This window comes from Lolium perenne, chromosome 3, assembly GCF_019359855.2.
Source record: "Lolium perenne isolate Kyuss_39 chromosome 3, Kyuss_2.0, whole genome shotgun sequence".
NCBI classification, from domain to species: domain Eukaryota; kingdom Viridiplantae; phylum Streptophyta; class Magnoliopsida; order Poales; family Poaceae; genus Lolium; species Lolium perenne.
Genome location: NC_067246.2, coordinates 235,473,234 through 235,596,357, shown reverse-complemented (window position 1 = coordinate 235,596,357; position 123,124 = coordinate 235,473,234). Strand labels below are relative to the sequence as shown.

General features: G+C 44.5%; 5 protein-coding genes, 3 long non-coding RNA genes and 1 pseudogene across 16 annotated transcripts; 3 read left to right on the top strand and 6 right to left on the bottom strand.

Annotated features, from left to right (window-relative positions):
• Nucleotides 1-23,337: 23,337 nt before the first annotated feature.
• Nucleotides 23,338-32,189, bottom strand: LOC127343968 (homeobox-leucine zipper protein ROC9). Its single transcript, XM_071827472.1, has 10 exons — nt 32,127-32,189; nt 31,757-32,010; nt 30,927-31,044; nt 25,652-25,849; nt 25,146-25,553; nt 24,941-25,042; nt 24,449-24,842; nt 24,083-24,354; nt 23,913-23,999; nt 23,338-23,821 (listed from the first exon to the last, which is right to left on the bottom strand). The coding sequence occupies exons 1-10, from the start codon at nt 32,187-32,189 to the stop codon at nt 23,429-23,431; spliced, it is 2,289 nt and encodes a 762-aa protein (XP_071683573.1). The 3' UTR covers nt 23,338-23,428.
• Nucleotides 32,190-32,837: 648 nt separating this feature from the next.
• Nucleotides 32,838-47,785, bottom strand: LOC127343969 (heat shock 70 kDa protein, mitochondrial). 3 transcript variants are annotated; one of them, XM_051370186.2, is made up of 6 exons: nt 47,620-47,772; nt 35,691-35,764; nt 35,521-35,599; nt 34,860-35,429; nt 34,130-34,750; nt 32,838-33,726 (listed from the first exon to the last, which is right to left on the bottom strand). In XM_051370186.2, the coding sequence occupies exons 1-6, from the start codon at nt 47,680-47,682 to the stop codon at nt 33,085-33,087; spliced, it is 2,049 nt and encodes a 682-aa protein (XP_051226146.1). In that variant the 5' UTR covers nt 47,683-47,772; the 3' UTR covers nt 32,838-33,084. The 3 variants fall into 3 exon arrangements, with proteins under 3 accessions (XP_051226146.1, XP_051226145.1, XP_051226149.1); XM_051370185.2 differs by lacking the exon at nt 47,620-47,772 and adding an exon at nt 36,878-37,043; XM_051370189.2 differs by lacking the exons at nt 32,838-33,726; nt 34,130-34,750; nt 34,860-35,429; nt 35,521-35,599; nt 35,691-35,764 and adding exons at nt 45,178-46,181; nt 46,272-46,350; nt 46,442-46,515 and having other exon boundaries at nt 47,620-47,785.
• LOC127343971 (probable protein ABIL5) lies at nt 42,656-45,102 on the bottom strand (annotated as a pseudogene).
• Nucleotides 47,786-51,131: 3,346 nt separating the features above from the next.
• On the bottom strand, nt 51,132-53,417 carry LOC127343970 (probable protein ABIL5). 2 transcript variants are annotated; one of them, XM_051370190.2, is made up of 8 exons: nt 53,164-53,417; nt 52,986-53,068; nt 52,720-52,867; nt 52,436-52,535; nt 52,306-52,345; nt 52,135-52,199; nt 51,717-51,793; nt 51,132-51,510 (listed from the first exon to the last, which is right to left on the bottom strand). In XM_051370190.2, exons 1-8 carry the CDS (start codon nt 53,287-53,289, stop codon nt 51,415-51,417), a joined length of 735 nt encoding a protein of 244 aa, XP_051226150.1. In that variant the 5' UTR covers nt 53,290-53,417; the 3' UTR covers nt 51,132-51,414. The 2 variants fall into 2 exon arrangements, with proteins under 2 accessions (XP_051226150.1, XP_051226151.1); XM_051370191.2 differs by having other exon boundaries at nt 52,135-52,196; nt 53,164-53,396.
• Nucleotides 53,418-54,669: 1,252 nt separating this feature from the next.
• Nucleotides 54,670-57,540, top strand: LOC127343974 (uncharacterized). Its single transcript, XR_011755834.1, has 2 exons — nt 54,670-56,222; nt 56,847-57,540. It is a non-coding gene; the product is annotated as an uncharacterized lncRNA (long non-coding RNA).
• A 589-nt stretch (nt 57,541-58,129) lies between these two features.
• LOC127343973 (uncharacterized) lies at nt 58,130-59,599 on the bottom strand. The gene is made up of 2 exons (XR_007877643.2): nt 59,183-59,599; nt 58,130-58,387 (listed from the first exon to the last, which is right to left on the bottom strand). It is a non-coding gene; the product is annotated as an uncharacterized lncRNA (long non-coding RNA).
• A 3,207-nt stretch (nt 59,600-62,806) lies between these two features.
• On the top strand, nt 62,807-65,331 carry LOC127343976 (protein CURVATURE THYLAKOID 1C, chloroplastic). Its single transcript, XM_051370195.1, has 6 exons — nt 62,807-63,083; nt 63,195-63,280; nt 64,280-64,366; nt 64,440-64,502; nt 64,592-64,629; nt 65,069-65,331. The coding sequence occupies exons 1-6, from the start codon at nt 62,969-62,971 to the stop codon at nt 65,121-65,123; spliced, it is 444 nt and encodes a 147-aa protein (XP_051226155.1). The 5' UTR covers nt 62,807-62,968; the 3' UTR covers nt 65,124-65,331.
• Nucleotides 65,332-65,525: 194 nt separating this feature from the next.
• On the bottom strand, nt 65,526-71,832 carry LOC127343975 (protein tesmin/TSO1-like CXC 6). 2 transcript variants are annotated; one of them, XM_051370192.2, is made up of 8 exons: nt 71,139-71,832; nt 70,668-70,772; nt 69,672-69,849; nt 68,463-68,816; nt 67,167-67,264; nt 66,966-67,060; nt 66,020-66,427; nt 65,526-65,910 (listed from the first exon to the last, which is right to left on the bottom strand). In XM_051370192.2, exons 1-8 carry the CDS (start codon nt 71,564-71,566, stop codon nt 65,708-65,710), a joined length of 1,869 nt encoding a protein of 622 aa, XP_051226152.1. In that variant the 5' UTR covers nt 71,567-71,832; the 3' UTR covers nt 65,526-65,707. The 2 variants fall into 2 exon arrangements, with proteins under 2 accessions (XP_051226152.1, XP_051226153.1); XM_051370193.2 differs by having other exon boundaries at nt 67,167-67,252.
• Nucleotides 71,833-75,793: 3,961 nt separating this feature from the next.
• Nucleotides 75,794-78,655, top strand: LOC127343977 (uncharacterized). Of its 5 annotated transcripts, none has more exons than XR_007877649.1 (7): nt 75,794-76,328; nt 76,409-76,479; nt 76,556-76,644; nt 76,744-76,896; nt 76,991-77,134; nt 77,535-77,693; nt 78,269-78,655. It is a non-coding gene; the product is annotated as an uncharacterized lncRNA (long non-coding RNA). The 5 variants fall into 5 exon arrangements; XR_011755833.1 differs by having other exon boundaries at nt 75,796-76,328; nt 77,535-77,630; XR_007877650.2 differs by lacking the exon at nt 76,991-77,134 and having other exon boundaries at nt 75,814-76,162; nt 76,234-76,328.
• Nucleotides 78,656-123,124: the final 44,469 nt, after the last annotated feature.

Sequence of the window (123,124 nt, the reverse complement as noted above, 5' to 3'; positions counted from 1 at the left end):
GAGCATCTACTAGTAACGGAGAGCATGCAAGATCATAAACAACACATAGACATAACTTTGATAATCAACATAACAAGTATTCTCTATTCATCGGATCCCAACAAACGCAACATATAGAATTACAGATAGATGATCTTGATCATGTTAGGCAGCTCACAAGATCCGACAATGAAGCACAATGGGGAGAAGACAACCATCTAGCTACTGCTATGGACCCATAGTCCAGGGGTAGACTACTCACACATCACTCCGGAGGCGACCATGGCGGTGTAGAGTCCTCCGGGAGATGATTCCCCTCTCCGGCAGGGTGCCGGAGGCGATCTCCTGGATCCCCCGAGATGGGATCGGCGGCGGCGGCGTCTCTGGAAGGTTTTCCGTATCGTGGCTCTCGATGCGGGGGTTTCGCAACGGAGGCTTTAAGTAGGCGGAAGGGCAGGTCAGGAGGCGGCACGAGGGCCCCACACCACAGGGCCGCGCGGCCAAGGGGGGGGCCTCGCCGCCCTAGGGTGTGGCCACCTCGTGGCCCCACTTCGTCTCCTCTTCGGACTTCTGGAAGCTTCGTGGCAAAATAGGACCCTGGGCGTTGATTTCGTCCAATTCCGAGAATATTTCGTTACTAGGATTTCTGAAACCAAAAACAGCAGAAAACAACAACTGGCACTTCGGCATCTTGTTAATAGGTTAGTTCCAGAAAATGCACGAATATGACATAAAGTGTGCATAAAACATGTAGATATCATCAATAATGTGGCATGGAACATAAGAAATTATCGATACGTCGGAGACGTATCAGCATCCCCAAGCTTAGTTCTGCTCGTCCCGAGCAGGTAAAACGATAACACATATAATTTCTGGAGTGACATGCCATCATAACCTTGATCATACTATTTGTAAAGCATATGTAGTGAATGCAGCCATCAAAACAATGTATATGACATGAGTAAACAAGTGAATCATAAAGCAAAGACTTTTCATGAATAGCACTTCAAGACAAGCATCAATAAGTCTTGCATAAGAGTTAACTCATAAAGCAATAATTCAAAGTAAAGGTATTGAAGCAACACAAAGGAAGATTAAGTTTCAGCGGTTGCTTTCAACTTGTAACATGTATATCTCATGGATATTGTCAACATAGAGTAATATAATAAGTGCAATAAGCAAATATGTAGGAATCAATGCACAGTTCACACAAGTGTTTGCTTCTTGAGGTGGAGAGAAATAGGTGAACTGACTCAACAATGAAAGTAAAAGAATGGTCCTCCATAGAGGAAAAGCATCGATTGCTATATTTGTGCTAGAGCTTTGATTTTGAAAACATGAAACAATTTTGTCAACGGTAGTAATAAAGCATATGTATCATGTAAATTATATCTTACAAGTTGCAAGCCTCATGCATAGTGTACTAATAGTGCCCGCACCTTGTCCTAATTAGCTTGGACTACCGGATCATCGCAATGCACATGTTTTAACCAAGTGTCACAAAGGGGTACCTCTATGCCGCCTGTACAAAGGTCTAAGGAGAAAGCTCGCATTGGATTTCTCGCTATTGATTATTCTCAACTTAGACATCCATACCGGGACAACATAGACAACAGATAATGGACTCCTCTTTTATGCATAAGCATGTAACAACAATTAATAATTTTCTCATATGAGATTGAGGATATTTGTCCAAAACTGAAACTTCCACCATGGATCATGGCTTTAGTTAGCGGCCCAATGTTCTTCTCTAACAATATGCATGCTTAACCATAAGGTGGTAGATCTCTCTTACTTCCTACAAGACGAACATGCATAGCAACTCACATGAAATTCAACAAAGAGTAGTTGATGGCGTCCCAGTGAACATGGTTATCGCACAACAAGCAACTTAATAAGAGATAAAGTGCATAATTACATATTCAATACCACAATAGTTTTTAAGCTATTTGTCCCATGAGCTATATATTGCAAAGGTGAATGATGGAATTTTAAAGGTAGCACTCAAGCAATTTACTTTGGAATGGCGGAAAATACCATGTAGTAGGTAGGTATGGTGGACACAAATGGCATAGTGGTTGGCTAAAGTATTTTGGATGCATGAGAAGTATTCCCTCTCGATACAAGGTTTAGGCTAGCAAGGCTTATTTGAAACAAACACAAGGATGAACCGGTGCAGCAAAACTCACATAAAAGACATATTGAAAACATTATAAGACTCTACACCGTCTTCCTTGTTGTTCAAACTCAATACTAGAAATTATCTAGACCTTAGAGAAACCAAATATGCAAACCAAATTTTAGCATGCTCTATGTATTTCTTCATTAATGGGTGCAAAGCATATGATGCAAGAGCTTAAACATGAGCACAACAATTGCCAAGTATCACATTACCCAAGACATTATAGCAAATTACTACATGTATCATTTTCCAATTCCAACCATATAACAATTTAACGAAGAAGAAACTTCGCCATGAATACTATGAGTAGAAACTAAGGACATACTTGTCCATATGCTACAGCGGAGCGTGTCTCTCTCCCATAAAGTGAATGCTAGGATCCATTTTATTCAAACAAAACAAAAACAAAAACAAACCGACGCTCCAAGCAAAGCACATAAGATGTGATGGAATAAAAATATAGTTTCAGGGGAGGAACCTGATAATGTTGTCGATGAAGAAGGGGATGCCTTGGGCATCCCCAAGCTTAGACGCTTGATTCTTCTTAGTATATGCAGGGGTGAACCACCGGGGCATCCCCAAGCTTAGAGCTTTCACTCTCCTTGATCATGTTGCATCATACTCCTCTCTTGATCCTTGAAAACTTCCTCCACACCAAACTTAGAACAACTCATTAGAGGGTTAGTGACAATAAAAATTAACATGTTCAGAGGTGACACAATCATTCTTAACACTTCTGGACATTGCATAAAGCTACTGGACATTAGTGGATCAAAGAAATTCATCCAACATAGCAAAAGAGGCAATGCGAAATAAAAGGCAGAATCTATCAAAACAGAACAGTTCGTATTGACGAATTTTATCGAGGCACCAGACTTGCTCAAATGAAAATGCTCAAATTGAATGAAAGTTGCGTACATATCTGAGGATCACTCACGTAAATTGGCATAATTTTCTGAGTTACCTACAGAGAAAACAGCCCAGATTCGTGACAGTAAAGAAATCTGTTTCTGCGCAGTAATCCAAATCTAGTATGAACTTTTCTATCAACGACTTTACTTGGCACAATAAAACACTAAACTAAGATAAGGAGAGGTTGCTACAGTAGTAAACAACTTCCAAGACACAAAATAAAAACAAAGTACTGTAGGTAAAAACCATGGGTTGTCTCCCGTAAGCGATTTTCTTTAACGCCTTTCAGCTAGGCGCAGAAAGTGTGTATCAAGTATTATCAAGAGACGAAGTGTCAACATCATAATTTGTTCTCATAATAGAATCAAAAGGTAACTTCATTCTCTTTCTAGGGAAGTGTTCCATACCTTTCTTGAGAGGAAATTGATATTTTATATTCCCTTCCTTCATATCAATGATAGCACCAACAGTTCGAAGAAAAGGTCTTCCCAATATAATGGGACAAGATGCATTGCATTCAATATCCAAGACAACAAAATCAACGGGGACAAGGTTATTGTTAACGGTAATGCGAATATTATCAACTTTCCCCAAAGGTTTCTTTGTAGAATGATCAGCAAGATTAACATCCAAATAACAATTTTTCAGCGGTGGCAAGTCAAGCATATTATAAATTTTCTTGGGCATAACAGAAATACTTGCACCAAGATCACATAAAGCATTACAATCAAAATCTTTAACCTTCATCTTAATGATGGGCTCCCAACCATCCTCTAGCTTTCTAGGAATAGAGGCTTCGCGCTCTAGTTTCTCTTCTCTAGCTTTTATGAGAGCATTTGTAATATGTTGTGTGAAAGCCAAATTTATAGCACTAGCATTAGGACTTTTAGCAAGTTTTTGCAAGAACTTTATAACTTCAGAGATGTGGCAATCATCAAAATTCAAACCATTATAATCTAAAGCAATGGGATCATCATCCCCAATGTTGGAAAAAATTCAGCAGCTTTATCACGAGCGATTTCGATAGCTTTAGCGATTTCAGCGGTTTCTCGCGCTTTGCATTAGAAGTGGAAACATTGCTAACACCAATTCTTTTATTATTAATAGTAGGAGGTGCAGCAATATGTGTAGCATTAGCATTACTAGTGGTGGTAATAGTCCAAACTTTAGCTACATTCTTCTCTTTAGCTAGTTTTTCATTTTCTTCTCTATCCCACCTAGCACGCAGTTCAGCCATTAATCTTATATTCTCATTAATTCTAACTTGGATGGCATTTGCTGTAGTAACAATTTTATTTTCAATATCCCTATTAGGCATAACTTTCGATTTCAAAAGATCAACATCAGAGGCAAGACTATCGACTTTAGAAGCAAGTATATCAATTTTCCCAAGCTTTTCTTCAACAGATTTGTTAAAAGCAGTTTGTGTACTAATAAATTCTTTAAGCATGGCTTCAAGTCCAGGGGGTGAACTCCTATTATTGTTGTAAGAATTCCCATAAGAATTACCATAGCCGTTGCCATTATTATAAGGATATGGCCTATAGTTATTACTAGAATTGTTCCGGTAAGCATTGTTGTTGAAATTATTATTTTTAATGAAGTTTACATCAACATGTTCTTTTTGTGCAACCAATGAAGCTAACGGAACATTATTAGGATCAACATTTGTCCTATCATTCACAAGCATAGACATAATAGCATCAATCTTATCACTCAAGGAAGAGGTTTCTTCGACAGAATTTACCTTCTTACCTTGTGGAGCTCTTTCCGTGTGCCATTCAGAGTAGTTGATCATCATATTATCAAGAAGCTTTGTTGCTTCACCAAGAGTGATGGACATAAAGGTACCTCCAGCAGTTGAATCCAATAAATTCCGCGAAGAAAAATTTAGTCCTGCATAAAAGGTTTGGATGATCATCCAGGTAGTCAGTCCATGGGTTGGGCAATTTTTAACCAGAGATTTCATTCTTTCCCAAGCTTGAGCAACATGTTCAGTATCTAATTGTTTAAAATTCATTATGCTACTCCTCAAAGATATAATTTTAGCAGGGGGATAATATCTACCAATAAAAGCATCCTTGCATTTAGTCCATGAATCAATACTATTCTTAGGCAGAGATAGCAACCAATCTTTAGCTCTTCCTCTTAATGAGAAAGGGAACAATTTTAATTTTATAATGTCACCATCTACATCTTTATACTTTTGCATTTCACATACTTCAACAAAATTATTAAGATGGGCAGCAGCATCATCAGAACTAACACCAGAAAATTGCTCTCGCATAACAAGATTCAGTAAAGCAGGTTTAATTTCAAAGAATTCTGCTGTAGTAGCAGGTGGAGCAATAGGTGTGCATAAGAAATCATTATTATTTGTGGTTGTGAAGTCACACAACTTAGTATTTTCAGGGTTGGCCATTTTAGCAGTAGTAAATAAAGCAAACTAGATAAAGTAAATGCAAGTAACTATTTTTTTTGTGTTTTTGATATAGCAAACGAGATAGCAAATAAAGTAAAACTAGCAACTAATTTTTTTGTATTTTGATTTAGTGTAGCAAACAAAGTAGTAAATAAAACTAAGCAAGAAAAAAACAAAGTAAAGAGATTGAGAAGTGGAGACTCCCCTTGCAGCGTGTCTTGATCTCCCCGGCAACGGCGCCAGAAAAAGAGCTTGATGGCGTGTAACTCACACGTTCGTTGGGAACCCCAAGAGGAAGGTATGATGCGCACAGCAGCAAGTTTTCCCTCAGAAAGAAACCAAGGTTTATCGAACTAGGAGGAGCCAAGAAGCACGTTGAAGGTTGATGGCGGCGGGATGTAGTGCGGCGCAACACCAGGGATTCCGGCGCCAACGTGGAACCTGCACAACACAACCAAAGTACTTTGCCCCAACGAAACAGTGAGGTTGTCAATCTCACCGGCTTGCTGTAACAAAGGATTAACCGTATTGTGTGGAAGATGATTGTTTGCAGAAAACAGTAGAACAGTATTGCAGTAGATTGTATTTCAGTATAGAGAATTGGACCGGGGTCCACAGTTCACTAGAGGTGTCTCTCCCATAAGATAAACATCATGTTGGGTGAACAAATTACAGTTGGGCAATTGACAAATAAAGAGGGCATGACCATGCACATACATATTATGATGAGTATAGTGAGATTTAATTGGGCATTACGACAAAGTACATAGACCGCCATCCAAAGATGCATCTATGCCTAAAAAGTCCACCTTCGTGTTATCATCCGAACCCCCTCGGTATTAAGTTGCTAACAACAGACAATTGCATTAAGTATTGCGCGTAATGTAACTAGTAACTACATCCTTGAACATAGCACTAATGTTTTATCCCTAGTGGCAACAGCACATCCACAACCTTAGAACTTTCTCATCCGTCCCGAGATATCAATGGAGGCATGAACCCACTATCGAGCATAAATACTCCCTCTTGGAGTTACAAGCATCTACTTGGCCAGAGCATCTACTAGTAACGGAGAGCATGCAAGATCATAAACAACACATAGACATAACTTTGATAATCAACATAACAAGTATTCTCTATTCATCGGATCCCAACAAACGCAACATATAGAATTACAGATAGATGATCTTGATCATGTTAGGCAGCTCACAAGATCCGACAATGAAGCACAATGGGGAGAAGACAACCATCTAGCTACTGCTATGGACCCATAGTCCAGGGGTAGACTACTCACACATCACTCCGGAGGCGACCATGGCGGCGTAGAGTCCTCCGGGAGATGATTCCCCTCTCCGGCAGGGTGCCGGAGGCGATCTCCTGGATCCCCCGAGATGGGATCGGCGGCGGCGGCGTCTCTGGAAGGTTTTCCGTATCGTGGCTCTCGGTACTGGGGGTTTCGCAACGGAGGCTTTAAGTAGGCGGAAGGGCAGGTCAGGAGGCGGCACGAGGGCCCCACACCACAGGGCCGCGCGGCCAAGGGGGGGCCGCGCCGCCCTAGGGTGTGGCCACCTCGTGGCCCCACTTCGTCTCCTCTTCGGACTTCTGGAAGCTTCGTGGCAAAATAGGACCCTGGGCGTTGATTTCGTCCAATTCCGAGAATATTTCGTTACTAGGATTTCTGAAACCAAAAACAGCAGAAAACAGAATCGGCACTTCGGCATCTTGTTAATAGGTTAGTTCCAGAAAATGCACGAATATGACATAAAGTGTGCATAAAACATGTAGATATCATCAATAATGTGGCATGGAACATAAGAAATTATCGATACGTCGGAGACGTATCAGCGACTATTCAAGATACACTTGGGTCTACTTTCTCAAGAAGAAAGATGAGACTCAACAAATCTTCATTGACTTTGCTACCGAGGTGCAACGCCAACACAATCTCCTCATTATGGCAATAAGAAGTGACAACGGCTCCGAGTTTCAAGAACTACACACTCAATGATTTTCTTAGTGTTGAGGGGATAAGACATCAATATTCCGCTGCATACACCCCTCAACAAAATGGTGTTGCGGAGAGGAAGAACCGGACTCTCTTGGATATGGCAAGGTCTATGATGGCGGAATACAAATCCCGCTATAATTTTTGGGCCGAAGCTATCTCCACCGCTTGTCATTCTTCTAACCGGCTCTATCTCCGCAAGGGCTTGAACAAGACTCCATATGAAATACTCACCGGCAACAATCCTAATATCTCATACTTCAAGGTGTTCGGTTGTAAGTGTTTCTATAAAATCAAAGGAGTTCGTTTATCTAAATTTGCTCCTAAAGATTTGGAGGGTATATTTGTTGGTTACGGTGCCGAATCTCACACTTATAGAGTCTTTGATGTATCCTCCGGGATTATCATTGAATCTTGTAGTGTGAAGTTCGAAGAAAATGATGGCTCCCAAGTGGGGCAAGTTGATGTTTGTGCAGGTGATGAAATACCTCAAGATGCCATAGTAAGAATGGGTGTGGGATTTTTCCGCCCCGTTGAGGGACACGGTGTGGCGTCTCGGGAAGGACTATGCTCTACAACGGTGGAGCCCTCATCTTCTCAACATCAACAAACCCCATCTATTGAAGCTAATGATGCACTAACCCAAGAACAAGAACAAGACCCTCCCTCTTGTGTACAAGATCAAGGACAAGATCAACCAAGGATTCATGATGGCTCCGATGAGTATCCATTTGATATTTGCGCTTCACCAAACAATGTCCAAGATCAAGCACATGAGGTTGAGCATTCTCAAGAAATTGAGGAAGCTCAAATTGAAGGTCAAGACGGGGACCCAAATGATCAAGTTGATCAAGTGACACCTCCAAGGCCAAGAAGAACCAAGGAGGAGATCGAGGCCCGTCGTCTAGCAAGAAGAGAAAGGAACCTTGAAATTCGTGAACACACACATGACAAGGTCCTTGGTGATATTCGAGCAAAGGTTTCCACAAGAAGGCAATTGGCTAACTTTAGCAATCATCATGCTTATATCTCCTTAGTGGAACCCGAGAAAGTATTTGAAGCCCTTGAAGATTCGGATTGGTTGGAAGCTATGCACGAGGAACTCAACAACTTCAAGCGCAACAAAGTGTGGACCTTAGTAGAGAAGCCAAAGGAGTGCCGCAATGTTATAGGCACTAAATGGATATTCAAGAACAAGGAGGATGAGTTTGGAAATGTTGTGAGGAACAAGGCAAGATTGGTGGCTCAAGGTTTCTCTCAAGTTGAAGGAATTGACTTTGGAGAAACTTATGCTCCCGTGGCTCGCCTTGAGTCCATCTGTATCCTTCTTGCTTATGCATCGCATCATAACTTTAAGTTACAACAAATGGATGTGAAAAGTGCATTTCTTAATGGTCCTTTGCATGAAGAGGTTTATGTTAAGCAACCCCCGGGGTTTGAGGATCTCAACTTTCCTAACCATGTCTATAAGCTTGATAAAGCACTTTATGGTCTCAAACAAGCTCCTAGAGCTTGGTATGAGCACCTTAAGGAATTGTTGGTAGACCGTGGGTTTGATGTTGGGCTAATCGATCCCACTCTTTTTACTAAGAGGGTTAATGGGGAGCTTTTCGTTTTCCAATTATATGTTGATGATATTATCTTTGGCTCTACTAACCAAGCTTTCAATGATGAATTTTCAAAGCTTATGACCGATAGGTTTGAGATGTCTATGATGGGAGAGATGAAGTTCTTTCTTGGTTTTGAGATCAAGAAATCAAGTGAAGGGACTTTCATCAACCAAGAAAAATATCTCCAAGACATGCTCAAAAGGTTCAAGATGACCGAGATGAAGGGTGTAGCCACTCCTATGGTTACTAAATCTCATCTTGCACTAGATCCCAATGGTAAAGAGTTGGATCAAAAGGTATATCGCTCCATGATTGGATCCTTGCTTTACCTTTGTGCATCTAGACCGGACATAGTGTTGAGTGTTGGTGTGTGTGCAAGGTATCAAGCTTCTCGTAAGGAGAGTCACATGATGGCTCTCAAAAGAATCTTTCGATATTTAGTTGATATCCCAAGATATGGTATTTGGTACCCCAAAGGCTCAAGTTTTATTCTCAATGGATACACTGATGCGGATTGGACGGGGGACAAGGATGATAGGAAATCAACTTCCGGGGCTTGCCAATTTCTTGGTAGGTCCTTGGTGTGTTGGTCTTCTAAGAAGCAAAATTGTATATCTCTCTCCACCGCCGAAGCCGAATATGTTGCCGCCGCAAGTGGATGCACTCAATTGTTATGGATGAGGCAAAATTTAAAGGAATACGGTGCCATTTGTGACAAAGTGCCTCTATTATGTGACCATGAAAGTTCCATCAAGATTGCCTATAATCCGGTGCAACATTCAAGAACGAAGCACATTGAGATCCGGAATCATTTCATTAGGGATCATGTTGCCCGTGGTGATATTGAGCTTATCTATGTTCCTACCAAAGATCAACTTGCCGATATATTCACGAAGCCTCTTGATGAAGCAAGGTTTTGCTTTTTGAGGAATGAGCTAAATATCATTGATTCAAGGAGTATAGCTTGACCATCTTGCAAACACACCTCTATCTCAAAACTTTATTTGGTTTAGATGTGGGCATGGAAATAGGGGGAGTGTGGTTTAAATTATTGAGCTATCCCTCCCCCTATAATGCCAACATTAAGAAATCATTCTCTTTATATCATATGTTGATATGTGAGCTTCAATGATGAGTAGTGGTTTGGGCCCAAGATATATCTTCGCGGTGCATTCCATAAACACTCATATATGGTGGCCTAGGCCACCACACTCTTCTTTGTGAAGAGTTGGAGTTATTTGGATCTTCATGTTTTTATTTGACAACTCCTTGTTCTTATGGGAAATCACTCTAGTTTGACCTTATTCGCTCGTATCTTGCAAACTTGAGTGATCATGTACCATTAACAGTTTGAGCTTTCTAAACCCAAGCCTACACTCATCTATAAGCCATTTCCATCTTGCTCATATGTCATGTTTTTGGTAAAAACTTGGAGTTTGAGGAATTTCGGTCGGACGATCTAGGTTGCCCCATCTTATTGGTCAATATGCATCTTATATGTGTTGTGATACTTCATTGCACCATGATAACCCACAAGTATAGGGGATCGCAACAGTCTTCGAGGGAAGTAAACCCCAATTTATTGATTCGACACAAGGGGAGCCAAAGAATATTTGTAAGCCTTAACAGCGGAGTTGTCAATTCAGCTGCACATGGAAACAGACTTGCTCGCAAGAGTTTATCAGTAGCAACAGTTTTATAGCAGTAGTAGTAGTGAAATATCAGCAGCAGAGTAACAAAGACAGCAGTAGTGATTATAGTAAACAGCAGGATTAAAATACTGTAGGCACAGGGATGGATGAACGGGCGTTGCATGGATGAGAGAAACTCATGTAACAATCAAGATAGGGCATTTGCAGATAATAATAAAACGGTATCCAAGTACTAATCAATCAATAGGCATGTGTTCCATATTTAGTCGTACGTGATCGCAATGAGAAACTTACACAACATATTTTGTCCTACCAGCCGGTGGCAGCCGGGCCTCTAGGGAATCTACTGGAAATTAAGGTACTCCTTTTAATAGAGCACCGGAGCAAAGCATTAACACTCCGTGAACACATGTGATCCTCATATCACCGCCTTCCCCTCCGGTTGTCCCAATTTCTGTCACTTTGGGGCCTCGGGTTCCGGACAGCAACATGTGTATACAACTTGCAGGTAAGATCATAAAACAATGAATATCATCATGAAACAATAACATGTTCAGATCTGAGATCATGGCACTCGGGCCCTAGTGACAAGCATTAAGCATAACAAGTTACAACAATATCATAAAAGTACCAATTACGGATACTAGGCACTATGCCCTAACAATCTTATGCTATTACATGACCAATCTCATCCAATCCCTACCATCCCCTTCAGCCTACAGCGGGGGAATTACTCACACATGGATGGGGGAAACATGGCTGGTCGATGGAGAGGCGTCGGTGGTGATGATGGCGATGATCTCCTCCAATTCCCCGTCCCGGCGAGGTGCCAGAACGGAGTTTCTGGTCCCGAGACGGAGTTTCGCGATGGCGGTGGTGTTCTGGATGTCTTCTGGCGATTTCGTCTAACCCCCGTGCGTTTTTAGGTCGAAGACCTTAAGTAGTCCAGAGGGGGCACCTGGGGCTGCACGAGGCGTCGTCACCATAAGGCGGCGCGCCGGCCTATGGTCTGGAGGCCGTGGGCCTCCCCCTGGCCTGCCCTTCTGGCTCCGTGATTCTTCTGGGAAAATAGGCCCTTCGACATTAATTCCGGGGATTTTCCTGAAAGTTGAGTTTCTACACAAAAACGAGACACCAGAGCAATTCTGCTGAAACCAGCGTTAGTCCGTGTTAGTTGTATCCAAAATACACAAATTAGAGGCAAAACAATAGCAAAAGTGTTCGGGAAAGTAAATACGTTTTGGACGTATCACACCACATATGGGCTTATCCAAATAACCAACAAAAGATAGGCAAGATTTCCGGTGTTCTGGAATTTTCCAGAAAACCGGATAATCCGGCCCTTGGGCAACCCGAAAAATCCAGCCCGGCCGGATTATCCGCCCTAATTTAGGGCCGGATTATCCGGCCTGGGCAGGTTTCGACGGGTTATGAGGGGAGGCCGCGGGGTGAACGGTTCCAGAACCTATTCCCCCACGCGCCTCTCTCTCTCTGCCCTCAACTCGCCGGAGCTCCTCCTCCTTGCCGGAGCCGCCTCGTCCACTCCCTCCCGGCGTTTTTGGGTGGATCGGGTGCTCCTCCTCCCTAGCTCTCATCTCCTCCAAGCGGCTCCTCCAATGGATGGGGTTATGGCTCACAATCCCTAACCCTAGGTGTTGTGTTTTATATGTGCTATTTTCTTGGTGGAGATGTGATACGTCTCAAACGTATCTATAATTTCTTATGTTCCATGCTAGTTTTATGACATTACCTACATGTTTTGTTCACACTTTATATCGTTTTTATGCATTTTCCGGAACTAACCTATTGACAAGATGCCGAAGTGCCAGTTCCTGTTTTCTGCTGTTTTTGGTTTCAGAAATCCTAGTAAGGAAATATTCTCGGAATTGGACGAAATCAACGCCCAGCACCTTATAATTCCACTAAGCTTCCAGAACACCGGAGAGGGACCAGAGGGGAGGCCCTGGGCCCCCACACAATATGGCGACGCGGCCAGAGAGGGGGGCGCGCCACCCTGGCGTGTGGCCCCTCCGTAACCCTTCCGACTCCGCCTCTTCGCCTATTGAAAGCTCCCTGACCTAAATCTTCGATACGGAAAAGCCACGGTACGAGAAACCTTCCAGAGCCGCCGCCATCGCGAAGCCAAGATTCGGGGGACAGGAGTCTCTGTTCCGGCACGCCGCCAGGACGGGGAAGTGCCCCCGGAAGGCTTCTCCATCGACACCACCGCCATCTTCATCAACGCTGTTGTCTCCCATGAGGAGGGAGTAGTTCTCCATCGAGGCTAAGGGCTGTACCGGTAGCTATGTGGTTAATCTCTCTCCTATGTACTTCAATACAATGATCTCATGAGCTGCCTTACATGATTGAGATTCATATGAGCTTTGTATCACTATTAGTCTATGTGCTACTCTTGTGATGTTATTAAAGTAGTCTATTCCTCCTTCACGGTGTAATGGTGACAGTGTGTGCATCGTGTAGTTCTTGGCGTAGGTTATGATCATAATCTCTTGTAGGTTATGGAGTTAATTATTACTATGATAGTATTGATGTGATCTATTCCCCCTTCATAGTGTAAAGGTGACAGTGTGTATGCTATGTTAGTACTCGGTTTAAATTGCAAAGATCTATTATGCTCTAAGGTTACTTAAATATGAATGCCGAATGTTGTGGAGCTTGTTAACTCCGGCATTGAGGTGCTCTTGTAGCCCTACACAACGAATGGTGTTCATTATCAAACAAGAGTATATGTAGCACAAAGGAAGAGAACTTATTTATTTATGTGATCAATGTCGAGAGTGTCCACTAGTGAAAGTATGATCCCTAGGCCTTGTTTCCAAGCACTGAAACTCCGTTTATTTACTGTTCTATTGCATGTTTACTCGCTGCCATATTTTATTCAGATTGCTATTACCACTCATATACATCCATATTACTTGTACTTCACTATCTCTTCGCCGAACTAGTGCACCTATACATCTGACAAGTGTATTAGGTGTGTTGGGGACACAAGAGACTTCTTGTATCGTGATTGCAGGGTTGCTTGAGAGGGATATCTTTGACCTCTTCCTCCCTGAGTTCGATAAACCTTGGGTGATCCACTTAAGGGAAACTTGCTGCTGTTCTACAAACCTCTGCTCTTGGAGGCCCAACACTGTCTACAAGAATAGAAGCACACGTAGACATCAAGCACTTTTTCTGGCACCGTTGCCGGGGAGGAAAGGTAAAAGGCACTCACACTCCGGTCCCAGGTAACTAAGTACTTTCCTGTTGCCGTTGTGTGTGTGCTCGAAGCTATTTCCTTTAGATCCTGCAATTGCATCTTTTTGTTTCTTGTTAAACACTAGTAAGGCATAATGGAAAACATCTGTGAGCTTTTTAAACTATTTCCTGAGTCAAGACATGAATGGTTTAATGCGGAAATTAAAAAACCTATGAAACCTTATTTGCATGCTAGTAGTAATATTAGTATGAACGCTTTGAACACCATTGTTGATAATGATATAGAAAATTCTAAGCTTGGGGAGGTCGGTTTTGATGAAAATGATCTCTTTAGCCCTCCGGGTATTGAGGAGAAAGTTTATGTTGATTATGATATGCCTCCCATATATGATGATTATAATGATAGTGGTCTTCTGGTGCCGCCTACTATGGAGAGTAAATTTTATTATGATTATACTATGCCTCCTACACTTGATGAGAATAATAATGATAGCTACTTTGTTGAATTTGCTCCCACTACAACTAATAAAATTGATTATGCTTATGTGGAGAGTAATAATTTTATGCATATAGCTCATGATAAGAATGTTTCATGTGATACTTATATTGTTGAGTTTGTTCATGATGCTACTGAAAGTTATTATGAGAGGGGGAAACATGGTCATATGCATCTTAATAATATTAAGTTTCCCCTCTTTGTGTTGAGAATTGTGAAGTTACACGTGTTTTATCTTCCTATGCTTGTCACTTTGTTCTTCATGAATTTATTTGTTTACAAGATTCCTTTTCATAGGAAGTGGGTTAGGCTTAAATGTGTTTTTAATTTGCTTCTTGATGCTCTCTTTTGCTTCAACTCTTATTTCTTGCGCGAGCATCATTAAAATTGCTGAGCCCATCTTAATGGCTATAAAGAAAGAACTTCTTGGGAGATAACCCATGTCTTCATTTTGCTACTGTTTTGTTGTGTCTTGGAAGTTGTTACTACTGTAGCAACCTCCCCTTATCTTATTTTATTGCATTGTTGTGCCAAGTAAAGTCTTTGATAGTAATGTTGATACTAGATTTGGATTACTGCGCAGAAACAGATTTCTGTCTATCACGAATTTGGGCAGGGTTCTCTGTAGGTAACTCAGAAAAATCTGCCAATTTACGTGCGTGATCCTCAGATATGTACGCAACTTTCATTCAATTTGAGCATTTTCATCTGAGCAAGTCCAGTGCCTCTAAAAAATTCGTCTTTACGGACTGTTCTGTTTTGACAGATTCTGCCTTTTATTTCGCATTGCCTCTTTTGCTGTGTTGGATGGATTTCTTTGTTCCATTGACTTCCAGTAGCTTTGTGCAATGTTCAGAAGTGTTAAGAATGATTGTGTTACCTCTGAACATGTGAATTTTTTATTATGCACTAACCCTCTAATGAGTTTGTTTCGAGTTTGGTGTGGAGGAAGTTTTCAAGGGTCAAGAGAGGAGGATGATATACTATGATCAAGAAGAGTGAAAAGTCTAAGCTTGGGGATGCCCCGGTGGTTCATCCCTGCATATTTCAAGAAGACCCAAGCATCTAAGCTTGGGGATGCCCAAGGCATCCCCTTCTTCATCAACAATTTATCAGGTTTCTTCGCTTGAAACTATATTTTTATTCGGTCACATCTTATGTATTTTACTTGGAGCGTCTGTTTGTTTTCATTTTTGTTTTTATTTGAATAAATTCATGCTTGTGTGGGAGAGAGACACGCTCCGCTTGTTCATATGAGCACTGGTGTTCTTAGTTCTATCTTTAATGTTCATGGCGGAGTTGAAAACCGCTTCGTTAATTGTTATTTGGTTGGAAACAGGAAATGCTTCATGTGGTAGTTGGTATAATGTCTTGAATAATTTGATACTTAGCAATTGTTGTGCTCATATAGATCATGTTTAAGCTCTTGCATCATGTACTTTGTACCCATTAATGAAGAACTACATAGAGCTTTTTAAAATTTGGTTTGCATGATTGTTCTCTAGAGTCTAGATATTTTCTGGTTAAGGTGTTTGAACAACAAGGAAGACGATGTAAAGTCTTATAATGCTTACAATATGTTCATATGTGATTCTTGCTGCACCGGTTTATACTTGAGTTTGCTTCAAACAACCTTGCTAGCCTAGCCTTGTATTGAGAGGAATTCTTCTCGTGCATCCAAATCCTTGAGCCAAAAACTATGCCATTTGTGTCCACCATACCTACCTACTACATGGTATTTCTCTGCCATTGCAAGCTAATACTTCATGTGCTACCTTTAAACAATTCAAAATCTATTATCTCTTATTTGTGTCAATGTTTTATAGCTCATGAGGAAGTATGTGGTGTTTATCTTTCAATCTTGTCATTTCCTTCGGACAGACTTTCACAATGGACTAGTGGCTTCATCCGCTTATCCAATAATTTTGCAAAAAGAGCTGGCAACGGGGTTCCCAGCCCCAATTAATTAACTTGCATTAATAATTCTCTTCACATGTTTTGCTCTGATTCATCAGTAAGCAACTTAATTTTGCAAATAGACACTCCTCCATGGTATGAGAAATGTTGGAAGGCACCCGAGGATTCGGTTAGCCATGGCTTGAGAAAGCAAAGGTTGGGAGGAGTGTCATCTAAAAAATAAAAAATAAAAACTAAACTAAAGTACATGTGTAAACAAAAGAGAAGAGGGATGATCTACCTTGCTGGTAGAGATAACGTCCTTCATGGGAGCCGCTCTTGAAAGTCTGGTTGATAAGGTAGTTAGAGTACCCATTACCATTCGTTGACAACAACAAACACCTCTCAAAACTTTATTTGTATGCTCTATATATGATTTCAAAACTTAAAAAGCTCTAGTACATGATTTAATCCCTCCTTCCCTCTGCGAAGGGCCTATCTTCTACTTTATGTTGAGTCAGTTTACCTATTTCCTTCTATCTTAGAAGCAAACACTTGTGTCAACTGTGTGCATTGATTCTTACATGTTTACCTATTGCACTTGTTATATTGCTTTGTGTTGACAATTATCCATGAGATATACATGTTGAAGTTGAAAGCAACCGCTGAAACTTATATCTTCCTTTGTGTTGTTTCAAAGCTTTCTACTAAGAACTTATTGCTTATGAGTTAACTTTTATGCAAGACTTATTGATGCTTGTCTTGAAAGTACTATTCATGAAAAGTCTTTGCTATATGATTCAGTTGTTTAATCATTGTCTTTACCATTGCTTTGAATCACTTCATTCATCTTATATGCTTTACAATAATGTTGATCAAGATTATGTTGGTAGCATGTCACTTAAGAAATTATTCTTGTTATCGTTTACCTACTCGAGGGCGAGTAGGAACTAAGCTTGGGGATGCTTGATACGTCTCAAACGTATCTATAATTTCTTATGTTCCATGCTAGTTTTATGACATTACCTACATGTTTTGTTCACACTTTATATCGTTTTTATGCATTTTCCGGAACTAACCTATTGACAAGATGCCGAAGTGCCAGTTCCTGTTTTCTGCTGTTTTTGGTTTCAGAAATCCTAGTAAGGGAATATTATCGGAATTGGACGAAATCAACGCCCAGCACCTTATAATTCCACGAAGCTTCCAGAACACCGGAGAGGGACCAGAGGGGAGGCCCTGGGCCCCCACACAATATGGCGGCGCGGCCAGAGAGGGGGGCGCGCCACCCTGGCGTGTGGCCCCTCCGTAACCCTTCCGACTCCGCCTCTTCGCCTATTTAAAGCTCCCTGACCTAAATCTTCGATACGGAAAAGCCACGGTACGAGAAACCTTCCAGAGCCGCCACCATCGTGAAGCCAAGATTCGGGGGACAGGAGTCTCTGTTTCGGCACGCCGCCGGGACGGGGAAGTGCCCCCGGAAGGCTTCTCCATCGACACCACCGCCATCTTCATCAACGCTGCTGTCTCCCATGAGGAGGGAGTAGTTCTCCATCGAGGCTAAGTGCTGTACCGGTAGCTATGTGGTTAATCTCTCTCTTATGTACTTCAATACAATGATCTCATGAGCTGCCTTACATGATTGAGATTCATATGAGCTTTGTATCACTATTAGTCTATGTGTTACTCTTGTGATGTTATTAAAGTAGTCTATTCCTCCTTCACGGTGTAATGGTGACAGTGTGTGCATCGTGTAGTTCTTGGCGTAGGTTATGATCATAATCTCTTGTAGGTTATGGAGTTAATTATTACTATGATAGTATTGATGTGATCTATTCCCCCTTCATAGTGTAAAGGTGACAGTGTGTATGCTATGTTAGTACTCGGTTTAAATTGCAAAGATCTATTATGCTCTAAGGTTACTTAAATATGAATGCCGAATGTTGTGGAGCTTGTTAACTCCGGCATTGAGGTGCTCTTGTAGCCCTACACAACGAATGGTGTTCATTATCAAATAAGAGTATATGTAGCACAAAGGAAGGGAACTTATTTATTTATGTGATGTCGAGAGTGTCCACTAGTGAAAGTATGATCCCTAGGCCTTGTTTCCAAGCACTGAAACTCCGTTTATTTACTGTTCTGTTGCATGTTTACTCGCTGCCATATTTTATTCAGATTGCTATTACCACTCATATACATCCATATTACTTGTATTTCACTATCTCTTCGCCGAACTAGTGCACCTATACATCTGACAAGTGTATTAGATGTGTTGGGGACACAAGAGACTTCTTGTATCGTGATTGCAGGGTTGCTTGAGAGGGATATCTTTGACCTTTTCCTCCCTGAGTTCGATAAACCTTGGGTGATCCACTTAAGGGAAACTTGCTGCTGTTCTACAAACCTCTGCTCTTGGAGGCCCAACACTGTCTACAAGAATAGAAGCACACGTAGACATCAAGATGTTGCCTAGTTGTTCCAAATCATGTGTAGTATACTCCTCTTGCATGCTATAAGGCCGATCTGGTCGTAGACGAGTTTTTGATTGCGATTTCTGCAGATCCGTAGGGTTGGATTATCCGGGCCCCGCGCTAGCCGGATTATCCGGCCGGGCCGGATTATCCGGCCTGGAGCTTCATCGCTGGTGCAGTGTTGATTCAATTTATCATGTCTAGACTTCTACCGACTTATAATATGTTTCTAGAGTACATTACTGTATCATACATGACTTATGAGCATTATCTTCTCTTTGCTATCCGTATTTGCTTCTCACAGGTAGTGGTTCTCGGGGTACTCGGAGACGCCCAAGGCAAAACCGGTCAAGTGATGAATTTGCTTCGAATGCTCCTCGCAAGTCCACCACTAGTAGGAGGAAGAACAAGGAACCTAGGGAGAACTACAAGACAATGGACATTGTCTCTTATGCAGCAATCCGTATGAAGAACTGGTATGAAGACATTGCAAGGGATGATGAGATAGAGGGCAGGCGCTTCTGGTGCTTGGAGCAGGAGTTCATCTACAAGGATATTTATGAGCCCATGAGGAAAGTGCGACCCATGCAAGCAATCAATGTGGATGATCTGGCTGTCAATGATCAGTTTGAGGATGCCATCTGGGTGACTGGTAGGATGGGTTTGCAGGAACTGATGAAGATTCAGTGTGACTACAGTCCAGAGTTGATTAAGAAATTCTATGCTACTCTGGCCTTCAAGAAAGATGATGAGCGCACTATGGAATGGATGTCTGGCTCCACTCATTGTGAGGCAACCTTGCGCCGGTTTGCTTCTATTCTTGGACTTCCAGCAGAAGGAGGTATTCGCCTCCATGGCCCTCAGAAGACAGATAAAAATGTGCTTTTTGATCTCTATGACTCGTCTGGAGCGGTTGGTTCCACCAAGGGGTTTCTTCCCATCTACAGTCAGGTCCTCTGTTTCCTTCGAGCCACCATTGCTCCAAGTGGTGGAAACAAAAATGCACTTCGTGGAGCTCTGGTGGATCTTATGCACCTCAGCCTTAAGTGTGCTCGTGATGGTAATGAGGACCAAGACTTCTCTCTTGATGTCATGGACTTCATCTTTAATGAGATTCATGATGCCGTGGTCTCCCGGACCACCATGCCATATGCACCTTATATCCAGCTCCTCATCAACAACTATGTGTCTATGGATGAAGACTTAAGTCGGTTCCCAAAGGAGAAGCACACTGTCAAGAAGGCTTACAAGAAGAAGCCGGTTCCCCATCCTGCACCTGCTCATGACTCCTTTATGGGAGATGCTCGCACTAGTGGCTTTGCCCCTGCTCGCCATGTTGATCTTCCTGCCATGAAGAAGCAAGTGAAGAAGCTTAGTTGGTTTCAGCGCCACATTCTGTGCATGAATATTGAGATCATAAGGAGAACTATGCGGCCAGCCGAGAGCGTTCTGAGATTCAGCATACTCAGGCGGTCATTCTTCATAAGCTCAGTGGTGAGCAAGGACCTCCGCCTCAGCCTCCAGTTCACCCAGGTTACAGTGGGTGGCACTCTTCACAGGTTCCGTGGAATGATCTTGAGGACTGCATTCAGAGGGCCAACTACACTCGCAGCTCTCCTCCTGCCCCTGACACTGAAGATGAAGAGGAGGAACAGGAGTACCAGACCGAAGACGAAGAGGGTTCCGAGTGATCTTCATGGGACGAGTAGCATCGCGCTTTTCCCCTTTTTGGCGTCTCGATGCCAAAGGGGGAGAAGTGTTCTATTATGACTTCTCGGGGATTTGCATGGTGGTTAGGGCACAAGCATATGCGTTTATCATTCCTTTATTGCTTGTGTCCTTTATGTCGTTTATTTGAACTATTTGGCTTGTTGGTTTGATCGTTTAAAAACTATGTGCTATATGTGGGTGTGAGACATCATGTTAAGGATTTCGGATTTCTATGTGTTGAGACCAAGGTTTATTATATGGTGTGTGATGTTATATATCCGGTATTATATATCTCCATATGGGTATGATTTATATCACCTTGTCTCAACTTCATGTTTGTCTATGTCTCTTGTTTGAGCTCATGTTGGATATCTCTTGTGTTGAGGCACCTCACACCTATATGTTGTGTATTTGTATTCAAATGAAAATTACTTGTATGCACACATGTACGGGGAGTGCCTCTATGTTTTGCCAACATGCTTGCTCTCTATAATGCTTTTCTTGCAAATCCGTATATTGTCATCAAACAACAAAAAGGGGGAGATTGACAGAACATCTCTCACAATATGTTTCGTGTGTTTGATGTCAATATATGTGATACACTAATGTTCGATGAAGTGGTGCAGGATTTATATAGGTACATGAATATAAGTGACTTGTGTGAAAAAAACGAGTCAAACGAAAGCTGAAAAGATTCACCAGACCGGATAATCCGGGCCGGATATTTGCAAAATATCTGGGCCCCAATTTTTGGCTAAGGACTCGAGGCGATGTGGCTCAGTACAAGGGCCGGATTATTGGCCGGACATTTGGCCGGAATTTCCCCAAGGCCGGATAATCCGGGCAGGATATTTTCGAAATATCCGGCCCCCCAAAATTTGGCTAAGGACCAGAGGCAACGCGGCTCAGTAAGGCCCTTGACATGGGCCGGACTTTTGGCTGGACATTTGGCCTGATTTTTCCCAGGGCCGGATTTTTGGTGGGGGGCGGATTATCCGGCCCCAACTTAGGCCGGATTATCCGGCCCTCGAAGTCTCCAACGGCTGGATTTTTGGGGGGGTATTTATACCCCCTTCTTCTACCTTCTTCCTTTCTCAATCATTGACTAAAATTCTGCCAAGCCTCACCACCATTAGAGCCACCTCGAGAACACGGGATTTGCAAGATCTCCTCCTTCACCCAACCAAAGCTCGAGATCTTTGGAGATTCGAAGGAGAAGACACCGATCGACATCCTCACCAAAGCGATTTACATTTCCCCCTCATATGCTTGAGGGCCCCTTTGCTAGTGTTCCTCTTTGGATCCCTAGTTGTTTGTTGTTGATGTATTGTTGTTGATTGTTGTGTTGTTACAGATTTGGGAGCCTCCAATTTGGTTGTGCATGTGTGCCCCAAGAACCTTGTAAAGGCCCGGTTTCCGCCTCGAGAAAATCCCTTAGTGGAAGTGGGCTAGGCCTTCGTGGTGTTGCTCACAGGAGACCTGAGTGAAGTCTTCGTGACTGTTGGTCTGGCTTTCGTAGCGACCACACTCCTCCAAACGTAGACGTACCTTCTTGCAAAGGAAGGGAACTACGGGAATCAACTCCGTGTCTCCGTGTGCTCCACTCTCGGTTACCTCTATCCTTTATCTCCTCTATATTGCGTAGCCATATCTTGCTTAGTCGTTGACCTTGTCATATAGGTAAATTCACACAGTTGCATACCTAGAGAATTTACCTTTGGTTAGCACCTATTCACCCCCCCCTCTAGGTGCGGCATACGATCCTTTCAACCATGGCCGTCATTGGAGCAAAAGGAGGACTGCCAGAGGACGCCTTGAATGGAGATGTTGGAGTGGTTCGGTTGCACGACGAGGTGAACTGAGACAACTGCATGGGCCGCAATAGATAGGCCTATCTTTTTTCAGCCCAAACCCGTCTTGCATTGCCCCTTTCTCAGCCCAGCGATATCCCGACCATATCAAGGAACCCTGTTTCGGAACTGTCGTCAATTTTAAATTAGACCTGGATCACAGATTTCAGAGCGGGGATTGTGACTTGGGGTTTTGATTTAGCTTTGGCGATGTGTTCGGGTTCATTTTACACTTTTTTCTTTTAAAAAACTAGCCCAGCTTGCAACAAAGTATGGTATTACATGTCTACATCGCATCACGCGCCGGTGTGTGAGATAGACTAGCCACAATGGGAGTATCATAGGTAGTATCATGTATTCCATGCATGCAAAATGCTGATGTGGCAGTGCAATTAAGGATGAGAGAGAGGGTACTAGTATCATAGGTAGATACTGTATCGTAGCACATACTACTAGAAAAATTAATGTCAAGTAAATCTTGTACATATATTTGCATTGAGATTCTACAAAACAATTAATATATGGAGACTATGATACTAGTATATGATACCATGCATTGTGGAGATAGTAACATCTAGTAGTATCATACGCATGATACTTCTATATGATATTATGCATTGTGACTAGTCTAAATGCTTACTGCTGTGGATGGCAACGGGAGGTTGCTCTTCTTGGGTGAGTGAGACGTGCTATCCAGATGATTGGATCTGTTGGTCTTTACATATTTTTGCGTTCTCCTATGGATATGATCGACATTGATGATGTCAGTCGTCGCGCGTCCTCGAGTATAACGAATTCTCCTATAGTCCTATCCGTATGAACTCGTTTTTAGTTTGGTAACTGTATCATTTAACTATGACTGAACTTTTCAAGTGTACATGTCTTCTTAACTATGACTGAACTTTCATTTACGGTTCTACAAACTCCAATTTTGTATCAACCAACACGTCCATGTAGCTAAGCAAAGATGTACTGTACACCATTTTTTAGCTTTACTCAAGGCTCTGACTGGTGACTGCTGTCAGCGGTCGTAGCACCCCAAGGCTTTCCTGATGTCGCGCAGCGTGCAGGACACCAGACTCGTCACGGTCTCCGCCGACTCCGGCGAAAGCGCGGCCATCGGCGACGAGCTGGCGAGGACCTGGCACGCAACAGTGACGAGGGACCCCGTAGCTCCGGCCACGCCGTCTTCCTTCCTGGAGGTGATCACCGCCGGCCTGGACTCCAACCCGTCCGGCATGATCGCGACACCGCACGGCAGGACGGCGACGCCGCTCGAGTCGTGCCCGCCGATGACCGGCTGCAGGACGGCGGCGTCGACCGGCGCGTACGCGACGATCGACTCGCACGAGTTGGTGCAGACGTCCTGAACGACCCACGCGCCGCCGCTCTGTTCTTCTGCCGATGTGGGAGCCTGGCATCCACAGAAGCAGTAGCGACTGACTCAACGTTCTGAACGGTCGAAGGAGTTGCGTGTAACGGCCTAACGGGCACAGAGAACTTACATAGGCGGTGACGCAGTTGCCACGGTCCTTCCCCTTCGCCACGCTCACGCGACTTTGAACAGAACGTCCGTGCAGCGTGACGTCCCACTGCAACAACAATTTGATGGATGGTTACTTGCGCAGATCGTCTTGAGCTTGCAACAGAAATGCGCACGACGCATACAGCTTACCTCTGGTCGCCGATATTCGTCCTTGAGGAAAGCCAGGAGGGCTGTGGGACTGATCGGGAGCCACGCCGACAGCACGGCAGCGGCGATCAGCCCCTGCGGCTCGCCGGGGTCGCCGGCGTTCCTCCTAGACGTCAGCCAGACGTCGCCGGCGCCGGCTCTCGGCGCCCTGCTCCACGCCAGGCCGTGCGACCCGCCGATGACGCGGCAGAGGCTCAACGTCATCCGGTGCGCCAGCTTCAGGACGCTCCTCCTGCCCGCGAGCGTGGAGACCCCTGCGTGCACAGCGCGAGCAGCTCGTAAACTAAATCAAGATGACCCAGCAGCAACCGTGCAGCGTGCGCCGCCGCCGAACGATCGGTTGGTTACCGTTGGAGTCCCTCGTCGGGACGTTAGTCGCCACCGAGAAGACCATCCTCTCGCACTGGAGCCGGAGCGCCGCCAGCCAGCGCCTCGCGCCGAACGCCAGGCCGCTCGCGGTGACCGCCCTGTACGTCGACGGAACCACGGCGGGCTCACGGTGTTTGGCGTGCTCAACCCAGGTCACCCTGGAACGACCGTTTGTCTGCTCCTCGATGATGCATCCCGAGGCGTTCTTCCAGGACGTGATCACCGGCGAGGACGCGTCGGCGCCGCCTCCGGCCTTGCTAAAGGACGCGTCCACGATGGCCCATTTCTCCGGGGCCAGCTTCTTGCAGTAGCGGGCGAAGCAGAGCTCCCTTGTGGGTACCATCGGTGTCAGTGTCTGAACCTCTGCAAGCATCTGAAAACCGACAACAATACAACCGAAGCAGGGTTCAGTCCCATGGCTGGTCCATCATATTCATAACCAGAGGAAAGTACGTCGTGGGGTTGGGCTACCAGTTGAACGACGCCGTCTTGGTCGTTGTCCTCGCCTGAACGGATCACATCGAGCGTCGACGCCTTTGCGATCATGGAAGGGAATAGCTCTTTCCATTGGTTCTGCACAAAAATTCGGAGTTGTTTCCAGAGTACAGCACATGCATGTTCGTCAAAAAGAATAAGTAACTGAACATTGTGTAAACGATGGAACATTGGCAGGTACCGCATCCATGAAAGCATGCACGAGCTGCGTCGTGTCCAGGTAAACAACCCCGCCTTCCCGGGACGCCTCGACCGACCACGTGCCTCGCTGGTCCTGATCGCCGGCATCATCGTCATCACGCCGGAACAAGCGCACGTACTCGTCGTAGTTCAGAATGTCCCGGCCGGTCTCCATGCTCCGCACCCACAGAGGCTCACCGGAGGAAGACATCGCCTTGAGCTCCTCCAGCGCGCGGCCAACCAGCTCCAAGATGCTCTGCTTGTCACGGCCCGTCAGTCCGCCGCCGTAAAATTCCAGCGGACTCCGGTTGTCCTTCGTCTGGGTGGTGCCAACGCAGAACGGCGGCGAGGCCGGGGAGAGGGCTCCGTCGGCCGCGGCTTTTCCTCGCTCCCCTCGCAGCTTCTCTACCTGAAACGGTCGAGTTCCGCCACCACGGCAGCATCAGTGTTTGCGAATTGCAGCAGTCAACCGATCGAGGCCGATGACGCACGGTATGGATTGCTAACCTCTGCTCTTAGCCTGGCGTTCTCTAGCTGCAGCTGCTGCTCTTTGTTGGACACGGCAGCGTCAAAGTCACCGCCCGAGCCTGCTGCGACGCCGCAGTTGGTACAGTGTAATGGTCTCTTGCTCTGCTCTCTCATGGCGCGGATCTCCTTCTGGAGATTCTCCAGCTCCGACTTCAGCAGCGACTTCTCGTGCCGCTCCTGAATCGCCTGACCCAACAGATTAAGCTGTGAGCTTCACCTCTAAATGGATTTATTCAGTTTGTTAACTGACTCCATAAAGGGGAACTAGATGTGGGAAGGGTTAAATCATCGAAAAAGCTAGACTTACGAAAAGCTGGTTACGAAAAAATCCTACGGGCAGACGTGGTGACTGTCGGTTGGTTTGTTTGTTACTGTCTTCCGTGAATTTAGGGATGAGAATGCCGGGCGTGGCTCCACGTTAGCCCGTAAGTTGATTTCCGTAGATATTAGCCCGTAGGTGTAGTGTTGTGATTACACTGGTGCCAAAAGGGCCTGATGATGACAGGATTCAGAAATTCAGGCCCATTTGTCTACTAAATGTGACTCTGAAAATCCTAACCAAAGTAATGGTTAACAGATTGTTTTAAGTCATCAAAACTGTAATCATGCTTTCATAAACTGCTTTCCTAAAATGGAGGGGTCTATGTGTTGCATAAGGTTTTACTTGATCTGCATAAAAACAAAAAAAACCGGAGTCCTCTTTAACATAGACTTTGAGAATGAATTGGTCCAGGTCTTAGAGATGAATGGTTTCCCTAGGAAATTTATTGATATAAGTATGACTGTGGTTACTAATGGGAAAGTTGAGAACAAAATTAAATGGAGAAATTGGACCTTATTTCTCAGCTTATCAAGAGCTATAGCAGTTGATGTGTTAGCCATTGTTATTCAAAGAGCACAAAATGAACGTCTCTTGTGTGGTCTAGCTACTAATATAACTACAGGAGGGGTATCTACTCTGCAATATGCAAATGACACTATCATGTTGTTTGAAACTCTGCAATATTCGAATGACACTATCATGTTGTTTGAAAATGATTTTAAACAGGCAAGAAACCTGAAAATTATTATGTGATTTTTGAGCAATGTTCGGTTTGAAAATTAATTTTCATAAGAATGACATTTATTGTATTGGGGAGGGGGGGTGGGGAGGCAGAGACAATTCAGATTTGCAACTCTAGTGCCCTACCCATTAAATACTTAGGTGTCCCCATTAATGAAAAAAGATTGATGACAATTCAGATTTGCAACTCTAGTGCCCTACCCATTAAATACTTAGGTGTCCCCATTAATGAATGTTAGAGATATATTTGATATATGTGTATTTGGTAGTATCTGATTTGTAATCATCTCCTACCTTATATCTAGGATAGCCTTCTTGGCTCCCAAGACTTGTACCCCTATATACACTCGCCTGAGAGGCTCAATACAACATTCAACATATTCCGCCAATCTCTCTCCCTCTCTATCCTTCTACATGGTATCAGAGCGGCGCCGATCCTAACCTAGCCGCCGCCCAAGCTTCAGCGCCGCGCTGCCCCCGGGGAGGTCGATCTCCATGATCTACTCCGGGGGCCGCGCAACCCGTATGAGGGTTCGTCCGCCGATCCGTTGATCCGCTACCCTCGAGTCTTTTTTTTCCAATCTGTAGATTAGTTTCCTCTTTGTCCCGCCGGTCGCTCGACCGGCGTTTTTTTTTGTTTTGCCGATCATAGATCGGATTGAGTCGCTCACCGTTGCTGTCACCACGTGCCTCTGCTCCAACCTCGGCGTCGACTTTGCACCGGCTTTCCTCCATCATCCGCCCTACTCCGGCCACCGTGGTTGCTCATTGGCTGGCTGCAATGCCTGTCTTGGTAGGCTGCCGCGACCAGCTCGCCCGCGTCGTCTCCGCCTTGGCTGGCCCGCCTCCATCTACCGTCGGGCACGGCTGCACATGGGACGCCGTTTGCGTCGCAGCCGGCCGCCCTCGCCTGCACGGTCTCCATCGCCGGTTCGTCTTTGCGTCATCACCCTGGACATCACCGACATCATCGCCAACGACTCTGATCTAGGGTGCGTAGTCCACGCCATGGAATATGTAGCGCCGCCGTCGGTCTGATCAACCGACCCGCACACGTCTACGCCAAACACGTCCCCGAGCACGCGCCTACCACCGATCGAGCATCGGGTGGCCGCCGCGTCGCCCCATCGGGCCGCAGCGCCGCCGCCTTTGGTCCATGCTACCGGCCTCCGGCGCGCCTTCCGGGGCAGGTACGTCGCTGGTGGTCTCCCGCCGCTGCACCGACTCGCGCCCTGCAGCTACACCGGCCACTCGGGCCATGGCGCCGCCGCACGCGGTCACCTTCGCCGTCCCCAGCGCATTGATGTCCGAGGCCACCACAACGCCGCCCATTCGGCGCAGGTCGCCTCCGTCCGTGCATGGTCTCCGTCACGCCGCTGGGTTCTTCCTCGCCTACTTCGTGTACCGTCGCCGCGCCTCCTCCTCAGGTCGCCGCTGGGCTTAGCAACCACTCCAAGTCGCGCTGGGCTCGCCGACCACCGCAACGCCCGTCTTGGCGTCCAGCATGACCACCCCGGGTCACCGCTGGTTTCGCCGCCTTCTGCGTCTCCGTCCACCACGACCTTGTCGCCAGCGGCATCGTCTCGTCCCCGACTACGCCACCTGCTCCTCTACTCCGACACCCGTCTTCAAGACCTCCTCTGCTAGTCTACTCCGACATGGCACGCACTTTGTACTGTTCCCTGCCCCCGCACGCCCGGTATTGGCAACACCGGCACGTGCCTTCGTCCCCGACGCGTCCTCGGCCTGGCAAGCTCGGATCGGTGCCTCGCCTTCATCGACTTCGTCTTTGCGTACTCGATTCTAGCAAAACCGGAGTATGGCTTCGTCCCCGACGTGCGTCTAGTTCTGGCAAAACTAGGGCAGCACCTCGTCCTCGACGGCTCAGACTGCATCGACTTCGGCATCGACCATCTCCACGATTGCCTCGGCGCGTCTCCGTCACTCTCCTCGCACACCACCTCGCCTGCGGTTACATCGACATCGGCACCCGGCCATGACATCGACCACGGCATCCCCTCGCGCGACTACCCCGACCAAGGTTGCAGCACCCACGCTCTCGTCTACCTCGACATCGGCACAAGGGCTACCACCTCGCACGAGCACCTCGGCTTCCTCTACAGTCCAAGCATCCGCGACGCGACATCGTCCACGACGCTCCCGCTACGACTGCGGGGGAGTGTCAGCCCCTTGGTCCATACCTTCGGTTTCTCTCCAGTCTGATTGTCCGCGACGCTTCCATTATTCACGTCACTGCCGCTACGACTGCGGGGAGTGTTAGAGATATATTTGGTATATGTGTATTTGGTAGTATATGATTTGTAATCGTCTCCTACCTTATCTCTAGGATAGCCTTCTTAGCTCTTAAGACTTGTACCCCTATATATACTCGTCCGAGAGGCTCAATACAACATTTAACATATTCCTCCAATCTCTCTCTATCGTTCTACAATGAAAAAAAATTGATTTTATCTGTTTGGAGTCCTATAGTAAAATGGGTAAAAAGCTTTGCCATTCGCAAAGGGAAGATGCTGGTAATGGGAGGGAGAATAACCCCCATTAATTCTTCTCTCGCAAAGGGAACATGCTATCTTTCTATAGCTTACCAGTTGGTTCTAGAGAAAAGATGGATGTTATTGAGACAAACTTTCTTTGGGGTGGGAGTAGGGAGAAAAAGAAATATAATTTGGTTAAATGGAGTATTGTTTATCTCCCTAAGGATAAAGGTGGCCTAGACATCCTTGATCTAGATGTGATGAATATTGCTGTTCTTGGTAAGTTGTTATGGAAATTGTGTAATGAAAAAGGGATCTGGCAACGAATTCTAACAAAGAAATATTGAGGAAACAAACTATGTGTCTAGTTAGGCCGGGCAATTCTCATTTTTGGCAGGGACTGATAAAGATTAAACATATTTTTTGTAAATGTGTTAAAATTAAGTTAGGAGATGGTTACAAAACTAGTTTCTGGGAGGATCACTAGATCTGATTCCACTCTTGCAACATAATTCCCGTGTTTTTCTGGACAAACAGTTGGAGATGTGTTGTGCGAAGTGGTGAGAGGTTTGAGATTTAGGAGAAGCCTAGTGGGTGACCTAAAAAGACAATGGCTTGAGTTGAACTTGCTTGCGGGAGGGATAGTACCTAATACAGAACCTGACTCACTTGTTGAGGTCTTTTGGGTTAAATCTTTCTATCAGGCTATGCAATTCTTGAGATCAGTGCCTTACAAATTCATGTGGAAATCAAAATGACTCTTAGAGTCAAAACCTTCATGTGGTTGGTGCTTAAAAATGCATTCTAACCAGAGATGTTTTGTTCAAAAGAGGTGGTAGATGTGAGGACACTTGCCATTTCCTTGGCCGAAAGGAATCAATCACACATCTTTTTTTTCCTTTGTTCTTTAGCTAGGTACATTTGGAATATAGTAAGTTGTGTAGCAGGTGTGAATTTACATTTACTTATGTTGAGCACTGCATTTCTTCCTGGCTTAGATCTTATGCAATAAAATGAAGAATTTGGTATCGGTGGGTGTAGCTGGTATTCTGTGGAGTATTTGGAAAGCTAGAAACTTAGTACGTTTTGGGGGCAAATGGCCGTCGGAACCATGCTCGGTTGTTTTTCAAATAGCTTTTTGGGTTCAATGGTGGTCGAAATTGCAGGCGAAGGAGCGTGACAGGGAGAGGCTGATACTCTTCGATAAAGTATTGGAGAAGGTGGCAGTGCAAGCTTTTAGTGCAAGAAGAAGCTGATGTTCATGGATTCCGAGGCTGACGTGTTAGAAGCGACGCTTTTCTGTTTCGTAGAAGAAGATTTCACTTGATCTGTTTTTGGGCTTCGAAGCAGCTGGAAGGCCGAAGTGCAGAAGAAAAAAAAAAGGATGGTAGAAAAGGGATGCTGAAGACCAAAAACTCTTTTTCCGCCCATTCTTGTCTTTCTAGACTTGCTTCTAGGTCTGTAAGGTTGGGTTTTGGAAAACCCCATGTGAGTACTTTACTTTTTCTCTCTTTTTGGTGGTTGTGATTTTGTATGGAATGGTTTTGTTAATGAAATCGGGGGCTAGTCCATTTTCTCTAAGAAAAAGAAAGCTCGTTCATCAGGTTGATTGTGTATTTGTGTGAGATCTACAACTGGTCCTAGTAATAAAAAAAGGTAGCTTCATCCGCATGTATGTGTTGTGATGGTGACTAACCTTGATCTGAGTTCGTCGGTTCTGAAACCAGAACTTGACTTGCCGTGGAGACAGTCCTAGCTGCTTGCTCAGTTGCTGCCGCTGCTTTTCATCTGGATGTGGCGACTCTTTGAATACCCTGTCAGCCACCAAAAACAACCTCAGCGCTACGATCCGGCTATTTTGCATTAAGAAGATACTAGTGTCATGCTTCCTTAACAATTAGTAGGAACAAACTTTTAGTGGTGGAGTTCATTTTTTCTTTGTTTATGCAAAGGTTAAGTGTAATTATTTTGTATTCTTATTCAAAGAAGAGAAAAATCTCCAATTTGATCTGGGAAGTTGCCCCGGATGTGCACTTGGGTCACGAACTTGTAAATCATAAATTGTGGGTCAAGAAGTTAACCCGCACGAGCGTTTTGGTCATTCTGTCACGGCCACTGATAGTTTTCTCACGTTGGCATTTTTTTTTGCATCTCCCCTAAAAATGTTGAACCGAGGACTAGAAAATCAGAAAAAAAAATCTAGGGGTCAATTTGCAAAAAACCAATTGGCCACCTCAGCAAACTAACGGTCGTCCTGACGGAGTGACCAAAACACTGGCGCGGGCAACTTTGTGACCCAAAATTCACAATTTGCATTTGTGACCCAAAATTCACAATTTGCAAGTTCGTGACCAAAACGCACATCCGGGACAACTTCATAAATATCATGCTTTCTATGCTAGGTAGGCCCTATCTCGCCCATGGGCCTCCTGTCCGGCCGCGGCCCTATAGGCACGCGCTTGAGAGAAGTTCTTTCCTCCATGATCAAAGATGCAATGCTGCACCGGCTAGAATTCACCAACTTACCCTTCCATGACCCTAACTTGCTCAGCGGTATGCCTGTGGTAGCTCTTCCTGCTCCTCTTCTTCCTGCTACCCCCATCGTAACGGTCTTCTTCTTCCCCGTCGCCTGACTGGCTTCCCGGCCCCGTGTTCTCGCTGCTGATCTCCACCTCCTTACCCAGATGCTCATCTCTGATCCCGCCGTCCCCCTCGTCGCCTTCTTCCACTTCGTCTCCGCTCGTCACCGCCGGCGTATTATTCCTGCCGAACGCACCTGCCTGTAAGAACAGCACATCATCATCAAATAAAAAACGAGCTTGATCATTCACTGATTAAACCAGCTGCAACTGTGGTCATGCTTAAGAGCGAGAGAAGATAGATCGGCGTGACTCACGAGCGAGAGGGAGAGCGTCGGAGCTGCGAAGAAGTCCTTGGTGCGCGGCCGGCTGCTCCCCATGGTACCGAACTACCGATCGGTCTCCTGCTTGACCCTGAAGCTACCTAGCCGGAGAAAGAACTGATCTTAATTACTAGCTTCTGTGGGGATGAGAATAGCGATGATCGTTCGGCATGCATAAGGAGGAAGGGAACAAAGAAGTTACGCGAGAGATCACGAGGCTAGCCCGGCTGGGGACAACTAACTGCTGAGTATATACTGGCTGTGTGGCATACTGGAAGGGGACCAGGTGAGAACAGGCAGTTAGCTATGGATTTTTTTTTTCAAAACGATGTTAGCTAGGGATTGAATGGTAGTTATGCGCGCAGGGTTGCAGACTTGCAGTGAAAGGTGCTTCTTGAATGAATGTGTCCTAAGTTGATGCTGAAGCGAGAACAGGAGAACTCGTTGTTAAATTGGCAAAGTTTGTGGCGGCAAGCTACATACCCACCCGAAAGAGCACCGTGCCACATGCTGGCGCTTTTGACTATATGCCTGTTGACTTCTCTCGAGAAATGACAAAGGGTCACATACTCACATTCACCGTGAAAGAAATCCGGTACAAATTTCTCTAGCAACAACGTAAGAACGAAATGCAAGCATCTAGTGCTAATCGGATCATGTGTGAACCAACAACTGATACACATAAAGGTACCAATGCATCACTGCAAGCAGAAAAACTGACTACATAAGAAAGCACAAGATCGGTTTGCTTTGATGCACCTCAAAGCGTAGAACCTAGTTCAACCAAGTCATACAATACTGCAAATACCAAGTGCGCTAAGAACTTTTAGCATGTTTCATATGCCTCAGTTGAACAAAATTTTATTACAGCTAAAAAAGATCCTAGTGTTCCTCAAAAACTAGCTGCTGTATTTAGAGCGGAGCCGGTAGGCAGCTGTCAGCCCGTGCAGCTTCACTTCTTCACCTCCTCGTACTCAGCCTCTGGAGCCTGGTCACCTCCGCCCTGCGATCCTCCTTCCTGCGAGCCACCAGCCGCGCCACCTCCAGACGCACCGCCGGACATGTGCTGCCCAATCTTCGAGACGGCCTTGTTGGCCGCTTCCATCTTGTTCTTTATCTTCTCAACGTCATCAGATGCCATCTCCGCGCGGAGATCAGCAACTGCTGTCTCAATCTCGGTGGCAACCTCAGCGGGGATCTTGTCCCTGTACTCTCCCAAGCTCTTCTCGATGCTGTAAATGGTAGTGTCTGCAGTGTTTCTGATGTCAATGAGGGCTTTACGTTCCTGATCCTTCTGCGCATGCAACTCAGCCTCACGCACCATCTTCTCGATCTCAGAGTCAGAAAGCCCACCGGAGGACCGGATGGTGATCTGCTGCTCCTTCGCGGTGGCCTTATCTTTCGCAGAGACTGTCACGATACCATTGGCATCAATGTCGAACGTGACCTCAATCTGTGGCAGTCCTCTTGGTGCTGGTGGGATGCCGACAAGATCAAACTCGCCAAGAAGTTTGTTGTCTGTCGCCATCTCACGCTCACCTTGAAGGACACGAATACCAACTTGTGTCTGGTTGTCAGCAGCAGTTGAGAACACCTGCGGAGAACATGCTAGATTAGTTAGGCCTAAACTATACAAAAAAAAAAAAACTGAAGAGGAGAAACAGACATGAACAGGCAAAGCAATATCAGAGAACTTCACAAAAAAAAACACATTTTATGGTTATGTCGTACATGGAAGTTATCACTTAAATGAATAAGCAGGTACCATAATTCTCAGTTTTTAAAAAAGGTATCATAATTCTCAAAACAGAAGAATAATTAGGTACCATGCAGATGCAGCCATGCAATGCACAATACCAGATTATTGACAGAAAGCATCATAAGAATAGCCAAGGAGAATAAAGGATTATCAAAGCATGCATACCAATTATAAAATGCCCTGCGACAAACGTCAAAAGGACCTAATTTTTCTACTCCACTGAGCCTTATTTACTAACCTGGCTTTTCTTTGTGGGGATTGTAGTGTTCCTGCTTATCAGTCTGGTGAAGATACCGCCAAGAGTCTCAATACCAAGTGAAAGTGGGGTTACATCAAGGAGAAGAAGCTCTTTGACGTCTCCACGGAGAATGCCACCCTGAAGAGCCGCACCCATGGCCACAGCTTCATCTGGGTTGACTCCTTTGCTAGGGGCCTTGCCGAAGATTTCTGAAACCACTTCCTGCACTTTGGGAACCCTTGTCATTCCACCAACAAGAAGAACCTCATCAACTTCCTTCGCAGTGATACCAGCATCCTTCAAACAATTCTTGCACGGGTCTCTAGTCCTTGTAATCAGACCATTCACCAAACTTTCAAACTTCGATCTTGTCAATGTTATATTCAAATGTTTTGCTCCAGTGGCATCAGCTGTGATAAATGGAAGGTTAATATCAGTCTGTGCAGTTGATGAGAGTTCAATTTTTGCCTTCTCGGCTGCTTCACGCAACCTTTGCAGAGCTAGTCTGTCCTTTGACAGATCAATATCATCAGTTCTTTTGAATTCACTGACTAAGTACTCCAACAGAGTATTATCAAAGTCTTCTCCACCCAGAAAAGTATCACCATTTGTTGCTTTTACCTGACAAACATAATCAACACATCAGGAATAAGCATGAAATGTGTTATCTCTAATTTCTAGCTACAGAATCTTTCTAAAAGGGAGGAGTACAAAGTTAAGATGTACCAACCTCAAATACACCATTTGAGATTTCAAGAACGGAGACATCAAACGTACCACCTCCAAGGTCAAATACAGCTATCAAACCTTCCTTGTTGTTTGTTCCATACGAAAGAGCAGCAGCAGTTGGTTCGTTGATGATCCTTTGGACATCAAGTCCAGCAATTCGACCAGCATCCTTGGTTGCCTGACGCTGAGCATCATTGAAGTAAGCTGGAACTGTGATCACAGCCTTGGAAACAGATTTGCCAAGATAAGCTTCAGCAGTCTCCTTCATCTTGGTCAATACAAATGCACCAACTTGGCTCGGTGAGAACTGCTTTCCATCTGTTGTTTCAACCCAAGCGTCACCATTGGGAGCCTTCACAATTTTATATGGTACCATTTTCATCTCCTTCTGCGTCTGCGGGTCATCAAAGCGCCGTCCTATCATACGCTTCGTACCAAAGAAGGTATTCTGTGGGTTTGTCACTGATTGACGCTTGGCCGGAGTTCCAACAAGCCGCTCCCCCTTTTGACTGAAAGCAACAACTGATGGTGTCGTCCTAGTACCTTCTGAATTCTCTATCACTTTTGCACTCTGCAATAATTTTTCTCTTTTATGTAAGCACATTGTTTAAGAAGCTGAAAAGAAAGCACAGCAGAAGAGTATATATACGAGAACCACTCACCTTTCCCTCCATAACAGAAACACAGGAATTCGTTGTCCCCAAATCAATTCCAATAACCTCATTTCCAATTGGTTTTGCACTGTAACAGAAAAAAAAAAGAACATGGAGAAGTTAGATGCATACTGCAACCATCTCCTTCAGATTTGTGTAAACCAAGATGAGGAAATTACCTGAAAGTTCTTGCAAGACTTCCCCATCTTGAACAAGCATTTGCACTGAACGTTGACTGAATAACGTTTGTCAACTGAAACACAAACAAGTTGAAGGGGCAGTCAGAAGGTAAAATGGAACAAGATATATGCTGCTTTGTGATATATTAGTATAAATCTAAACTTTGAGCATTTGTTTGGCAGATCTATGAAGAGTAGGGAAGTAAACAATAATCGTGATCTGCATAAAGTTCAAACAGAAGTTGGAAAAAAGGACGAAAGACAGAAAATGAATACTCTTGGTTTACATGAGAAATTGAGAATGCAACAACCAAAGGCTTGGTTTCGGAATTGGGTTGCTGAGGCCGTGTATCATTATATAACTAGTATGACTTGTTGCATAATTCATGCTACAATACAATGATAGTTTAGGGAAATTTCCATGCGATGGTCAAGATATACAGCGGCTGGTACCTTCTCAGGAATAGGATATCACACCACTCCGTTTGGCTGCGTGGACCAAACTAAGTTGACATGGAGACAAGCAGAACACTTGCAGCAAGGTGTAGGAAGATGGGTCTCAAACTTAGTTTTTGTATCAAATGGGGGTCTAAGGTAGCGTGCCTTGAAATCCTGGACATGTATGAACGAAGTGATGTAATCTCTACCTGGACATGTTGGACGTTACTTTATCGTAATGGTGCGGCTTCTAGCTAAAGCATACCGAGCACAAATTCACTTACCGACAAAAAAACAATGGAACAAGTCTGCCGACAACAAGTTTCTTTGTCACAGTCGTGCGCAGAAATAAAGCAAAACAGCTGAGGCTAAGCCAAATCCCCAGCAACCAAACGGCGGACAAGTTATGTATACATCAATATAGGCCAGATGCCCAAAGATACACTGTGTTCGTTGATGTATGTGCGCAATTATTTTTCCGGATCTGTTACTTAGTTTTCTAAGTACTTGCGTTTTTTCGAAGATGACTGACGAACTAATCTGGCAGTTTTTAGGAACCCGAAAATTCGCTTGGGTTTCCGGTTAGAGGAGGAAAACCTACAGACGGAAGGATGATTCATGGAAGACCTATAGTACTGCGGTTGGAGGAGCTACTGGTCGCTCGCCGAAGAGGAAGAGGGACCTGGGGGACGGGCGACATGGCCGGAGCATAAAAGGCAGGAGGAGACACATGGTGGTGAAGAACTAACCGGTGAGTGGTGGCCGAAGCACCGGTCCACCGTCGAGCGGAGCGCCATCGCCGATCGCCGCATCGCGCACTGCCTTGCTTGCTCCTCAGCTCCTGGCGGCTAGGGTTGGGGGACTTGGGAGGATGGGGTCGCGGCCGCGTGTACTGCTGTGAGTTCTGAGAAAAAAGGGAGCCTAAATTATCGAGGGGAGGTGCAGCGAATGGACGACATGGGCCTTTATTGCCGGATTGTTAGGAAGTTAGTTTAAGCCTCATTTCTACGGGTACGTCTAGCGGGCGGCCGCGTGCCCGTTCGTGCAACTGGGCGCTCAACGAAAAGAGGAAAGTTCGTGTCGTCCAAGGACCCGACCTCCTCCCGCCGACAGGCCCTACGCACCCGCGCTCGCCGCCGGCCTCCCCTCCGGCACAGGAGCCACCGCCATCGATTTTCCCTCCAGCGCATGCCCTGTGCACCAACCCGGTGCCGGATGTACCCACGCGACCGCGCCATAGCAGGGAGCAGCAGGTGGAGAAACATCACAGGCCAGACCGGCGTCTCCCCGGTGAGGAATCAGGGGAGATGGGACCGGTGGGGCTTCGCCGGCTAGCGACAGCGGCATAGGAGGCCGACGGCGGGCAGAATCGGCGGCACAGAGAGAGAGAGAAATTGGGAGGACATGCACCTGCGGGAGGAAGAAGATAACTGAAATACTACTAGAGAGGATAGATGTGGGTCCCACCCCATCAGAGACTTGGTATTTGCCCCATCGTGCAATTATTTTGCCTAATTCACATAGTAGTTGACAAAAAATGCTAGTTTGTTGTCTCGTAGAGTATAATATTGGAGTAGTTATAATTTTCCCTAGTAACAGTGTGCACCAAATTCTAAAGTTGTGTATATTATGATTTTTTTGATGTTATGAAATTGTCTACAGATGTTTCGAAGTGGGCATCGCCATCCACACCGATGATGGTCAACGTTTCAACGCCAGTCCAAAAAAGCGGCCCACACGGGAGTTTAGAGAGGTGATTGGTAACTGCAGTGGCACTCAACGGGAATTCCTAGAGTCTTCGTGGGAGGTGCACTAGAATCCATCCGACCACGTGCGGTATGCAACTTTGTCACAACGGTAGACAACTTCATAGCAACATGAAGCAACTTTAGTGGAGCAGTAGGAAACTTTGCAACAACGGTAGGCAACTTAATACAAGCGGGAGGCAAATTCGTAGTTGTACTAGACAACTTTGGTGCAGATATAAGCAAGTTATAGACATCTTATCGACACTAGCGAGCAACATTAATTACAACACCGGTAGAGAACTTCGTAGAGGGGGAGGCAAATTTGCAGTAGTACTAGGAAATTTCGTGCAACTATAGACAACTTATAAATATCGTTAGACAACTTATAACAACTTATCGACACAGTAAGCACCTTTACAACAACAGTAGGCTACTTCCAAAGTTGAACCGCCAGGTACCAAAGTTGTGTCATCATGCACAAAATGCTTCGCCGGACACCAATGTTGTGTCGCCATGCACCAATGTTGCGCTATCATGCACCATTGTTGCGACGTGAGGCACCTAATTTTCTCCGGTGGGCACCAAAGTTGCTCTTTCGGACACCAAAATTGTGCCACCATGCACAAAAGTTGCTCTGTATGTCACCAAAGTTGGGCTCCAAAGTTGCTCCGTAGGGTTCCAAAGTTGCGCTGTCAGGCACCATAATTGCATCGTTAGACACCGAAGTTGCTCCTTTGGGTATCGGAATTGCTTCGGCGGGAACCAAAGTTGCTTCGTAAGGCACCAAAGTTAGTATGTCGGAAACCAAAATTGTGTCGTTAGCCGTTAGGTACCAAAGTTGCTCTATCGGAAACCAAAATTGTGCTATTAGGTACCAAAGTTGCTCTGTCGGGGTCTAAAGTTGCACCGTGAGGCATCAAATTTGCTCTGTCGGAAAACCATGATAATTGCTCAATTCTGGCTAAAAAAACCATGATAATTGCTCAATTCTGGCTATTTGTTAGTACTATTTCGTACTAGCTAATCCTCTTGTGTTGCCTATTTATGCCAATAATTGCCTAACCTCACATAATAGTTGCCTAGATAATACTCCTGTGTTGTATATTTATGCCAATATTTTTGTCCAAAGTTGCTCTGTCGTGGAGCAAGGTTGCTCCGTTGGGTTCAGAAGTTGCTCCATCGTGTTCCGAAGTTGCTTCGTTGAATTCCGAAGTTGCTCTGTCAGACATCAAGTATATTGCATACTTGTAACTTTCAAATAAAAACTTGCTCAACTGGGCACTAAAGTGTTGTGTTGTCGGGCACCAAAATTGCAATATCAGCACCAATTTTTCTATGGTGGGCACCAAAGTTGTGTTTTCGGGCACCAAAATTGTGTCATCGGACACCAAAGTTGTATCATCGAACATCAAAATTGCCATATTGGGCATTGTCGAACACTAGAGTTGCGCCGTAAGTCACTAAAGTTGCTCTATCGGACACAAGAATGTGCCGCAAGAACCAACGTTGCTTTGGCGTGAGGCATGCGACGGGCGGGGATACAGGGATTGGCCGCTCGTTGGGGAGGAAGAGGATGGGAGAAAAAAGCAAAAAAAAAAAAAAAATCATGACATGCCCATGATTTGTTGGCTACAAAGTTGTGCACTAGAATTGCACCGCCGGGTATAAAAGCTGCTTTGTCACATACATGCGTTCGCACATGCCTTCGAGAACTCAAGTGCATCAAAGTTGCGTCATTGGGCACAAAGTTGTGTTGTCGGCACCAAATTTTCTTTATTGAGCACAAAATTTGCTTTTTTAGGCACCAAAGTTACGCTTTCTACTACCATATTTATGTTGTCGGGTATCAAAGGTGCTCTGACGGACGCTAAAAGTTGATTGTCGCTCACTAGAATCATAATGTTGGTGTCAAAATTGCCCTGGGCACCAAAGTTGCCCTATCGACCCCAAAGTTGCTCCGACTAACACCAACGTTGCTCTAACATGTATTAGAGTTGCTCTGTCAGGGTTCGAACTTGCTCTGCAGGGTACCGGAAATTGCATCGTCGGACACCAAAGTTGCTCTAGCGGGCACCAATATTGTTTTGTCACACATTAGAGTTGCTCTGCAGGGTACCAAAAATTACGTCTTAAGGCACCAATATATTTTAGCACCTTTAAAACTGCGCAGGGTACCGGAAATTGCATCGTCGGACACCAAAGTTGCTCTAGCGGGCACCAATATTGTTTTGTCACACATTAGAGTTGCTCTGCAGGGTACCAAAAATTACGTCTTAAGGCACCAATATATTTTAGCACCTTTAAAACTGCGGTGTGCAACTTTTGCTGTGGCGGGCAACTTCGATGCAGCGGTCTTCAACTGCAGTGGAGCTGCTACTGGAGTAGGAGGTTGGAAACACGACGGACGGAGCTGCTGGAGATCGGCGGCGCAGTATCCGGAGCAACTGTTGCGCGAGGAGGTCAGCGTCGCGGCAGCCGAAGCAGCTGCTAGACGAGATCGTCCGGCACGCACCGGCCGATGTTGCGGCTGGAGGAGGAGGTCAGCGAGGCGGCGGCCGGAGCAGCTGCTGGAGGTCGGGACATGGCGGCCGGAGCAGGAGCGACGCGACCGTGTGGATCCGGTCGAACTAAGTGGGGATTCGCCGCCAGGACGAACAGAGCAGGACCCCAAGCTCCGGTCGCTCGCTGGCCTAGCTCGTTTTGTCGTATAGCGCGTGCGCTCAGGACGTCTATCTGGCAGGCGCCCGCCCGGGAGAATTTGGGCATTTCTACTACCCCTGGCCCAAGACCGAATTAACTACACTGTTTTTTTTTGGGTCACAAGTGGTTCTGCGGCCTGTCTGGAAGAATTGCGTCCTTAGGACATCTCCAACAGGGCGAGCCAAACCGCGCCCAAAAACGCGGCCCATGCGGGGACGCACCGTAAAAGCGGACGGCCGCAGCATCTGGAACGACGCAAACCCGGCCCAAATCTGGGCTAGGTTTGCGTGGCCGCGGATGGCACGCGCCGTCCGCTCGCGTCCGGGCGCTGGTCGCCTCGTCTCCCTTGGGCCCACCTGTCGGTGACCAGGGAGGCTATTAAATGGGGACTGGAGGGGATCTGGCCCTCCACTCCAGTCCCCACTCCACTCCCGCAGCGAAACCGCCGCCATGGCCAAGCGACGGTTCGCTTCCGCCAACGACGATGGGGCGAGCAGCGGCCGCCGTCGTCCGTCGGCGCTGCGGCCTGCGGGAGGAAACCGAGGCGGCCTCCACATCGGAGAGGCCGCCCGCGGCGGCGCGGCATTGCCGCAACCGCCGCCTCGCTGCTCGGCGAAGCCCGAGTCCTCGGAGGAGGACCGGACCTAGGCGGCGCGCGATGATCTCGGCGGCGGAGGAGGAGGCGAGTGGCCGCACCTCCATGCGGCCATTCGCACCTCCGAGATGGAGGAGGCGGAGGGCTGGGAGCTCTACGCCCAGGCCCGCCAGGCGCGACGGGAGGAGGAGGAGGCGGCGCGGCGGGAGGAGGCCAGGTGCCGCGCCTGGCAGGAGAGGCAGCAGCGCCTCAGGGAGGAGGCGCTGCTCCGTGCGCCGCCGCAGCCTCGGGTGGCTCCGGACCCCCACTCGGCACAGGAGGAGGCCCCGTGGTCTCCGTGGCCGGAGTCCCCGGCGCGGTTGAGCCACAACGAGCGCCTCGCCGCCGGGGCGTCGTCCACGACGACGACGTCGCCGACGACGCCCACAGGGGCTAGGCGGCGCACTGGCGGCCACCGCGCCGCCGACCAAACCCTAATAGAGGGGTTTTATTAGTTTAAATTTAAAAGCCCATATAGGGGCTTCTTTTGTTAGTTATTTGCCCAAAATAGGGCTATGTACAAATTTGCCCAAAATAGGGCATATGTTGAATGAAATTTCATTTCAATTTGCCACTTTTCTCTTTTTTTCGTGTTTCTACGATTATGCACTACGTCTGCGTGTCCGCTCGGCCACCCAAACGGCCCAAACCGGACGGCCCAGCGCGTCCGTTTGGGTCGCGCGGTTGGAGATGCCCTTACATCTCCTGGGCTCAGGTCATCCTGTTATTTTTTGAAAATTAAAATATATTTATACGTTTTTAAAAGTTTTTAAAACTATACCCAGATTAGCTAATGATGTATCCCAAAAGCTGGAAAAATATTAATTTCAAATACTTTGTATTCTAAGCTACACAAAATGACAAAAGTGATATCAAAGGCTTTGCATTCTAAGCTACGCAAAAATGACAAAAGTGTGGATCTTGGTATACATATTTCAAATCTACATATTTTATAAGTTTTCTCATTTTTCGTGCATCCTACAATACAAATAATTCTGCACTAAGATTTTTCATGCTTGTCAATTACATCATTGATCATGTCTAAATTTATTTTAGATTTTTTTAAAACTTATAATATGGTTTTGATTTTTTTTAATGAAGAGATCAATGTAGCTAAGGGGCAAATACAATTTTCGTTAATCATATGGTTATTAAAATCCTTTGAGGCTAGTTGTGCAATGTTGGTCTTATTCGGGGTTTTTTTTTTCATGGAGAGCACAATGGAAGAAAACCAAGGTAAGAAAGTAAAGCTTGAGGCTTCTTCAATGTAACTTTTAATGGTTATATCAGGGGCGTTCATTATTCATGTTAGTTTCAGTGTTTGATGCACTTTGTTTGAGTAATTACTAAAATTAGATCGTTTGCTTAAAATAAAGAAGAAATGGAAACTATGGTTTTCACATACATGGCAACAGATTAATTAAGGCACCGAGAAATCGAGAGGAGAACCAAAAGGGGTGTTTTTGGACATGCTTGGCTAGCTATGCCTGCCGAACTAGGACACCATGTTGTCGATCTAGTAAACCTGTCCCTTGTACATGATCTAAATTAAATGAGCGTGTGTGTTCCCCCTTGATGCTGCAAGAATGTTCAGCTTGGCCCCTGAACTTTAATTTTCTACACATCCGTGCAGGAGTGCAGAACTCAAAGTATATTTACATTCTGTTACAGAGCATTGGACACGCATGGTCAGCAAAACATCTGGCAGTCACACCAATGGCCATTGCATTTCTAACTGTATCCAGTGGAGGTTCTCACTCTTATGCATGCTGCTTACTTCTCTTGAGGAATGCCAAGATGTTGCTGCGGTGGCTGGCTTTCTTCTTCTTATGAACGCCTGGAGCAATGTGAGCATCCTGCTAATATTTCAGAGGAAATTTTCTTACGCACCAAGGTAGAAAGAAAGGAAGCATGTTCGTACTTGTTAACTTGTATTGCTCTGTGCATGACTGAATAAAACTTACACACGTAAGCAGTATCGTGCTGATTTTATGGTGTAAATAGTGTTTAGAGTACATATTGCTATTGAAGTGAACAAATACATGATTGATTGAATGTAGGATACCTCTGCTCTGAAGGAAAATGACCTTGTTATGGATGCTGGGTTTCCAACGTCTGCAACTGCCACGGTAACTTCCCTCCCTAATAAGAACACCATATCAACATATATTCGGTAAATCGACAGCGATTGTATGCATAAAGTAAGCTTAAAACAGCTGAAAACAACTAGCTGCTGTTATTTGTAAATCCAGGAAAGCGAGTTGAGGTCGTGCTGAAAATTGGGACATAGGAGAGGAGAATGGGCTCTTCAGCTGGTTCTTTTATTGTCACAGACATAGAAAGGGGGTATATTTTTCCATGTATATTTGGGGATTTTTAGCAGTGCACAGAATACACCATTTCTTCTCTTCAGAATGGCAAGAAAGCAGAACAAATTTACGTGGAAGATACACAATCATTCCAAATATTTTTCATTTCCCAAGAAAATTACCGATGGTTGACTCAACATCATATGGCTTCAGAGTGCGATTGGCTCCAGGCACCGGGTGACCCCTGCTGTGTGACAATGCTAATAATGTCATACACTGATGCAAATCGCAGATATATAATACTAATAGGTTCAAAGAAAGTGAAATAACTTGAACTGGAGTATATAACAAACCTTGAATCAGTAACATTTTCCTTATTGTTTGTCTCCGTAGCTGGAGTGAAGAAGTGGTACTAGTTAGTAAAATCATAGCTGAGCTGAAGTATTCTGCAGGTTCATCATGTAGAATCAAACAAAGCTTGAAAACTGTACATTGCGAGAGGTAACGGCGATGGTATTGAACGGCGCCAGTGTCCATACGTAGAGCCAATAGGTTGAGAGAAATTGCATACTGTTCGCATGTCAGAAGCCTCTGGTACAGTCAGGAATCATACAAATTCAGTGAGTATAGCAAGGTTCAATTTGGTCGATGTTCATCAATTCACTGTTTCATCATCACATATGGCGCATTCTACACTCCAATTTTTTTCAGGTAATTACACGAGCTCTCTTCATGCCATACACAATTTATTACAGCGAGTACAAGCAGATAGGATGCCAACCTGTTTGAGGAAGGTGATCTTTTGCTCTGTTTGCGTGACCTCGGTCTTGTCCTCCAGCTGGTGCTCGAGCTTGGATGAAACAGTTCCCAGGTGATCAATCACCGTCACAACCGCATCGCAGATGTAGCTCTTCGTGCTGTCCAGGATCCTTCACCACGGGCAAGAAATTGAACTTACACGCGGCCATCGGCTCCACGAGAGGAAGAAAGGAAAGAAAATGTGTTGGAATGAAATAATCGACGGAAGGTCTGCACTTACAGCCTCTTCTGCTCGGTGCCGAGGAACGCCTTCTCGCAGCAGTCCGCCGCCGAACCTCAGATCCTTGAGCTCCTGCAGCTCAAAACGTAATGGTCAGACCAGAATCTAGAGGCATGCACGCCATGCGGCGCGATTGGGAAGTACAGTAGGAGGGAAAAGAACAGGCTCAACTCTGAGCGCGCCGTCGAAGCTCTGGGCCGCGCCGAGACGCGATGACGACCTGACGAACGGCGCCGCGGGGGAACGCTGACGCCCAGCCTCGCCGGCCTCCGCATCCATCTCCGTTATCCTTCTCTCTCGGAGACTGGAAATGGCGTTTGTACTTGGTCGTCGTCTAACTTGCAACCGAAGCCGAGGGGAAATCCACCCAGCGGCGGAGATGAGTGGCGGTGGCGCGAGGAGGGTTCTGGAGGCGTGGAGGCTCGGGGTGGTCAAGTACGGCGACGCCCTCAAGCTCCAGGAGCGGCTCGTCGCCGACCGGCGGGCCGGGTCCCGGACCTCGTCCTCTCGCTGCAGCACCCGCCGACCTACACCTTCGGCAAGCGCCGCAGCACTGACCACAACCTGCTGGTGCCGGAGTCACCTCCCTTGGCAACAAACACATTTGCAGACAAACAAATTTCAAAGCCAAATTTATAACAATGTATGTATTGAGAAGAATTCCCAGTATACAGAGTAAAATACACATCATTGTTGCGCAGCAGCTGAGTAAACCATCTCTGTGCACTCGGAATCATCCTTGACTTCAACATGGCTGAACCGGAAGGTTTTGGCCAAGCTCTGCACGAGCTGATGATGGATCACCTCGTCAGGAGGGAGTTCCACTTTTGCCTCCTGCCGCAGCGACGTGACATCCTTGTTGGCGATGCCGCATGGCACGATGTGCTTGAAGTAGCCCAAATCAGGATCGATGTTGAAGGCGAGGCCATGGGAGGTGAACCCGGAGGAGATCCTGACCCCGATGGCCCCGATCTTCCTGTCCCCGACCCAGACGCCGGTGCAGCGGCCCCCCGGCCGCGCCTCGACGCCGTAGAGCGAGGCGACCTCGACCATGGCGGCCTCGAGCCCCTCAACGTACCTCCGCGCGCCGAGGCCGACGTCCCGGAGCGAGAGGATGGGGTAGAGCACGGCCTGGCGCGGGCCGTGGAAGGTGACGTCGCCGCCCCGCTCCGTGCGGTGGAGCTCGGCGCCGAGGGCCCCCAGGCTGGACTCCGGCACCAGCAGGTTGTGGTCAGTGCGGCGCTTGCCAAAGGTGTAGGTCGGCGGGTGCTGCAGCGAGAGGACGAGGTCCGGGACCCGGCCGGCCCGCCGTTCGGCGACGAGCCGCTCCTGGAGCTTGAGGGCGTCGCCGTACTTGACCACCCCGAGCCTCCACGCCTCCAGAACCCTCCTCGCGCCACCGCCACTCATCTCCGCCGCTGGGTGGATTTCCCCTCGGCTTCGGTTGCAAGTTAGACGACGACCAAGTCCTATCATACGCTTCGTACCAAAGAAGGTATTCTGTGGGTTTGTCACAGATTGACGTTTGGCCGGAGTTCCAACAAGCCGCTCCCCCTTTTGACTGAAAGCAACAACTGATGGTGTCGTCCTAGTGCCTTCTGAATTCTCTATCACTTTTGCACTCTGCAGCCATTTTCTCATTTATGTAAGCACATTGTTTAAGAAGCTGAAAAGAAAGCACAGCAGAAGAGCATATATACAAGAACCACTCACCTTTCCCTCCATAACAGAAACACAGGAATTCGTTGTCCCCAAATCAATTCCAATAACCTCATTTCCAATTGGTTTTGCACTGTAACAGAAAAAAAAAAAGAACATGGAGAAGTTAGATGCATACTGCAACCATCTCCTTCAGATTGTGTAAACCAAGATGAGGAAATTACCTGAAAGTTCTTGCAAGACTTCCCCATCTTGAGCAAGCATTTGCACTGAACGTTGATTGGATAACGTTTGTCAACTGAAAAACAAACAAGTTAAAGGGGCAGTCAGAAGGTAAAATGGAACAAGATATATGTTGCTTTGTGATGTATATTATATAAATCTAAACTTTGAGCATTTATGTTGGCAGATCTATGAAGAGTAGGGAAGTAAACAATAATCGTGATCTGCATAAAGTTAAAACAGAAGTTGGAAAAAAAGGACGAAAGACAGAAAAATGAATACTCTTGGAATACATGAAAAATTGAGAATGCAACAACCAAAGGCTTGGTTTCGGAATTGGGTTGCTGAGGCAGTGCATCATTATATAACTAGTATGACTTGTTGCATAATTCATGCTGCAATGATAGTTTAGGGAAATTTTCATGCGTTGATCAAGATATACAGCGGTCGGTACCTTCTCAGGAATAGGATATCACACCACTCCGTTTGGATGTGTGGACCAAACTAAGTTGACATGGAGACAAGCAGAACACTTGCAGCAAGGTGTAGGGAGACGGATCTCAAACTTAGTTTTTGTATCAAATGCTATGGCAACTATGTTAAATCCTACACCAGTATGGACGAAGTGATGTAATCTCTACCTGGACATGTTGGACGCTACTATATTGTAATGGTGTGGCTTCTAGCTAAAGCATACCCGACCACAGACTGACTTACCGACAAAAAACAATGGAACAAGTCTGCTAACAACAAGTTCCTTTGTCACAGTCGTGCGCAGAAATAAAGCAAAACAGCTGAGGCTAAGCCAAATCCCCAGCTACCAAACGGCGGACAAGTTATGTATACATCAATATAGGCCAGATGCCCAAACATACACTGTGTTCGTTGATCTATGTGCGCAATTTTTTTGCCGGATCTGTTTCTTAGTTTTCTAAGTACTTCCGTTTTTTCGAAGATGACTGACGAACTAATCTGGCAGTTTTTAGGAACCCGAAATTCGGTTGGGTTTCCGGTTAGAAGAAGAAAACCTACAGACGGAAGGATGATTCATGGAAGGCCTATAGTACTGCGGTTGGAGGAGCTACTGGTCGCTCGCCGAAGAGGAAGAGGGACCTGGGGGACGGGCGGCATGGCCGGAGCATAAAAGGCAGGAGGAGACACACGGTGGTGAAGAACTAACCGGTGAGTGGTGGCCGAAGCACCGGTCCGCCGTCGAGCGGAGCGCCATCGCCGATCGCCGCATCGCGCACTGCCTTGCTTTGCTTGTTCCTCAGCTCCTGGCGGTGGCGGCTAGGGTTGGGACTTGCGAGGATGGGGTCGCGGCCGCGTGTACTGCTGTGAGTTCTGAGAAAAAGGGAGCCTAAGAGCATCTCCAGCCGCGTCCCCCAAAGCGTCCCCCAAAGGGATTTGGGGCGCGCCGGACAGAAAATGCGTTTCAGCCGCGTCCCCCAAAGCCCATTTTTGTCCGGCGCGCCCCCATTCGGTGTCCGGCGCCCCGAGCCCGTCCCCGTCCCACAGGGGACGCACCGGGCACGCCGGACACAACGAAATGAGAGGCGGGAAATGGCGGGGCCGACCCGTCAGCGGCACAGAAGGCTAAAACCCCGTCGCCTACCTTTGGTCAAGCGACGTTAATGGCGTCCCTGTTTTCCCAGGCGACGCAGGGACGCGGCTCGTCGTGCATGGCCGCGTGGCAGTTCCCGGGAAGCGGAACTGTTGCATTGACAACCGCGTCGACGACGCGGCAACCGCCGGAATGGAGTCGGGACTCCTCGGAAGAGCAACCGCTGCACTTTTCGACTTCTGCGCCGCCGTCCCGTGCTCAATATAAAGACCCGTACGTCGGCGCTTTTGGATCTTCACCGGCCGCATCCGACACCTCCAACGACGATGAGCTACATCTCCGAGCTCCCGTCCGACACCTCTAGCGAGGGAAAGCCTGCTGGATGGCGCCATTGGTGGGACAAAGCTCCGACGCCCAGCAGCGGCGACGATTCCCTCCCGCCACTTGACAGCGCGGAGGAATGGCTGGGCGTGGAGGAGGACGCGGAGGAACAAGAGTCAGAGGAGGCGGCGGTGGCCCGTGCGAAGGCGGAGGCGGACGCGAAGGCCAATACCGCCAAGGCCAAGGCGCAGCCGGCGAGCACCGGCGGCAACGAGGAGGACTCCGACGCGTCGGCCGACACCGCCTCTTCGGAAGAGGTGACGAGCAGGAAGCGCCACCGTGATGACGACGACGAGGCAGGGCCATCATCGAAGAAGAAGAAGTAGTAGTTTAAAATAATTTATATCTAATTTAATTATGTTTTTCAAAGTTTTATATGTATTTTGTTTATGTTGAACCGATTTAAATATTAGTAAAGAGTTTTATTCTATCTATTTAAATTTTGGGGGCGGCGTTTGGGGGACGCGACTGGGGAGCGACGTCCCCCAAACGCGGCACCAACGAAATACGTCCCCCAAACGCTCAATCCGGCGCGCTTTGGGGGACGCTTTGGGGGACGTGGCTGGAGATGCTCTAAGGGTGTGTTCGGTTTGGGGATGGGGTGGAATGGAATGGAACCGTTCCATTCCACTGGCACGGAACCATTCCATCCCTGTGTTCGGTTTGAACAAAAAAATGTCACGGAACGGTTCCATCCTTGTGTTCGGTTTTGGAATGGGGTGAGAATGGAATAGAATTGGTGAGATAATCACCCGATTAATTATTCTAAACTCGATTAATTATTTGCTAAACTTGATTAATTATTGCTAAACTTGGTTAATTATTGCTAAACTTAATTAATCAGCATGTGACAGTCACCCGTTCCACCTCGTCCGACCGAATCGGAGGAACCACTTCATTCCGGATCTAGAGGGAATATTCCATTTGGAGGAACCACTTCATTCCATTCCAGTTTACAACCGAACACAGAAACGAGCTCTGGGTGCGGAACGGTTCCATTTCGTTCCACCTAATTCCCAAACCGAACACACCCTAAATTATCGAGGGGAGGGCGAGCGAATGGACGACATGGGCCTTTATTGCCAGATTGTTAGGAAGTTAGTTTAAGCCTCGTTTCTACGGGGAGTGCTGTACACCGACCTGGTCGGTGTGTACGGGCCACCGCACACCCCACCGACCAGGCCGGTTGGTTGGGCCGCGGCCCATTAGTAGTAGGTATGTTTTTTTCTTTTTTTTGCTGTTTCTTTTTTTAAATATTTTTCTTTTTCAATATCTAACTTTAAAAAGAATTCATAGAATTTTTTTTAAAATCTGTTCAGATTCGAAATTTTGGAAATTAAAAATGTTCAGATTTTGATTTAATTTTGTTCAAAATTCAAAATTATTCCGAAATTTGGAAATTCGTTCAAGATTAAAATTTGTTGAAATTTTGAAATTCGTTCAAATTTCAAAAACCGTTCGAATTTTTTTTGTTCAAAATTCTTCAGAAATCTGAAAATTCGTTCAAGATTAAAAATTCGTTCAAATTTTAAAAATCGTTCAAAACTTAAAATTTGTTCAAATTTCAAAATTCGTCCAAGATTAAAAATTTGTTCAAAATTCAAAATTTGTTCAAAAAAATTTCAAAACTTGAACATTTTCAAATTTATAATTTTCGAAAATTATTCTTAACCATAAAATAAAACGTGAGAAAAAAAGAAACAGTGAAAAAGAAAACAGAAAAGAAAAAAAACAGAAAACAGAAAAGAAAAAGGAAAAAAAAAAGAAAGAAACAGGAAAAAACGCCTAACCGGGCCGGCCCACACCGCGCGCGGGGGTGTGCGGCGCGGTGCAGGTGCCGACCTGGTCGGCATATAGGAATTGCGCGTTTCTACTACTCCCGTCAATTCGGTGAACCTGGCCCAAGACCGAATTAACTACACTGTTTTTTTTTGGGTCACAAATGGTTCTGCGGCCTGTCTGGAAGAATTGCGTCCTTATATCTCCTGGGCTCAGGTCATACTGTTATTTTTTTCAATTAAAATATATTTATACGTTTTTACAAGTTTTTAAAACTATATCCAAATTAGCTAATGATGTATCCCAAAAGCTTGAAAAATATTAGTTCCAAATACTTTGTATTCTAAGCTACACAAAATGACAAAAGTGATATCAAATACTTTGTATTCTAAGCTACACAAAAATGACAAAAGTGTGGATCTCGGTATACGTATTTCAAATCTACATATTTTATCAGTTTCCTCATTTTCGTGTAGCCTACAATACGAATAATTTTGCACTAAGATTTTTCATGCTTGTCAATTACATCATTGATTATGTCTAGATTTATTTTAGAATTTTTTAAAACTTATAATATGGTTCTAATTTTTTAAAATGAAGAGATCAATGGAGCTAGGGGGCAAATACACTTTTCGATAATCATATGGTTATTAAAATCCTTTGAGGCTAGTTGTGCAATGTTGGTCTTATTCGGATTTTTTTTTTTTCATGGAAGAAAATCAGGTTAAGAAAGTAGAGCTTGAGGCTTCTTCAATGTAACTTTTGGTTATGTCAGGGACGTTCAATATTCATGTTCGTTTCAGTGTCTGATGCACTTTATTTGAGTAATTACTAAAATTAGATCAGTTGCTTAAAATAAAGAAGAAATAGAAACTATATATGGTTTTCACATACATGGCAACAGATTAGATTAAGGCACCGAGAAATCGAGAAGAGAACCGAAAGGGGTGTTTTTGGACATGTTTGGCTAGCTATGCATGCCGAACTAGAAGGACACCATGCTGTTGATCTAGTAAACCTGTCCCTTGTACATGATCTAAATTAAATGAGCGCGTGTGTTCCCCCTTATGCTGCAAGAATGTTCAGCTCGGCCCTGAACTTTAATTTTCTACACATCCGTGCAGGAGTGCAAAACTCAAAGTACATTTACATTCTGTTACAGAGCAGTGGACACGCATGGTCAGCAAAACCTCTGGCAGTCACACCAATGGTCATTGCATTTCTAACTGTATCCAGTGGAGGTTCTCACTCTTATGCATGCTGCTTACTTCTCTTGAGGAATGCCAAGATGTTGCTGCGGTGGCTGGCTTTCTTCTTCTTATGAACGCCTGGAGCAATGTGAACATCCTGCAAATATTTCAGAGGAAATTTTCTTATGCATCAAGGTAGAAAGAAAGGAAGGAAGCATGTTCGTCCTTGTATTGCTCTGTGCATGACTGAATAAAACTTGCATACGTAAGCAGTATCGTGCTGATTTTATGGTGTAAATAGTGTTTAGAGTACATATTTGCTATTGAAGTGAACAAATACATGATTGATTGAATGTAGGATACCTCTGCTCTGAAGGAAAATGACCTCGTTATGGATGCTGGGTTTCCAACGTCTGCAACTGCCACGGTAACTTCCCTCCCTAATAAGAACACCATATCAATACAAATACGGTAAATCGACAGCGATTGTATGCAGAAAGTAAGCTTAAAACAGCGAAAAACAACTAGCTGATGTTATTTGTAAATCCAGGAAAGCGAGTTGAGGTTGTGCTAAAAATTGGTACATAGAAGGGGAGAATGAGCTTTTCACTGGTTCTTTTATTGTCACGGACACAAAAGGGGACCGACCATATTTCCATGTATATTTCGGGATTTTTAGAAGTGCACAGAATACACCATTTCTCTTCTTCAGAAAGCAGAACAATTTTGCGTGGAAGATACACAGTCATTGGAAATATTTTTCATTTCCCAAGAAAATTACCGATGGTTGACTCAACATCATATGGCTTCAGAGTGCGATTGGCTCCAGGCACCGGGTGACCCCTGCTGTGTGACAATGCTGATAATGTCATACACTGATGCAAATTGCAGATATATAATACTAATAGGTTCAAAGAAAGTGAAATAACTTGAACTGGAGTATATAACAAACCTTGTATCAGTAACATTTTCCTTATTGTTTGTCTCCGTAGCTGGAGTGAAGGAGTGGTACTAGTTAGTAAAATCATAGCTGAGCAGAAGTATTTCATCATGTAGAATCAAACAAAGCTTGAAAACTGTACATTGCGAGAGGTAACGGCGATGGTATTGTACGGCGCCAGTGTCCATACGTAGAGCCAATAGGTTGAGAGAAATTGCATATTGTTCGCATGTCAGAAGCCTCTGGTACAGTCAGGAAATCATACAAATTCAGTGAGTGTAGCAAGGTTCGATTTGGTCGATGTTCATCAATTCACTGCTACTGTATCATTCTATATGTACTCCGAACTTCATCTGGTAATTAGACGAGCTCTCTTCATGCCATACAGAATTTATTACAGCGAGTACAAGCAGAGAGAACACCAACCTGTTTGAGGAAGGTGATCTTTCGCTCTGTTTGCGTGATCTCGGTCTTGTCCTCCAGCTGGTGCTCGAGCTTGGATGAAACAGTTCCCAGGTGATCAATCACCGTCACAACCGCATCGCAGATGTAGCTCTTGGTGCTGTCCAGTATCCTTCAAAGTTCAAACATGCGCAAGAAATTGAACTTACACGCGGCCATCGGGTCCACGAGAGGAAAGGGAAGAAATGGATGTGTTGGAGTGAAATAATCGACGGAAGGTCTGCACTTACAGCCTCTTCTGCTCGGTGCCGAGGAACGCCTTCTCGCAGCAGTCCGCCGCCTGGTGCAGCTGGAACCGCAGATCCTTGAGCTCCTGCAGCTCAAGACGTAAAGGTCAGACATCAAGAGGCACGCACGCCACGCGGCGCGATTGGTAAGTGCTCTGGGACCGAAAAGAACAGGCTCAACCCTGAGCGCGCCGTCGAAGCTCTCGGCCGCGCCGAGACGCGACGACGACCTGACGAACGGCGCTGCGGGACTCGTCGGCGCGCCGGGGGAATGCTGACGCCCAGCCTCGCCGGCCTCCGCATCCATCTCCGTTATCCTTCTCTCTCGGAGACTGAAAATGGCACTGGCAGGAGCGATAGTGGGCGGGCTCTCGGTGGCTGACGCTACACTAGCGCGCGACGATGATTGATGAGTCCTGACTCCTGAAAATGGGATGTACAGATAGACGCGCGCGCGCGCGAAAGAGGCTCTTCGTCCGGGATCAGGAAAACGCAACGAGACAAGGCGCGGCAGGCGATCTCGTGATCCCCTCTTTTGGGGTCAGAGGCAGTTGGACGGCGCGCTAGCTTGCGCTGCGCTCGTCACGGGCAAGCAAGCGTACTACCCTCGGGTGCAGTGTTCCCACAAAAGTTTGGCTTCGACTCTACGGCTGCGTCGTGCTCGGTTAAGCAGGAATCTGGATCTCGTGCTTGTTTGGTCGTTTCATTCCTCTCTTCAACTCAGTCGGTCGACATGTTTGACAGCCTTTTGGATTTCGTCAGGATTTTGCCAGCAAGCTTTCGTGACGTTATGTAAAATCTCGTCTACAATTTGTACTACCAAAAAAGATGATGCATAAGAAAAAGATTTTTGGGAAAATCTAAGTAGCATAGTGTGTACTGTGTAAGGTGGGCTTGTTTTTGTCTATCCCTGTCCCGCTTCTCCAACAGAAATTGTCCTGAGAGAGAGAGAGAGAGAGAGAGAGAGATGTTGCATGCATGCAAAAAAATTGACACCTCAAGCTAACATCATTTATTTATTGCAAATTTAAGTGTTTAAAATGATTTATCTCATAAGCTTAATCCCATTAACGATCTGTCTACATCGTTGAGTTCGTTGGATTTCAAAACAAGATCCCGCGTTATGTTTGAGAAATTTTGGCTTTGGTTCTTCGGTGTTTGAATTTTTTTGGCGTTGTAAAACTGAGTACCAATATAGCATGTGGAAATCTAAGAACCAAAAATTCTTAGGACCAAAATTTTGGCTTGTTTCTCGGTTATCCAAAAGAATAGATGCGGGTAGAGATGCAAGAGGAGATGAAGATATGCAGGTCCACCGCTGCTATTTATGGCTCACGACAGAGCACAATAGAGAAGTCAAACCATAAGAGAAGGTGTTGAAGGTTGGAGAGGTTCCATCGATGGCACGAGTCAACGGTGGTGGTGTGTGTGGCTATGGCACAAAGTTGGCTAGGGTTAGGGGAGCTGAAAGACAAAGGGTAGGGAAGACGAAGAGAGAAGGGTGTGCGTGTGTGACTACATGGGTTCTTTTTGGGGTTGTTTTGTGGTACCCCTAAATGAATAATAGCCATTAATTTTCGTTCATCCAATGGTCCAAAAAATTTCATACCACAGTTGAAAACTAAAGAGGTATGTTACATACCTCTCACAATTTTCGCACCTCAGTAAAGAAAAAACATCGGCAGGCCGGCCCAATTGACAGGCCCAGCCCAGTAGATTGGTCCAGCCCATTAGCTGCCAACCAGAGTAGCTGTGGATGGGATTCCTGTTCGTTCTTCCACGACGAGAGAGGTTCCGCCGCCGCCGCTATGTCCATCCCCAACTCCGGCGCCACGACGGTGGACCACGGCTCCTCGGCCTCCATCCTCACCATCGCCGCGGAGGATCTCGGCCTCTCCATCCTCATTCCCATCCCGACTCCGCCGTCTGCGCCACATTCGGCGTCCGGGTCGTCCTCGACATGGACGTGGACTTGGCCGACTGCTGCTGCACCCTGTCGTTGACCGGAGGGGAGGGGGGAGGAGGCGGCGGGGTCTAGGAGCACCTCGACAATGAGGAAGGCGCGAGCCACTGCCGGTGCCCTTCTCCTCTTCCTGCTACGGAGAGCGACCCGTGGCGACCGAGCCGACGGACCGGAGCGAGCGTTCCGAGGTAAGGGAAGGCCATAGCTCGACGGGTGCTCCTATTGTCCTCTGGGGAGGAGCAAGGCTGCTCGACGGTGTCTCCCGGCGACGGCCACCGCGGCCGGCCATGTTCAACGCCCTAGTACGCCGGCGAGGTGCTTCCGGCCGGCGGCGACGCGAGCCACGGAGATGGCGTCCGGCGCAGCGCCTGGGCTACCTCCTGCACGTCTCCCGCCACGGCAAACACTATGCCGGTACCGAATCTTTCTCCGAATATCCTCTTCTACCTCGCGTGAGCTGAGAGGAGGGAGTGAGATCCTAGGCTACATTCAGCAATAGACTGTTGCTGCCATTTCCTTTGTGTCAAGCATGAAAGAACAGAGATTGTTCCTGCCATGTTGTGTGCTTGCGCTCACCTATTTATTCATATGTTTATGTTTACACTAATCTGGGAGGTAAATCCATTTTATAGAAGACAACAAATCATGCTTAGTGCCTCTGTTATCTGCAATTTTTGCGACCGGAATTTCTGAAGTCTTATGTGATCTTTCAGTTTCTGAATTTATGTGATGTATGCATTTTTGCTCTATCATGCGTATACAGTTACACACCCCTTACTGAAGTTATCATATTTTATGGATTTAGCCTTTGAGGCAAATACAGTTGAACAGTGTTGCTCTATTTGAAGGTTTTCTTCTAGCTTTCAACGCATGTTAGATTTTTCTCAATTATCTGAAAAGCAATGCTTATTATAATATAGAGGAAGAGTGGAATCATTTGCACAGCTTGGGTCTGATTAGTCATGAAGAAACATGACATAAGAAAGATTGTATTTCCATGTGGTTGCAAGACTTCGATTGTTTGTACTATTCCTCTTCAGACCTGAATAAGAAGACTAGGTCATCAAATACTATAGACGAGTATCCAGTAGTAGACGAACTACCAAATAATTCAAAGTCCACAACATCTTTCTTTTGGATTGGAGCGTGGTGCGTAAACCATCAGCCAAGGACAGGCTTACCAATGGCAAGGCCGATTGCCTCCAAGACCAGGAGTATGTCCTTACTTATGAAGACAAGGACGACGACTGGATGCTTGTTGGTCACCTTCGGTGGGAGTAAGTTCCTTTGATTGTTACATGTAAATCTGTCTGCCAGTTCAAGGCTTCATTATCTTGTCAGTACTATTTGTGCATGTGTATTAGATACAAATATCGTGGAACTGAATCTCCATCTGTTGTTGCTTCTATCTCTCTGAATTCTAGAGTACTAGGGCCAGGTTTCGCTATATTAACATGCCAGATTATGCAGCCCCTTGCAACCATTTGAGGCAATCTCACATAGATGTTCACTAGGCTACAACCACTGGATAGCAAACTGACATTTCCTCATATGCCGCCAATAAGGAAATTTAGTTACATTAGGATTCATAACTTATGAATCTTATGTTTTAGTGAAGTCTACTAAAATGTTTTCAATAAATTTTATGAATTGATTACTATGTCATATTGATGTAGCTTTCATTTACCTATAGGTTATAAACTGAATAAGTGATAGTTCCAGTAATTCCTCCACCTCAATATTTTTCCTTGCAGTATCTTTACTACTGTCTGCCGGAAACTGAAAAGCATGAGAGGATCTGATGCTGCTATAATAGGCGCTTTTGATCTTTATATATTACAGAACATAAAGAAGATCAGCAAAGGATCAAAAGCTGACATAAAATATTTGCTGTATTTCAGAGCATGCTGAAGCAAGGTGATTACAGAGGAGGCGCAGGAGCCGCAGGCCGTGAACCTTGTGCTGGCTGGTCTCGACGGCGTGCTCGACGAGATGTTACCGGTGACTGACCTCTATCTTGTGCATGTCACCGCGTGGCTGCGTGACCCCTCCTCTGTGCCAAAGGAGCTGGCAGTTATGGTGCCGGCGCCTATTCTGGTGCCTACGCTGCCTGGCTCTGACGAGGACGTCGAATCACCGCCGGCTCCAAGCTCCCCTACGTACAAGCGCACGCACGAGTACAACCTCATTCTACATGTGAAGGAGGTCATCGACCGCGACCCTTTGATGATGGATGGCACTGATGACGATGACGAAGACCTGAGCTGCAAGCATAAGTTTAAGACTTGGCGTGGCAAGATCGACGGCACAGGTCCCGGTCTTTATGGCGAGGCATGATCGGAATTTGCTATGATCCTTTTCTCCCGTGTTTACTTTAGTTTACAATGTTCCGAACTAGAGTTTCGTACTACAAAGTGTTTACTTTAATTAGTTTATAATGTTCTGAACTAGAGTTTCGTACTACAAAGTCTTTACTTTAGTTTATAATGTTTCGAACAGAGTTTGTCATTTTGTCTGATCGAGAAATCTGGCGTGTTATAATCTTTATCTTGTATGATTCAAAATACTCTTTATGCTACTTTTCAAATAGTTCAATTGCACTCTCAAACTCAGCCGTCGTAGACAAAAGAAATTCCTTGCTCTAGTGTATAGTTAGTTACAAACGAGAGACTGCTAGATTTACAAACGTTTAGTTCTTTGAGACTTACTCATAGCATTTGTCTGAAATTGTGAAAGTACTCATGAATAGCATACACATGTCAGATTTGGCCCAGTTAATAGATCTAACCTTCTGGACACTATCGACCAGGCTAAGGTACTTGGAGTTCACCGTTACACCTGTGGTAGGGCATAATATCTTCCCTATAGTGTACAACACAAAGCATTGTAAAAATTGTTTTCCGATTCCCATGTTCACAGAACTTGACAGGAATACTCCACAACAAGCAAACTTAGAACGCCATTATCACTGGTTAAAGCTGCTCCTTTGTCTACACACTCTCAGGCTCTCAGCCCTGATACTTTGTACCCAGTAGCCCACAAAGCAAAGCTATAATACTAAACCAGTTGCACAAGGAAATGAGAAAAAGGAAAGTCAGAGCAGAGTTCATCTATACTGGCGTATGTCATAAAAACTGTCTGCTGCAAGTAGCATAGCATCAGGGAAGCACCACCACCTTCAGAGTTTCAGACAACCATTGCATCAGATAAAAACCCTTTTTTGTTTCTAGGTATCATATTACAGAAAAGAGTTGACACTGAACACATATGTAACTGACATTCCAAATAAGCAAATAAGCAAATGTGTTTGGTGTTTCAGAGCTAAGCCTAAAACCTTATCAGAACATCGCCACATCCATGTACCAGAATCATCACACGTTGGGAAGACAGCCACCTTCGGAAGACGACACAGCAACACCTTTTGCTTCAAATCACATACCACCTGGTATATGTTTAAACAAAAGAAACATTAAATAATACATGTCGTATACGAGAAATAATATTGGCGGAATGAAGATAACATTTGGTGTTCATTACATGCAGCACACAATTTATCATTATGGTACAGTTATCTTAGTCCGCGGGTCTGAATCTCTCATGGAACGCCTTAGGCCTCTTCTTAGATGGAGCACCTTTCGGCTTTATTGGAATTGGATCGAGAACTTTCCCAGTAAAAGGTTGGCTTTCCCGCTCCCGATTTCATTAAAAATGAAACCAAGTATCACTTGCGCCCATCACAACTTCATCCCACACCTTTCCTCCAAACTCCTAAAGTTTGACTAAATAGAACCAGACATCATACATGTATCTCTCTAAGTAAATTTCGATAAACTCAGAAAGCCTTTACAGTACAACAAGGATTTGAATCTAAAACAAACTTTATCACAGAACAATGTCTTTCCTTTTCGAACATCTCTTAACATTTTTCCTCCACCTTTTTTTCTATATGTGATAAACTGATTACGAATAAAACCAACATGTACAAAGGACGGCATTAGACTCAACAATCAGACTACTATGTCATGATAATTGCAGTTTCACAAGCCACAACATGCACACCTGCACATGTGGAGCTAGCAATGTGAGGCACATCACCATACATAATGTCTCTAAAACAGAATATCATCTATTTACTTGATGATCTGGCCAATACCCACAGCACATGAACAGCACACTCATGGCTCAAATAGCGACATGGCAAGCATCCACAATACGGTGTTCGTCAGAAATAGGCTACCTGGTGTCGGCGATGCAGGACCGGGCCGATCCGCTGGTGGCGGCGGCCGCCCACGATGCAGGATGGCGTGGAGTCGATGGCGGCGGTCGCCCTAGATGCAGGAGGACGGGGTGTCGATGGCGGCAGCGGTCTCCACGCGGGATGACGGGATCTCGAGGGTGTCGACGGAGGCGGCGGTTGCGCTCCGCGTAGGACGACGCCGATGGGATACCGCGATGGCGGCGGCGGTCACGCGACGGAGGCTGGCGAGGGTGTCGACGGAGGCGGCGGTTGCGGTCCGCGCAGGACGACGCCGACGGGATGGCGCGATGGCGGCGGCGGTCACGCTCCAGGGAGAACGAGATGTTGACAGAGGCTGGCGACTTCTCTCGTGACGGAGGCTGGCGACTTCTCTCGTGCTGGGCCAATTGTTGGGCCTGTTTCCAATAGAGCTATTTTTTTCCATGGTGTACGTGTTGATGGGCTGTCGGGCCGTTTAATCCTCACCGTTGACTAATCATACCTCTCCCCTTACCAGGTGTGGTAAAAGGTACTGTAAAAGATGCCTCTTTTTGCGGCGTGGGCTAAGGACCATTTTGGATTTGTTTCAGTTTCTTCAGATATTTCGAGTACCTAAGGTGAAACCCGAATTAAGTTTGGTTTTTCAAAGTCGAGGACCAAATTAGATACACAAGTTATGGGTTTAGGTATAGTTGGTTTCAATACCGTTTCAGACTTTCAGTTCTCCATTAAGATGTCCACCCCTACGATATTTAGGTATCATTTTCCACTATTTGGGCTAGCTTTGGGGCGTGTGACTCCAAGATTCTAATTCTTAGGAATGTTCTCTTACAAAGGGTTTTATGCAATAAGACATTATTTTGAACCCTCGATCCTTACATGAAAGATTAAGCCCTAGTTATTTAAGAAGTGCAATGCGCGTTTATCATTTATGTTCATAATGCAAAATTCTTGGATCTATTTCATGTGTTCCATCAGGAGACACCATCTGCAATATTTATGTTTTCCAAAATCATGTAGAAAGTACATTTTTTTACCAAGAACTGTGGGGCAAAACCCCCATAGCATTTTTGAAACCCCCAACTTTACAAAAGATTATGTACAAAAAGAAAGAAAAGAGGACTATACAAAATAAAATAAAAGGGTTACAACAGGGTGTCTATCCAGGACTTGAAGGATTCAGAGTGCTTGTCTTTGATCCTGTGTGCATGCAGTGTAACTTCATGCTTGAATTTATTGACCCATGCTCTAAAAGAAGGTCTCACATGCTGAAAAATAAATTCATTCCTCACTTTCCAAATATGCCAGCAGGCCAGGATCACAATCTCAGTGAAGAAAGGTTTAGCAAAAGTTGCCCTTGCCCTGATAAACATGGTTTCAACATTATCTGCTTGCTCCATTCAATCTGTAAATAAGTTCATATTATTCTACTGAAATTGCACTCAAAAAAGAGGTGAATCCAGTCCTGAGTGACATGACAGGGGCATAGCACACAGTTGTAAACATTGGTGTGTAGAAAGTACATGGTGTGTCATTCTTGTGTTTTTCTTATTCTTGTGTTTGTGAATATCCAATCTAAAGAGGCACTAAATTCTCCCTCGCACTTCCTAATGTTCTAAGAGCATCTCCAAGAGCATTGCCATATTTTGGATACCAAGCCGGTTTTGGCTTTAGGATAGAGAAGGTTTGGGTATCCAAACAAAATCTGTTTTTCTAGCATACCCAAAACAAGCATGGGGGTTTAAATTGTGCATATATGCAACACACAGCTTTTTAGACATAAGGCTCGAGCAGAGCTCGGCTTTAAATTAATAAAGCCCCGCGGCCAACAAGGTTCATACAATAAAGTTAAACATAAGCACGCCACACACATCCAGCAGCACGAGGGCTGGGCTCACAACATATATGCAACACACAACTAGCATGGGGGTTTAAAATATGGTTTTTGTTATCATGATGAGACAACTAAGAACTTATTTTCCAGTGTAAATTCATCCATTCTACATGGCCTGTCATCCACATGGCTTCTAACTTGTACCCTTCACGTAGTGTTGCAAGTATTTTTGACAACTAGTTAATGAAATGGACCACAAGTATAGAATTTCACTAGGGTGGAAGTCGCTTTGCGGGTCATTTACAATTGTACTCATTTGTTTCGTTCATGGTCGTCTCTACAACGTATGGAAAATAATGATATCTTTATGGTGGTGTACACACGGTTGGAGGGTCGGTGATGGATATCTTTACCCCTCATGGATGGCAGCGTTGTCTATGGATCAGCCTCCACGCCATTGGCATTCTACGAGATCTCTACTTCTTCTTGTATTGCGTCGTTTGTTTATTTTTCTTTCTTGCTAGAAGTTGTGTGAATCGTATCTATGCAGGCCGAACTTCGGTTCTTATGAATTGTATTAACTTATTGAGTTTAATTAATAAAGCGCTCTTAATCGGAAAAGGTGCATATATATATGCAATCTAAATCACTTTAGCTATAGAAAGTTCAAATCGAGTAGAATATAATCAGAAAAAGTAGGAAACAAATGGTACATAACTATTACAGCCCAGTGTTTATCATCAATCGAACACAAATCTAATGAAGCAAATAACAAAGTTCATCGAAACTGAAATATGAAACTACAAACCGAAAGAGCAAATCAATGATTTTGTTCGCCATTCCACTCCCACCACTTCTCGATGAGATCTTCCTTAAGCTTCTGATGAGCCTTCGCATCTCGAGTGTCATGAGAACTTGAAGGAATTTTTATTGGTCTTCTCTCCGACGAGGATCTACCATCCTTCCAATGAAGTCGTAGTGGTGGTCAAAATCTTGATCATGCTCATACTCGATGATCATATTGTGCAAGATCACATAATCCATCATGATCCTCCAAAGCGTCTTTTGGTCCCAAAACCAAGACGGACAATAGCAAATTGGACTTGTAAAATACCAAATGTACTCTCCACATCCTTTTTAGCGCAACTTGAGTGTTATGAGAACAAGATTGTTTGTTACCATGGGGGTTTGAAGTTAGTTTGACAAACATTGCCCATTGTGGGTATATGCCATTGGCAAGGTAGTATCCCATTTTATTTTGTGCCCATTTGCCTCAAACTCCACCTCTGGTGATTCTGATCATGGCTAAGCTTGCAAAGAGTGGTCATCCTCAAATCGGATGGGATTCCATAAGCCATATTACTCAAAGCTGTGGTTCTCTTCCGCAAAGTGCTATGACCAAGCAAACCCGTACAAGTCTTTATCTACATAAAGAAGCTCACATGATCTTGAATCATGTTGGAAATGTAGATGAACAAATCCATGCCCTGTAGGGAGCGTTCCCTCTCCTTTAAGATTTCAGATTCAAGCACTAGGAACAATTTTTTCTTTTCTTTTCCTTTGGATCTTAGATACATGGAACGTTATAAATAGCACTACATCAGGGAAATGCGGAGTTGTGATCTTGTTCTTATCGAAGTATTGTTTTATGACCAGTACAACTTCTTCCAACACAAAAGGAGTAGTACAGCTTCTGTTTCGGAAGGGCAAAGAGTAGTACAACTGTCCAACAAGGACAGTAGCATTCTGACCATCGAAAGAGTGCAGAACAAAAGGGGGCAATCTGCAAACCTGCCATCTGATGAAGCGTTAGTGGACTAGGGAGCTCCCGCTCACATCCGCTGTTGCAGACGAAGGCCAAACAGCACAGTAGTTTCCCCGGTTCCTCCAAGCATCCTTCACGCACGCTATCGCAGTACTCTGCACCAATCCCCAGGCGAGGGATCTTGGCGATGATGGCCTGCGCCCTCTCCATCGCTCAGCCTGCAGCGCTCGCGCCGTGCGGCGGCGGTGGCAGCAGGAGTGTCCCCATCAATCTGCCCAGGCTCCGAAGCTCCGTCGTGGCAGGTAACTTAATTACCTCCTAGAAGAAGCTACCATGTGCTCCGGTTGCGAATTTGTTCTGTTTTGTTTGACGCGCCCCGCGGTAATTCATCGTGTGCACTGAAATTTGTTCAGGCAGGACAAGAAGTCGCGGTGTAGTTGCCAAGGCTGCGCAGGACAGTTCAGAAACCGGAAGCATCGTGAAATATGTCAAGAGTTCAGTGAGTTCCTTGTCATTTATCTTTACCTATGAGATTACAATCTTTTCTGAAAAAAAAATCAAGATTGAGTTTTGAATCTGAAAAGGGGAATGGGTTTAATGTAGTTTTTGAGGTTAAAGGTTTAACGTAGTACTGCTAGTATCGGTTGCCTGAACAAATTTGATTTTGCATCAGTGATTTATGCATCCTATTAACAAGGAAGAGATCCATAATGTAGATATTTGAGAAACGTTATTGCTTCCTGGTGCACCTGATGCCCAGTGCAGCATCAGCTCCAAATGCTTCGTGATATATGCTATGATCCCTATGTGAGAACTACGGGTTGATGTGGCCGGTGCTCCGGCCTCAGGCCACCCTTGCTTTTCTCAAACAGAACACAGAACTTTTGCCTCATCCCATCAATGAAGAAGAATTTGTGCTCAGTCAATTGAAGGAAATCCGGGTGAAAACTAGCACTAAAACAAACTCAGAACCTAGAAAAGCTAAGCTCACAGAACCACAGGTCGACATGGGATGCACGTCAGCATGGTTTGATTCGATAGTTACTTTCATGTAACCAAGTTTAGCCCAATGTCGAAATGGCAGCAATATGGCACCCTTGCTTCATCCAGATTCCATTGATCTAAACATGGGCATGAAGTGAACCGTAATTATTATCATTAGAATTTTGAGCTTGTTCTGTACACTAAGAATTTTGGGTACAATGTTTTTTTAGGGATTTTCGGTACAATGCTGATTTGCATGCATCAACCAGCTCAACCAAAAATTTGAGTTGATATTTTTTTTGTGAAAAACAATATACTTCCAAGGTCATAGTTCATAATCTCATGGGTCATGGCTACTAAAAATACCGGGAAGAGTCTTTCCTATGTAGTGCTACTGCTAGTTAATGTTGAAGGGAAGATACATGTATCAAATAGTAGTTGTTCTGAATTGCACTTCCATCAAGGTTTCATTTTTATCAATGAAGGAAACTAATCAAACTGGAATCTCAAACAGTTCAACACTACCGAAGATATCTTTGCTCTAGCCGGTATAGGCTTTGCAGCAATTGCTGCATTCTGGGCTTCCATGATGGTTATTGAGGTAAAATTCCAGATGACCTAATATGCAACGGGCAAAGAAAATCAGTCTGATCATCTTGCTATCTCAACTGCAGGCCATAGATAAGCTCCCGGTTCTCCCTATTTTCTTCGAACTAATTGGAATATCAGTTGCATGGGTAAGTTTTACGCAAAAACCTCAACTGTAAAATTGTCCCTTTTTTAATAAAGCTGTTGCCTTTCTATTAACACAAGCCGCCATTTCCAGTGGTTCATCTACGGGAACCTTCTCTTCAAACCAGACAGGTAAGCCACACTTAGTCATTGTCATATCTCCCAAAAGGTTTGGTTTCAAACGGCTCTGAAACTAAGAGGATCCAGTTCCTTGGGAAACATATATTTATTTGTTTATTAAGAAGATAGTGTGAAAATCGGCACACATTTCATTGTAGTTCAGTCGTAAAATATCACCTACTTTCAGTAATTGGCCACAAGAGATGTGTCATTCTTTTGGGAAGATTTATGATGCATTGCCACAATTAGCATAACACTTCAGTTTGGTTTGTGGCACATTTGCATCAATGAGCAAACATGACATTGTACTGAACTGGCATCAGCAACTGACACTTTTCTTCGAATGAGCAGTTTGGTATAAGTATAGCGTGATTCTGTGCTCCATTACTGCAGCTCAAAGTACTCGTATCTACTTTGTGGATTTCCTAACATCTATATTAATTCTTTGCAGAGAAAAGTTTGTCAGCAACATCAAAAGCTCGGTATCTCAGATCTTGGGACAGTAACTTTCCTTTGAAAATGGAGTACACATCCTGCGGACGCCATAAGTTCTGTTTAGGCTCATGAGAATTTCTGCAGTACCATTGTCCATTATAGCTGTAATACATATTTCCTGTACAGGTTAGAGCGATATCAAGAATTCCCTTGGTAGCAGAACTTACGTGTTTCGTTGTAACATTAAAGGATAAAGGCAGGAGGTTTTGGTACATTTTACCACTGGAAGTCCCACAATGTCAGATAAGAACTTATCGCACCTAAGTATGATAACATAACATGCAATTCCGGTTGGAAAAAAGAAACAAACGATGTTACATGGCACAATGTCATGTAAACCTATTAGTATGGGGACCGGAGAAACTTCAGCAAGAAAATACTAAAGGAAAAAAAACTAAAAATGTAGATAAAAATAAGGTGAAAGGCATTTGCCTGACTAAACTAACTATCCACCATTACACTTGTTCTGACCAGTGAGAATAAATTGGAATTTCTTTAACCTAAATTAATCATCAAGACCGATACATGTCCCCAGTCAAGCTGTTAGAGGGTGCAAACAAGATTCTTGTACCCCAAATACAAACCTGAGGTGCATCTATGTGTTCCCAGGCTCCAGTTTTTTGTCTAAGTGCCCACTCGCAGGGTTTCCAGTAACAAGATGTTTGCTGGAACTTTGAGGAAATGTTTTTACAATAGGTTGTACATCTACTTCTTTTGAATACGGGATTCGGGGAACACCATTTACCTGCCCAGGATGGGCAGTTGCTTCAGATCTGATCGCCATGGAGTACTTCTCCTCTGCATGTTGAAAATAATCAGTATCAAACCAACCCAAGTTTTGCAAATTAAACAAATAAAGAATGCCTATTATTATGACTTGACATGCCAGATAGGATATCTGATGTACCTTTCATTCTACCGTATTGCACAAGCTTCCGGAGGCAATCGCGGAATTCCGTCAACACACATCTTTCCTGCTCCGCATACAATTCGGAACGGTTCGGGTTGACAGCTACTGTTGGCTGAGCATCAACATTTTCAGAAGTAACAAACATAGTATCTTGTTCATCACACATCAATGCTAGTGTTCCAGGAGACATTGGTCTACTGGATTTTTGGTCATCTGTGCAATCAGGTCTGGAATCATCTAGAGATGCTTTGCCCATATGAGTTCCCCCACTTGCACGGTCATCGGTTGATGTTTTTCTATGACTTTGATCTTTATTTTGTTCTTCTCTATTATGGTTTGTCATTGCTAACGAACCTCCCGTCCCATCTTCTTTCGGTGGCACCTTCTCATCCTGGATTTTCCGACCTAGTTTTGAAGTTTTGCAATGAGAAAACATTACCGTAACTACGTTAAATTACTAAATAAAAACGTGGAAAATTGAAGACAGTTAAGAACTGCTGCAAAGACTTGGTGTTTGTTTAATACGAGAAATGTCAAGTGTCATTATGGCGACCAACCATCACTCACAAGTGAACCCCATGTACAGTAAGATTTCGACGGGAAATACAGTGATCCTGACCACACTGTGCAGTGTTAGCGAACTATAAAGTAGAGATGAGATCCACCTAATCAAGTACATGATATAGTTGTGTATACAAATGATGTTCGAAGAAGTATATAGCACTTGCAGCATCCAAAACAAAGGCCCAAGAGAAGGAACAGTTGGAGCTGAATGCAGCGATGCAAACGGTAAAATTTAAAGTGAAGAGGCTTTGATCTATGCGGGTAGATTGAATATCTATCACAAATGCAAGTCACGCGCAGTGAAGGATCACCAGGAATATTTTCTGAAAACTAACAGAACAGGAAAAGGGGGAAATAAGCATGATGCCAAGAGCAATACCAGTATATGCCTTAGTAGCCTCTCCCGATACTGTCACCAAGAGTTTACACAGCTCCTTTACATCCCCTGTCTGAATAATATCCGCTAAAAGAGGCCTATAGGGATGACATAAATCCATCAACAGAGAACAGATAGGTTGGCTTGCTCAAGGAAAATCAAAATTCATTTCTAATCACAGAAATCCGTGGAATTGACAGTTACCTGTAGGTGACTTTAAAGGGCCCCATCATATGGGGATGCACAGACTGGCTTCCTGGGAGTGAACCATCAGATGCCACTGCGTTCCTCTGGTAGATAATCTGATTAAAATATGAAGTATGTAGAGCAACCTTCTCAGAATTCCATAATAACCCTTGCTATAAGTAGCCTTTGACAGTCTCTTTGGTTAGTTAGGTTTTTTCCGAAATTTGTTCTAGATGAATTTGGACCACTCCAGGACATATTATTTTCTTCGGGAAGACGCAATGACATTGCGTTTCTTTTCATTGCATAGGACATATTATTTAAAAAGACAGAAAGGTGACAACGTCATCCAATTTGCACTTATGCTAATTTTTATCTTTACAATTACTAAAGCCTGAGATCATGGCGGTGGTGGTGCATTCAAACCTCTCCCTCCTCACCTTTCACATATCTAAAAAGTATTATCCAAAAAAACTAGCTTAAACAAAGTGAAGATCTCCCTAACAAACTACTTAATCAAGCTCTCAAAAAAAAATTACGGAAATGGAGCATGATGCGTCTCATAAAGAAGGTCGACAGGGTTTGGCTGTGAAGCAGTTGGCCGAGCACGACTGCCAAGGCAAGATTATTGCTGGGGCAAAGCTATGGTTAAGTGGTGGCGCAGCCAATAGCTTGGAGCAGACTGAGCATGACAACAATGTCTTGTGTGCTGCTGACAGCTGAGGTGATATGACTTTCTTAATCTGTAGAAGGGACACCGTTGTTCAGCTAGTAAAATTATTATACTTCTGGAGTTACCCCTTTCAGATATCTCAGTGCATAAAATTGGCTAGGTGGTCATTGCAGACACATGAGTGAGGTTGATTTACTTTGGTGGCAAAGCACGGGATGTCAATAACCAAGGTAATGTAATTTGTGCATCACTACAGTTGGTTCACTTAGTGCAAAATTAAATTTATGCAATATAATCCCTCCAATTCATATTACTTGAAGTTAATATATATGTATGTAGACAAATTTTAGTTATAGATACATCTATTTTAGCATCAAATAATATGGATCGGAGGAAGTAGCAAAAATGTAAGTTTTTTACAACCGCAACAATGTAAGTTAAGCAGGTCACAAGTGCACAGACGTGAAGTATCGTTAGCTGACTTCATGGTATGCACATCATAACATATAACTTCCTAGTGATGGGATGAATTGCTTCACCTTACCTCTTAAGTCAATAGTTTAAAACACAACTATGCACAATTCGAGAAATTAACAAAACTGCAGAGAAATGCTTAAATAGAAAAAAAAAATGTTCATTACCTGTGACAGTTGGCCATTCCTGTGAGCTACATGTTCCTTGGTTGAAAGGTCAATCGAAGGATCTATGTGCTTTCTCTTCCTTGATGTGGAAGGAGATGACAATCCAGTTGCTCCGATAGCACCATTTGCCGCTGCATTTGTTGCTTGCTGCATTTGAATGGCAGTTTTGGGATCCACATAAATAGTTTTTCTTTCATCGCTCCCGTCAAAATTCTTGCAATCCATACACTTGCAATTTTCAGAGCATAGTATATTAGCTTGAAAGCACTCGCAGTATTTCTTGAGGCATCCTGACTTCTTGCAGTGGCACCCTTTATTATGCTTCCCTACTAAAGGGAGATCACCAGCTACTTCCTGGCAAATTAAGGGACTAGTATTAATTACACATATCACTGAAGCATAAATCAGATAACATGGCCAAGATGAGAAATGCAATAATGAAGACATCACTGCTGGGACAGAAAAAGGACAAAGTCCAGCCAATAATGTTAATGGAATAACATTTTAGTTTTCTACAAAGAATAAAAAATAAAATCCTTAGCTCCAATTTCTCTGGAAAACACAATTCTTGTTTCAAATAAGCCATTTTTTTTGTTGTGAAGCCTGGAAGAAACTGGCGGTTTTTCCCCGTTGGTGAAAGAATAAGTGACAAACATTTTAGTTGGGGATACTAAATCTTCACTTACTTAATAACGTTAAATGTTTGAAAAACTGTCTAGCAATAGTGTGGTGATTTACATGTCTAAATAAAATTAATTAAATAACATATGTACTACTGACACCAATTGATCTTTAAGAAAAAAAATCTGAGCTCATCCGACCTCAGTTTCCATTTGAAAATGGGTTTTTGACCAAAACAATGGAAGGGTTACAGTAAGAGAAGATGCAGCATTCTTAGACTGAACAAAGTAAAAGAAGTTTAGGAGAAGGTTGAAGGCCTCTAAGCTGTGATTTATTATTTGTATATAGCAATAATTTTAATTTCCAGAAAACTTATGTAATTCCCAAGACTCCCCTGTTCAATATTGTCATCAGTTAGGGTGGTGCCTTCAGTTTGGCTCCTCTTTTAAAAGATATATATGCAATGCACCCCAACCATGAGCACGAAAATCTTAAAAAGATGTCATTAATACTCTAGAAGCAACGGACATTTATTTTCATCAAGTACAACTAAGTATTTAAAAAAGAGACATGAACCTCAAAACATACCATATTATTCCGACTGGTGTGTGGGCTACTCCCAATCTTAGGTCTGAACGCATCCGGATTGCGCTCCAGTGTAGCTTCTATAGCTTCACGCCTAGCAGCCTCATTCTCAACATTATTAAAACAATTGGTGCAGTTGCATCCATCGCAATAAATACCAGATGCAAAACATTCACAGTACCTAAGCATAGAAAACCATAAGAGTCAGCTTGATAGGATAAAATGTCAGTATGCAAAGACTTACAGCTGAAATAAAAGGCATGCAAAGTAGAAACAGCAGTACTGAATCACCAATGCATATGATTTTCCTGTTTTAAGAAAAGGAGGATTTCTGGTTTTCTATGTGAAGGTCCAAACAGCGACAAACTATACAGATTCGAGAAGATGTAAGCTCTACCTCCTACTGGAGCCATAGAGAAACTTGAGACAATAAAGCCAGAACTGGAATATAGGTGATCCAACTCTAAAGATATATAGTGCTTCAAAATAGTCTTGACTAGCCACAAAGTTGCAATTTCAGTTTTTAAAAGTAATGCCATTATTTGACTAGCTATAACCTACAAGTCTATTGCCACAAAACCTTCCCTGCAGACCAAATATCTTGTCTCATCACGAATGTGATATGTCAAGCTTTGCAACAGTATGGCATATCATCCAGATTTTTCAAAAAGAAGTTCCAAAATCCATGTATTGGTTCTTGTAAGATTTTTATGCACAAAGAAACACTCAGCATTCAAGAAAATGGTCAATGTGTATATTCCCTTGTATACCACCTACAGAATAAGATAACCTTCCTTTTCGAAAAAAGTGTACAGGATCACTGGATCCAAATCTATCCATAAAAGAGTGGGAGTTTCATATATTTGGTGACTTGTAGAGAGATAGATGAAGGAGTCCCTACATTCCTAAGATAAGAAAAGGCAATGTCTACATTACAATAACCATCACATTGCAACAATGCTCTGTTAGTCACAGTAAGACATGTAAAATGGGACTTACAATTTCAAACATTTGGAGTGCCGGCAATTGCAGCACTTCTTCTTGGTAGGGGTGCCATCTTTCCCATCAAACAGCCGTCCACGTGGTTTTGGCGACTCTGGCCTCCTGGAAAACCCGGAGACCCAAAGCGTAAGAACAGCATGATGGGAAATTACAAAAGGAGGAATAGAAAATTGCAGTATCCATCTAGTACAACTGAAAAGTCAGCTGAAAAGCATCCATCTAGTACAACAAACATGTATCGCTGTGACAAAAAGGAAAAAATCAAGTGCAAAATAAAATTTGGGGAACTAAGTTTTCAAACCTGGGTTAAAAAAACATGAGACGAATCAAAGAGAAAACGAAGCCATTAGTTGATAACCAGGAGCCTGGCATGCCCCTCCGAAATCCCGGAACCGAGAAGCGAAAATTTGAAAACCTGACGCTAGAGATAAATCTTAGGAAAAAATAAAAGGAAGAGATGGGGCTCACAAGGGCACGGCGACCGGCGGGCGCGGCACGGGTTGCGGGTGCGGCTGGATCGGCCGAAGCTGCGGCACGGGCACGGGCACGGTCATCGGCGCCGCTGCCGGCCGCGGGGGCGGCGCATGCATGAGCTGGTGCGGCCGCATCACGGGAACCCCCCGCGGCTGCAGCAGCTGCAGCTGGGGGTGCGGCTGCGGTACCCCCACGGGCGCCGCGGCCCTGAGGTGGGGGTGCGGGTGCGGGTGCGGGTAGCCGAGCGGCGGCGCCGGCCTGGGCTGCAGCACCCTGGAAACGACGGCGGCGGCCGCCGCCATGTTCCCCGCGGCGTTGAAGTCGAGCTGCCTGACCAGCTTCTTCACCGGCGGCTGCGTCGAGGCCGCGGGCAGCGGCGGCCGCGGCGGGCCCCCTCCGCCCTGCTGCTCCTTGCCCGCCATCTGCTGCTGCTCGACCCCGAGGGGGAGGCGGCAGATCAAAAGCGGCCACACCGCGGCGAAACGGCCACGCCCAATCCGCCGCGGCGAGATCCTCCGGATCAGGCGGGGGCGGCGGAGGCCCGCAAGGGCTGGCGGGCGGGAGCGGGGAGGCGCCGGGATTGGCGCGCGCGCGCGCTCCGGCGGCGGCGGCGAATGGCGGATTTCGGGAGGAGGGGGGATTAGAGGAGGATTTTTGCCTCCTGCTGCTGCTTCCGCCCTTTCTCTCTCCTCCTTTGCCTGCCCGACCTCTAACCTTTCTCTCTCTCTCTCCCACTCTTCGGTTTCGAAATCAAATTCATATTTCTACGGCCGGATCCCCGCGCCGCGGCGGGATCGGACGGCGCGGGGCCGCCGCCGCGCATCCTGCGGCTCCAATTCATAGGCGTGAGGTTGTTGGGCCGCACGCCGTTCGATTGGACGGGGAATCCAGCTCGCCGCGCACGCGTCGCGCGCCGCCTGACGAGTGGGCCGTTTTCGGTGGGGCTGCGCGGTCAGTGGGCGGGGTGACGTGGCCCGGTGGACGGATATCGGGTCGGGCGGACGGCGGTGGCGTCGCCATCGTCTGATGTGGAACCCTTTCCCTGTCCTGTTCTGTTTTGGGGAAGGAAACGCTTTGGACGTGTTGCGCGCGCGCTGGTTTACACCTCCTCTATGGCGCGTGGTGCTGTGCGGGTGCATGTCCCACATGTCATTTGAGAGGGATAGGAACGTGTGATGTGCACTACGTGTGACGGTGGATATCTATCTGGTGAGGGTTTCGTAGGGTTCGGTGGAGGCAGGCAGTTGTTGTGTCCGTGCGGATGGACAGCATGTTTGGTTCGTGCGTTCCCGGCTCAAGGTGGTCAAGGGTGAAATTGTGGGTTATTTTTCTTCCGACCGTGCTCGTCACCGTTGCGCATTCTCTGCGTACGGCGTATACCTAGATAATAAATTTGACAGAATTTGCATCAAGTAATTTGAAGCGGAGAATGCACCTCATAGCCAAAACACGTCATTCAGGCTCTGGTTGTAACTGAAGAAAGAAGCGTCGTTGGAGATAACATAAAAACGTCATTGGAGATATACGCAAGAACGTCGTTCAAGTAACTGAATGTGGCATTCATTTTCCAAAAGAGGACCACGGATAATTGATAGTTGACTGCTTGATGCCCCCTATTTGCCTCGTACTCTATTTTTTTGGGCTTTTAGCTCGCGTGATTTTAAAAAGATGGGAATAGAAAATTGTAGAATACGAGGAGTGAGTTTGGTGTGTTATAAAACGCCTTCTAGAACCTATCGTTGGCGGTAAAGTTAAAGCTATTTGCTCTCTTCTATAACAATATAAGGTATTATTGGCGTACTAAAAAAGAGATGGCACACATGTGGCGGAGCGAACAGCAAAACGATGTGGGTTAGAGCAACTTCACTCGCGTCCCTCAAATCGTCCTCCAAATAGCGTCAGATTAAGCGTTTGGGAGATGTGTTTCGTTCGTGCCATGTTTGGGGGACGTCGCTCCCCAGCCGCGTCTTCTAAACGCCGCCCCCAAATATTAAAATACTTTTTTTTGTTTTTTTATTTCAATAAAGAAAAGAAATATTCCACAAACTAATACATAATTGGGAACGTGGTTTACACGAAAACATAATTTGGAACATGGTTTTCCACAAACTAATACATAATTGGGAATGTGGTTTACACGAAAACATAATTTGGAACATGGTTTTCCACAAACTAATACATAGTTTGAACCATGATAGACACAAATATAAAATATTGCAAAAGAACTAAACCTAACTAGGCCGGGCATCGAAGGTTTCGTGTGTTCGCTGCCAACAAAGAACACTCGAGGGCACACCCAGTCACCCAAACTGGAAAATCCAGCCGGTGAGGGTGCCCCTGTTAGTTCTTTCGAGGAAGAACAACCATAAACCTTCGTGCATATGTTCGCTGCGAAGAAACAACACTCATCAGTCGTCGTCCTCGTCAATGTTGTCGCCGTGGTAGTTCCGGCGGCAACGTGTCTCGTCGAACACCTTGACGCTCATGTCCCTGTCGCCAAAGTAGGAGAACACGAGCTAGAAGCCGGCTTCGAGGCGGTGGTAGCGCGCGAACTTCTCCCAGCCGATGTGGAGGTACATCTTGCCGCACGCGTCGTAGATCACGTCGACGATCCACCGGTAGCAGCCGCAGTCATCCTCCCGCAGATGCAGCGAGCGCGGGCGCTCCTCACCGGCGACGAAGTCGGCGAAGGTGTCCGGCAGCCTCTGGATGCCGTGTGGGTCGCCCTTGAGGACGACGATGAACTCGAACAGCACGGGCCCCTCCTCGTCATGCATGTCCGACGATGAGGACGACGACGGCATCGCAGGCGACGGCGAGCGTGCAACTCTGCCGCGGCCGCGGCCGCGGCCACGACCACGGCCGCGAGCTCGGCCTCCGCCTCTACCAGCCATGTCGTCGACTCTTGAGATGGTGGTGGCTAGGGTTGGGAAGAGAGGTGCTAGGGTTTGTGTGTGAGAGGGACGATGAGAGGCGGCCCTTTTTATAGGTCGGAGGGAGGCGGGGGAGCGGTGGCGCTCATTAACGCCGGCACTCAGAGCTAGGCGCGACGAGACGCTTCGCTGCGCCTCTGCGGGAACTGCACCATCGCTGCGCGCCAATAACTTCCATCGCGAGGTAGGTGACGGTTAGGTTAAACTTCAATGTGCCGCTAACGGGTCAGCCCCGCCACTCCTCGCCTCGCTTTTCGGTGTGTCCGGCGTCCCCGGAGCATCCCATGTGGGGCGGGGACGGCCTCGGGGCGCCGGACACCGTATCGAGCCGCGCCGGACAAAAAACGGCTTTGGGGGACGCGGCTGGGAACTTTTTTTTTCCGGCGCGCCCCAAATCCCTTTGGGGGACGCGACTGATTTAGCTACCAGAACAACTTGAAGGGTTATTTACAAAAAAAAAAACATGAGGTCAGCTCCCATAGCATACATGTAGCTCTGCCTGGGACACCATAGTAAAGCCTAGTGTAATTGAAAACACATGAATGTGAATAGTAGTTGTTTGATTGCACACACAAAAATGCAGATTTCTATGTGAAGAAATAGGCATATGAAATGGTTGCCACTAAGACAAATCAAAATAAAGAAGGGTCCCGTAGAAGTAGAGGAGGGAGGCCCAGGTTTAGGGTTTAGGAAAATTCCTTAGACCTAGAGGAAGGAGGACGAGGAGATGAAGGTGGCAGTCAAAGAAAGGATGGTGGCGGCCGATAAGAGGAAGATGGCATCCGGGGAATTGAATGGGAGGCGGGAGAACGAGTATATGATCATGTTCATGGACCCAAGTGGTCTAGATGAGAAGGGCTAAGCATATAGAGCTTTGCCTAACCAAATCTTGTGTCAAGAGAATTCGTGCTAAGCGATGGTGACAATGGTGTCATGAGCGGGTAATGGCGGTGGTGGCACTTGAGCGAGATCTTTGATTGACTTTTGTTTGCGGTGTTGTTATATGCATCCATGATGAACTTTTATATTGTGTGGATGATACACTTTGCTTGTGGTTCTATGCTTGAAGTTGAATTTGACTTGAAATAAATATTATGGATTTGTAATGTTCCTATTAATGTGCGGCATGATGATTAAATGTTCTAATTATCATGTGTAGAAAAAAGTTAGTTGATTCCGGTGATATATGCAATGTGTAGAAGATAAATAGTGCTCCGTCCATTTCATAATACATGCCGCATATTTTTGGTCAAAAGTCAACATCTTAAAACTTTGACCAATAGTAAAGAAAAATATGAATATCCACAATACAAGATCAGCAATAATAGATCCAACATAGAACGTATTTCTATAGTGTATTTATCAAATGTTCTACTCCCTTTGATGCACAATTGTGTCAGGATTTTAGTTTGTTCTAGTTCAAATTTAAACTAAAAACCCCAACAATTATTATCCTCCCGAGGGAGTAGATGTCTATACTTTTACCTATAAATTGGTCAGACATACAACATATTGACTTTTGACTAAAAAATATACTCCTTATTTTATGAAACGGAGGTGGTAGAGACATGGAAATGATCAAAACCTGACAATCTAGTTTACCAATCCCGTTCTTAGGAAATAGGAATGCATGCACATTGAGAACAAGCAAGTGCGTGTGGGTGGGGAGCCCTCCTAGCCTATCCACGATACCCTGCTGCCGCGCGTGCATTGGGCGAGCTAGGAAGAAAACCGGGCTTCCAATGGGCGGGCAAGGAAGAAAACCGGGCAGCTTCACGATCCCCCAGTCGGCCGTATTTTCCTCCTCTCCCCACGCTCCCTCCTTCCCAAACCCTATTTCTCTCTTTTTTGTTCTTCCTAGCGGCGGCGGCGGTGGTGAGGAGCGGCGACCGGGCAGCCGGCGGCAGGGAACTGCGAGGGGTAGCCAGTGCATCCTCTCCCCGGCCTGTCCTCTCTCTTCTTGTCCTCCATTTTCTTACGGCAAGAAGCGGCGGCGGGAAACGAGCGGGCTCTCCTCTCTTGCCCTGTCTTCTCTCCTCTCTCTCCTCGGCGGCGAGGGACGGCGGACAGTGTCGCCTGGAATGGGTGCGCTCACCTATTCCCTCTCTCGCCGGGCTCCCCAATCTCTGTTTTGACCCCTCTCTCTATATCTGAAGGAGCATGGCATCGTGACAGAGGACTGAGCCAGTGACCAAGACGAAGTCCAACAGTAACCCTCAAGTTTGGTGATTTCGCCCCTAAAAAATCAGAGGTATAATTCTTCAGACTTTATGCTTGTTTATATGTTCCTAAGATTTTGTGAAGCTGAGTCTCCTTGTGGATGTATCCAAGGTCGTGGTGATGATGGCCATCAAGATGAGAGATGCATGACGATTACAACATCTGGACAGATCTCTCTCTGGGTAAACATTTTTTTACTTGTTGGTAAATCATGTGCTTGGAGGTTTGCTGTTGTCTTTAAAATTATTCGTAGAATAGTTTGTTCTAGGCGCAAGCAAAGATACTATGCAGTACTTCGCTGCGATGACAGGGTGTATACGCCGGACTTGTTGTTGCTCGACAACGAGGTACTACTGTAATGATCTGAATAAGCTGTGGTAATGTATTTGGAATTGGTCAATGTGTGTTGAATTATTAAGGGTCTGCGTGTTGCCCCATGGTTGCAGGAAGCAAAGAGGCGAATGCGAGACGGGAGAACAAGGACTCCTGCGACGGTGATGGAGAGGATGCCAACGCCATGAAGCGGCTTTTGCGGAAGCCAACGCCATGAAGCATCCACAGTTCATTTGTGTTTATGATGTTGTCATACGCTCCACATGGTATTTTACTCTATGAATAACTCAAAAGTATTTGGTGTTGAAATTATCCGTGTCATATTTACAGTTCTGCTACATTCGCTTCGGGTACGCTTAGCTTAACTGGCCTGTCGACAATATATATGACTGTCTGCAAGAGGATCTGTCTGGGGGACTAGAGTTACATGCTAAGAAGGATGGTTCGGAGGTTGCATGCAAGATTCTGAAGGTTATAGGATCTGGTGACACCACGAGTTATGAGGTGGGCTGGATTGGTCAACACAATGCAGAGTTATCAGAACTTTTCTCGGAGCTGTTGATCTAATTCACAAATCACAAGAAAGCACCATTTGTCCCTTGAGATCATAGATATGATGGTTAACCTGGGCATTCTTGTTCTGACCTTGAACATTTAGGTTCCATACATTTGGGTTATTTTCTTACTCATGTTCAACCAATTAGATTTAGTCCCTTGAGATCATAGATATGATGGTTAACCTGAGCATTCTTGTTCTGACCTTGAACATTTAGGTTCCCTACATTTGGGTTAGTCTTTGAATGTTTACTATCTACCATCTATCATATTCTTTGTTTCTTTCGTCATTCAATAAAAACGTTCCCATTTCCATAAAGGAACTGACAGATGCCCTATATTTTTGCAGCAACCAATGTATAAAAAGGACATTTAGTTGGATAACACACGGTGGATTTGTGCTATTGTAGTGCTTTGTTTTTCTGCAAGTATAGCCAAATTCTTGGTATGATTATCTCTCACCTAGCATTGTGTAAGGAATTGTGGACAGTTATATATTTTTCACCTGGTATGATTATCTCTCAACTAGCATCGAGTATCTAATTTTTTTTCCAACTTTTGCTGGTTCGTGTGGAAAGAATTTTTAGATGACGTACACTTGTGAAAACCATGGCTTAGTTTCCATATTCTATCATTAATTAGCTTGGTGAATCATATATTTATGTTAGATCATAGTTATGTTAGATCACATATGCTATTTTCGAATGGATAGTTGAGTCCTTTACTTGCGTTTCTCCTGGTTTATACATTGCTGAAATTCACATTCTGGTAAAAAGCATGAATTGCCTATATGGTTGGTTCCGTTACGTAGCTACATTCATCCTTTTAAAATAACCATACTACCTTTGCTTCATTTGCCGGCAAAATTAAATTTAACGAGTAAAGAAGCTGCAAAAGTGTTAGTAGAAAAAATATCTAGATATCCTTAATATGGTGCTTCCAGGTTTGTATATTTGAAAATGACTACATTCTTGTTGCTGCACTGAATCTTGAAATAGACGTGCTACTTTAGTTCAATAGCTGTTATAAAAATGCTTGGAATGCAGTCTTTCTAATGTGTTAATTTATCTCTCGGTTCTGTAGAGTCCTGGTGATCGAATTTCCACAGCACAGGATGCAGTTCAATAAACTTCTGTCGAGATTACTTAAGTTCACTATGGAGTATGGAGGCTACCTTTGCATTTACGATGACTTTGTGCATCTGTGATCTGAGTACCCATGCTCAAACCTTGTGTGATCCTTTCGGCAGCCAACGGGAGTTCCTATGGTGATGTGCCCTCACAGCTCTTAATCTATGTCATGTTCTTATGGAGTGCCTCTATCTCGTGGCAACTAATCACAATGCTCCCTTTTCACAAATATGCGACATAGGAAAATTATATGTACTGTTTTTTCTATTTGTGTTGCTACACTAGCAAACCTGCAAGTTTTTAAAGCATTCATTTATATAATGTGCGCTTTATCTTTGCTTGACTTGGATTTATTTTCACCAATTCCTCTTACTTATTTATGTCTCAGACAAAATTTGCCTAGGTGGGCTGTAGTTTGATACATCGGAGAGTAAGAGCAACTTCCTCTGTATAAGCAGTGTGCTCAAGTGTTTTTTTTTTCCGTGTGGGGTGTCCTAAAATGATCTCCAAGTGTACTTTTTTTTTGTGAATTCAGTGATACCATGATGGGTGGCAGATTAATAAATTCTAGCTTGAATGTTTCTTTTGATGTACATATGTTGTTTAATTGTTCATTACGTTTCTATTACAAGTAAGTCGTTTTCCTATTGTGGCGCGTGGAGGAAGACCAAGTGAGATTGGACAGCGATTGTGCCGCCACTGTACAGCGAGGAGCTGCCCCAAGGGGCAGCCCAACCACTAGTCTAAAAAAAATTGCGAGCTAAACGCATCCAACGCGAAGTGAGAACTCGGGAAGGATTGTGCATTTGTGCAAAGTCGTGTCACGGCGCAAACTTTCTTGGGAGTGGAAATATGCAGATTGCCGGATTGTGGATGTTGAGCAAAATGAGAAACATCGGAACCGTCAGGTGAAATTGATAAGAGGTAAGTAGTATTTGCATTTTTTTGACAATCAATACCATATATTTAATTATTTATAAAAAATAGTACATGGTAGAGATACAACTATTATAAAATAAAGTCTAAGAGAAACGAGCAAATTTTGAAGGTGTTCAAACTCTTTTTTCTTTAGTGACACAATCTTATACTTTTTTGAAAGCAGCCGATGATAAACACCAAACCATAGACCTCTAAATACAAAGTATTAAAGAAGGTTCTCCCATAATTTCAATTTGAGCCACAATGTCAAGGCTACGTGTACGCGCACAACCATTAAAAGTAGTCAAACAACATCGGCAAAAATACCAACACCAACATGCGAGGAAAAATACGAATCACCATTTTCGAGGACGTGACATCCAAGACAAATATTGCGAGGACAATTTTCCTCGCGGCAACCTTGAGAAAAGATCCTAAATTGATCCGGCGAAGCAAGATCTGAAGGCTCGTACCTAGAGAATTGTAATCTTCCAACAACCTCATTGACGTCGGGAAGAAGATCTCGTCGTTGAACGAAGATTTGAAGATCACTTATTGGAAACGATGTCATCTTCGTTGGGTGGAGACGAAGAAGAAAATGGCAATCAAACTCTAATATAATCTATGAAAATACTACTTTAATAAAAAAAAACTCCACACATAGATCGGGTTCCCTACCCCTCCTGACAACGGCGAGGCTGACCGGAGGAGGGGGAACCAATCTACCGTGGAGGCGGAGGTGAAGGAGAGGCTAGGGTTTCAGTAGGCGGCGCTGAGCAGAACAAATGATTGGGGAAGTGATGACTGCAGTAGTATTTGCATTTTGATGCAACATCATGATTACTTATAAAACAGAACACCGACTTCTTGAAGTTGACTACTCTGAAGAGCTGATGGCAATATTCCTGGACTAGGTTCGGGGTGGGTCAGGCACTCAGGGCCGGAGGAGCACCATGAAGTGCTGAAGGTCCTAGAGGCCAAGTGAGTAGCCCGCTGACATCAGGGCCTGGACCGGCCCCTTGGGTGCTCGCAGTGGAACGGTCGCGACCTATATGCTAGAAGATGGAGGACCAAGCTAACTAAGCAAGGTCCAAGCCGGAATCCTAAAGGTTGAAAAAGAAGGAATAGTTGTACTATAAGTCATGGTACACTTGTTGACATAGAGTAGGACTCCATGGTCGGTTAAGTCTTTACCTCCATCTAATCCTAGGTTATGGCGCCTTTATAAACCGGCCTAGGGACAACATTTAGGGCAACGAATCATACCTCATTGTAACCTATAATTTTGTGCTACTATAGTGAATTCTAGCATGAAGTACTGATCCTCCACCGAGGGGGCATGAACCTGGGTGAATCGCCGAGTCACACAATCCCAAGATCTCGTCGTCTAGGTCCACTACTAACCCTAAGTCGTGAGTACCCCCACATGCACTATCGGGGAAACGATAGTTGGCACCAATTGTGGGGATACAAACATCTGGAGTCGAGTTACATGTGGAAGCTCTTGGAGGCATTGGCGAGGCCATGGCTTTCGACCGGGTAGTCTACTTCGGAGGCTCACCATTCATCACGGCCAAAACTTTCACGGCGTATTCCCACAATGTCATCACCTACACGATCACCCCGTTCGGCGGCATCGACTTCTTCATTGGTTTAACTTCGGTGCAGGCGGCATACGAAGCAATCCCCACCCGACTCGCCTTAGATGCGGAAACCGCAGTGAAACTGGATCTGGATCTACCCTCTCAACTGATGCAACCGAGTTCCATATTGGAAACAACTCCACTAAGACCCTTGATGTCTACGGGTGCTTCTATTCTTGTAGACAGTGTTGGGCCTCCAAGAGCAGAGGTTTGTAGAACATCAGCAAGTTTCCCTTAAGTGGATCACCCAAGGTTTATCGAACTCAGGGAGGAAGAGGACAAAGATATCCCTCTCAAGCAACCCTGCAATCACAAAGCAAGAAGTCTCTTGTGTCCCCAACACACCTAATAGGTGCACTAGTTCGGCGAAGAGATAGTGAAATACAAGTGGTATGAATGAATATGAGCAGTAGTAACGGCGCCAGAAAAGTGCTTGCTAACGTGCAGTTGATGGTAGTAATATTGCAGGAAGTAAAGATGCAGTAAAACAGTAAACAAGCAGCGATAGCAGTATTTAGGAACAAGGCCTAGGGATCATACTTTCACTAGTGGACACTCTCAACATTGATCACATAACAGAATAAATAAATAGATGCTAGACTCTACACCCTCTTGTTGGATGATGAACACCACTAACTGTGTAGGATTACACGAACCCTCAATGCCGAAGTTAACAAGCTCCACAATATTCAATGTTCATATTTAAATAACCTTAGAGTGCATAACAAATCAACATAACCAAACCAAGTACTAACATAGCATGCACACTGTCACCTTCACACTACGAAAGGAGGAATAGATCACATCAATACTATCATAGCAATAGTTAACTTCATAATCTACAAGAGATCACAATCATAGCCTACGCCAAGTACTACACGATGCACACACTGTCACCATTACACCGTGCAGGAGGAATAAACTACTTTAATAACATCACTAGAGTAGCACACAGATATATTGTGATACAAAACACATTGCAATCATAAAGAGATATAAATAAGCACTTCACTATGCCATTCATAACAGTGAATAAGTATTCTGTGAAATATAGCCTAAGAGACCCACACGGTGCACACACTGTCACCTTTACACACGTGGGACAAGGAGTCTCCGGAGATCACATAAGTAAAATCCACTTGACTAGCATAATGACATCTAGATTACAAGCATCATCATATGAATCTCAATCATGTAAGGCAGCTCATGAGATTATTGTATTGAAGTACATATGAGAGAGATGAACCACATAGCTACCGGTACAGCCCCGAGCCTCGATGGAGAACTACTCCCTCCTCATGGGAGACAGCAGCGTTGATGAAGATGGCGGTGGTGTCGATGGAGAAGCCTTCCGGGGGCACTTCCCCGTCCCGGCGGCGTGCCGGAACAGAGACTCCTGTCCCCCAGATCTTGGCTTCGCGATGGCGGCGGCTCTGGAAGGTTTCTCGTACCGTGGCTTTTTTCGTATCGTGTTTTAGGTCAGGGACCTTTATATAGGCAAAGAGGCGGAGTCGGAAGGCTGACGGGGTGGTGACACAGTAGGGGGGCGCGGCCAAGGCCTGGGTCGCGCCACCCTGGCGTCTGGTGGCCCAGTGGCCCCCCTCTGGCCTCTCTCGGGTGTTCTGGAAGCTTCGCGTGATCCTAAGATGCTGGGCGTTGATTTCGTCCGATTCCGAGAATATTTCCTTACTAGGATTTCTGAAACCAAAAACAGCAGAAAACAGCAACTGGCCCTTCGGCATCTCGTCAATAGGTTAGTTCCGGAAAATGCATCAAAACGATATAAAGTGTGAACAAAACATGTAAGTATTGTCATAAAACAAGCATGGAACATAAGAAATTATAGATACATTTGAGACGTATCAAGCATCCCCAAGCTTAGTTCCTACTCGCCCTCGAGTAGGTAAACGATAACAAGAATAATTTCTTAAGTGACATGCTACCAATATAATCTTGATCAACATTATTGTAAAGCATATAAGATGAATGCAGCGATTCAAAGCAATGATGAAGACAATGAGTAAACAACTGAACCATATAACAAAGACTTTTCATGAATAGTACTTTCAAGACAAGCATCAATAAGTCTTGCATAAGAGTTAACTCATAAAGCAATAAATTCTTAGTAGAAGGCATTGAAGCAACACAAAGGATGATTAAGTTTCAGCAATTGCTTTCAACTTGTAACATGTATATCTCATGGATAGTTGTCAACATAAAGCAATATAACAAGTGCAATAGGTAAACATGTAAGAATCAATGCACACAGTTGACACAAGTGTTTGCTTCTAAGATAGAAAGAAGTGGGTAAACTGACTCAACATAAAGTAAAAGAATGACCCTTCGCAGAGGGAAGCATTGATTGCTATATTTGTGCTAGAGCTTTGGTTTTGAAAACAAGAAACAATTTTTTCAACGGTAGTAATAAAGCATATGCATTATGTAAATTATAGGGATTTCTATTTTCGTGCCCTCGGGTCCTTAGTTGTACTCAGTTTTCCCCAGCTCCTTAGTTTTTCCTCAGTTTTCGCCAAGCCCTTGTCTGTAACCCGCAGAAAGAGCTCGGACGGAAGGAATCCCGTTTAGTTGACGTTGGTTGGTGCTGGCAAGTGGGGCCGCTGTTGGTGCCCCGCAGTGGACACGTCTCCACTTATCCAGATCATCGTGGGACCCACAACTTGTCCACGTTAGCGCGCCGGACCCACAGCTTACCCAGGTGACCGTTGCAAAATGGGAGCCCGAGCCAGCCCCGCGCCCGTGCCCGTGCCATTGCTTCCCCTTTCTTTCTCCGCGCCCCATTGTTCTTCTTCTCCGCCAGCGGCAGCCCTTCTCCGGTAGGCGGGTGATGTCTAGTTTCTCTTCGACCTCCCGTTCTTCATGGCCGCAGTATGGACCCGTGCCTTTGACAAGATGCCCTGACTGCCCACGCCAGGAGCCTCTGAAGCGATCGATCTGTAAGACGGACGAGAATGGCAACCGTGGACGTGAGTTCGTTGCATGCGAGAGCTTGCCATATAGAGAGGGGGATAAGGTTAGATCTCGCTCCAATTTCTCTGTTTTCTCTCGATTTTCTTGTTATTCCCTCAAATTTGGGATTTAGGGTTCACGTTGTTGTTTTCATATCTTGAAGAAATGCAGGCATTTCGAGTGGATCGATGTGTACGTTCAGAGGCTTCAGTTGCAGGAATCAATTGGCGCTATTGGGGGGCGCAATTTGGGAGGGGGGACTTGCTGTAGAGAATGCGGCGGAGAGAGGAGCCGTTCCGATTATGCCTAATGCTCCCAATGCAGAACTGGTGGAAGTGAAGGGAGAACTGAAGAAAATGAACAAGCAGTTAAGGCAGCTGATCGAGTTGAAGAAGCAAGCTAACCTGATGGCTGGTTTTTTTTTATTGTATAATTACGATCGGATTCTTATCATTGCTCACCAGGCGCTAGAAGTTGTTACAAGGGATACCTTACAAATCCATTATTCAGTTACATGTACTTGTAGTTGTTTTCAAAGTTAGTGTGTGCATTCACCGAAATTACCAACTATATTCCCTAAAAGAAAAGGAAAGCTAAAGATAGTTGATAATTGTTAGAGGGGTGACAAATAATGCAATCACCGAAATCCGCAAATATGTATGCCTCGTGTTTATACCAAAATTATACCACTTTTAGGCCGTTTCAAAATACCAATACCATATCCCAAACTATATTCCCTAAAAGAAAAGGACAGCTAAAGATAGTTGATAATTGTTAGAGGGGTGACAAATAATGCAATCACCGAAATCCGCAAATATGTATGCCTCATGTTTATAACAAAATTATACCACTTTTAGGCCATTTCAAAATGGGATCCCTTTCAAAATAGGGTCCCTTCAAAATACCAATACAATATCCCAAACTATATTCCCTAAAAGAAAAGGACAGCTAAAGATAGTTGATAATTGTTAGAGGGGTGACAAATAATGCAATCACCGAAATCCGCAAATATGTATGCCTCATGTTTATAACAAAATTATACCACTTTTAGGCCGTTTCAAAATACCAATACTATATCCCAAACTATATTCCCTAAAAGAAAAGGACAGCTAAAGATAGTTGATAGCAATCACCGAAATCCGCAAATATGTATGCCTCATGTTTATAACAAAATTATACCACTTTTAGGCCGTTTCAAAATACCAATACTATATCCCAAACTATATTCCCTAAAAGAAAAGGACAGCTAAAGATAGTTGATAATTATTAGAGGGGTGACAAATAATGCAATCACCGAAATCCGCAAATATGTATGCCTCATGTTTATACCAATACTATATCCCAAACTATATTAAGTGGCAAACTCGTTTTTGCACATAAATAGAGGGGTGGGCATTCTCCACCGACAGAGAGAGAGGGGTGGCCACGAAGAGAGAGAGAGAGAGAGAGAGAGAGAGGTTGCCACGAAGAGACGGATAGGGGTATACGCCTGCTAGATCGGTGGATCAACGGTTCGTGGAGTCGATCCGTGTGACAACGGCTCAACCAATCAGGATAAGTTTGGGCTTCTCAGAGCATTTGTGACAGTACTTGAGGGCAAAACTGAGTAGTACTAAGAATCCAAGGGCACATAAATAGTAAATAGACTAAGGGATTCAAACAAAAGAATTACAAAATGAAAAATGTGTGTTTTGTACAATATAATTCATATTGGGCTACATCAAATTATTTGCAATTCAAATATACATGAGTGTGACAATTATGGCATCATTTAGACAAACTATGTTTTGGGAAAGATGTTTTGCAAAGGGGTTTGGGTGGAAAACCAATCATCTTCATAGCTACACTAGTGATTCTGAGAAGTGGCAATTTGTGGTAAAACTTGATTTATATATGTTTGTTAAGGTTTTCTAGGTGGCAGGTTGCGTAGGAAGACTCCATGAGTAGTTGCCACTATGTTTTTATTTTTTGGATTTTTTTGCGCATGAAATGACTCAATTAGCTATGTTAATCTCATTTGTTGACTCTCTGTTGACCAGCTACTTGAGGGTAAAACTGAGTATATTGCACTTGCCGGTCTAAGTCCTCGAGGGGAAAACTGAGTACAGATAAAATTTCTGTATAAGGCCTGAGGTTATAACTGAGTACACCAAACATCCCAGGGTTAGACTCGTGTAGCGGTGCACGCTGCAGCCGTGCATAGCGGACGCGTGTTGCGGTACACGCCACCTTCGTCTTTATAGAGCCCCTCTTTCTCTCCCTCGACGCACGTTCTCACTGGCTCACTGCAACCGCCTCTCCTGTCCCATCATCTTCTCCACAACCGAAGAAAAAACCCCGAAGAAAACCGCCGGCGATGGAGAAGAATGAGATGCCCATTGTCGGCACATCAGCCGCCGCCCCCGTCCAGGCCCCTATCGCTGCTTCCAACGTAGCAGCCGGCGCATCGGCCGCCGCCCCGTCCGAGGCCCCTGTCGCTGCTTCCAACGTAGCAGCCCGGCGGATCGGCCGCCGCCCCGTCCCGTGCCCCTGTCCCTGCTTCCAACGTAGCAGCCGGCGGATCGGCCGCCGCCCCGTCCGAGCCCCTGTCGCTGCTTCCAACGTAGCAGCCGGCGCATCGGCCGCCGCCACCGTCCGATCCCCGTCGCTTGGGACCCGTACGAACCAGTGCAATACGACGCGCCGGAGAACCCCTACGACACCAGCATCGTCGACAACGAGGCGGAGGTAACCCTTTGTTCCCTTGTTCTTATCTCATTTCAATCATTTTGTGTTAGATCTAGCGTTATTACGGTTCGTCTGTTCCTAGTTCAATCCTTTTGTGTTAGATCTTGCGTTATTACTGTTCGTCTGTTCCTAGTTCGATCCTTTTGTGTTAGATCTTGCGTTATTAGTGTTTGTGATTTGCTTTTGTTTAAGATTTGTGCCGATGATGATGAATATTTGGGCATAAATTGATTCAGGGTTTGGTCAGTAAACAATTGGTGTGTACAAATTTGTTGTGCATGATCTTTGGTTTGCTGACTCAAATCCTGGATATAAGTGTGTCCAATGTAACTGAGGCTACCTCTTTTTTTCGAGCCCATATTATCATGCATGATTTTTTGTTCACTCTCTGTTCCATCATCGTTGCAATTGACTCCGTTTTTTTTGCACGATCTTGGTGCTACGTGACAGGTGCAGAGCAGCGACGTCGACAGCGACGACGAGTCCTTCCACACCAAGACTCGTCACATCCTCAGGAGGCTGCAGTCCGGCCATTACGATGGCCCCTTTGCTCGAGGCATTTACAAGTGCCCCTTCTGTAACAGGAAGCTCCGCGCCACCGACTTCAACTCCCTGGTGAACCATGCTGAATCCATTGGCAGATGTGGCGCTAGAGTTGGAAGGACCGTGAACGTGCATGCGTACATGGCCAAACACAAAGCACTTGGGATTCACCTGCGCAACCTCCAAGCGAGTCACACGCGCTACCTGGAGGCGTTGAACGTGCCTACTGCACTCTCTGTATGTGACTGCTCTATCTGTAGAGCAGCTTAAATTCATGTAAATGTAGCTTATGTTGGATCTATCGGTACTACTTTTGGATCTGTCCTGAATATATCTATGCTATGTTGGTTGTTGTATGCAGCTTATCCTATATTTTCTCTCTGGATTTGTGCCCTCGATTTCCTACCTGATTGGGTAAAAACGAAGGCATAAAGAAATGAATGGCGTTAAAAAACAGAAGGACAAGCTGCTCTAGATTTGCTACCAATTTGGGCTATCAAATATGAATGAGATCGAGCGAGAGAGAGGAAAAAGGTACATTGAAAACTGCTAATCTGGGCGAAAGAGACAGAAACCACTCGTGCTCCCGTCCCGGACCCACACGGCTCCACACGCTATGGCCCCACAAACATGGTCTCGTCCTGTCCCACGCGGTCCCTTCCTACCAGCCCCACACGACGCGGTCCCACACGACGCGACCCCACAAACGACACGACCCCACTCGTCAGCACGGAACGGTCAACTTAACGGATTCCTTCCGTCCGAGCTCCTTCTGCGGGTTCAGACAAGGGCTTGGGGAAAACTGAGGAAAAACTAAGGAGCTGGGGAAAACTGAGTACAACTAAGGACCCGAGGGCACGAAAATAGAAATCCCTAAATTATATCCTACAAGTTGCAAGCCTCATGCATAGTATACTAATAGTGCCCGCACCTTGTCCTAATTAGCTCGGATTACCTGGATTATCATCGCAATACATATGTTTTAACCAAGTGTCACAAAGGGGTACCTCTATGCCGCCTGTACAAAGGTCTAAGGAGAAAGCTCGCATTGGATTTCTCGCTTTTGATTATTCTCAACTTAGACATCCATACCGGGACAACATAGACAACAGATAATGGACTCCTCTTTAATGCATAAGCAATTAGCAACAATTAATGTTCTCATATGAGATTGAGGATATTTGTCCAAAACTGAAACTTCCACCATGATTCATGGCTTTAGTTAGCGGCCCAATGTTCTTCTCTAACAGTATGCATGCTCTAACCATTCAACTAGTGGTAAATCTCCCTTACTTCAGACAAGACGGACATGCATAGCAACTCACATGATATTCAACAAAGTGTTGATGGCATCCCCAGAAACATGGTTATCGCACAACAAGCAACTTAATAAGAGATAAAGTGCATAAGTACATATTCAATACCACAATAGTTTTTAGGCTATTTGTCCCATGAGCTATATATTGCAAAGATAAAGAATAGAAATTTAAAGGTAGCACTCAAGAAATTTACTTTGGAATGGCGGAGAAATACCATGTAGTAGGTAGGTATGGTGGACACAGATGGCATAATTTTTGGCTCAAGGATTTGGATGCACGAGAAGAATTCCTCTCAATACAAGGCTAGGCTAGCAAGGTTGTTTGAAGCAAACTCAAGTATAAAACGGTGCAGCAAGACTCACATATGAACATATTGTAAGCATTATAAGACTTTACATCGTCTTCCTTGTTGTTCAAACACCTTAACCAGAAAATATCTAGATTCTAGAGAACAATCATGCAAACCAAATTTTAACAAGCTCTATGTAGTTCTTCATTAATAGGTGCAAAGTACATGATGCAAGAGCTTAAACATGATCTATATGAGCACAACAATTGCCAAGTATCAAATTATTCAAGACATTATACCAATTACCACATGCAGCATTTTCTGTTTCCAACCATATAACAATGAACGAAGCAGTTTCAACCTTCGCCGTGAACATTAAAAGCTAAGAACACATGTGTTCATATGAACCAGCGGAGCGTGTCTCTCTCCCACACAAGCATGAATTTATTCAAACAAAACAAAAACAAACAGACGCTCCAAGTAAAGTACATAAGATGTGACCGAATAAAAATATAGTTTCAAGAGAAGAAACCTGATAAATTGTTGATGAAGAAGGGGATGCCTTGGGCATCACCAAGCTTAGATGCTTGAGTCTTCTTGAAATATGCAGGGATGAACCACGGGTGCATCCCCAAGCTTAGACTCTTCACTCTTCTTTTTTTTTTTTGAAAACAGACTCTTCACTCTTCTTGATCATAGTATATCATCCTCCTCTCTTGACCCTTGAAAACTTCCTCCACACCAAACTCGAAACAAACTCATTAGAGGGTTAGTGCATAATCAAAAATTCACATGTTCAGAGATAACACAATCATTCTTAACACTTCTGGACATTGCACAAAGCTACTGGAAGTTAATGGAACAAAGAAATCCATCCAACACAGCAAAAGAGGCAATGCGAAATAAAAGGCAGAATCTGTCAAAACAGAACAGTCCGTAAAGACGAATTTTAAAGTGGCACCAGACTTGCTCAGATGAAAATGCCCAAATTGAATGAAAGTTGCGTACATATCTGAGGATCACGCACATAAATTGGCAGATTTTTCTGAGTTACGTACAGAGAACCCTGCCCAAATTCGTGACAGACAGAAATCTGTTTCTGCGCAGTAATCCAAATCTAGTATCAACCCTGCTATCAAAGACTTTACTTGGCACAACAATGCAATAAAATAAGATAAGGAGAGGTTGCTACAGTAGTAACAACTTCCAAGACTCAAATATAAAACAAAAGTACCGTAGTAAAATAAACACATGGGTTATCTCCCAAGAAGTGCTTTCTTTATAGCCATTAAGATGGGCTCAGCAGTTTTAATGATGCACTCCCAAAAAAATAAGAGTTGAAGCAAAAGAGAGCATCAAGAAGCAAATTAGAAACACTTTTAAGTCTAACATGCTTCCTATGCATAGGAATCTTGTAAATAAACAAGTTCATGAAGAGCAAAGTAACAAGCATAGGAAGATAAAACCAGTGTAACTTCAAAAATTTCAGCATATAGAGAGGTGTTTTAGTAACATGAAAAATTCTACAACCATATTTTCCTCTCTCATAATAATTTTCAGAGGCATCATGAACAAACTCAACAATATAAGTATCACATAAAGCATTCTTATTCACATGCATAAAAGTATTATTACTCTCCACATAAGCATAATCAATTTTATTAGTTGTAGTGGGAGCAAATTCAACAAAGTAGCTATCATTATTATTCTCATCATCAAATATAGGAGGCATATTGTAATCATAATTAAACTTATCCTCCATAGTAGGCGGCACCAGAAGACCACTATCATTATAATCATCATATATGGGAGGCATATCATAATCAACATAAACTTTCTCCTCAATACCCGGAGGACTAAAGAGATCATTTTCATCAAAACCGACCTCCCCAAGCTTAAATTCTTCCATAGCATTAGCAACAATGGTGTTCAAAGAATTCATACTAATAACATTCCCATTAGCATGCATAAGTTCCATGGGTTTTTTAATTTTCTCTTCAAACACATCATGTCCTAATTCAAGATAAAGTTCATAAAGATCTCTCATTTTGTTGTTGTCTTCCATTAAGCCTTACTAGTGTAAAACAAGAGACAAAAAGATGCAATTGCAGGATCTAAAGGAAATAGCTTCGAGCACACACACAACGGCAACAGAAAAGTACTTAGTTACCTGGGACCGGAGTATGAGTGCCTTTTACCTTTCCTCCCCGGCAACGGCGCCAGAAAAGTGCTTGATGTCTACGGGTGCTTCTATTCTTGTAGACAGTGTTGGGCCTCCAAGAGCAGAGGTTTGTAGAACAACAGCAAGTTTCCCTTAAGTGGATCACCCAAGGTTTATCGAACTCAGGGAGGAAGAGGACAAAGATATCCCTCTCAAGCAACCCTGCAATCACAAAGCAAGAAGTCTCTTGTGTCCCCAACACACCTAATAGGTGCACTAGTTCGGCGAAGAGATAGTGAAATACAAGTGGTATGAATGAATATGAGCAGTAGTAACGGCGCCAGAAAAGTGCTTGCTGGCGTGCAGTTGATGGTAGTAATATTGCAGGAAGTAAAGATGCAAAGAAACAAGAAACAAGCAGCGATAGCAAAGATTTAGGAACAAGGCCTAGGGATCATACTTTCACTAGTGGACACTCTCAACATTGATCACATAACAGAATAAATAAATAGATGCTAGACTCTACACCCTCTTGTTGGATGATGAACACCACTAACTGTGTAGGATTACACGAACCCTCAATGCCGGAGTTAACAAGCTCCACAATATTCAATGTTCATATTTAAATAACCTTAGAGTGCATAACAAATCAACATAACCAAACCAAGTACTAACATAGCATGCACACTGTCACCTTCACACTACGAAAGGAGGAATAGATCACATCAATACTATCATAGCAATAGTTAACTTCATAATCTACAAGAGATCACAATCATAGCCTACGCCAAGTACTACACGATGCACACACTGTCACCATTACACCGTGCAGGAGGAATAAACTACTTTAATAACATCACTAGAGTAGCACACAGATATATTGTGATACAAAACACATTGCAATCATAAAGAGATATAAATAAGCACTTCACTATGCCATTCATAACAGTGAATAAGTATTCTGTGAAATATAGCCTAAGAGACCCACACGGTGCACACACTGTCACCTTTACACACGTGGGACAAGGAGTCTCCGGAGATCACATAAGTAAAATCCACTTGACTAGCATAATGACATCTAGATTACAAGCATCATCATATGAATCTCAATCATGTAAGGCAGCTCATGAGATTATTGTATTGAAGTACATAGGAGAGAGATGAACCACATAGCTACCGGTACAGCCCTGAGCCTCGATGGAGAACTACTCCCTCCTCATGGGAGACATCAGCGTTGATGAAGATGGTGGTGGTGTCGATGGAGAAGCCTTCCGGTGGCACTTCCCCGTCCCGGCGGCGTGCCGGAACAAAGACTCCTGTCCCCCAGATCTTGGCTTCGCGATGGCGGCTGCTCTGGAAGGTTTCTCGTACCGTGGCTTTTTTCGTATCGTGTTTTAGGTCAGGGACCTTTATATAGGCAAAGAGGCGGAGTCGGAAGGCTGACGGGGTGGTGACACAGTAGGGGGGCGCGGCCAAGGCCTGGGCCGCGCCACCCTGGCGTCTGGTGGCCCAGTGGCCCCCCTCTGGCCTCTCTCGGGTGTTCTGGAAGCTTCGCGTGATCCTAAGATGCTGGGCGTTGATTTCGTCCGATTCCGAGAATATTTCCTTACTAGGATTTCTGAAACCAAAAACAGCAGAAAACAGCAACTGGCCCTTCGGCATCTCGTCAATAGGTTAGTTCCGAAAAATGCATCAAAACGATATAAAGTGTGAACAAAACATGTAAGTATTGTCATAAAACAAGCATGGAACATAAGAAATTATAGATACGTTTGAGACGTATCAACCCTCTCCACCCCTTGTGGAGGAGATTGTGGTCTAAGACAGATCTATGTCCATCCTCTCATCAAAGGGTCCCGACTATGATCAGAACCACTTTGTGGTCCATGTTGACACTATTCCGGGTTCGCTCGAAGATGGTGAAGATCAGGAATCCGTGCTCCATGCAATAAATGATGACTCTGGAGATAGTTCTTGTTCATCAGGAACAAATGACTAGGAGGGTGAATATGAGCAGTCTAATGAAGCTATGATGATCTAGATTACTTTGCGCGAGAAATCCAACAGGTATTTGTCGACAAGACGGAGGTACACTCGGAGATAGTAGCGGTTGTCATTATGCAAACCAACACATGCATGCATGCATAGATTCACACTCCCATGATGGTACAGATAACCTTGCTCCAACACTTCGAGCGCCACCTATCCGTGTCACACAAAACAGTGATAATCCGCGTGAACCTCCCGAAGCATCTGAGGACAAACCGGTCGAGATATAAGAGCTTGTCCCCTTGCGTTTCTTGAAGGACTAGGTTCAGCTTCTTCATCGGAAGGGATGTTATCTGATACGTCCCAAACGTATCTATAATTTCTTATGTTCCATGCTACTTTTATGATGATACTCACATGTTTTATACACATTATATGTCATTATTATGCATTTTCCGGCACTAACCTATTGACGAGATGCCGAAGAGTCAGTTGTTGTTTTCTGCTGTTTTTGGTTTCAGAAATCCTACTAAGGAAATATTCTCGGAATTGGACGAAATCAACGCCCAGGGGCCTATTTTTCCACAAAGCTTCCAGAAGACCGGAGAAGTAACGAAGTGGGGCCACGAGGCGACGCCACACTAGGCGGCGCAGCCCAAGCCCTGGCCGTGCGGCCCTGTTGTGTGGGTTGATGCGCGTGAGACACACGTCCGTTGGGAACCCCAAGAGGAAGGTGTGATGTGCACAGCAGTAAGTTTTCCCTCAGAAAGAAACCAAGGTTTATCGAACCAGTAGGAGCCAAGAAGCACGTTGAAGGTTGTTGGTGGCGGAGTGTAGTGTGGCGCAACACCAGGGATTCCGGCGCCAACGTGGAACCTGCAGAACACAGTCACAGTACTTTGCCCCAACGTAACAGTGAGGTTGTCAATCTCACCGGCTTGCTGTAAACAAAGGATTAGATGTATAGTGTGGATGATGATGTTTGTTTGCGAAGAACAGTAAAGAACAATTGCAGTAGATTGTATTTCAGATGTAAAGAATAGGACCGGGGTCCACAGTTCACTAGTGGTGTCTCTCCCATAAGATAAACAGATGTTGGGTGAACAAATTACGGTTGGGCAATTGACAAATAAAGAAGGCATAACAATGCACATACATATATCATGATGAGTACTATGAGATTTAATCAGGGCATTACGACAAAGTACATAGACCGCTATCCAGCATGCATCTATGCCTAAAAAGTCCACTTTCAGGTTATCATCCGAACCCCTTCCAGTATTAAGTTGCAAGCAACAGACAATTGCGTTAAGTATGGTGCGTAATGTAATCAACACAAATATCCTTAGACAAAGCATCGATGTTTTATCCCTAGTAGCAACAGCACATCCACAACCTTAGAACTTTCTCACACACCGTCCTGCATTTAATGGAGGCATGAACCCACTATCGAGCATAAATACTCCCTCTTGGAGTCACAAGTATCAACTTGGCCAGAGCCTCTACTAGCAACGGAGAGCATGCAAGAACATAAACAACATATATGATAGATTGATAATCAACTTGACATAGTATTCAATATTCATCGGATCCCAACAAACACAACATGTAGCATTACAAATAGATGATCTTGATCATGATAGGCAGCTCACAAGATCTAACATGATAGCACAATGAGGAGAAGACAACCATCTAGCTACTGCTATGGACCCATAGTCCAGGGGTGGACTACTCACACATCGATCCGGAGGCGATCATGGCGATGAAGAGACCTCCGGGAGATGATTCCCCTCTCTGGCAGGGAGCCGGAGGCGATCTCCTGAATCCCCCGAGATGGGATTGGCGGTGGCGGCGTCTCTATGAGGTTTTCCGTATCGTGGCTCTCGGTACTGAGGGTTTCGCGACGAAGACTATATGTAGGCGGAAGGGCGGGTCAAGGGGCGTCACGAGGGGCCCACACAACAGGCCGGCGCGGCCAGGGCTTGGGCCGCGCCGCCCTAGTGTGTCACCACCTCGTGGCCCCACTTCGTTTCCTCTTCGGACTTCTGGAAGCTTCGTGGAAAAATAGGACCCTGGGCGTTGATTTCGTCCAATTCCGAGAATATTTCCTTACTAGGATTTCTGAAACCAAAAACAGCAGAAAACAGCAACTGGCTCTTCGGCATCTCGTCAATAGGTTAGTGCCGGAAAATGCATAATAATGACATATAATGTGTATAAAACATGTGAGTATCATCATAAAAGTAGCATGGAATATAAGAAATTATAGATACGTTTGGGACGTATCAAGCATCCCCAAGCTTAGTTCCTACTCGCCCTCGAGTAGGTAAATGATAACAAAGATAATTTCTGAAGTGACATGCTATCATAATCTTGATCAATACTATTGTAAGCATATGAGATGAATGAAGCGATTCGAAGCAATGATGAAGATAATGAGTAAACAAATGAATCATATAGCAAAGACTTTTCATGAATAGTACTTTCAAGACAAGCATCAATAAGACTTGCATAAGAGTTACTCATAAAGCAATAAATTCAAAGTAAAGGCATTGAAGCAACACAAAGGAAGATATAAGTTTCAGCGGTTGCTTTCAACTTCAACATGTATATCTCATGGATAATTGTCAACACAAAGTAATATAACAAGTGCAATAGGTAAACATGTAAGAATCAATGCACACAGTTTATACAAGTGTTTGCTTCTAAGATAGAAGGAATAGGTAACTGACTCAACAATAAAGTAGAAGAAAGGCCCTTCGCAGAGGGAAGCATGGATTACTATATTTGTGCTAGAGCTTTTCATTTTGAAAACATAGAAACAATTTTGTCAACGTGTTATCACCAGAATTTGACCGCATTGGAGTTGGGCCGTGATGAAGATGGGCTTGGAAGATTTACATCTAAGAGGAGTTTCTAAATCGGCCTTGGGGCTAGAATTTGGGCCAGCGTGCCCGTGTATCTGTAAATAATAGTAGTGTACGTGTCAGTTAGGTTTAAGAAACAGAGTCTAGCTCGTACACGGTGGGGTTTATGCCCACGTTAGAAAGTCCCTTGGACTATAAATATGTACCTAGGGTTATTGAGAAAGGAGGACAATCACGTTCACAACAAACACAAACCAGGCGCATCGCCACCCCTTATTTCGAGGGTTTCTTCCGGGTAAGCATCATGCTGCCTAGATCGCATCTCGCGATCTAGGCAGTACACGTTTATTCGATTACCTTGTGTTACTCGTGCTGAAGCGTTGTTGATGGCGAGTAGCACTATTTATCGTAGATGTCTTGGGGCTTGCATTGATGTTTTTCTTATGCATATTTGCTTAGCAATGCCGTCCCTCGATATCTAGTTGTCCTTACACCTGAATAGGTGTAAGGGCAGCACCTTGCTTATTCGGTACTTAGTAGATCCAATCTGTTATAGTTGCTCCTTGTTTCAAGGATTAGTTTAATATCTGCATGATTAGGCCTTATGCTGGGGTTGGATGATCCGGTAGTGCGTGAGGTGTTGTTTTACCGTTCCTATAAGGGATGTTCCGGGAATTGACTTAACGTTGGTTTTTAGGCCTCTTTTAGGGATAGTTTCCATCATCTTTCGTATCTGCTAGGCCCAACTACGCGTAGGATGTTCCGATTATGCGGTGAAAACCCTAAACTATCGTAGATTGGTTTAGCTTTGTTTTGATCAAGCAGGATCCCCGTGTCATCGTAAATCCAACGTGAACCATGGGGCGATCGGCTCTTTGAGCCGATCCACAGGGCAACCTGAGAGCCGATCGGGCTCGTATTTAATGTTTACGTGTCTACCATGCAGGAGAATAGTTGAAGCAATCCAACACCTTCCTGATCAGGTATAGGTCAGGTGGCACGCCCTTGCAACCGCCAGGACGTGTGCTGGGACTTTGCGGGACGACGCGAGGCGCCAGGGCCCACTAAGCGGTCTTGGGAGTCTCCCGGCTCTTCGTGTTGCTTAACCACTGCTCGTCGGTGAGTTTTGGCAGGCAACACATTCTGGCACGCCCGGTGGGACACTTTCTACAACAACCACGTCAACATCGGCAGCCAAGATGTCGGACGAACTGATCAAGTACGAGGATCTACCTGCAGAGCATAAAAAGAAATACGATGAGTTGAAGGCCATCTTTGAAGCCGATCTCATCGGCTCTTTTGAGAAGACCCGTTCACACGGCATCAGGTTCAAAGGATTCACACCCGAAGGCGCGTTCGAGGGATTAGATCTGTCTCTCCCTTTGGAGGAACGTACCAGAGCCCTGCGCCAAGAAATTAACTATGATGTGGCTCATTCTCTACATCGGCATTCTGAGAGCCTGGTGAATACCCTTGAGCGAGTTGCGCTTCGTGTGGTGCAAAAATCATGAAACATCAGTATTCTCCGTCAGGACCTGCTTTAGGGACTTATCAGGGAGAGATACCATTCCACACCAGGCCACCACTGCCATTCACGATGGCAGCTCCACAGCAACAAGGTTCACCGGCATACGTTGTCTACAAGGTTGGAGGTGATCCTGGCGACTACCAATTCTTGTATGAGCCGCCCAAGGAGATCCCATATGGATACGTGTGCACATACGTGCCGGACTGCAACAACTGGACGCGCGCGATCCAAACTTCGGCAGGAGGAATTGCCGGAGCAGGAGCGATGGTTACGGCAGGAGGGATTGCTGGAGCAGCAGGGAGTTCTGGAGCAGATGCTGAGAAACAGGCGTGGCTAACTAAATATGCCACTACAACGAATCCGGACAGCTCAACCTCTACAGCTCCTACTGTGGATCAAATCAGCGCAATCTTGAGAGATCAGTTCGGTATCCTACCGAAGAAGAAAACAATCGGCTATTCCAAGCCGTATCCCAATGAGTATGACCTGATCCCGCTGCCACCTAAGTATCGGCTCCCTGACTTCACAAAATTCAGTGGATCAGAAGGATCTAGCTCCATCGAACACGTGAGCCGATACTTGGCACAGTTGGGCATGGTTTCAGCATCAGAACCACTACGTGTGAGGTTCTTTGCCCAATCTCTCACGGGTCCAGCCTTTGGGTGGTACACCTCGCTACCCCCAGATTCAGTTCGGACATGGAAGCAGCTGGAAGAGCAGTTTCACATACAATATCATTCAGAAGCTACCGAAGCGGGCATTGCCGATCTGATGCAGGTTCGGCAAAGGCGAGGAGAGACGGTGTCTGAATACATTCAACGTTTCAGAACTGTCAAGAACCGATGTTATTCGGTTCATTTATCTGAGAAAGAAGCAGTCGAGCTGGCCGTGGCAGGCCTCGCAGCGCCACTCAAGGATCTGACGTTCCAAGTGGAGTACAATTTGTTAGCGCACATGGTCCAGAGACTAACTTCATATGAACAGCGCCACCCAGAATTGTACCAAGACAAGTTCAAGCGCACGATAGGCCTGGTCGACGCTGAGGAGGATGAAGACCCTGCGGAAGATCAGGAAGTCGCTGTGGCTGAATGGACTCGGACGGCAGTTCCCGTGTCCTGCAAATGGGTGAAACAACCAGGGCCTCCAAACACTACAAGAAAAGTTGCCATGGCCGACGAAGTTGAAGTCGCGCCGTGGTTGCTGGTGTACCATGGCCGACGATTTTGGGTCCCTCCGTGGTGCATGTCAAAACTTTTTTTTCTCGTTTTTGAGGCCACCTAGCCCGACGAAAGCGGCCAAAACGTCGCGTATGGTGGCCCGGGACGTGGTGCATCTCGAAATCTCGGGTTCGCCGGCCGAGTCAACGCAAATCCGCACCGCCGAGGGATGTAGGGCCCAGATGGCAGCCTCTCTGGCATTGTTTTTTTTCTCGATCGCGCCATCTCGTTCAACGTTCTCCGATCGAGCCGTTTACGATGCAGGATCATGGGTCCCGCATGTCATCCTCTATGAACCAAAATTCTTTCTATTCTTGGATTTTTGACCCCCGATTTCTCGGCTACTTCCTTTTTCTTTTGATCCCTTGCCGCCTTGGAAACGTTGAGACCGCTGCTGCTAAATGGGACCCGCATGTCATCCTCTATGTGCAATCAACTTTCTTTTCTTGGAGTTTTTTTTGGCACCTCATATTTGGTCACTTGCCTTTTTTCGATCCCCGCCGCCTCTCAAACGGTGATACCGCTGCTGCTAAATGGGACCCGCATGTCATCCTCTATGTACTATAAAACTTTCTTTTCTTGGATTTTTTGGCACCTCATATTTGGTCACTTGCCTTTTTCTTTCGATCCCCTGCCGCCTCTCAAACGGTGATACCGCTGCTGCTAAATGGGACCCGCATGTCATCCTCTATGTACTATAAAACTTTCTTTTCTTGGATTTTTTTGGCACCTCATATTTGGTCACTTGCCTTTTTCTTTCGATCCCCTGCCGCCTCTCAAACGGTGATACCGCTGCTGCTAAATGGGACCCGCATGTCATCCTCTATGGACTATAAAACTTTCTTTTCTTGAATTATTTTTGGCTCCTGATATTTGGTCACTTGCCTTTTTCTTTCGATCCCCTGCCGCCTCTCAAACAGTGAGACCGCTGCAGCTAAATGGGACCCGCATGTCATCCTCTATGAGCAATCAACTTTCTTTTCTTGGAGTTTTTTTGGCACCTCATATTTGGTCACTTGCCTTTTTCTTTCGATCTCATGCCACGTTTGAAACGTTGAGGAACCTGCTGGCTCATGGGACCCGCATGTCATCCTCTATGTGCTATAAAAGTTTCCTTTGTTGGATTTTTTTTCACCCTCTGATTTTTGGCTTGCCTTTTTATTTTGATCCCCTGCCCCCTTTGAAACGTTGAGTAAGCTGTTGGCTCAAGGGACCCGCATGTCATCCTCTATGTCCATCAACTTTCTTTTCTTGGATTTTTTTTCACCCCCTAATTTCTAGCTACTTTCTTTTTCTTTTGATCTCAAGCCGCATTACAAACATTGAGACCGCTGCTGCAAAATGGGACCCACATGTCATCCTCCATGTACAATAAATCTTGGATTATTTTTGGCTCCTGATATTTTGGTCACTTGCCTTTTTCTTTCGATCTCATGCCACCTTTGAAACGTTGAGTAAGCTGCTGGCTCATGGGTCCCGCATGTCATCCTCTACGAACAATAAAAGTTTCCTTTCTTGGAGTTATTTTTGACCCCTAATTTCTGGCTATTTGCCTTTTTCTTTTGATCCCCTGCCCCCTTTGAAACGATGAGGACGCTGTTGGCAGGTCGGTCCCACCTGTCATCCTCTATGAACAATAAAAGTTTCCTTTGGTGGATTTATTTTTGACCCCTAATTAATTTCTGGCTATTTCCTTTTTTTCTTTTGATCCCCTGCCGCCTTGGAATTGTTGAGAATGCTGCTGCCTCATTTTTCTTTTGGTCCTGTGTCGCCTTGGAAACATTGAGACCGCTGCTACAAAATGGGACCCGCATGTCATCCTCTATGTACAATAAAGTTTCTTTTCTTGGATTATTTTTGGCTCCTGATATTATGTCACTTGGCTTTTTCTTTCGATCTCATGCCGACTTTGAAACGTTGAGGATGTTGCTGCCTCATGGGTCCCGCATGTCATCCTCTCAGAACGATAAATGTTTTCTTTTCTTGTATTTTTTTACCAACTGATTTTTGGCTTTTTTTTATTTTTGGTCCCCTGCCGCCTTTGAAACGTTGACGACGCTGCTGGCTCATGGGTCCCCGATGTCAGCCTCCCCGTACAAGAAACATGTGATATTTTATTTTGCAGACAATAAACGTTGTATTTCGCTCTGAGCTATTGCAAACGGATAAATTAAATCTTTATATCTACATAAACAAACTTATATGTTGAATCTCCTTGTTTTTTGTTTTTGCGAAGCATAGGACTTTCCTATTTTTTTTTTTTTTTTGAGAAAAATCCGACCTTTCCTGTTTTGGAGTGGGCTGAAATTGTACAAGTCAAAAGGCCCAGCAGGATAGTTCGAAGGCCCAGATGTCCAGATACAGCCCAATTGAAATCTTTCTTTTCTTGGATTTTTTTTCACACCCTGATTTCTGGCTACTTCATTTTTCTTTCGGTCCTGTGCCGCCTTGGAAGCGTTGAGACCGCTGCTACAAAATGGGACCCGCATGTCATCCTCTATGTACAATAAAGTTTCTTTTCTTGGATTATTTTTGGCTCCTGATATTATGTCACTTGCCTTTTTCTTTCAATCTCATGCCGACTTTGAAACGTTGAGGAAGCTGCTGGCTCATGGGTCCCGCATGTCATCCTCTATGAACAATAAAAGTTTCCTTTGTTGGATTTATTTTTTTCCCTAATTTCTGGCTATTTGCCTTTTTCTTTTGATCCTCGCCCCTTTGAAACGATGACGACGCAGCTGGCAAGTCGGTCCCACATGTCATCCTCTATGAACAATAAAAGTTTCCTTTGATGGATTTATTTTTGACCCTAATTAATTTCTGGCTATTTCCTTTTTCTTTTGATCCCCTGCCGCCTTGAAATAGTTGAGGATGCTGCTGCCTCATGGGTCCCGCATGTCATCCTCTCAGAAAGGTAAATGTTTCTTTTCTTGAATTTGTTTACCAACTGATTTTTGGCTTATTTTTTCTTTCGATCTCCTGCCACCTTTAAAACGTTGACGACGCTGCTGGCTCATGGGTCCCCAATGTCAGCCTCCCCATACTGCAAATCCTCTTTCTGCAAAGGTTGTATTTCTAGATAGATAAGGTGGATTCGAATCTGCCATGGTTCAGGCAGCTCAGGTAAGCCTTCTTGCACTGATTAATGGAAGTAGTGTATAGCAAGGTCAAGACATGTGGCTCGGTGTAATGAATCTATTTGAATCATGTTGTGGGTTCAATCTGATAGTTCTCTAACAGGTCAGCCAAAATAGAAATTAAGTTTTTTTCTAAAACGGAAATGCAAATTAAGATGAACACAAACATTAGTTATCATAATAGCTGATCATACATACATACTTGCTAAGAGCAAAAGCTTGCACTAGTTTTACCACCCATACAATTAATTAGCAGTTCAGATAAGATAACCTTATATAAGTATAACTACAAATGCATTTGCTAAGGGCTCATGGGGCAACAGAACTAGACAACCGCGAACTTTATGACCAGCATGTCACAGCGGCATCGAAAGATCTTGACCTTCAACTTTGATCCAATGCGAAGTTTGGCACCGTCAATGAACTTTTTCCACCTGGAAGTAACAGCCAAGCGGCCATCTGTTGGACTGACGGAGTACCGTCCCTCCACGGTGAGACCTTCACTCTCCATGACGAGGGATATCTTGCCCCTTCGGCCAGCATTGAGATCCTTGGAGATACTTTTAGGCAATTTCTGATTCAAAGCAAGAGATACCACCAAAATTAGTCAATGGCACCAATGCACTGAACCATGTGAGACTTTGAGCAGAGAAGACATCAAGATAAGAGCAGTTATGCTGTCATATACTCACGAACATAGCCTTCAGATGCGTCCTGGTCACCACACGGGTGGCCACAGCAATGAGCTGAGACCTCGGTGATCTGGCTGGGGCAGGTGCAGAGCCCTGGCTGGTACACGAGCTGGTGCTAATGCAGGAGACTGGGCAGGTGCAATAAACGGTGCCTCTAGCGGAACCGGTGCTGATGCAGAGACTGGCGAGGTGCGAAAGAAACGGTGCAGCTAGAGGAACCAAGTCTTGATGCAGTGAGCCTGTCGGGCAGGTGTAGTATATGGGGCCTCTACAGGAACCAATGCTGATGTAGAGGACTGCTGGGTAGATGCAGTAAACGGAGCTGGTACAGGAACCGGTGCTGATGCAGGAGAGTGGGAAGCCGGTGCCGGTGCTGGTGTGGTTGCCCTTTGTGACATCCGCTCATGTTCCATCAGGGGATCTGCAGCTTTGATCATGTTAAACCCAGCAAGCTAGAACAGAGGGAATGGTTTAGAACAACTGCTCAGAACAGCTATCAAAAGATATGAGTAGAAAAAAGTTACATATTATATATTTGGAAGTGTCTCCAACTCTGTAAGCAGTTACGTATATCTGCCCGTTTGAGTTTCGATCCTCACTGTCGCTCTTCTTCGCACCGTAGTCAAAAGCAAACTTTCTCCAATCATGTCCATACAAATATGTGATGGCCTGCGTCTTGTAGACATACACCTCATAGACCGTGTAGGTGTTCATCAATTTGCCATTGCCATGCATAGTGAAAGACCCTTCATGCGGACACATCTGGTTAATCATTGGACGAAGTTCACAAGGTACAGTCTGCATGTGAAAATTGATACAAATGTAAGAAGCAGGAAGACTAAAAACAAGACTTTACTATATGCCAATTCATGCTAAACCACTGAGAATACATACCTGTAACTCTGTGAAGGAGCTACTAGATAGGTAGATAGAGCCATAGGAGGTGTTATATGCGGGGTATGTACATGGGCCCGCCATATTCCCCGCAAGCTCCCAGATCGGGATGGTGAAGGAAACATGGGAGGTACTACTGGTGCGTAGCGCTGAATGTAAGTGGAAGAATTAGGTTGTGTAAAGTGCATAGTTCAGAGCAATGCAAATGTTGACAAGCGAGTGCATAACACTATGTTACAAACTGAACAGTGAAAAATTAGTGTATGATGAATATAAGCATGCTAATTTGGTGTTTCCGAATTCCAAAAAGCATTAGACAGAGCCGGTGATAATATCATACATAAATCATGGCATGTATATGTGGCTTAAGAAAATATACCCGAACCCTTGGATGGTTACGGCCCGGCTGGTCCTTGGACTTGAGCTTATATAAGCATCCGTAAGGTGGGGCTGACAGTAACTTGGTGGCAGCCTCTGCAGATGCCTCATCAGCAGCAGTTGCAATCCTTTTGACCAATGAAGGGTTAGCAGTTTCAGTCTGCATATGAAAATTGAAGAGCAACAGACATCAGCAGTGATATATAAAATGAATCTATGAGACACTGATGCATATAGTGCTGGATGTAAGTGTAAGAATAGGTGTGTGTGTTTCTGAACTATTGGTAAGCATTAGACAAAGCCGGCAATAAACAGACACAAATCAAATCATGTATGAGGATTAAGAAAATATACCTGCTTACTGAAAAGGGTACCACCCAGCTGGCACGTGGCCTTGTGCTTGAGGAGGTTTTCAGAAGATGGTGGCGGCACCATCGTCTTCACAGCAGCCTCATCAGGATCATTTTTTATCCATTTGAGTAGAGGCACAGAAGTTTCATCCTGCATATGAATAGCAACAGAACTCATCATTGATATTTAATAAATCTATGAGATAGACTGATGCAAATAGTGCGGGTGTAAGTGGAAGAATAGGGTTGTGCATAGAGAACAGTTGACAACAATGCAAATGATTACAAAAGAAGCCAATGGAAATCAACAGTTTATATACTGGATGAGACAGACTAAAAAGTGAAAAATTAGTGTATGATGATTGTAAGCAAACGCAGTGTTTCTGAACTTTTGGTAAGCATTAGACAAAGCCAACAGTAATTAAACAGATAATAATGAAATCATGTATGTGGATTAAGAAAATATACCAAATTCATTAAAAGGTCACCACCCAGCTGGCCCATGGCCTCGTGCTTGTAGTGGTTTTCGGAATATGGTGCCGGCACCATCGTCCTCACAGCAGCCTCATTAGCCTCATTTTGCATCCACTTGAGTAAAGGCGCAGCAGTTTCAGCCTGCATAAGAATGGGAACAGATCTCAGCAGTGATATTGAATGACTCTGAGACAGACTGATGCATATAGTGCTGGATGTAAGTGGAAGGGTATGGCCGTGTATGGACAACAGTTCACAACAATGCAAGGGTGTGTTCGGTTCTGAAACAGCGTGGAATGGAATGGAATGGTTCCATTTCAGAGGAATGGAATGGTTAAATTTTTGTTCGGTTGGGATAAATGGAGAGCAGAAGAGATCGAGGTTAAACTAACCATTTGTCTCAAAATTGTAATTAACAATTGCAAATGACATTTTAATCTCAAAGTCGTAATTAACAGCGCCTAATGGTGCTCTTTTAATCTACAAATCGTAATTAACATCATTTTTTGTTGGGTTAGGGGAACTAGAGTAGATGAACATTACTGTATGATGATTGTAAGCAAACGAATTTGGTGTTTCTAAACTTTTGGCTTCGAGATCTTATGGGTTTCAACTCTAGCCTACCCCAACTTGTTTGGGACTGAAAGGCTTGGTTGTTGTTGTTGTTGTTGTTGTAAACTTTTGGCAAGCATAGAAAAAACCGACAATAAACAGAGAAAAATCAAGGCATGTTTTGTGGATTAAGAAAATATACCATATTCATTAAAAGATCACCACCCAGCTGGCGCGTGGCCTTGTGCTTGTAGAGGCATTTAGAAGATGGGGCGGCATCAACATACCGGCAGCCCGATCAGCCGCAGCTTTGATCTTCCTTTTGAGTAAAGGCCCTAAAGTTTCAGTCTGCATATGAATAGCAAAACAAAAGGCAGACCTCAGCAGTGATATTGAATTACTGTATGAGATAGACTGATGCATATAGTGGATGCTCTTAGCCTTTTGCAGCGTGAACACTAGCTATGGACAGACAAAAAACTAGTTAACTCAGCTTTGTCTAGATATGAATGTACTACCACCATCCAAAAGCTTAAGCCTTATTTATTTTTGAGAAATCAAAACAAGCAAAGTTTGACCAAAATTTTAGAACATTCTATCAACAAATATAATACTGTGTAGATACCGTAGGAAAATATATTTTATTATCTATTTAATGATATTAATTTTGTATTTTGCATGTTACTGATTTTTGGTAAAAGCTTAGTCAAACATGGTATAGTTTGACTTTCTAAAAATAATATAAGCCCAAAGCTTTGGGATGGAGGCAGTAGTATCTAGAGCTAAAACACATCTAGATACATCTGTATCTACAGATAGTTGAGTCAATTAATTTGGATCTGAGGGAGTATCAGATTCAGACTACATCATGGTAAGTTGGTTAAAAAAAATTACCCCTGGGCGGTCCCTGCCCAGCTCGGCAGTGGCATTTCGCTTCTTGTGCTGCAGATCGGGCCATGCTCCTGCAGCAGGTGGGGCGCTATTCTCGTTCCCCATAGCCTCAGCATGGAACCTGGAGGTACCAACCTAATACAGAGAATATAGAGCATGGTGTCACAGAGGCTTTACGCACAAACACCTGAAGACATGTGCTACTTTAAGCATATTCCAGAACAGGAACAGATTGAGGATGCAGAGAGACACTTAAAAGGTAAAGAGTGGATAAGCAAACGGAGTACCGCTTCGCGGGCTGGGGACGCAGCTCAGGCTCAGCCAACTGCCCACATGCGTGGTGGCCTTACGCTCCATTGCCCCCACCGCCGAGGTCTTACCTTTCCTGTACAAGCTGACAAAAGATACAGTGAGGATCAGCAGAAACTACAAAGGTTGCAAATGTCGACAAATAAAGGAAGAACACCCCAATCCAAGCAAAGGTAGCCCCCACCCCCATCAATCACTCCCAGCTCGAGGGTGACCAGAAAGACACCCCTTCGCCCAGAATAGGAAAGAGATGCGCAAGATATCGAGGAGAGGAAAAAAGAACCGATCTCGAGAAAGGAAAGAACATTACTAGTCCTACCTAATCCACTTGGTCTAGATGCAGCTTGCCCCTCCAAGCTGGATGCCTGGACGGTGGAGGCGAAAGGAGGGGATCGAGCTAGCGGCTTGCATCCGTCGGCAATCGGCACTCGATCGGGAGAGAAGGGGTGCTACATAAAGGGGAGGGGTAACATATTTTATTACACAGTGAACTTACTGATGTGACTATAGTCATTACATGTCTCACTGAAACTAGGGCCCATAGCGTGGCACCCCAAATTCACTTGAAGCTGCCCGGCGGGACGCATTGGCGCGTCAAGAAACCCCCGAATTGTAGCGGGGAAATGAAACATTTCACAAAAATTCGAAATTCAAGCACATCGCCACGCGCCAAGCACGCGGCTGTTCCTTCCTCTTCCTCGGTTCCTCCTCCCCTATCCGAAAAAACCCCAAATCCCAACCTCAAACCAAAAAAAAAACAAATCCCCTGGCCGCCATGCATGTCCTCGTTAACCCGCTGGAGATCGTTCCCGGACGATGCGGACCCCCTGCCCTGAGATCCAGAATTCCGTCCACCTCGAGGCACTGCGTGCTGTCTCACGCAGCCGGCTTGAGGGCGCTGAAGAGGAAGTTCCGCCGGAAAGTGCTCATGGCAACCGTGCAAGCTCACCGGCGTGCTGCATCCCGAGAGGAACTGGTCAAAGCTTTGCTATTCGCCACACACAAAAAATTGCGGGCCAAGATCTGGTCAAAGCTTCGTCGATGGCTTGCCGCGAGAGGCTTGGAGTCCAGAGTCAATAAACTAGCTGCTCGAGGACTGGGCGGTTTACACGGATTCATATTAACTGACTCAAGTTTGTTAGTCTAGTTAACAAATGCATCTAGATACATCCATATCTAGACAGAATTGAGTCAATTAATATGAATCAGAGGGGAGTACCTGAAAGTGTTTCATGCTACCAACTAATGCAATCGGCAGGAATCGCCGTAGAAGTAATTGTGCTACTACTCATACGATGAACTGATTGTGTGGGTGTCGAATTTTGCAACGCGATCATCCACTGAATGCTTAATCTAGCGCCAAAGGCGTACAAATCATAACATACTATAGCACCAGAACATAAGAGTACGAATCATAAAGTAGCTCAACATTTTGCATCAGGGCTGGGTGGTCCTGAGACTACCGGGACGCCCCTGATGATCTCCGGGTGTGCATCCTCTTCAACGCAAAGCTGTGTACTCGGTCCATGGCCTCCTTCTGTAGGCTGGATAATCTCAGGTGCAGGACCTTCGTCTATGAGAGGCTCGTCATCAGTACCATCCACAGGTGCATCAGGGCTGGGTGGTCTTGAGACTACCCGGACGCCCCTGATGATCTCCGGGCGTGCATCCACTTCAACGCAAAGCTGTGTACTCGGTCCACGGCCTCCTTCTGTAGGCTGGATAATCTCAGGTGCAGGACCTTCGTCTATGAAAGGCTCGTCATTAGTACCATCCACAGGTGCATCAAACTGAGATTCATCTTCAAATCTCCCATCAAACTGAGAGACCTCTTCAACTCTATGCTTCTGCAATTAGTACATCAACCGATTAGACAAACATCTAAGGGATGCAACCTGAACAAATGCCGTTTTACATATTTACCTTCTCATCCTGCACAGCACATGTCCCAGAGCTGAAACCCGTTTCCTGAAGCAAGCGCTTTTTCTCTCCTTCCCGTCCATCCATCTGCAACAAGTTAAATTTGAGTACAGAACCTTGCACAGCAATGCAAACTATTGATTGAAACAGTGACAACATCAATATAAATAATTAACTACATATGCCAGCACACATACAGTGTGAGCAAGATCTGCTTCTCCTGTTAAAGGATCATTATATGGTTCACCATGCTAAACCCGCCTAACATATGTGCGGTCCATCCCAAAAATGTGTAAATGATCTGCCACTACAGGGTGAGGCCTCTTCTCACCATTCATACATGTGCAGCGGGCAATACACGTCCAGGTTGTGACCTTCATGAGCTCTAATAAACCCCATAACGGGTTGAACACCATTTATATATGAAGGGGGACATAAGTGTCCATGCAGTATCCAAGTTCTGTCCATCTGTTTAATTATGAGATACAGTGGTTGGTGATTAATTTAAGGCGAAGTAGGAAATGTATATCCATCGAGTACAAAACTATACTACATGATTATGCATTTCAGCAATCATGTCGAGTACAAAACAAAAAATGCCCATCGACATTTTAGCAAACAGATCGTGTACAAAACTCTGCCATGGCATTTCAGCAAATTAACGGATCGAGTGCAGAACTGACTCTATATGCCCACGCAAATGAACAAATTGATCGATGACAGATCGAGCGGAAAACTATAAAGTGCCAATTAGTTCGAGCATACTGACGAATTTTTTTAGCAGCATCAAGAAAATATAAATCGTTAGGCCGTCTTGCCCGATACATGATTGAGCTAGAGATAGCAGCCCTACCGTGGATCAACTTGACCGCCGGTGCGTCTCGAGAAGAACGACGGGGAGGGGAAGCTTCTTCTTCGCACGGACGGGACGGGGAGGGGAAGCTCTTCGCACGGACGGGGATAAGTTGTGTAGGGGTGGGTGGGGGGTCATGCGGCTGGGCCGCCGGGGTGATATTTAAGGTCGGTAGGTGGCGTTTAATGGAGTTGCGTGTGTAATTTGCCGTGCACAAGGTTGAGGAATAGGCGGTTCCCTTTGCCGCGCACAATTCAAACTATCCCGCCCATGTAGTTTAAATTCGCCATATTTTCGTTAAATCGACATAAAGTCATGTGAGTGGGGGAAAATTAGCAAAGTTGCTTGAAAAATAGTAAAACTCTGGAATTATCCTTTAAATATGCTCTACTTCGTGTGGAAATCGGGGTGTGGAAGCATGTTGAGCTGTTTTATTTGTACTTTCTTCATTAAAACTCCCATTTTATGCACTTTGGATGGAAAGAAATCATTTGTACATAAATTTTGACAACGCCATTTGCAAACACTAATTGTTTTACATGCCAAGATGCACCCATCCACCAAATATATATGGGGCAAAAGTTTATCACAATCTAGCAGATATGCACAATTAGTGAGGGACCCCTTTTGATTTTGTGCAATTTCCACTAATTAGGTAGAGAGAAGGGGTTAATTAATTAGGCCATGTTAGGGGTTATGTGTTTTAGATTAGGTTGTGTGGATTCAAATACAACTTCTTTATTTGTGTGCTATGATTAATCAAAACTAGATTGATCGACTGCGCACACATTATTAGAGGCGCATGCCTTTGCGCACAAAGTGCATGTGTGTGTTGTTGGCCACCAATTAACGAGAGAGAGAGAGAGAGAGAGAGACAGAGAGAGAGAGAGGTAGAGAGAGATCTACATACGAGAGAGTTTATTGAAATCCCCAAATTAAACACATATATATATGCATGGCACATTTAATTTAATTAGAGGACCGCGAGCTAAGGCACCCCTGGCCTGCTTGATGCACAATTAAGTGGCATTGACCTATATATAGGGATTAATTAGGGTTTAGGGTTTAGGGTTAGGAGGTTAGGGTTTAGGGTCTAGGGTCTAGGGTTTAATGTTTATGGTGTTTAGGGGTTTAGGGATTAGGGATTAGGGTTTATTTAATTAGGGTTTAAGGTTTATGGATCATCGATCGAGTGCGCACACACACATTATTAGAGGCACACGCGCCTTTGCGCATAAAGTGCATGTGTATATGTGTGTGTTTTTTTGGCCAACAACGATATATAGATGATCGAGAGAGAGAGAGAGATTGAAATCCCCAAGAATATGTTCGATCAAATATATATTAAAATATATGCACGAATGCATGCATGGTAGGCCATGCATGCACACTAATTATATATATATTATGAGGAAACTTAATCAAATGTGTTTTCATTCGAGAGAACTTGTCAAAATTCAAGTTAATTAATTTATCATCGATAATTATATAATTAATTAATGAATCTCAGGGAGATGTTATACAACATATGATCGATATAGGCCATGTCGTATATATTAATTGGTGTTAATCTACTGTTTAATTTGCTAGCTAGCTGCTATATATAGATCGAGCATGTTTTTATTAGATCGGGTTATAGCTAGCTAGTATAGTTTAGGGTTATGTGTTTTAATGAACTAGGGTTTGATTAGCTAGGGGTTAGTTATATATATGGTTTAGGGTTAATGCAAGGCACATTTAATTTAACTAGAGGACCGCGAGCTAGGCACCCCTGGCCTGCTTGATGCACAATTAAGTGTCGTTGGCCTATATATAGGGTTTAATTAGGGTTTAGGGTTAGCTAGGGTTTAGGGTTTAGTGTTTAGGGTGTTTAGCTAGGGTCTAGGGTTTAGTTTAGGGTGTTTAGGGTCTAGGGTTTAGGGTTTAATTAGTGTTTAGGGTGTTTAGGGTTTAGGGTTTAGGGTTTAGTGTTTACGGTGTTTAGGGTCTAGGGTTTAGGGTTTAGTGTTTAGGGTGTTTAGGGTCTAGGTTTAGTGTTTAGGGTGTTTAGGGTTTAGGGGAGTTTTAGGGTTGTTTAAGGTTTAGGGATCATCGATCGAGTGCGCACACTAATTATATATATATTATGAGGAAACTTAATCAAATGTGTTTTCATTCGAGAGAACTTGTCAAAATTCAAGTTAATTAATTTATCATCGATAATTATATAATTAATTAATGAATCTCAGGGAGATGTTATACAACATATGATCGATATAGGCCATGTCGTATATATTAATTGGTGTTAATCTACCGTTTAATTTGCTAGCTAGCTGCTGATGTCTACGTTCCCCCTCCTTTCCTGTAGACAGTGTTGGGCCTCCAAGAGCAGAGGTTTGTAGAACAGCAGCAAGTTTTCCCTTAAGTGGATCACCCAAGGTTTATCGAACTCAGGGAGGAAGAGGTCAAAGATATCCCTCTCATGCAACCCTGCAACCACAAAGCAAGAAGTCTCTTGTGTCCCCAACACACCTAATAGGTGCACTAGTTCGGCGAAGAGATAGTAAAATACAGGTGGTATGAATAAGTATGAGCAGTAGCAACGGTGCCGTAAAATAGCTTGTCGGCGTGTAGTTGATGGTGGTGGTATTGCAGCGATAGTAACACGGTGAAACAAGAAACAAGCGAGTAACGCAGCAGTATTTAGGAACAAGGCCTAGGGATTACACTTTCACTAGTGGACACTCTCAACATTGATCACATAACAGAATAGATAAATGCATACTCTACACTCTTGTTGGATGATGAACACATTGCGTAGGATTACACGAACCCTCAATGCCGGAGTTAACAAGCTCCACAATTAATGCTCATGTTTAAGTAACCTTATAGTGTAAGACAGATCAAAGGACTAAACCAAGTACTAACATAGCATGCACACTGTCACCTTCATGCATATGTAGGAGGAATAGATCACATCAATATTATCATAGCAATAGTTAACTTCGCAATCTACAAGAGATCATGATCATAGCATAAACCAAGTACTAACACGGTGCACACACTGTCACCTTTACGCACGTGCAGGAGGAATAGAACTACTTTAATAACTTTGCTAGAGTAGCACATAGATAAATTGTGATACAAACTCATATGAATCTCAATCATGTAAAGCAGCTCATGAGATTATTGTATTGAGGTACATGGGAGAGAGATGAACCACATAGCTACAGCGGAGCCCTCAGCCTCGGAGGTGGATTACTCCCTCCTCATCATGGAGGCAGCGATGGCGGTGAAGATGGCGGTGAAGACGGCGGTGGAGATGGCTCCGGGGGCAATTCCCTGTCCCGGCAGGGTGCCGAAACAGAGTTCTGTCCCCCGAATTGGAGTTTCGCGATGGCGGCGACGCCCCTGGAGTCTTTCTGGAGTTTCGTCAATTGGTACTGCGTTTTTAGGTCGAAAGGGCTTTTATAGGCGAAGAGGCGGCGCAGGGGGCACTGGGGCGCCACACCCTAGGCCGGCACGGCCTAGGCCTGGCCCGCGCCGCCATGTGGTGTGGTGGCCCCCTGGCCCCTCTCCGACTCTTCTTCGGTGTTCTGGACGCTTCCGGGAAAAATAGGAGGTTTGGCGTTGATTTCGTCCAATTCCGAGAATATTGCCCGAACAGCCTTTCTGGAACCAAAAACAGCAGAAAACAGGAACTGGCACTGTGGCATCTTGTTAATAGGTTAGTTCCGGAAAATGCATGAAAATGATATAAAGTGTGAACAAAACATGTTGGTATTGTCATAAAACAAGCATGGAACATCGGAAATTATAGATACGTTGGAGACGTATCAGCATCCCCAAGCTTAGTTCCTACTGTCCTCGAGTAGGTAAACGATAAAAGATAATTTCTGAGGTGACATGCTACCAACATAATCTTAATCATACCATTGTAAAGCATATGAGATGAATGCAGCGATTCGAAACAATGTAAATGCAATGAGTAAACAAGTGAATCATATAGCAAAGACTTTTCATGAATAGTACTTTCGAGACAAGCATCAATAAGTCTTGCATAAGAGTTACTCATAAAGCAATAAATTCATAGTAGAGACATTGAAGCAACACAATGGAAGATTAAGTTTCAGCGGTTGCTTTCAATTTGTAACATGTATATCTCATGGATAGTTGTCAATGCAAAGCAATATAACAAATGCAATAAGCAAGTATATAAGAATCAATGCACAGTTCACACAAATGTTTGCTTCTTGAGGTGGAGAAAGATAGGTGAACTGACTCAACAATAAAAGTAAAAGAATGGTCCTTCAAAGAGGAAAGCATCGATTGCTATATTTGTGCTAGAGCTTTTATTTTGAAAACATGAAACAATTTTGTCAACGGTAGTAATAAAGCATATGTATCATGTAAATTATATCTTACAAGTTGCAAGCCTCATGCATAGTATACTAATAGTGCCCGCACCTTGTCCTAATTAGCTTGGACTACCGGATCATCACAATGCACATGTTTTAACCAAGTGTCACAAAGGGGTACCTCTATGCCGCCTGTACAAAGGTCTAAGGAGAAAGCTCGCATTGGATTTCTCGCTATTGATTATTCTCAACTTAGACATCCATACCGGGACAACATAGACAACAGATAATGGACTCCTCTTTTATGCATAAGCATGTAACAACAATTAATAATTTTCTCATATGAGATTGAGGATATATGTCCAAAACTGAAACTTCCACCATGGATCATGGCTTTAGTTAGCGGCCCAATGTTCTTCTCTAACAATATGCATGCTTAACCATAGGGTGGTAGATCTCTCTTACTTCAGACAAGACAGACATGCATAGCAACTCACAGGAAATTCAACAATGAATAGTTGATGGCGTCCCCAGTGAACATGGTTATCGCACAACAAGCAACTTAATAAGAGATAAAGTGCATAATTACATATTCAATACCACAATAGTTTTTAAGCTATTTGTCCCATGAGCTATATATTGCAAAGGTGAATGATGGAATTTTAAAGGTAGCACTCAAGCAATTTACTTTGGAATGGCGGAAAATACCATGTAGTAGGTAGGTATGGTGGACACAAATGGCATAGTGTTGTTTGGCTCAAGGATTTGGATGCATGAGAAGTATTCCCTCTCGATACAAGGTTTAGGCTAGCAAGGTTGTTTGAAGCAAACACAAGCACGAACTAGTACAGAAAAACTCACATAAAAGACATATTACAAGCATTATAAAACTATACATCGTCTTCCTTGTTGTTCAAACATCTTACTAGAAAATATCTAGACTCTAGAGAAACCACTCATGCAAACCCAAATTTTAACAAGCTCTATGTATTTCCTCACTAATGGGTGCAAGGTATATGATGCAAGAGCTTAAACAAGAGCACAACAATTGCCAAGTATCACATTATTCAAGACATCACACCAATTTCTACATGTAGCATTTTCCAATTCCAACCATATAATAATTTAACGAAGCAGTTTCAACCTTCGCCATGAATATTATGAGCTAAGAACACATGTGTTCATACGAACCAGCGGAGCGTGTCTCTCTCCCACACAAGAATTTATTCAAACACAAACAAAAACAAAAGCATACAGACGCTCCAAGTAAAGCACATAAGATGTGACCGAATAAAAATATAGTTTCAAGAGAAGGAACCTGATAATTTGTCGATGAAGAAGGGGATGCCTTGGGCATCCCCAAGCTTAGACGCTTGAGTCTTCTTGAAATATGCAGGGATGAACCACCGGGGCATCCCCAAGCTTAGAGCTTTCACTCTTCTTGATCATAGTATATCATCCTCCTTTCTTGACCCTTGAAAACTTCCTCCACACCAAACTCGAAACAACTCATTAGAGGGTTAGTGCACAATAAAAATTAACATATTCAGAGGTGACACAATCATTCTTAACACTTCTGGACATTGCATAATGCTACTGGACATTAGTGGATCAAAGAAATTCATCCAACATAGCAAAAGAGGCAATGCGAAATAAAAGGCAGAATCTGTCAAAACAGAACAGTTCGTATTGACGAATTTTAAAATGGCACCAGACTTGCTCAAATGAAAATGCTCAAATTGAATGAAAGTTGCGTACATATCTGAGGATCATGCACGTAAATTGGCTTAATTTTCTGAGCTACCTACAGGGAGGTGGACCCAGATTCGTGACAGCAAAGAAATCTGGAACTGCGCAGTAATCCAAATCTAGGACTTACTTTTCTATCAACGGCTTTACTTGGCACAACAAAACACAAAACTAAGATAAGGAGATGTTGCTACAGTAGTAAACAACTTCCAAGACACAAATATAAAATAAAGTACTGTAGCAAAATAACACATGGGTTATCTCCCAAGAAGTTCTTTCTTTATAGCCATTAAGATGGGCTCAGCAGTTTTAATGATGCACTCGCAAGAAATAGTATTTGAAGCAAAAGAGAGCATCATGAGGCAAATTCAAAACACATTTAAGTCTAACATGCTTCCTATGCATAGGAATCTTGTAAATAAACAAGTTCATGAAGATCAAAGTAACAAGCATAGGAAGATAAAACAAGTGTAGCTTAAAAAATTTCAGCACATAGAGAGGTGTTTTAGTAACATGAAAATTTCCACAACCATATTTTCCTCTCTCATAATAACTTTCAGTAGTGACATGAGCAAACTCAACAATATAACTATCACATAAAGCATTCTTATCATGAGTCTCATGCATAAAATTATTACTCTCCACATAAGCATAATCAATTTTATTAGTAGTTGTGGGAGCAAATTCAACAAAGTAGCTATCATTATTATTCTCATCAAGTGTAAGAGGCATAGTATAATCACAACAAAATTTACTCTCCATAGTAGGTGGCACCAAAAGACCACTATCATTATAATCATCATAAATAGGAGGCAAAGTATCATCAACGAAAATTTTCTCCTCAATGCTTGGGGGACTAAAAATATCATGCTCATCAAAGCCAGCTTCCCCAAGCTTAGAATTTTCCATATCATTAGCAACAATGGTGTTCAAAGCGTTCATACTAATATCATTGCTACTAGCATGCAAATAAGATTCCATAGGTTTTTTAATTTTCGCATTAAACCATTCATGTCTTGACTCAGGAAATAGAATAAAAAGCTCACAGATGTTTTCCATTATGCCTTACTAGTGTAAACAAGAAACAAAAAGTTGCAATTGCAGGATCTAAAGGAAATAGCTTCGAGTACTTAAAATGGCGGAAAATAGCTTAGTAGCCGAGATCCGGAGTGTGAGTACCTTTTACCTTTCCTCCCCGGCAACGGCGCCAGAAAATAGCTTGATGTCTACGTTCCCCCTCCTTTCCTGTAGACAGTGTTAGGCCTCCAAGAGCAGAGGTTTGTAGAACAGCAGCAAGTTTTCCCTTAAGTGGATCACCCAAGGTTTATCGAACTCAGGGAGGAAGAGGTCAAAGATATCCCTCTCATGCAACCCTGCAACCACAAAGCAAGAAGTCTCTTGTGTCCCCAACACACCTAATAGGTGCACTAGTTCGGCGAAGAGATAGTAAAATACAGGTGGTATGAATAAGTATGAGCAGTAGCAACGGTGCCAGAAAATAGCTTGCTAGCGTGTAGTTGATGGTGGTGGTATTGCAGCAGTAGTAACACAGTGAAACAAGAACAAGCAAAATAGTAACGCAGCAGTATTTAGGAACAAGGCCTAGGGATTACACTTTCACTAGTGGACACTCTCAACATTGATCACATAACAGAATAGATAAATGCATACTCTACACTCTTGTTGGATGATGAACACATTGCGTAGGATTACACGAACCCTCAATGCCGGAGTTAACAAGCTCCACAATTAATGCTCATGTTTAAGTAACCTTATAGTGTAAGACAGATCAAAGGACTAAACCAAGTACTAACATAGCATGCACACTGTCACCTTCATGCATATGTAGGAGGAATAGATCACATCAATATTATCATAGCAATAGTTAACTTCGCAATCTACAAGAGATCATGATCATAGCATAAACCAAGTACTAACACGGTGCACACACTGTCACCTTTACGCACGTGCAGGAGGAATAGAACTACTTTAATAACTTTGCTAGAGTAGCACATAGATAAATTGTGATACAAACTCATATGAATCTCAATCATGTAAAGCAGCTCATGAGATTATTGTATTGAGGTACATGGGAGAGAGATGAACCACATAGCTACAGCGGAGCCCTCAGCCTCGGAGGTGGATTACTCCCTCCTCATCATGGAGGCAGCGATGGCGGTGAAGATGGCGGTGAAGACGGCGGTGGAGATGGCTCCGGGGGCAATTCCCTGTCCCGGCAGGGTGCCGAAACAGAGTTCTGTCCCCCCGAATTGGAGTTTCGCGATGGCGGCGGCGCCCCTGGAGTCTTTCTGGAGTTTCGTCAATTGGTACTGCGTTTTTAGGTCGAAAGGGCTTTTATAGGCGAAGAGGCGGCGCAGGGGGGCACCTGGGGGCGCCACACCCTAGGCCGGCGCGGCCTAGGCCTGGCCCGCGCCGCCATGTGGTGTGGTGGCCCCCTGGCCCCTCTCCGACTCTTCTTCGGTGTTCTGGACGCTTCCGGGAAAAATAGGAGGTTTGGCGTTGATTTCGTCCAATTCCGAGAATATTGCCCGAACAGCCTTCTCGGAACCAAAAACAAGCAGAAACAGGAACTGGCACTGTGGCATCTTGTTAATAGGTTAGTTCCGGAAAATGCATGAAAATGATATAAAGTGTGAACAAAACATGTTGGTATTGTCATAAAACAAGCATGGAACATCGGAAATTATAGATACGTTGGAGACGTATCAGCTGCTATATATAGATCGAGCATGTTTTTATTAGATCGGGTTATAGCTAGCTAGTACAGTTTAGGGTTATGTGTTTTAATTAAGTAGGGTTGATTAGCTAGGGTTAGTTATTACATATATATGGTTTAGGGTTAATGCATGGCACATTTAATTTAATTAGAGGACCGCGAGGCACCCCCTGGCCTGCTCGATGCACAATTAAGTGTCGTTGGCCTATACATAGGGTTTAATTAGGGTTTAGGGTTAGCTAGGGTTTAGGGTTAGGGTTAGGGTTAGGTTAGGGTTTAGGGTCTAGGGTGGTTTAGGGTCTAGGGTTTAGGGTTAGCTAGGGTTTAGGGTTAGGGTTAGGGTTAGGGTTAGGGTTTAGGGTCTAGGGTTTAGGGTTTAGTGTTTAGGGTGTTTAGGGTTTAGGGATTAGGGATTTAAGGTTTTAGGGGTTGTTAAGTTTAAGGTTTAGGGATCATCGATCGAGTGCGCACACACATTATTAGAGGCACCCGCGCCTTTACGCATAAAGTGCATGCGTATATATGTGTGTTTTTTGGGCCACCAACGATATATAGATGATCGAGAGAGAGAGAGATCGAGACTGAAATCCCCAAGAATATATATGTTCAAATATACATTAAAATATATGCACGAATGCATTGTAGGCCATGCATGCACACTAATTATATATATATTATGAGGCAACTTAATCAAATGTGTTTTCATTCGAGAGAACTTGTCAAAATTCAAGTTAATTAATTTATCACGATAATTATATAATTAATTAATGAATCTCAGGGATATGTTATACAACATGATCGATATAGGCCATGTATATTTTAATTGGTGTTAATCTACGGTTTGCTAGCTAGCTGCTATATATAGAGCATGTTTTTATTAGATCGGGTTATAGCTAGCTAGTATAGTTTAGGGTTATGTGTTTTAATTAAGTAGGGTTGATTAGCTAGGGTTAGTTACATATATATGGTTTAGGGTTAATGCATGGCACATTTAATTTAATCAGAGGACCGCGAGGCACCCCTGGCCTGCTCGATGCACAATTAAAGTGTCGTTGGCCTATACATAGGGTTTAATTAGGGTTTAGGGTTAGCTAGGGTTTAGGGTTAGGGTTAGGGTTAGGGTTAGGGTTTAGGGTCTAGGGTTTAGGGTTTAGTGTTTAGGGTGTTTAGGTTTAGGGATTAGGGATTAGAGATTTAAGGTTTTAGGGTTGTTTAAGGTTTAGGGATCATCGATCGAGTGCGCACACACATTATTAGAGGCACCCGCGCCTTTACGCATAAATTGCATGCATATATATGTGTGTTTTTTTGGCCACCAACGATATATAGATGATCGAGAGAGAGAGAGATTGAAATCCCCAAGAATATGTTCAAATATACATTAAAATATATGCACGAATGCATGGTAGGCCATGCATGCACACTAATTATATATATATTATGAGGCAACTTAATCAAATGTGTTTTCATTCGAGAGAACTTGTCAAAATTAGAGTTAATTAATTTATCACGATAATTATATAATTAATTAATGAATCTCAGGGATATGTTATACAACATGATCGATATAGGCCATGTATATATTAATTGGTGTTAATCTAAGGTTTGCTAGCTAGCTGCTATATTTTTTTTTTTTTTTTGAACAAGCAAAGGCGCCAGAGGCACCAAATTTATTCAGCTCATGAACAGATTACAGCGTGTATTACAATGCCTTGGAAGACCTTGTTCTGAAGCAATATAGCAGTCGGACAAGGCATTCTAGCATGAGCCGAATTTTCACAACTAAAGATAGGCTCAGACATTGACTGCCTGATGGCCTGTTGTGCACAACTATGCGCTGCCTCATTTAAATCCCTGTTAATATGGTAAATCTTGGGCGATAGTGCCTCGAGGCCTCCTTGTACTCAGCAATAAGATGTCGAATTTCCCAAAGAACTTGTGGGTCAGATGTTGTGCTGGTAGCAGCAGCTTTGGCAAGAGATAAATTATCTGTGAGAAAAGTGACCTGCTGAAGTTTAAGAAGTACTGCGACCTTTGCACCGAGGAGAAGTGCACAAGATTCTGCTTGAAGTGTAGATGGCGTTGTCGTTGTGGAGGCCTGGATGAAAATTTTTGTGGTGCTCTGCTCCTCTTGGAATTGACAAAATATACCTAGTCCTGTAGTCAAGCTCCTTTCTCTTCCTGGAGATCTTCTCTTTTTCCATGCTGCATCCGAATACACTTTAGGTCCAGTTATGGCAAGATCATACCTAATGGTATTCCCTGGTACTTGGAGTGAGTTGCCTGCATTGACTTGATCATTCGGTTGTACCTGCAAGTGAGATTCACTGAAATTGCACAGTTCCAAATTATTGTGAATTGCCTGAGCGTTAAGATTAATCTGGTAAGGCTCTCCCTTTTTCCTATCAAAGAGGCAATCATTCCTGGACTTTCAAATGCACCACATAAAAGTTAAAACATTTTGTATAGAAGCATGTGGGTGATTCATATTTAGCAAGTTCAGAAGAATTTGTGTCAATGAGTTGCAGTTTAGAGTGAGAATATCAGTACGAATGAACCAAGGAGAGTCGAACCAAGCAGCCCTAACAAAGTGACATGTGAAAAATAGATGGATGTCATCCTCCTCAAGTCCACACCTGCAACAAAGGGTACTTATATGTTTGGAGAACTTACCTGCTCGAGCTCCCGTTGGTATAGCCTTACGCAGAAACCGCCAAGCAAAAGCTTGTATTCTCGGTGTGATCTGTTTGTTGTGCCATACTTGATTGAGGAGCTGAATAGTAGCAGGAGGTACCCGCCTTGGCATAGGCTCCCCAAGCTCCTGTAGTCTCTGCAAACAAGCACGATATGCACTTTTCGAATTGCACTTTCCATTAGGGGTTAACTTCCAACACAAAATATCTTGATCTTGGGAATTAATAATTGGAGTCTCTCTGATGATTTGAGCTGTGGGCTGTCGGAATAAAGTGTTAATGAGTTGATCGTTCCAAACCTGCTGATTGGGTAGCCAAAGGTCTTTGACTACCGCTGGATAAACAAAATTCGAGTTTTGAATTATCAAATCATCATAGATACCTTCCCAAGCTTGGCACCAGGGTGAGCTCCAGATTGAGATGTTGCCTTGGGTTATTTGATAGAAAGAATGGGTCCGTAGGAGAGGAAGAACCTTGAGGACAGAGGCCCAGAAAGCTGATTTTGGCACATTGGGCTTTGGGCGCCAAATAGAGCAGTCATGGAAATATTTGGATTTCAGAATTTTGTGAAGAAGATCATCGGGATGGTCAGCGATTCGCCATGCAGCTGTGAGAATGAGTCCTTGATTCACGGCCTGAAAGTTTCGAATGCCTAAACCTCCCTCTTTTTTTGGAGTGCATATATCTTTCCAAGCCCTTAAGCAAAGCGCTCGGCTATTTGTTTCGTCTCTCACCCCAGTCCACCAGAAAGTTCGGATGATGGCTGTCAACTTGGCGATGAACTTTTTAGTGAAAAGGATATTGGACATGTAATAAACCGGAATGGAGGCGAAAACTGATTGAATAAGAGTGAGTCGAGCGGCGTGGGAGAGTTTGTCTGCCTTGCAAGTACTTAACTTGGATTTGAATTTGTCAAGCACAAAGTCGTAAGCTGAAGTCCTATCTTTGCCCGGGAGAATAAGAGGGTGACCGAGATGTATGAAAGAAGTATCGATATCTTGAACCGGGAAAATTTGCTTGATGACAGTTGCAGTATGAGGCTGAACATGCTTACTAAATATGATGCCAGATTTTGACCAATTTAGGATTTGGCCAGAAGTGGAGCAGAAAGCCTGAAGAATATCGCGCATCCTTGATGCCTCCTGTAAATTTGCCCTGCCACAAATCAAGAGGTCATCTGCAAACATAAGAGAATGTATAGGAGGGCAATTCGGTCCTAAAACAATTCCATCAAGGGAGTTATTAGACATAGCATCTTGCAAAGCTAGAGCAAGTTCATTGATTGCTAGAACAAAAAGGTATGGTGAGAGAGGACATCCTTGTCTGATTCCTCTATCACTGCGGAACCTCGCAAATGGTTGGCCATTGATGACAACAGAAAAAGTGGGCGAAGAAATGCAAGCATGGACCAAGTTTATGAAATGACCATGTAGCCCTTTACGAGAAAGAGCTGCGACAATGAATTTCCATTCCAAGCGATCAAAAGCCTTAGCAAGATCAATTTTGAGCATGAACGCTTGATCTTTGAAGGAGCCAAGAGCAAAAGAATGGGTTATTTCTTGGGCAATGATAATATTGTTGCTAATACGGCGACCTTCGATAAAAGCTTGTTGGGAAGGGTGGACATAGTCCGGCAGGTGTGGCTTTAGTCTGTTAGCTAGGGAGTCTGCTATATATAGAGCATGTTTTTATTAGATCGGGTTATAGCTAGTATACTTTAGGGTTATGTGTTTTCATTAAGTAGGGTTGATTAGCTATGGTTAGTTACATATATATGGTTTAGGGTTAATGCATGGCACATTTAATTTAATTAGAGGACCGCGAGGCACCCCTGGCCTGCTTGATGCACAATTAAGTGTCGTTGGCCTATATATAGGGTTTAATTAGGGTTTAGGGTTAGGGTTAGGGTTTAGGGTATAGGGTTTAGTGTTTAGGGTTTAGGGATTAGGGATTAGGGTTTCAGGGTTGTATAAGGTTTAGGGATCATCGATCGAGTGCGCACACACATTATTAGAGGCACCCGCGCCTATGCGCATAAAGTGCATGCGTATAGTTTAGGGTTATTTGTTTTAATTAAGTTGGGTTTGATCAGCTAGGGTTAGTTACATATATATGGTTTAGGGTTAATGCATGGCACATTACATATAGTTTAAATCTCAAGAATGTTTATACATGATAGGCCATATGTGCAAAGGAATTTTTTCCCTGTGAACTTGTCAAAATTCAAGTTTATCAGTGCCAATGGAAACTAGTCCAAAAAATTACATAGAGGACCAAAAGTACTAGACAATAACTAATAGAACCTGCAACTTTACAAAAAGGACCCCAAAACATATAGAAGAAAATCAATCGAGTCCTTCTCGACCGCACATCAGATCTCTGCTCCGCATCCTTTCCAAAGCAACTCCGTCGCCGGGGACGCACCACTTGGGACGGTGTCGCCGTAGTCGCCAGACGAATGAGAAGAAGGGCCTCAAAGAACGGCATATTGGCTCTGAGAAGGGCCGCTGAAAGGCCAAGATGTGCACGGGCAAGACGGATGACGCCGTCGTATGCCCCGAGCTTGTGAACTTTAGCAGCTTGACTTCCCCATTGACCAGATCTGAAGCACTGACCAAAGCAAGCCTCACCGTTAGCGCCATCACATTGATGGCACCAGATCGGGGTTTGGCCGG

Excerpts from the sequence above, each read along its gene's own strand:
- LOC127343969 (XM_051370186.2), bottom strand. The coding sequence starts at position 47,682 with ATGCGGCGATCGGCGATGGCGCTCCGCTCGACGGCGGACCGGTGCTTC. Across the intron at positions 34,751-34,859 it reads TCTCAAATGGTGTATTTGAG|GTAAAAGCAACAAATGGTGA; the intron begins GTTGGTACATCT and ends TATGTTTGTCAG. Across the intron at positions 33,727-34,129 it reads TCCCCACAAAGAAAAGCCAG|GTGTTCTCAACTGCTGCTGA; the intron begins GTTAGTAAATAA and ends TGTTCTCCGCAG.
- LOC127343968 (XM_071827472.1), bottom strand. The coding sequence starts at position 32,189 with ATGGGGAGCAGCCGGCCGCGCACCAAGGACTTCTTCGCAGCTCCGACG. Across the intron at positions 25,850-30,926 it reads ACCGACGAACTCAGATCAAG|GAGCGGCACGAGAAGTCGCT; the intron begins GTTAGTCACCAT and ends CAGGCGATTCAG. Across the intron at positions 24,000-24,082 it reads ACGAATATCGGCGACCAGAG|TGGGACGTCACGCTGCACGG; the intron begins GTAAGCTGTATG and ends TTGTTGTTGCAG.
- LOC127343976 (XM_051370195.1), top strand. The coding sequence starts at position 62,969 with ATGATGGCCTGCGCCCTCTCCATCGCTCAGCCTGCAGCGCTCGCGCCG. Across the intron at positions 63,281-64,279 it reads TGAAATATGTCAAGAGTTCA|TTCAACACTACCGAAGATAT; the intron begins GTGAGTTCCTTG and ends AATCTCAAACAG. Across the intron at positions 64,503-64,591 it reads TTGGAATATCAGTTGCATGG|TGGTTCATCTACGGGAACCT; the intron begins GTAAGTTTTACG and ends CGCCATTTCCAG.
- LOC127343975 (XM_051370192.2), bottom strand. The coding sequence starts at position 71,566 with ATGGCGGGCAAGGAGCAGCAGGGCGGAGGGGGCCCGCCGCGGCCGCCG. Across the intron at positions 70,773-71,138 it reads CCGCCGGTCGCCGTGCCCTT|GAGGCCAGAGTCGCCAAAAC; the intron begins GTGAGCCCCATC and ends CGGGTTTTCCAG. Across the intron at positions 67,061-67,166 it reads CCCTTTAAAGTCACCTACAG|GCCTCTTTTAGCGGATATTA; the intron begins GTAACTGTCAAT and ends TCATCCCTATAG.
- LOC127343970 (XM_051370190.2), bottom strand. The coding sequence starts at position 53,289 with ATGGATGCGGAGGCCGGCGAGGCTGGGCGTCAGCATTCCCCCGGCGCG. Across the intron at positions 52,346-52,435 it reads TCGCCGTTACCTCTCGCAAT|CTACGGAGACAAACAATAAG; the intron begins GTACAGTTTTCA and ends CCTTCACTCCAG. Across the intron at positions 52,200-52,305 it reads GAAAATGTTACTGATACAAG|CAGGGGTCACCCGGTGCCTG; the intron begins GTTTGTTATATA and ends ATTGTCACACAG.